This window comes from Podarcis filfolensis, assembly GCF_964270895.1.
Source record: "Podarcis filfolensis genome assembly, chromosome: 16".
NCBI lineage: Eukaryota > Metazoa > Chordata > Lepidosauria > Squamata > Lacertidae > Podarcis > Podarcis filfolensis.
This window is the reverse complement of record NC_139620.1, coordinates 13,935,249-14,074,789: the sequence shown is the minus strand read 5'-3', so window position 1 is coordinate 14,074,789 and position 139,541 is coordinate 13,935,249. Positions and strand designations below refer to the sequence as shown.

The 139,541-nt window shown below is 49.3% G+C and overlaps 7 protein-coding genes and 2 long non-coding RNA genes across 15 annotated transcripts; 3 read left to right on the top strand and 6 right to left on the bottom strand.

The window, feature by feature from the left end:
• Nucleotides 1–57: 57 nt before the first annotated feature.
• CD248 (CD248 molecule) lies at nt 58–3,999 on the bottom strand. The gene has a single exon (XM_083590889.1). The coding sequence runs from the start codon at nt 3,914–3,916 to the stop codon at nt 1,748–1,750; it is 2,169 nt and encodes a 722-aa protein (XP_083447015.1). The 5' UTR covers nt 3,917–3,999; the 3' UTR covers nt 58–1,747.
• A 16,689-nt stretch (nt 4,000–20,688) lies between these two features.
• LOC310752148 lies at nt 20,689–21,964 on the top strand. The gene is made up of 2 exons (XR_014542850.1): nt 20,689–20,796; nt 20,833–21,964. It is a non-coding gene; the product is annotated as an uncharacterized lncRNA (long non-coding RNA).
• Nucleotides 21,657–29,223, bottom strand: CFL1 (cofilin 1). The gene is made up of 4 exons (XM_083591954.1): nt 28,992–29,223; nt 25,905–26,212; nt 24,560–24,636; nt 21,657–22,549 (listed from the first exon to the last, which is right to left on the bottom strand). Exons 1-4 carry the CDS (start codon nt 28,992–28,994, stop codon nt 22,437–22,439), a joined length of 501 nt encoding a protein of 166 aa, XP_083448080.1. The 5' UTR covers nt 28,995–29,223; the 3' UTR covers nt 21,657–22,436.
• Nucleotides 29,224–38,848: 9,625 nt separating this feature from the next.
• Nucleotides 38,849–44,798, bottom strand: LOC310752145. Its single transcript, XR_014542844.1, has 3 exons — nt 44,659–44,798; nt 39,183–42,685; nt 38,849–39,027 (listed from the first exon to the last, which is right to left on the bottom strand). It is a non-coding gene; the product is annotated as an uncharacterized lncRNA (long non-coding RNA).
• Nucleotides 44,799–44,849: 51 nt separating this feature from the next.
• On the top strand, nt 44,850–61,859 carry MUS81 (MUS81 structure-specific endonuclease subunit). Its single transcript, XM_083591810.1, has 16 exons — nt 44,850–45,096; nt 45,788–45,935; nt 46,909–47,003; nt 49,335–49,433; nt 49,695–49,775; nt 50,719–50,807; nt 51,583–51,759; nt 52,624–52,728; nt 53,869–53,996; nt 55,547–55,659; nt 56,136–56,252; nt 57,135–57,230; nt 58,627–58,749; nt 59,494–59,597; nt 60,787–60,870; nt 61,220–61,859. The coding sequence occupies exons 1-16, from the start codon at nt 44,983–44,985 to the stop codon at nt 61,284–61,286; spliced, it is 1,740 nt and encodes a 579-aa protein (XP_083447936.1). The 5' UTR covers nt 44,850–44,982; the 3' UTR covers nt 61,287–61,859.
• Nucleotides 61,860–65,360: 3,501 nt separating this feature from the next.
• EFEMP2 (EGF containing fibulin extracellular matrix protein 2) lies at nt 65,361–88,343 on the bottom strand. Of its 4 annotated transcripts, none has more exons than XM_083591834.1 (12): nt 88,319–88,343; nt 80,380–80,467; nt 78,469–78,517; nt 76,569–76,802; nt 73,676–73,798; nt 72,848–72,964; nt 70,865–70,984; nt 69,543–69,662; nt 69,123–69,249; nt 67,754–67,949; nt 66,597–66,801; nt 65,361–65,766 (listed from the first exon to the last, which is right to left on the bottom strand). In XM_083591834.1, the coding sequence occupies exons 2-11, from the start codon at nt 80,461–80,463 to the stop codon at nt 66,640–66,642; spliced, it is 1,332 nt and encodes a 443-aa protein (XP_083447960.1). In that variant the 5' UTR covers nt 80,464–80,467; nt 88,319–88,343; the 3' UTR covers nt 65,361–65,766; nt 66,597–66,639. The 4 variants fall into 4 exon arrangements, with proteins under 4 accessions (XP_083447960.1, XP_083447957.1, XP_083447958.1 ...); XM_083591831.1 differs by lacking the exon at nt 88,319–88,343 and adding an exon at nt 86,442–87,066 and having other exon boundaries at nt 80,380–80,471; XM_083591832.1 differs by lacking the exon at nt 88,319–88,343 and adding an exon at nt 86,442–86,602.
• Nucleotides 88,344–90,563: 2,220 nt separating this feature from the next.
• FIBP (FGF1 intracellular binding protein) lies at nt 90,564–98,998 on the bottom strand. Its single transcript, XM_083591904.1, has 11 exons — nt 98,833–98,998; nt 97,418–97,585; nt 96,299–96,497; nt 95,223–95,349; nt 94,816–94,916; nt 94,301–94,434; nt 93,224–93,332; nt 92,818–92,881; nt 92,470–92,556; nt 91,965–92,062; nt 90,564–90,903 (listed from the first exon to the last, which is right to left on the bottom strand). Exons 2-11 carry the CDS (start codon nt 97,500–97,502, stop codon nt 90,834–90,836), a joined length of 1,074 nt encoding a protein of 357 aa, XP_083448030.1. The 5' UTR covers nt 97,503–97,585; nt 98,833–98,998; the 3' UTR covers nt 90,564–90,833.
• A 2,185-nt stretch (nt 98,999–101,183) lies between these two features.
• On the top strand, nt 101,184–107,316 carry CCDC85B (coiled-coil domain containing 85B). Its single transcript, XM_083591947.1, has one exon. It carries the CDS (start codon nt 104,621–104,623, stop codon nt 105,299–105,301), a length of 681 nt encoding a protein of 226 aa, XP_083448073.1. The 5' UTR covers nt 101,184–104,620; the 3' UTR covers nt 105,302–107,316.
• Nucleotides 107,317–111,407: 4,091 nt separating this feature from the next.
• FOSL1 (FOS like 1, AP-1 transcription factor subunit) lies at nt 111,408–129,905 on the bottom strand. Of its 4 annotated transcripts, none has more exons than XM_083591916.1 (4): nt 129,631–129,905; nt 119,310–119,558; nt 115,249–115,356; nt 111,408–114,079 (listed from the first exon to the last, which is right to left on the bottom strand). In XM_083591916.1, exons 1-4 carry the CDS (start codon nt 129,709–129,711, stop codon nt 113,591–113,593), a joined length of 927 nt encoding a protein of 308 aa, XP_083448042.1. In that variant the 5' UTR covers nt 129,712–129,905; the 3' UTR covers nt 111,408–113,590. The 4 variants fall into 4 exon arrangements, with proteins under 4 accessions (XP_083448042.1, XP_083448041.1, XP_083448044.1 ...); XM_083591915.1 differs by having other exon boundaries at nt 119,310–119,561; nt 129,631–129,902; XM_083591918.1 differs by lacking the exon at nt 129,631–129,905 and adding an exon at nt 128,548–128,716.
• Nucleotides 129,906–139,541: the final 9,636 nt, after the last annotated feature.

Below are 139,541 nucleotides of genomic sequence, written 5' to 3'. Positions count from 1 at the left end.
CGTTTCCTCCCCGCCCACACCACCACCACCAACTGTTCTCATAAGACTCTCCTCTCATTCCAGCCAGGTGGAGGCGCCAGCCCTTTTATTGGACACACTGAAGAAAGAAAGAAAAGAAGAAGGAACGAAAAAAAAATGAAAAAGAAAAAATAACCAAGGGGGAACAATTCCCCCACAAAGGAAAAGTACATCAGCAGTCACGATCAGTGCAGACCCTTTCCTGGCATGCAGAGATCTGCGTTTCCAACCCCCAGCGCACCTCGGCCCCTCCATCCTTCCTTCCTCCCTTCTCCCCACCCTCCACCCCACACCTCGCCTCTTTGCAACAAGACACACGCGCGCCCTGCTGACACCTGGGCCAAAGGGAAAAATCTGTCCTCACTGGAGTGCGCTTTCTGAATCTGCCTCCCCCCTCCACTGCGTGGGTCTGGAATGCACTTCTTTTGCAAAGGGGGCGGGTGCAAATCATGAATTGGGGTCCCATCCCAGCGCGGGCCTTTTCCTCATCCCACACCCCAACTCAAGAAGGGCATGGAGTTTTTTGCCTGCAATGAGAGGGGTTCTTGTGACCCAGAGGCTTCAGCGCAAGAGTGTCCCTCCTCCCTCCGGCCCCTCTGACCAGATGGACAAGGGGTGGCGTGGGGGGGGAGAGGCATTGGTGTGGGCCCAGCCTCCCCCAGCTAGATACTCCTTTTCCTAGCTTGTGTGCACTCCAGGGGCATGAAAGGGGTCCTTGGCATCCGGAGGCAAAGGAGCCCATTGCTAGGGGCCCGAGGTCCCTTCTCCCCACCCCAAGAAAATATCTGAGTGGGCTGGGCTCCCCTAAAGTTGCTGGGTGTTGCCATTCAAATGGTGCGTGTGTGCCTCGTCTTGTGATCGTGGGGCAAGGCTTACCTGGGCCCCCCAATATGTTATTCAAGTCGGCACCCCTGTCCTGAGGTGACAGGGCGTCCCCAACTAGCAGGGTGTGCTCTGTGTGGCAGATCAGAGAGAACTCTGCACCCCCCCACCCCGCCCCCCACGGTGTTGGGGAAGGGCGAGCCTCCCCGGCAGAGAGCGCCAATGCAACAGGACGGGTTACGTTTCGAAGTCGCACGCCTCTCCGTCTGCCGAAGGCTTCTCCCCCATCCCCCTAAGACCCCCAACGTCAGTCTATAAGATTGCCCAGCTGTGCCCCTGGAGGAGGGGGAGGGGGATCCTGCGTGAAACCCTGGAGAGGCGCTGCCCGTCCAGTGCTGATCTGGAGGGACCCCTGTTCTTAAAGTTCCTGGTTCAGACGTTCCCAGCATTGTATGGCGTTTCTTGTGTCCCAGCCAGGGAGGGACAGCTCTGGTCCAGTGTCAAGAGTCTCTTTGCCACAGCAGCCTTCCAGCTGGCCTGGCCTGGGTCTCTGGGCTCTCTTCCCAGTAGTTCAGGGACAGAACATCTGCCCCACATTTCAGGAAGTTCCAGGCTCAATCCGTAGTGGCATCTCCAGGCAGGCCCGGAATTATCCCCCATCTAAAACCCAGGAGAGCTGCTGCCAGTCCGTGTAGACAATACTGAACCAGATGGACCAATGATCGGGTTCCTACGTTGCTCCAAGCCAAGTAAGAGGCCTCTGTCGTTTCCTGGTTGTGGTCAGATATAACTGACCACATGTGGTGTTGGTTTTCTGAGGATCCAGCTTTCCTGCCAGCTGTGAGCAGCGGAGTGTTCTGTGCCAGCCAGGCGTGGGGGGGCACAGCGCAGCTGGCCGGCCCAGGGCTCAGACGCTGGTTCTGCACGTGGCCGGCTGGCCGGGCCTGGAGGCCGTCGGGGGAGCCCCTTTGCCCGCCGAGCTGATCACCCACCGGTAGCACTGGGTGACGCTGCGGCTCTTGGCCTGGGCACCGCAGCGGGTGCAGTAGACGATGCCCAGTGCCAGCATGATGACCACGAAGACGCAGATGGGCACCAGCAGCGCCACCAGCAGCCACCGGTCATCCCTCCGCTGCCGCTCGGGCGCCCCGTCGGGGGTTGGAGTGGCGGGGGGAGCAGAAGTGGGGGGCGCTGCTCGGACTCCCCCGACCACCGCGGGACCCTCCTCCTCACTAGGCGAATCAGCCGAGACGGGAGGGCGGTGGAGGGGAGGCGGAGCGATCGTCGGAGCGAGCGGGGCCGTCGGGGATGTGGGATCCGCCAGCAGCGAAGGGGGACTCGGGGTGTCTCGGGGGGCGTTCGTTACGGGGAACGGCGAGGGGGATCGGGAGGCAGTGGGGAGGCCCCAAGCAGCGGTGGGGGTGGAGTTGGGGGGCATGCGAGAACGTCGGGAGGAGGTGCTGGCGTCTAAAAGGGGCGCGGTCGACTTCGGGTTTGGGGGTTCCGTGGCCGGCAGCATGCGGGGAACCAGGCGGGGGTCTGCGGGGAAGAACGGAGAGGCGACTCTGGCGTCCTGGAAAACGGAGAGGTGCTCGGAAAGGGCCAGGTTGTGATCGCTGTCATCCTCTTCCTCGACGCCGTCCTCGAGCTCGCCCTCCATCTCCAAACCCAGCCCGTCGTCGAGGTGGTGTAGGAAGCCGGCTCCGTGGTAGCTCTGGGCGGTGGCCATTGGGGGTGGGTGGGGCGCGGGGCTGCAGGTGATGCCGTCGGGCTCCAAGTCGTAGCCCTCGGTGCAGTAGCACTCGAAGCCCCCGACGTAGTTGACGCACATCTGCTGGCACACGCCGGGGATCTGGCACTCGTCGGTGTCGGCGCAGCGGCCGGGCTCCTCCTCCGACGGGCTGAAGCCCAGGTGGCAGCGGCACACGAAAGAGCCGTCGGTGTTCTCGCACTGGTGCTCGCAAGGCGCCTCCGCGCACTCGTCCAGGTCCTCGCACAGGTGCCCGTCGCTGCCCAGCTCGTAGCCCGCGGGGCATTGACACCGGTACCCGTCTGCCGCCTCCCCGTCGGCCACGCAGCCGAACTGGCACGGGCGGCCCCGGCAGGCGTCTCCGTCGGCGCCGCCGTCGTGGTGGGTGTGGGAGGCGCAGGAGTGTCCGTCGGGGAGCAGGAAGTACCCGGCGTGGCACTCGCAGGAGTAGCCCGAGCCCTCGTCCAGGCAGAGCTGCTGGCACCCACCGTTGTCCCCCTCGCACCAGCTGTGCTGATAGATGGCCTCCCGGCACAGCGGCGCCTCCTTGGACCAGGCCACGCTGCCGTCCTCCTTCTGCATGCACAGTACCGACACCGCCGGCCCTGCCCGGCCGCAGGTCACGGCAGCCACCGTGCCGAAGGGGACGTAGCGGAGGGCGCCGCTGGCCGGGCCGAACGGGGTGCTGTAGGCGACCGTCGAGGCTCCTCCACCTCCTCCTCCTCCTTCCTCCTCCTCCTCCATCTCCTCCTCCTCTTCCGCCAGGCCCGCGCACATCCCCTGGAAGGAGAAGCGGCAGAGGTAGCCGTCGACTGGGACGGTGCACGAGCCGTCGAGCCACTGCAGGTCCAGCTCGCCCAGCACCACGCACCGGGGCGCAGCACAGCTGGGTCCCCCGACGCCGCTGCTAGGCGAGCGCGCCCAGTTGGTGTAGGACGTGTCTTGGTCGCCCGTCGTCCAAGTGAAGCCCCGCAGCGGCCGTTGCGGGAAGCACTGGCGCGGCTGGCGCTGCAGCCCGATCCAGAGGAGCCGCTGCGGGCCTTGCGCGTGGCCGCCGCCCCCTCGAACATCGCGGAGCAGCTCGGCCACCTGGGCCGCCTCCTCGGGGTACTTCAGCGTGGCCAGGTTGCCCCCCAGCTCCCGGCACCCGCGCCAGGCGTCCAGGAAGCTGCGGCGCTGGAAGTAGACGGCGTAGCAGCCGTCGGGGCCGCAGGCGGCCTGCGCCTCTTGCGCCCCGGCGCCGGGAAGCCGCCAAGCTACAAGCAGCAGCGCCAGCAGCAGCAGCCGCGGCCTGGGCCATCCTCGTCCTCCTCTTCGCCGGAGCATCGCCCTGCCCTGCCGCGCCGCTGCGGTCCAGCGCTCTGACAGCCCGGGGGCCCCCCATTCCCCTTCCTTTCCCCTTTTTCCCAGCCAGGGTGGGATGGGGAGGAGCCGCAGACGGAGCGGGCGTCCCACTCCCCGCCTTTGCCCTTCTAAGGCGCCGATCTGAGCCCCTGCCAGGAGGGAACCGGAGTCGGGGAAGAATAAGAGGAGGAGGAGGAAGAAGGAAACCTCCAGCGCGGCGAGAGAGCGGGAGGGAGGCAGGCAGGGAGGCCACAGACAGACGGAGAAAGACCCCCACCCGGAATCCTGCCCCGGCTACTTAGCAGAGAGAGACTCGCAAAAGCAGCCCGGACCCTCTCAGTTCTTCTCTATCTTCCTCCTGCCCCTTCCCTTGCTCTCTAACTCAGGTGGGGAGCTTTTTTTCCAGACAAGGGGCCACATTCCTTTCTGGGTGCCCTTCCAAGGGCCGCATGGTGAGTGGGGCCACAAGCAAAAGAGCACAAGGAGAACCCTCAGGTCCCCCACCCCTGCTCTAACCACTAGGTCCAACTTTATTCTGAGCCAGTGTGACCTCAGCTGAAGTACTGCGAGTGCAGGATGAGAAGTCCAGAAGCAGATATAGACAAATTGGTTCAGCGTTGAATCATAGAATTGTAGAGTTGGAAGGGACCACATGGGTCATCTAGTCCAACCCCCTGAAATGCAGGAATCTGTTGCCCAACATGGGACTCGAACCCATGACCCTGTGATTAGGAGTCTCTTGCTCTACTGACTGAGCTATACTGATTCAGCCCCCAAATGTAGGCTTGGGTTTAAAGGGGGTCTGGAAAGGTTGCAAATACCTTTCTCTAGCCTGCTGTTGTTGTTATTTAGTCATTCAGTCATGTCCGACTCTTCGTGACCCCATGGACCAGAGCACGCCAGTGGCGTAGCGTGGGTTGTCAGCACCCGGGGCAAGGCAAGTAATTTACGCCCCCTAACCCGTGGATTTGCGCCCCCTAACCCATTGATTTGCCCTAACCCCAGATGTTGCGCCCGGTGCGGTCCGCCCCCCCTGCACCCCCCACGCTACGCCACTGGAGCACGCCAGGCACTCCTGTCTTCCACTGCCTCCCACAGTTTGGTCAAACTCATGCTGGTAACATGGAGAACACTGTCCAACCATCTTGTCCTCTGTCGTCCCCTTCTCCTTGTGCCCTCCATCTTTCCCAACATCAGGGTCTTTTCCAGGGAGTCTTCCCTTCTCATGAGGTGGCCAAAGTATTGGAGTCTCAACTTTAGGATCTGTCCTTCCAGTGAGCACTCAGGGCTGATTTCCTTCAGAATGGATAGGTTTGATCTTCTTGCAGTCCATGGGACTCTCAAGAGTCTCCTCCAGCACCATAATTCAAAAGCATCAATTCTTCGGCAATCAGCCTTCTTGATGGTCCAGCTCTCACTTCCATACATCACTACTGGGAAGACCATTGCTTTGACTATACGGACCTTTGTTGGCGAGGTGACGTCTCTGCTTTTTAAGATGCTGTCTAGGCTTGTCAGTTTTTGTACAGCCCGTGGTACAAAAATAAAAAAAATGTACACAGATTTCCCAGTGACATGTGGCCCCTGGAAAGTGGCCCCGAAGGGAACGTGGCCCTTGGGCTGAGAGAGCGTTCCAGTTCAACCAGCAGAGGCTCACATTTTAGGGGTGTTCCTCCCTGCACTCACATTCACACGCTGCCATGTGTTCCTCTTCCAGCCTCTCCATTCAGACTGATAGGCGGGGGAGCGGGGGGGGGGGGGAGGACTGGGAAGGTGCAGATGTGGCACAGGGAGGTCGGGGTCCCTCGTCAACAGCAAGGAAATAAGTGGAATTCCTTTTGCGTGGGAAACGGCAGGGGAGATTTTTTTGGGGGGGGAGGGATGGGATGGAGCACTTATATTGCAGGGAGGGGGGCTGCTGGGGAGGGAAGGGAGAGGAACCCTGCAGTTACTGCCAGCCTTGAATCAATTAATGCAAAGGCCTGCTAGAGAAATGAAGCTGATGCTGGCAGAAGCCCCCCACCCACCCACCAGACCCACCCGCCTTCCCTCGACCTCCTATCTCCATTGTGTAGAGACTTGGCTCTCTCCCTTTATTCGCACAACCGCACACAGGCCTCTCCCGGCCATTCCAAGTGTGCAGGGGAGGAGGAAAGGAGGTTCCCCCCACACAAACACACACACAATCCCAAGACGTCCTTCAGATGGGATGTCTCTGGCTTGGCTAAGGCCCATCGTTCCCCAGCTGCACCTATTTACCAGGGAGAGACCCTGTTCTCTGCTTTGCGTGTCCCCATAAATCACGGCCTGCCTGTTATCACTGTTCCTGCCCTCCCAGGAATGCCTTGTTAAAATGGTTTTGGCAGCGCGAAACCGTGTGGAAGCACCGAGCTGGGTGGGAACTCTGAAAGCGTCTCATCGGCAGCAGGGGTCGCCAACGTGGTGCCCATGGGTGCAGTGGCACCTGCAAAGCCTCTGAGCTCCTGCCACAAATCACTGCTCACTTGGTCATGAGGTGGGGTGTGTGTGTGGCAGTATCCTGTTTCTCCCTTGAAAAGCGCATAGAAGGAAGGAGGAAGAGTGGTGATCTCTCCCGCTTTTGTGCTCTTTCAGCTTTATGTGCTTTTCCAAGCGCAAATTAATTCTGTTGGAACGGATCCTGCTTATAATTCTGATCTTTGGAGAAAGTGAAATGCATGCATGTAGCCTTCTGTGTGTGTGTGTGTGTGTGTGTGTGTGTCTCCAGGAGGTGGGAAATCTGGGGGAGTGGGTGTGAATTGACTTGAATTTCTCCCCCTATCCTTCCCAGCCATGGGGAGGGGCCCAGGCATGCAACAAGGAAGAGCCACCACAGGCAGCAGAAGCCCCCCCCCCAAGGCAGCACCCCCATGGGCACCCTTCTCTGCCCCCCCATCCCCACCACTGGCAGAGAAGCAGCACAGGCATCTGTGCTGATCTGGGGTGAGATTGTGCCCATTTCCGTCAAGATCACGCCAAAATCGCATGAGATCTTGCAGCGTATGCGAGGTCTCATAGGAAATCGGAGCAATCTCACCAGAAATCAGTGCGGGCACCGCTTCTCTGCCAGCAGCTGAGGGGGCAAGGTGGGCAGCACAGGCGGCAGGGCAGGCCAGCACCTCCTGTTTTGTCTCAGGCGCTTGCAATGAGGGCAACCTCAGACACACCTCACACACCTCGAGTTGGAAGTTTGGGTGCAACCCAGCCTGCAAAAGAGGGGTTTGCATGGATTTAAGATAAAGTGAGGAACCCCCAGATTCCCATAATGTACCCATCTCTATGCTGATCTCTCCCTTTTCCTGCTTATTGTGGTTTAGGTTGCATCCTGTCTGCAACTTCCTCTTCCTTGTACGACTCTCTCAGACCTGGAGGTGAGAGGTCACACTTGACCCTCTTGAGGAAAGAAAAGCAGCAAGTGCTGTGTGCCTGTGTCTTGTTCTTGTCTCAACTAGCTAGTTCACAACTAGACACCTTTTCTATCCAAGTAGTGCATTTCCTATAATAAGCAACTTTTTAAATTTATTTTCTGCTCTCTAACCAAGATTCCCAAAGGCAGATCCTGCTTACTTTGCATTCCAAATGGCTTCAGTATGCAATTGGCCCAGTTCTCCCATACAAAGCTCTCTTAACATAGCTCTGGGTCATTTTTGCAGCCCTAAGAATCTAGGGTTGCCTTGGCTCAACCTTCTTCCAAACCAGTCTTGTATTTTAATCATGCTGCTGAAGGCTTCGTCTTGAGCTTCTCGCAGGAGGGATTCATCAGTGGAAGAGTATCTGTTCAGCAATTGCATGGTATGTTGGATAAAAAATAACTAAATAACTAAATAACTAAATAACTAAATAACTAAATAACTAAATAACTAAATAACTAAATAACTAAATAACTAAATAACTAAATAACTAAATAACTAAATAACTAAATAACTAAATAACTAAATAACTAAATAACAAGAGACATTTATTCTCATTACTTGCAAGCCCCACACACTGTTTCCTTTGGGTCATTGTCTCTCAAGGGGATGATGAAAGCAGTAATTCATTCCATGCAACACACCCTCCAATGAAAATAGGGATATCCTATTTTATGTTGTTGTTGTTGTTGTTGTTGTTGTTGTTGTTGTTGTTGTTGTTGTTGTTGTTGTTATAACCTGCCCATCTGACTGGGTTGCCCCAGCCACTCTTGGCGGCTCCCAACATATATAAAAACATAATAAAACATTAATAAACATTCCCTGTACAGGGCTGCCTTCAGATGAATTCTAAAGGTTGTATAGTTACTTATCTCCTTGTCTCGGGGGTCTCATGACTCCATTCCCTCCAACATTTCTCTGATGAAAATTGTTGTTGTTTAGTCATTTAGTCGTGTCCTACTCTTCGTGACCCCATGGACCAGAGCATGCCAAGCACGCCTGTCTTCCACTGCCTCCCGCAGTTTGGTCAGACTCATGTTTGTAGCTTCGAGAACACTGCCCAACCATCTCGTCCTCTGTCGTCCCCTTCTCCTTGTGCCCTCCATCTTTCCCAACATCAGGGTCTTTTCCAGGGAGTCTTCCCTTCTCATGAGGTGGCCAAAGTATTGGAGCCTCAGCTTCAGGATCTGTCCTTCCAGTGAGCACTCAGGGCTAATTTCCTTAAGAATGGATGTGTTTGATCTTCTTGCAGTCCATGGGACTCTCAAGCGTCTCCTCCAGCACCATAATTCAAAAGCATCAATTCTTTGGCAGTCAGCCTTCTTTATGGTCCAGCTCTCACTTCCATACATCACTACTGGGAAAATAGGGACAGTCTAAGGAGAAGCATTACATCCCGTGATCAAATAAGAGACTAGGATGGCTTCTGTAAATCCAGGACTGTCCCTGGAAAACAGGGACACTTGGAGGTGTCTGCATGCAACAATCACATGATATGATGTTTTAGGATCAACTGTGTTACTTGAACAACTCTCAAGTGCATTGAAAAACATTGTTCGTTTATTTCACCAACCACCAGGTGGCATCGTTCAGCTTCATCCTGCTGGCAAGCAACAACCTAACTTAAAAGAACGCTGAAGGAACTGGAAGGATGTTCCCAGAAAGATCTATAGAGAGCTTCTTTTAACAAATAGGGTACACAGGAAGCTGTAGACGGCTGGCTTTCTCACCAGTTTGGAGGCTCACCAAAACCATACCCTGAGCATCTTCTGGCCAGTGGAAGGTGGGGCAGGGAGAGGCAGTCTTGCAAGACGTTTTACTTGGGCTGGGTTTGTGGTGGTGGCTGAGGTCAAGCTGCTACAGGGGCGGGTTTCAAAATTTATGATGTGGATTATCTGATTTTCCTTGCCGAATGTTCTTAAACATCTTGTTTAAAACCTTGGGGATGGGGCGGGCTAGAGAGGGGAACGGGGAAAGAAAACATGCTGTCCTTTGCAACGCATCATGTCCTTATGTCAGGAGCTCCCACGTCGCTAATATGCTGGGGGAAAATGTATGCGCTCAGATGAAGGACATTAATGAATAAGCGCAGAGGCATGATGGAGGTCCCTCAGCGGCAGGCCGGGGGGAGGAGGTCCCTGGATCTCTCCCGGAGTTTAAGAATAAATAGTTTTCTTCTCCCTCGTGCTCCTCCTCCTCCCCCCAGCCCCCGTCTCCCGGCTGCTGCACTTTTGCAGAATGCCTTAAACGTTTCTTGCGCACGTTGTCATGTTCTTCGGCGATGAACTTGTGACTTCTCTCTCTGTTGGCACAGCTTTTTAACCACTCTCTGGAGCGCCGCACCGAAAAGCAGGAGAGCATAAGGAGAGGCCTGCCAGCTGGATCAGGCCAAAGGCCCATGTAGTCCAGTGTCCTGGTCTCACAGTGGCCAGCCAGAGGATTCAATGGGAAGGCGGCAGGCAGGACTTGAGCGCAAGCTGCAACTCTCCCCAATTGTAACGGCCAGCAGTTGGTGACATGCTGCCTCCAAAAGTGGAGGGAGAACTCAGCTGTCATGGCTACTGTGATAGGAATTTTGAGGTCTTGGATATATGTTCAATGTTCATAAGTGTACCAACCAAGCATGTACATAGATCAGCACAGGAAGACCGACCTGAAACCATTTTTTATTCCCAAACTGACCTCTGCAAGGTCAAAATGGAAAAGCCTCCGCATTGTCTTTTCCTTCACAAATCCTGTCTTAAGGACACATTTAAGATATGAATAGGGTGTGAGGCTGTGACCTGGCTCAGGAACTAAGTATTTATCATTACAAAAGACTGGCCAGGCTCCCCAGGCAATCCGATCAAGTGACCCTTAAACAGGTAACCTGTCAGACAGGTGGTAAACAAACCAATCAGATTTCTGCTGTGAACCGCCCTTTCTGTGATGTAGGTGTGATGTATGGAGGGGTGGTCTTGGTCTACAGGATGGGAATTTCAAAAGTCTTTATAAGCCCTTGCACAGCATTTTTGTGGATCCTCCTCCTTTCCTGCGAGTGAGGGGAGCACCCTGTTGCAACAGATCAATAAACATCAAGCTTACTAGCTGCTTTGCTTCTCAATATTATCTGGTTGGCCTCTGTTATTTTCTCCTACCAATAGGGAACCTATATAAGGACTCTATATGGACTCTTGGATACCCCATAAGGGAAAAAGGGCAGATTTTGTTTACAACACTACTACCCAGTGCCGCAAAGGAACACTGCAGATACTGTAGGCCCTTCCTATCTGCTATAGGGAGTTTGGGGTCTGGGCGTTGTATTTAGGGGTTTGGGCATGTGATCCTTTTTCAGAACAAATTGAAAATTTAGCAAGGAAGTCCAGCACAGAATTGCAGGGGCCACAGCACCTTTCTTCTTCTTCTTTCTCTTCTGTTATTATTATTATTATTATTATTATTATTATTATTATTATTAAATTTTGTATGCTTTATATTAAGTGGGTTACCAGTACGAAATTAACCCATGTAATTAAAACACTCAATAAATCCGTTCCATCAAAACAGCAAAGCATCTGCAATTAGCGTGCGCAGTAAAACAAGCCAATTAAAACGGCATAACAATCACAAGGGTTAAGGCAGCAATTAGCACGGGCGGTTTAGGTCAGGAGATTGGGGGAACGCTTGTCTCAACTGGTGTGTCTTCAAGGGCTGGTGGAATGCCAGGACTCTCGTATTTCAGCAGAAATTATGCTCATCAGCTCTAAGTTTGCAGCTACGCATATTAATTGCACAAATCTGGATCAACTTTTCAAACTAAAATATCACCTTAGCAGCAAGGAAGGGTTCATCTGCTAATTTTGGTTTCCCCGTTTCTTGTTTTTCCAATATATCTGCAACAATTTGTAATAATAATAATAATAATAATAATAATGGGTTTAAAACAACAGCAGCACATACATAAAGCCAGTCCAAATCCAAAAGATACCAAATGCACTTTACCCTACTGTATCTGTTTTTTTAAGATCACTTGGCTGAAGAACTGCATTGCAAAATTAAGAGAAATGCGAGTTTCAAAGGATGGCTACGTTGTGGTGGCAGTGGCAACAAAGCTGAATAGAATGTTTTTATTGATTTTTCAGTTACTCCGTAGGTCTTTTCAGTCCTGAATTATTATTTGTGATATACCTCTGTGAATGAATGTGCAAATATACTGCTTTTCAGCATGGAGGTGGGGGGGTGGGGGGTCCGTACCTCCCTGTAGGAAAAGGGTAAAGGAGATCCAAGGAGCAAATAAAAAGACACAGTGGGGGAGAATGAGAAATATTATGAGTTGCATCCAGCTAAGCAGACCCATTGAAATCAATGGACTTAAAGATAGCTGTGGCTATTAATTTCCCTGCTCACTGGAAGGACAGATCGTGAAGCTGAGGCTCCAATACTTTGGCCACCTAATGAGAAGAGAAGACTCCCTGGAAAAGACCCTGATGTTGGGAAAGATGGAGGGCACAAGGAGAAGGGGACGACAGAGGACAAGATGGTTGGACAGTGTTCTCGAAGCTAGCAGCATGAGTTTGACCAAACTGCGGGAGGCAGTGGAAGACAGGAGTGCTTGGCGTGCTCTGGTCCATGGGGTCACGAAGAGTCGGACACGACTAAACAACAACAACATTAATTTCCCTGGGCCTCCTCTGATCAGGACTTAGTTGGAGACAACTCAGTAGAAAGAACTGTATACAGTAATAGAAAGACCGTGACGAATTTTCAGAGATGTAAATCCTCTCTTGCTCTTTACATATATTTTTTTCAAGATCTGGGGCAATGAATACGGCACCACCTGGAGGCAGAGTGTGCAAAATACAACTCTTCCTTTGGGGTTTGTTCTTAATCAGTCAATCAATCTAAATAAATAAGAGTTAAATACTCAGCTAAGTGCACAGGGAGCATAGAAATTAATAAATATTAATCTATTATCAATTACTCAATATGCCACTTAATGCCAAGATTGCTAAGTAGTTTACAAATAAAATGCTAAGCAGTTTGCAAGTATGTAAAAGGCATTGAAACATACACCCCCGCCACTTATGAAAAAAAATGCACAATTAAAATTCATCCCATTAAAGCGTTAAATTATAATCATCCACGATTAAGATATGGAATGAAACAACCCCATTAAAAGAGGGCAGCAATTAATAGCAAGAGACGCAGGTAAGCAAGCAGGTGGGTCTTCAGTAGACTCTTGAACGCCGGCTGGTGAATTTGAAGCAGCGAGTCTTTTGGTTTGGTTCTGCTGGGTTCCAGCTGGGGTGAGCATTCGAGGGAATGGCATGGCTGATCAAATGGTCAGAGAGGCTCTGGAGCAGAGGGCTACGACTCTGGAAAGTTAAAAGCTGGTTTAAACGGACTCTGGTCTGTGGGTGGCATTCTGCCTTTGCCCATCACTGGATAATTTTTTTGACTTTTTAAACGGAAAGGTCGTGGTCTGGGAGCAGAGGGCATTTAAGGGAGCATGACAGGTTCACCCGCCAAACTGAGAGAGCACCAAAGGGGTGCCAGAACAATGATGGACAACAGAAGGAATGAGGAGGCACTGGATTTTGGTGTTGCACAGGGAGCTGCTGAAATGTTATAGTACAAATCCTCCACCGCTGGGTGGATAGACTCTGAACACTGTGATGTTTGTGGAGTGGTGGAAATAGTTAACCTTGTTCTCTGGGGCTGTTTGCAGTCCGCAGAAGGGCAGAGGACCTCTCATACACAGGCTTCATGATTTGGGGGTTGCAAATTTGTCTGAAGGAGTCACACTCCCCTATAAGACTCTCTGGGGTTTGGTGTTGGAGGGTTGATGGCAGTTTGTGAAAAATATGAGGCTCCGTGGAAGGCTGCAACTGAAACAGAATTGCAGAGTTGCCAGTAGGTGGCAGTAGCGGGGCCCTTCCGCGGCCTCACTACCCCACTAAACCCCGATGAGGAGGAATGCCAATGCAGATGGGGGTGTTTCATATTTCATATGTTCCACCTTCACTGTTGAAGGCAGGATGCCTTTGAATACTAATCACTGAGAATCACAGGTGGGCAGAGTGCTGTGGTCCTGCTTGAGACATCTGGCTGGCCACGGTGAGAACAGGACATGAGACCGGGTGGACTTTATGGGATGTTAGCATCTCCAAATTGCATATGTAAAGCGCTAATTGCAAGAGCTATAGAACTCTATGATGCCATACACCTCTGTGACGGTTATTTTCAGTTGATACAGTTATCACAGTTTTAACAGAGCAGCAAGTATGTTATGTTGTGCGGCTGTGTACCTCAGTTAGTCTGTAACAGTTTAATCCAGTGTTTCCCAAACTTGGGTCTCCAGCTGTTTTTGGACTACAACTCCCATTATCCCTTGCTATCAGGATCAGTGGTTGGGGATTGTAGTCCAAAAGCAGCTGGAGACCCAAGTTTGGGAAACACTGGCTTAATCTATGTCAGACGTATTAGCAACTTGTAGAAAAAAGACAGTCACGGAACCGAGAAATTACACAAAACAAATGAAATACCGTGAAAATCCCTGAAACGAGAAGTAATCGACTAGAAATATTATCTTAAAGAATTAAACTAAATAACAAAAATCAAAAAGTTTAAGGAAAAAATTAGAAAAACCTAGAGTTGAACAAAGCCTTAACGGGATGCCAGCTACAAACTTCGTTTCACTGAACTATTCAGTTTCCTCAGAAGGAAATAGAGAAATCATAAACCTTAAATGATTTTAAACAAACTCAAAGTTTTTTTTGTAAACTCTGGGGAGCGTATTAGCAACTTAAGCATCACCTGCCTGTTTTGTATATTTTAATCTGCAACTGCAAGTGCATGCACTAGAAGTTATTTGTTCTTTAAACTTTAAAAGAAAGTGTCGTTTTTCTAGGAGGGAAAAGAGAACTAATTAAAGAGCCAAATGACCCAGGGCTGACTTCTGCAAAACTGCTAAATGGGAACTGGAGCTCATTTCCCCAGACTTTTGGCCTGATCCAGCTGTGGGGCTCTTCTTCGTATGTTCTTACGTCTAGCTTGGAGTGCATCCTAAACACCAGTTTGGCTTCAGAGGTGGCTGTCCCCAATATTCGTTCACAGCAATTGGAACTTGGAGATTTGTCCTATATGAGAACAGAACACAGAAATTCCCCATCCGTAGCACACAATGGCATGGTGCTCAAGTCTGTGGTGCAGGAGCTCACCATGATGGCCGCCACAGCCCACGGAGGGTCCATAAGTATTGGCAGCTATGCTGCTCCATTTCCCCACTCCATCCATTAAAAGTAGCAGAACCACAGTGCTCAGCTTATTAAACTCAGCATGACCATGCAGATCTCAGCAGTGCTTGCTGCCAAATGCCTGGGTTTCAACATGTACAACAAACGGAAATCTGCTAAAAGATCTTCAGCCACCTAAAATGTAAACCTTTAGGCTTTTAATTAGAAATGCAATGAATTTGCTTTAATGGACAAGTCACTGGCCACAGTTAACGCTGAGGCATCTTGCAGAAGATGTTCACTTAAGCCTTGATTACAGCACAGAATAGTTAAAAGCACCAGCGGGAACAGCTGAATATTCAGAACCATTTTTATTGGAGGGGTGGGGCAGTGGCAGCATCTTAACCATAGTTAAGGGTTTGCATGTACCACTAAACTATGGTTAACATGAACCGAGGTTTCTAAGCAAACTACAAAGCTTAGTTAATGAGTGACTTTTGATCACCGTCAAATAAAGCCATACTTAAACTGTTGGGCTAGATTCACACAATGCCAAACCGTAGTTTTATGTCATACGCAAACCTTAGGTTCAGGGAAGGTAAACAAAGCCAAGATAACTTTAGGATAAGATGGATAAATTTTATTCAGTTATAGCAGAAGGAGGAAGTTATGCCCAAGAGAGAGAAACTCTGGCCCTCTGGATGTTGCAGTTAAGACTTCAAATCTCACCAGTCCCAGTTAACGTGGCCAATCATTAGGGATGATGGGATTTGTAGTCCAGCAACATCTGGAGGGCAAAAGGTTCCTCATCCCCGCTGTTATAAAACAAACTTGAAAGCCTTATTATCACCTCATTCAATTGCCAGAGCTGGGAGGGGCCACCGGTTACTGTGGCGCTCTGGCAGATGATGTCAACACTTCTGCTCAGAGTGGCGGGGATTCATAGAGCTTTGCTTACCAGTGTTCTCCGCTCTCTACTGCACCGCTGTAAAAGTGTATGCAAGGAGGCAGAAATATTTCAAGACCCCAGTATCTCATTTCTCCAGTTTGAGGAGGTTTCGTCTGTCAGGAATAACTTCCATTTTCTGTCCTGGGAAGAAGGGAATGCAGGAAGCTGCAAGAGTAATCAAACTTTATATACAGACAAGAGATTCCGCTTCTGTTTTGTTTGTAATGGTAAACTGGGACTTTAAAGAAGCAGTTTATTTTCCATAGGGGAGAAGAGAGTGCCTGTAAAGCTTGATTTAAAATATATATATATGTGACACTGGAACCCCTGGGGGAAAAATACAGCCTGGAACAAAGGCATGAACAACTCAGCCAGAGAAACCAGGAGTGGAGAAGAGGGCCTCAGTCTCACTCCCCAAGCCACATCCCACATTGGCCCTGCTCTGCATCTTCCTTGAGTGGTTTTGCCTGGATGGAATATGTCCTGGAATTCTGCTAATGCCTCTTGCTCACCTGGGTGGGGGGCAGACAGGCACTGGTGTGTGGTGGGGGGAACTAGCCTCCTGTACAAGGGTGGCATGTGTATCTCCACCTGATTCTCCCTCTCTCCCCACCCATCACTAGCATGTGACACACCCCCCCCAAAAAAAATTGCCCAGAAGGGAATTCAGTCCCCAGGCTGCAAAATGTTCCCCAGCCCTGATTTGCAGAATCAACACAGGGTGGAACCTTGCTCTGATGGGAAAAAGTGACTCATCACCAGATACAGTTACCCAGAGGCTTTGCCAAGGCAGATAGGTTTAAATGCAGCAGGGAATACTGTTATTCCTTTTGTAAATGAAGAACCTGCAGCTAGACCAGGTTTCTCTGCTGCAGCAGAAATCACCTTATCGCAAAGTTTAAGTGCATTGCAAAAATGTGCTGTAAATTTATCCACTTAATTAAAAAACAAATGAACTGCAGAATTAATCTCTCTTCTTCCTACCACCCACCCTGTGGGGGTTTTTTTTGGGGGGGGGGAATAACTGTGCATAATAATAAAACTTGCAAAAAAAAAAAACCAGAAAGAAAGAGGTCTGGTTTCCAGGCCCAACCTGGATTATCGACAAACTTCCCGATTTTGTCCTCGGCAGACTAGGCAGGTCACATTGGCACTGCTAATGCAGCGATTTGACTTCACCTCCAGAGGTGTGCTCCATTGTCTCTTGAGACAGATGGATGCCAATGACAAAAAATTAAAAAATCAATTCAGCGTTTTGAGAGCTGCTTTGAAAAGTCATGCAATAACCATGCTTGGCCTGCAGAGGACAGCAGAGCCCACTTTTTGACTGTTGCATGAGCTCATTTCCCCTGCCTGTCATTCTCAAGAGCAACGAATTCTTCCAATTTCTAATTAAGTTACCATGACAATTATAATTGGAGGGCAAGGGGAGGAGCTTAATCAGAACATGCACACTCCTATTTCTTTGGGAGAAATGCTTTGCCCTGTGTTTTATCCATATATATGCACCTGACACAAACAAGGGCACTGGTGAGTTATTTTCCAAAATTACAAGGTTCTCCTACTCTCAGACCTTCTTCTTGGTCACAGCCTCTTAGCTGAAAGCCCCGCCAGGGACAGACAATCAACAAAAAACAATTAAAAATTGCTTAAAAATATATATCAAGGGCTGCATTCCCTCTGGGATAATCTGTTAGGGGCCACATGCTAGCCATGGGTGAAGGCAGAGATGAAAGTGTTTTGGATTTAAACCAACAAAACCATTCTCACCAGAGAATCTACCTCAGATTAGAATGGCCAGGCCTACCCAGAAATAGGCTCTCCTGGGTTTGATGGGTTTACTCTCAAATAAGCATGCAATGGATTTTGTTTTAGTGCCAACGGACTGTTACCGGTAGTGATTGGGAATCAAAGAGAAAGCAATTGCTTTCTGATTTTCATCTAAACATCCAATATACACATGCATAAATAAAATATACTGTATATATTTTGTATTACACAGAAGCACTTCTTTTCCCTCAAGTCACACAACCACGAAAAAGGGGTGTTTGGGGGGGGGGGAATCAAATAAAACACTGCCCCTTCCAGTTCTGAAATTACACAGGAAGAGACATATGATTAAAATACAGGAAGAATAATCCAACAGGAAAGAAGTCTGATGGCAGATTGGGGTGGGGCACCTATGCCATACACCCTTGTCCCACCAAGGGACTTACGTATTTGGTGCTGAAGGAACTTTGTGCAAGCTCAGAGACACTTTTAAAAAGAAAACTGGGTCATCCTCCCTGCCCCACCCGCGAAAAGCCTGGGTCTTTGTGTGACTCATTTAGAAGTTAAGCTCCGCCTCTACCACTCAGCAAGAGGAAAAAAGGATATGCGTCATCAAGAATAGAGACCAAGAAGAGTTGAGACTCCTTAACCACAAGTTCGCTTTAGGGCAAAGGGATACGAGAGAGGGGGGGTTGGTCTTTCAAAATGCGCTCAGGAAACTAGTCTCAGTTGAGCAATGTACAGCCATCAATAGCAACATGCTCTTAAAAAGATTCTGAACTTTAAAAGGACAGATTTGAAAATGTGAAGCTAACAGCAGTGCCTCTGAGCATGTGCAAGCTATCTCCTGTCCACTGAGAGCAAACGCTGACAGACACCTAAAACCAGGAATGGGAAACCGGTAGCCCTCCAGATGTTGATGAACTACAACTCCCATCATCCCTATCCATCGGCCATGTCAGCAGGGAGGCTGATGGGAAGGCTGCCTTGGCTTCACCACCCCTGGTCTAAAAAATGAACACTTGATGGCAGATATTTAACACACTCTCACAAATTATGAATAATCCCAGTTACCAGCAGCTATAAAAGCAACAAAATACCACACACACCCCGGTCATTTCTGTCCTTAAACATCGTACAAATTGCAAGCACTTAGAAACCAGTGCTGCCAGATTAGGCCAAAGATCCGGCATCCTCTCACAGTGGCCAACCAGATGCCTCTGGGAAGCGTGCAAGAGGCAGGCAAACTCCCCGGCTTCAGTGTCAGAGAGGTAGAAAACAGCCTCGCCGTGAAATTTGCTTTAAAATGAAAGTAAAAGAAACCATGGTGCCGTCAAGGTGGGACTCTGGGCCTGGCGACCAGGGCCTCCCTCAGAGAAGCTCCACAGGCGGCGACGTTTGAAGGAAGTGAAGCAAGCCACATCCCCAGCTAATAAAAGGGTGGAAAGGCCATTACATCCAGCCTCTAATAATCATTGCGCCACGGAGGTGTGACGCCGAGTGCCGGGCTAAGATGGCTCCGGACAGCCTTGGGCCCAACACACTTTCAGACCAGCCACATTCCTCATGGGCCTGCTGTGGAGATGAAGGACAGGATTCCTGTGGAACGCCAGGAAGCTCTTACAGAACTGGACCACTGGTTCCTCCAGCTCAGTGGTCCAGCAGCCGTTCCGCAGGGGTTCAGGGGGACGACGATGCCAACCCCTACTTGGAAATGCCAGGAATCGAACCTGGAGCTTTGTGTAGCTCAGGGGTCAGCAAACTTTTTCAGCAGAGGGCCAGTCCACTGCCCCTCAGACCTTGTGGGGGGCCGGACTATATTTTTTTTGGGGGGGGGGGTAAAACAAATTCCTATGCCCCACAAATAACCCAGAGATGCATTTTAAATAAAAGGGCACATTCTACGCCGGTTCCCGGACCGTCTGCAGCCCGGATATAGAAGGCGATTGGGCCGGATCCAGCCCCCGGGGCTTGGTTTGCCTACCCATGGTGTAGGCCAAGGGGTGCTCTATCACTGAGTTACAGCCTTTCCCCAGCATTTGAGCAGGAGGCAAAGGAGAATCTAGCACCCGTTCCCCCACGAAGCTTGGGTGTTGCGCTGCCTTTCTGAACCGAGCCCCAAACCTCTTTTGGCTGACGCCCAGCTGGGAAGGAGAGACTGAGCAGTGCCAGTATGACTCAGCTTCAGGGATGCTGGAGGCACAGGAGATGGCGGTGAAAGCTGTGAACCCCACCCAGGACTTTGGTCTGCCTTGGCCGACAGCAGGTAACTGGGCCAGCCACACCCCAGGAGAGAGATCTAAGCAGGCAGGTAGGCAGGGGCTGGAGGCAGCTCTTCCAGGAGTCTCAATTACTACAATGTGCAAAGGGCTTAGGTGGGCACAGAATCCTGCCTCTTAGTGGGATTGGTGCTCTCAAGTGCATACTGCACTAGCCCCACAGGCAGGGGCTGATGGGAGTTGTAGTCCAAAACATCTGGAAGGTATCAGGTTAGGAGAGGCTGCCTTCAAGAGCCAGCAATGGAATTTATATAGAGAGTTGGAAGTGACTACAAGCATCATCTAGTCCAGGGGTCTGCAACCTTTAAGACAAAAAGAGCCACTTGGACCCGTTTCCGAAGAAAAAAGAACTGGGAGCCGCAAAACTCGTCATTGTAAAAATAACTTTTTTGTCACTTTTTTATTATTTATTTGTTTGACCCCTCAGAATTACTCCTCCTCATAGAAATAAACGTTAAATTAACAAGTTACCTTTTTGTGTGTGTGTGTTCTTCACTCCCCTTCAAAACAGTGACCAGCGTACATGTCCCCTTTCAATGCAGTGACCAGCGTACATGCCCCTTACAATGTAGCGGGCGGGCGGGAAGGTGACGTCGGGGCGGTGCGTGACTAACGCACGCACCGCCCCCATGCGACATCACAGCCAGTACAGCACCCGCCACAGTGGGGAGTGTCGGGGCGCACAATGCGCCTCCTCCCCTTGCTAGTATCCGCCCCAGAGCCGCGGCAAAGGTGTAAAAGAGCCACATGCGGCTCCGGAGCCGCGGGTTGCAGACCCCTGATCTAGGCCAACCCCCCGTAATGCAAGAATCTTTTGCCCAACAAAGGACTCGAACCCATGACCCTAAGTCTCATGCTCTACCAATCAAAAAGAACAAAAAATTTCAGCCTGGGGCCAAGTCACAATTTTAGGCAATCCGCTTCTTACAAATCTGATTACCCCCAGGAGTTGAAAGGGATCCAAAAGGTCATGGAGCCCAACTGGTTGACAACGGAGGCGATCTGCTCCTAGTGTCTGTAGCAGGTGAATATGCAGACTCTGCTTAAAAACACTGTAAGCGAACAGCCCATCTCCCGATGCAATTCCCCCTCCCCACAAATAACTACATAATACCCTCTGCAAGTTCTTCCCCAAGTTTAGGCAAAATCCCTTCTCGTAACTTGGGTTTGGGGCCTATATAATTCACTTTCCTCCGTGAAGTGTCAATAGCACCTTCCTGATGTCATCATTTCTGCATCAGACTTAATGAGGCAAAAGAAAAGCACAAAGCTCGTCCAGTGTGCTTTCACCACACCCTATGGACGGACCAAAGTCCAAGCACCAGACTATTTTAAAAGCCTTCTATGATAGGCCTGTGTTATAAATGAGGAAGTGCCTGTTTTCTATTCAGCTTGTGAAATATGTACGTACGTACACACACACACACACACGAATACTTCCAGCAGGCAAGAAGTTCTGTGAAACGTGAAAGAGCATATTTTGAAGGTTACAAAGAGGAGGTTTAACTACTGAAAGTTTCCCCAGCAGTGCTTGGTAAGCTATTAACTTTTTAAGCCAGCAGTGAGCAAGTCACAAGGAGAGGCGAACATTTCCTCCATTAAATTTTCTCCATTTCCTCAGGAGACACTTTGGAGGGAAAGGCGATGTTCCATCCATTCTGCTTTAGGAGTCTTAGATGAGACAGAACCTTTAAGTGTTTGTTCTAGATTCATGATCATCGGGTTTTATTTAAAATGAAACCCAAGTTTCTAGCTCTTGTGGCTAGAGAGATGGGGTGGAAATCATGTTGGCATCACCTGGGTTAATGCTGGAAGCAAACAGGTGGATGAAGGTTTCTAGTACCGATGGAGGAAAAGGAGGGGGGATTCTGTCTGACCTCTGGCAGAGGTAGAATTTTGTCAGAACAACAAGCAGATTTAGTGACCTGGCGCAACTCACAGGTTGAATGGGTTGCTTTTCTTGGCAGAGAATTAGGAAAGTTTTAACACCAAGTACACACAGCCCTGTGCTTTAACCCCCAGGGCTCAGGTTGAGTGAGAAAGAAAAGGGGGAGGGGGAGAGAGACAGACACACCCAAGAGGTAGCATTATTTAATTTTTTTATTGAAGATCATTGGTGCTGCTTCCATATTTTGTTAATTCCACCCCCAACATTGAGATGGGTGCAACTTTCTCCACAATATCTCATTTATACACAGTACTACGGACAAGCACAAAGCCACTATGGCGGTAAAGAGGGAGGGGTTGTGGGTCACTGGGAGGGGGGGCCGGGAACACAGCTGCCATTCCACATTTGTTTTCCAAAAACACACATACAGAGACCAAAAAAAGAAAAAAAATTACACACTGGGAATGATGGACTAATTTTGGAATGAGGGGCCATGGAGACCCCTGCCTTTAGGTGCCCCCTTCCTTTTGCCCTCCCTCCCACACCATATTCAAGCCTTGGCCAGGAGTGGAATCCTGCTTGAGAGTGGTCCCAAAGCTGGAATGGAGGAAACCAATGGTCCCATGGGGTGAAGGAAGCAGCCCAGAAGTGGGGCCTCAAGGAATGCCACCTTAAGAGTCTAGGCTTGTAGAGGGGGAGGAAGAATAGAGGAAGGTTTGGGGGGCTGGGGAACAGGGAGAAGGAGTTGTAGCTGGTTTGGCAAGTTTTAACAGCAGCCGCAAGGTTGGGCTGCAGCTGCTTTCATGAGAAGGGAGCACCAGAGGGGGTAAAAAGGTGAGAAGGCAGAAAACCGGAACCTAACTAAAACGGAGAACCCACCCCACGTCCCACCCACCAAACCCCCAAAAAATGATAGCACAGGGCCAATAATATGGAAGCTCCGAAGACGCTGGCACAACGGGGGAGGGGGTGGCTCACAAGGGCTTGCCCTCCAAGCTGATGACGGCACTGCCGCCCAATTTCTCCGCAAGGGTGCAGCGATCCTTGACTTCCTCGTAGCAGTTTGCTTGCAACTCGTGCTTGATCCCTGCAAGGGAAGAGGTGGGGACATGAGTGGCTCTTGCAGACCTCCATCATGTATTCCTGCCCAGCCAATTCAACAGGCCGATCCCCAGATCAAACAGCACCCCTTCCCCACTAGCAGCTACTAGAGATAGAACAAAGGCTGAAGAACAACAATGCCTCCCCCCCCACACACACATCTGTTATCCACCCCTTTAATCCCAATCTCTGTATTTGGTCCACCACCACAGCTCCCCAGTCTCAACAACCCACCACCTCTGCAATTTGTAGCTGGCACAAATTGCACTGGCAATTTGCACAGCCAAAGTCACTGTCAGGTGGCAGCTGGAAAAAGCTCTCAAGAACAGTCTCCACCAATGGTACCCTCCAGAAGATCGTGGACTACAGTCCCCGGCAAGCTGGGGCTGGTGAGAGCTGCAATCCTGAAACATCTGTGGGACGTCAGGCTAGCGAAGGCTGCCCAAGAAACTTATGAAGAGATGGACTTCTTTGTCTCAACGCTCCATTTGTAGCATCTGAAAAGTCATTCAGCCGGCTTAGCTGCTATTCAGATGCAGGGAGGGGGGTCAGATTGGGGAGAGCGGTCAAGTCAATTTCAGGTGGAGAGAAGTGTGGGCCGGTACAAAGTTGGGAGACAGTTGTGGGAATTAGCATGCTGTTTTCAGACAATGAGAGTGAAGGTGAATGAAAAGGCAACATAGAAGGGACCAAAAGTAGGGTTTCAGCCCAATCAACTGTTTATTCAGGAAGCAAAGGCAGCCCTGGTTGGGGAAGTTTTTAACATTTACTGCTGTATCGTGTTTTTAATATTTGGTTGGGAGTCGCTCAGAGTGGCTGGGGAAACCCAGCCAGATGGGCGGGGTATAAATAATAAATTACTATTAAATTAATATTTCACCACTACACTGTTAACAGCCATTTTAAGGGCATTTCAAAGATGCATAGCGCTGAATCAATGTCTAAATCTGTCCCATTGATTTCAACATTGCCAACTTAATTCTGGATTCAACCCACAATGATATAACTGAAACATTGCTGGGGAGGCTCAAACCTCTAAATGAAGGGTGGTACCTGTTCCTGGACAACTCCCAGCATACCTGCCTATGCTGGCTGGAGCTAATAGCAGTCCAGCAACATAGTGTGAGGGCCATAGCCTGGCCATCCCTGCTCTATGAGCCTCTGAGCACAGCACTACCAAGCCTTAAACTTTGGTCCCTACCATTTGCCACTTCTGATCAAGTGAAGGCCTTCTTTCCATTTTGAGAGAGGGGGGAGCCCTAATGCAGATGGGACCATGGCACAGGAAAGCAGAGGCCAGTGTCAATTTGATTCTCACAAGGTCAGTTTCTGCCCCTCCAAGATGGTTGCAGAGAGGCAATCACAAGAGAAAAGTGTCTTACAAAATTACCGTATATACTCGAGTATAAGCCAACCCGAATATAAGCTGAGGCAGCTAATTCTACCACAAAAAACTGGGAAAACTTATTGACTCGAGTATAAGCCGGTTCACCACACCACAAACCTCCTGGTGGGCCGGAGTGCGTGTGTGTGTGCATGCGTGCATATGGCAGAGGGGGCTTCTCTCTCCCCCCCAGCCCCTCCCGTCCCCCTGCCTACTTAGGGTGCTGCCGAGAGGCAGAGGCCAATGGTGGCAGCGGCGGAGGAAGAACAAGCAGCCCAAAAGGGCTGCTTTCGGGCTGCTTGTTCCTCCGCCGCCAACAGCAGCAAAGGGGACCCTCACTCAAGTGTAAACCGAGGGGGGCTTTTTCAGCATAAAAAATGTTCTGAAAAAGTCAGCTTATACACAAGTATATACGATAATCGCTACACAGACAGTAATTACAGTGGCACTGACTGGCAGCTCTCCAGTATTTCAGACACGGCTCCCCTCCGGCGTGGGGCCATCTGCGTAAGAGGCCTGTGCTCTACTGCTGAGCTACAGCCCTTCCCCCAGCAGACCAGTCCCCAACTCCTATCCCCCTGCTGTGAAAGAGGCAACCGCACCAGCTCTCACCTGTTAATTTTTTCTTGATGGCATCCTTAGAACTGGCATAGATCATCTTGCTCTTCAGGGGGGCACACTCAGGCGCCCTGCGGGGAGACAAAACAGCAACCTCAACATCAGGAGCGTGACCAGCCCCAATTCCCATGGGAATAACAAATATATATCCTCCCTTCTTAGTCTGAACAGGGTGAAAATAGCTCAAGGAGCGGACAAGGATAGAGGAGGGAAGGTGCCTAAGGGTATAGCAGCAGCCACGTCATCCATATGCCTAATGGAGTCACTTCCTCAAACGGAATCCTGGGACAAAGACATTTCCCCCCTCACCTGCTGGAACAGAGGGTGGGGGAACTTGTGGTCCTCCAGATGTTGTTGGACTGCCTTCGGTCTCAGCCAGCATGGCCAATGGTGAGTTGAGCCCAGGAACATCATGAGGGCCCAGGTTTCCCCAGTTCTGTGCTACAGATTCCATGACCTACAGCCTTTTAAATTGAAGACCACAACAGGACAGCCAAAATTTCCTTGCACACCGTGTAGGGCAACAATTGCCTCTCATTCCTGGGTTGTTTATACCCCCCCTTACCTGAGATATACAGGGTGTTTAAAATGGTTGTGCTGTTGCCATGCCACAATTTGATATTGGCACAAACTGAACTGCTTGGCAACGGATTTCTATTCTCCGCATCCCAGGTATATGGGAGGTGTGTGCATACATGTGGAGGGATGCTTCCCTAAAAGGACTTTAACCCCACGTTATCATGGCAACAGTGCCAGGAAGCACTAAAGGTGCCTGAGGCAGCAATCTACCCCTATCCCTAGGACTTCCAAGGCAAGCCACATCAAAGCAGCTCTGCCCCCGTTGTCAACTCTGAAAAGAACTAAGGTGCCCGGAGTGAAATCCTCGAGTTCTGCCATGAAAATCCTAGAGCCCTCAGCCAAGCTCAGTCACTTGCTATCTTCTCCAGCGGGTTGCTGTCAACTCTTTCCAAGGCATCAACAGCCCTTGGTTTGACACCCGGGAAGAAGAGTGGCAAGACAGGTCCTGAATAAGCCTTTTCATGAGATCTGGAAGCAAGGCTAGACTGGGGGAGGGGGACGGCTGGAGCAGATAGAATCCGTGTCCAGCTCAGAAAAAGTAGCCAGGGAAGTAGCCTCCAACAAAGGGTTCCAAACACACCAGACCCCCTGCTCTGATTGCATTTGCTTGGTAGCATTTTTCTGGCCAAAGGAACTACTCTTCAACATGATTCCATGAGTACGGGAAGTGGGGGAGCCTGGGGGCAGGGGATATGGGGTGGCCTGGCAGTAGCCCCAGAGTAGGCTTTAGTTTGTTTTGTTTTTAGGAGGGAGTCCTCACCAGAAGATGAAGACAAGGTCCTCCTTTTTGCTTTCCTTTGTCTCATAGGTGGCATCGTAAAGGGCATAGCGGCAGTCACAGTCCGGCAGCATCTTGACGAAGTAGAGGTAGGGGTCATCAATGGTGTCCCCCACATCCCCCACCAGGATCTCCTTCCCCTCTTCTAGGATGATGTTCTTCTTATCTTCGCTCAAGCAGAAAAGCACAGCTTTCTTGCGCTTCTTCACCTCTTCTGGGGTGGATGCTTTGCGCACCTTCATGTCATTGAAGACCTTGATAACTCCATCGGAGACGGCTACGCCAGATGCCTGCCCGGGGAGGGAGGGAGGGAGGGAGAAGGGAAAGGAGTCAGCCAATAGCCACACCAAAGCCTCCACATGTGGGAGAGAGAATAAGATGCATTCCCTCCCACTTTCACAGTACTGGATCTCTGGGTTATCCAATGAACCAGATGGCAGGAGAATCAGGACGGATAAAGAAAATACTTATTCGTGTGGTGCATAATTCATTTACAGAATTCGCTGCCACTTGATGTGGTGATGTGCACTAGCCCAGATGGCTTTGAAAGGGATTAGACAAGATTACTAGCTTCCCACACATGATGACTATGTGGACCCGCCCATGTTCAGAGGTGCAACTGTGCCTGAATATCAGTCACTGGAGAGAAACACCAGGTTGCCCTCATGGCCTGCTTAACTGTGGAAAAACAGGATGCTGGGCTGACTGGGCCTTTGGTCTGATCCATAGAATCACATATTTGGAAGGGACCCTGAGGACCATATAGTCTAACCCTCTGCAATGCAGGAATATGCTGGTGTCCCATACGGTGTCTGAACCCTGCAACCTTGGCCTTATCAGTTCCACAAGCTAACAAACTAAGCTATTCAGAATGACATCCAGGCTGATCCAGAAGAACTTACATTAAACCCATGCAAATTAGCAAAGGCTCAAAAATGGATCCGCAAACTCACTTGCCATAAGAATCCTTTCAAACTCTGTAAAGCATGCGCCATAACTGCCCCCCCCATTCTGAGTGCTTCGGAAGTAGAGCATGACACAGACCAGCCCCCACCCTCTTCCTGAGCTCAGAACTGGGGAGCAGAGATTTTCTCTGCGCTGCAGAGGTAACTTCAAAGCACATGTGCAATAGAGATAAGCCTCAAACTCCCCATCCCTACAGGAAATGAAGAGGAAAAGGTTTAAGGCAACCACAAATTTTGGCTGGCTACTGAGGCCAGGCAGTTATGGAGAAGATTCCAGAGCCTAAACCTAGATGCCTTTCCCTACCCTGGTCAGAGCAGGTTCTGTGAAGAAACTGACTCGAACACAGAGTCATCTGGAGTTAAGCTACATAAAACTTTTTTTTTTTTTTTACTACGACTACTTCAAATTACTAGACAGTGAATAATTTGGGGCAGACTTCTCTCTCTCTCTCTCTCTCTCTCTCTCTCACACACACACACACACACACACAGAGGGGCCCGTCCAATTGACCTTTTAAACAGAGTCAGAAATTCCCATCGCTAAAATGAAGAGATAGAAGGAAATGGATTCAGGTTAAGGTTAGGATGATGATGGAAGGCAGGATTGGGAGTGGTATGTACGGGCGATTTAACAGCCAGAATTGGAAATAAACCAACCAGGGAGTGTTTTTTTAAAAGAAAAATATCCTAGGTTCCATGCCTGCCCCCAGGAGAGGCCAGGAGCAGAGATGCTGGGAATCTGGCACTAGCTTTCTGGGGTGGGAAAAGCACAGAATGCAAGACCAGAGACAGCAGGTGCCCCAAAGCCGCCAGTCTGGAGGGAGGTGCTTGGCCTCCTGCCTCCAACACCAGAAAAGGAAGTAGACTTGTGTCGCAGGGGGTGGGGGGGAGGAGGGGGGAAGAGGAGAGAAGGTTAAGTGGCAGCATTCAGGAGATGTGTGCTCAGGACTGTGGTTTTTCTTAAGAAAGGGAGAGATCTATTGTCACCAGCAGAAGCTGGGAAACAGCGCGGGATCTCTTAGGAGGGGTGCAAATCCCGGGCAAGGAAAGCAGCCCTTCCAGTTCAGAGTTTGGGTAGTGAAAAAGGGGGTGCGTTTTTACAACCGGCAATAGAGAGCAATGTTGGCAAGGTGGAGAGGAGGAGAAAAAGGTGAGAGTATCAAGAGCCCAGGAATTTCTCGCCAGCACTATTAAGGAGTCTCTTGGAAGGCCATCTCTTCGCTGCAGGAAGGATATAAACCACAAGCCTGAGTGTGTCATTTGATACACATTTTAGGAGAGGTGCCACATTCAGCCAGCATTTAGAACCTGCTCTTTGGAGAGGGAACAAATAGTTTTATCCAGGCCTTTTGAGCGGGGTGGGGGATAAAACTGCTGCAATGCCACAGCCAAGTGAAAGTCTTGACTCCCCCCTCCCCGCGCCGGGACTTACACACAATAGGCTCCTCTATATATCCGTCTTCCCTTTCAACCTGCATCTCCGTAGAGAGAAGCTGCTGTGGAAAAGGGAGGGAGAGAGGAAGAGCGGGAGGGACGGAGGCGGCAGGGAAAGAACAGAGGTCCGGGAAAGGAAGAGGACAGCGAGTTCCCTCTGCGCAAGTTTTTCAAATTAAGTCATTTTAAGAAGCAAGAAAGGGCAATGTAGGTTCGGAAGGCATTTGCACACCCCACACTTATGGGGGTCCTGGGTTCTACCCTCTCTCATCCAGCTCTACAAAATGGGGGGAAAAAGAAGATTCCATCCAGCATCATACCCCGTCAGAAGGGTGATATATAGGTCGGGTGTGGTGGGGGGAGGGTGAGGAGATTGGGAGGATGAGGGGCTTCCCTTCCCCCTCCCACTACAGAAAATAGCTCCTCCCCATGTGACTGGCCATGTGACTGCCAGAATGCGGCGAGGGGGGAGGACGGCGAGGGGCTAAGCGGGGGGGGGGCGCTACATCGAGCCACAGAGGCACCTTCGCCGCCAAAGCCAGGTGGGGCGGGGGGAAAGGGGCCCCCGAGAGCCCCCCTCAAAATGGCGGCCGGGAGACAAGATGGCGGCCCGGTGTGTGGGGCGGGCGGTGGGGGGGCGGTGGAGGCGAGGGGCCGCGCCGGGTCTTACCATGGTGCTGCAGGCGACGAAGGGAAAGGTGAAGGAGAGAGAGAAGGTGTGCGCTGCGTCGGCGGTGCTCTTCGCGCTCGGAGCTGCTGCTGCTGGTGCGGCGTCGGCGTCGACTGCTGCTTCCTTCTCCGAGGCGGCGGCTCCGACTCCGTCTGCGCGTCAAGCGAGGCCCGAAAGGAACTGCAGCCCCGCCCCGGCACGACGCTTCCGCTTTAAGGCGCCTCCCGAGGAGGAGCCGCTTCCGGTCCGGCAGCGCGGTGCGCCATGGGAAACTGAGTCCTCCCCCCATTCTCTCTCCCCCCCCCAAAAGGCCTCGTCTCCTTTCCACTGGCCTTTCCCTTTCCCGACACCTCCCACAAGAATCCTGGGAAACGTAGTTCATTGTAACAGGCCGGAGTGGGGGAACCTGCGCCCGCCGGCGCCCGCTGGGACTCCAGTTCCCATCATCCATGCCAGCCAGCCTGGGCTAATTGCCGGGGATGCTGGCAGCTGGAGTCTAGTCAACCTCTGGAGGGCCACATTCGGCAAGCAGGGGGCGTTTTGAGCAGGAACTCGGGGAAACTGAGTTTCCTTACCTTTTAAAAATGAAATATATATTTTTTTGTCTGGGGGTGCAGGAACAGATACACACCCAATGGCTGTAATCTATAAAGTTGTGGCCATTTACAATCTAGATCATTGTCTGCTTGACTTTATTAATCACATTTTACATTTACCGACTGCCCGTGTTGGGGGGGGGCACTGTGACTAGACCTGCAACAAACAAAACAAACTTCATGGTGAGTTCCCCCACCTTTCTTCCAGAAATAAAGGACTGGGAGTAAGTGTCACAGAGATAGAAGGGAGCAGAAAGATCTTGTGTTTTATCTAGGAATTATTACGTTGTACAGTCATACCTTGGGTTACAGATGCTTCAGGTTGCATTTTTTTCGGGTTACTGGAAGCTGTACGCTGGCTCCCTCAGCCAATAAAGCGAGATGAGCACCGCAACCTCAGGGGTCCCTTTACCTTTACCTGCTGAAACCCGGAAGTACCGGAACGGGTTACTTCTGGGTTTCAGTGGTCGCGCATGCATAGAAGCGTTAAATCACGCTTTTGTGCATGCGCAGAAACACTGAATCGCAACCTGCACGTGTGCAGACACGGCACTGCTGGTTGCAAACGCTGTGGGTTGCGAACACGCCTCCTGCACAGATCCCGTTCGCAACCCGAGCATCCACAAGTAATAGTCCTTTTTTCTAAACTAAGTGTTTAGTGGTACTCTCATTTTGACTCAAGAAAATCACCACTTTATAGTTCAAATTGGGAAAAATAAATACAGTAAATGGACAAAAGTACAAAGATTCACAAAATGTTTAGGGGTATACATACCCCTGCATCCCCCCAGAAAAAAACACTGAGTAATAATAATAAGCAACAGTAAGAGAGTAAAGAAGGAGAGAGTAACATCTGTGGCCTTCCAGATGTTACTAGACTCCCATCAGCCCTAGCCACAGCAAGCCAGTGCCAGGAATGATGGGCGATTTAGTTCAACAAACATATGGAGGCCAACATGCACCCCTTTCTTGGTGTGATAATATTATCTCCAGATGGCCAACCATATTAGTCTCCTGTGGCAAAACCAGCAAAGATCATGTGATGTGTTAAAGACCAAGAAATATACCATGGCACAAACTATAGTGGATTGAAGTCCACTGCACCAGGTTGCGTCGAGTGTAATCCTGAGCTACCTGTGTGTGCTTAGGTGTGCTTGTATTGCAATCAGTGAGGTCAGAGACGCAGATAATTATGTAGTTGAAAGGGTGGTGGCTGACCAACTGCAAACATGCCTAGATGAAGCAGATTATCTAGCCCTGTTTCAATCCAGCTTCAGGCCTTTTTATGGCAATGGAAAACCCTTGGTCACCCTGCCTGATGACCTTTATTGTGAGAGAGATTGGAGAGAGCCAGATCCCTGTTGGCTCTCCTCAATCTCTCCATGCCTTTCAACACCATTGGCTACACTTCCTTTCTGGAACGATTTGGGGTTGCGACTTGGAGGCCCTGCTCTATAGTGGCTCTACTCCTGCCAGAAAGTAGAGCTGGAATAACTGCATCTTGGCCGCATGGTTTGGGGGGCATTGGGATCCCTCAGGGGGTCTGTCTATTTTGCCTCCTATGCTACTGTTGGGAGCAGTCTTCCAGGAACCTGGGAGCTCTATCTCTCCATCTAAATCAGGGGAGGCTGTACAAGTGCTGGACCACTTTCTGAAGGCCAATAAACTGCAACTGAATGCCAGCAATAGCGCTAATGACAGGCAATTCCAAATCTGGGAATGAGGAAGACAATAGCTTGGGAATGATCATGGATCCATTGCTGTCACTGGTGGATTCAGCAGCAAGTGTTTATTTCCAGCTCTGGCTGGTTTGCCTGCTATCCCCATTCCTGGACCAGGACAGCTGCGTTTCAGCAAGCCTTTCATGACTGGACTACTGCAGTTCATTCTACATGGGGCTACCCTTGAAGATGCCACTACTAGTCCCACAAGTGGCTACGCTTTAAGTCTTGCCTGGAGGGCCATATTTGCTAAGCCTAAAGTGGCTCACCCATACTATTGCTTATAGCTTGTCCTTCGCACTGTCAGTATTTTGGCATGCGTTTAAGACACATTTGTTTATCTTGGCCTTTGGAGGACAATTGTTGTCATAAGCCTGCTATTCCTTTTCTGCTGGAGTAGCAGTTTGACTGTTTTAGTTTTAACTTACCGTATTTTTCGCTCTATAAGATGCACCAGACCACAAGACACACCTAGTTTTTGGAGGAGGAAAACAAGAAAAAAATTATTCTGAATCTCAGAAGCCAGAACAGCAAGAGGGATCGCTGTGCAGTGAAAGCAGCAATCCCTCTTGCTGTTCTGGCTTCTGGGATAGCTGCACAGCCTGCATTCGCTCCATAAGACGCACACACATTTCCCCTTACTTTTTAGGAGGGAAAAAGTGAGTCTTATAGAGCAAAAAATACGGTATTTTGTTTTTGGTTGTGTCTGTTTTCTAATGTGTGCTACCTTGAACTCCTTCAGGAGAAAGGGGAGGGAAGAAATAAGAATAAAAAGTAATATACAGTGGTAATTCACAACTGCCATGGGTGCTCTAGTTGCGATTCCTGCATTGCAGCGGGGGTACGGGACACTAGCCAGTGTTGCCCAAACTTGGCTTTCCAGCTGTTTTTGGACTACATTTCCCATTATCCCTAGACAGCAAGACCAGTGGTCAGGGATGATGGGAATTGTGGTCCAAAAGCAGCTGGAGACCCAAGTTTGGGAAACACCGGACTAGTTGATGCTCAGGGCCTCATCCAACTCTACAATTCTATGCTTTTATGTTAACAGAGTCCAACATTGGCAAGCCAATAAAGACATGTGGTGGGGTTTTAAAACTGCTTTGTCTCCTCCCCATTCAACCCACATGATAGCATCGAACCTCTTGCAGTTTAATGGTTGCAGTTTCTCTTCAAACTGTTTGAAGTTTTAAAAATGGAAGTTAAGGGCTTTTTTTCCCCCAGCCACACTAGGGCAGGCTTGTAGGTCTCCCACAGGGGTGGATAGGAGACGGAGTCCAAGTGGTCGAATAAAAAAAATGTGCGTTTGAAAGGATGTTTGGGGGTTTAATAGAATTCAAGGCTTCTTGAACAGTCAAGGATTCTTTTTGAGGCAAATGTCTACAGATTGTGCACACCTAATTCCTGGCCTCATCCGTCAAGCAACATGTGGCTAGAGTAAGATGGAGCAAGGGCATTTATTGATGAAAACGTTTTCATGCTACCATTTGGTCCTAACAGGGGCCCCTGAGGAAATTTAACAAAAGCAAAAAAAAAAAAATCCATTTAAACAGTAAGAAAATTAAAGCAAAATAAAAACAAAACAAAACGAGGGGTACAGGAGCATTAAAATCCAGGTGGTAGAGACCCTCCTATGAAATTTTGGAGAGCTGCTGCCAGTCAGTGTAGACAATGCTGAGCTAGATGGACCCATGGGTCTGACTCAGTTCAAGTCTGCTTCCTGTGTTCCTGTTTGATTTGGAAGAGCTGTGAGTCACCGCAGAGCATCTGCTGTGCAGGTAGAAGGCCCTAGAATTTCCTAGAAGGGTCTCTACCAACCCTAACAGGAGATACAGGGGTTTGAACCCAGGAACTTCAACAGATGCTCTACAACTGAGCTAAGGGACTGGCTGCGAGGTGCCTGGGATCAAGACACCCACGTTCAAGTTACTTGGCAGCACTAGAATGTGCATAACTCAACCAGCCTCCCACCACAGCAGAGATCCTAGCCACACGCTGGGGCAGGGGGTGTGGGGGAATGAAAGGCTGAGGGAAGCTAAAAGGAACACATTTGTTCTGTGCTTTGATTTCCAACCACCCCCCATCCCTCCTCAGCACCTCCAGTTTTAATTTCCCATGGTTTGGTTAAAAAGAGTAAGGAGGGAAAAGAGAGGAGAAAACCGAACTGGAAATTCTGAAGAGATTTTTTGCTCTGGAAATAGAAGGCGAGGGAAATTCTTTGGTCCCCGACGATTGCCGAGCGAGTGAGACAGAGTAGGCACTCATAAATTATATGCCCATTTTAGGAAAACATAAAAAGCCTGGAGAAAAAAGATCCACGTCTGCCAGCAGGAAAATAGCTCGGCTTAAAGAGGAGGCAGTTTGAAGGGCACAACAGCATCAGTGCTAGGAAGGTGGGGTGGGGGGGGAGAGAGATGCCATTCCATTCGCACTGTTAGATAAACCTGCCTGATGCACACTCTCCAAAACAATATGGGGGTAAAGTGTGCATGAACTAGTGAAAACAGTGCACAAAAATGCATTGCATAAAGGGAAAATTCCTTTGTAAAAATTAAGCAAAATTGCACACTAATATGTGCATGTTAGGAGAAATTCAAACTAAAACATTGTTGAATTTCCATGAGGACTTCAGTAGCCAATAAAATGCTCTGCAGGTGTTGCTGGGACTCCAACTCCCCCCACAGCCAGCATGGCCAGTGGTTAGGGATAATGCTTTCCCCCAGCGAGGCTGGAAAAAGCACGGAAGACCTAATGAGGCCTGGGGGGTGGGGCGCAAAGAGGTTCCCCAGTCCTGCCCTACAACGTAAAGGAAATTTTCTTCTTTACAGCCCCATGAACAAAGGACTCACTTGCACAAAGCTTAGAAAAGTTGTCCCTGGAAAAAGAAATTACATTAAAATGGTAGATTTCGAGCAGATCCACCCCATACATTGAAAGCACATCCAATGCACATTGAAAGCACATGACTTCCACCAAAGAATGGTAGGAACTGTAATTTCTTACAGTTGTTGGGACCTGTAGCTCTGAGAGGCAGGCCCCCAGGATTCTCTGGTTGAAGCGATGTGCTTAAATGTGCATTGGATGTGCTTTATACCTTATTTTCCTATAGCATACCTATGGTGTGGGTCTGCCCTATGGTAACTAGACCCTCTCAATGGAATTGCTGACTGAGTAGAGTTGCTGCTCATCTTACTGCTTCCTGTTCCTGTTTTTATAGTCATTTGATCTGCACATATTTTGATTTCTGCTTATAAAACCTAATGGCCCATTTTATTTTCTGATTGATTGGAAATCCTACTACAGTGCACAGATGGTGGCGGTTTTAATGCATCATTCGTTTATTATTTTGCAGTTTAATCTTACTGTTTCTTACTCTGAGAGCCGGTATTTTGGGGCTGGTTGGAAGGGGATGTTTTGAACCTGTGGTGGGGACAGGCTCCAATGATGTAGCTGGACTACACGTCCCATCATCCCTTACCAACTGAGCATGCTGGTTGGGGCTAATGGAAGTTGGGAGTCCAACGACTTAGAAAAAGCAATAGTTTCCCTGATCCTTCTCTTTTTCCAAGAGAGAGGCCCAAAGGAACAGCCTGCTGATTAATTCATAGCACTTAATGGGTCTTAGTCCCAGGAAACTGCATATTAGTAGGGGCAGAGAATCTATTTCACTTTAAGGGCCACTCTCCATTGCATACAACCTTCCCAGGGCCAGAAGCAAAAGTGGTTGCGCAATGGACTCTCATACTGTTGTTGGCATCCGTCTGTCTGCACTTCCAGGGGTGAAGCCAAGCCGATACATGATTAGCAGCACCTAAGTGAACTGTTGTCTTTAGTTAAAGCTATGGTTTTCCCAGTAGTGATGTATGGAAGTGAGAGCTGGACCATCAAGAAGGCTGATCGCAGAAGAATTGATGCTTTTGAATTATGGTGCTGGAGGAGACTCTTGAGAGTCCCATGGACTGCAAGAAGATCAAACCTATCCATTCTGAAGGAAATCAGCCCTGAGTGCTCACTGGAAGGACAGATCCTGAAGCTGAGGCTCCAATACTTTGGCCACCTCATGTGAAGAGAAGACTCCCTGGAAAAGACCCTGAAGTTGGGAAAGATGGAGGGCACAAGGAGAAGGGGACGACGGAGGACGAGATGGTTGGACAGTGTTCTCGAAGCTACCAGCATGAGTTTGACCAAGCTACGGGAGGCAGTGGAAAACGGGAGTGCCTGGCGTTCTCTGGTCCATGGGGTCACGAAGAGTCGGACACGACTAAACGACTAAACAACAACAAGTGAACTGACCTCCCTGGGGCACAAGCCTGAGTCGTGTGTATGGAGGTCCTGTACTGCCCAGACGGCAATACCCTCCTCTTAGCATCACTGATGTGGTCCAAAGGAAAGCAGAGCACTACATTCCGGCCACAGGTTTCACACCTCTCCATCCAGGCCAGCAAGAGGCATTGCCACTCTTCACAAACACATTCCAGGGGTCAAGAAACACTCAAATGTGGGCAAGGGGAAGGACTGATAAGGGGTGAGGCCTGGAGAGAAGGTTGGGGAGAGTCCTGAGGGCCAGGCAAAGATGCTGGGAGGCACCCATTGCTTTTGCTGGGACTGAGCCTTTTGAGGACTCACATACCTTGGAAGCCCCATTGGCTGTCAATTGGCTTTACTTCTGACTAGACACATTTGAACACAGACACACACACCAAGATCATGTTGCAGCATCTTCATCTCTCTTTCCCATTTCCAAAAAGGCCTTTAAAAAAGATTCTCAAAGAGAGAGGCGGTTGATTCATTCTGTGTTGCGCCTTGGACTCAACTTGCCTGGGGTTGAAGCTCACTAAACTCAAATAGGCCTTCCTTACTTCAGAGTAGGCATGCCTCAGTTTGCACTGCCAGAGAGAAGGCCGCAACAACTGTTTCCTTATCCTTTGCAAAAATTAATTAAAAAGAGAGAGGTTCTTCATTGAGGGAGAGATGGCTACAAGGCCTCCCCCACCTGCAGCTATTGACACCCCCTTGTTTGTGCCAAAACTGTGTTTTAAGTGGAACCCCCAGGATGAGGCACAGGCACACACAGGGTAGGTGCACACCATACATATAAAACACATGCAAAAAATACAACACACACAAAGAATCCCGGGGAATTTTTTCTGCCTCAAACAACTACGATTCCCAGTATCCTTTAACTTTCGCAGGAATCTTGGAGGCGGGGGGGGGGGGGAGAGAGGCATGCACTTTAGATGTGCATTGGATGTAGAGCGTGGATCAGATCGCCACTGCAGCAGCCCCTTTTTTGCTGTTTGCGAGGGTGGGGGGAGGCACTTGAAACAGATCAAGGAAGGCTTGGAGAGGGGAGAGAGAAATGAGAAGTACCCCTCCGCATTGCAGCAAATCTCCTTCACCCCCACCCTCCATCTCTAGCAAGGAAAGAAGGAAGGAAGGCTTCAGCATCTTTTGATGCACGCAATTCTAAGCCTTTGCAAAGATGCACCAGAAAGGGACAAAGGGGGACTTGTGTAGCGGCGAGCCGGGCGCGCGTCCTTCCCTCCTCCCCCTCCTTTTCCTCTCTGCAACACACAGGCGCGTGCACGTTGCAGCTGCTGTTGGTGCCGCCTGCCTCTCCGCGCGCCCTGCCCGGACCGCTCGTTGCTCCCCCGCCCTCCTTCTTCTTCGCTTCTCTCGCTTCCAAATAAGGCGTCGCGCGAGCCAAACCCTCAAGCGCCTCCCTGATTCTCACAACCTGATTTGCCCTTATTTGGGCATGTGGAGCGGCGGCGAGGAGGCGCAGCGCCTGGCACGCGGGCGCCCCCCTGCCGCCGCGGGTGGGCACTGCAGGGCTTCCTTTTGCCTTCTCTCCTGGGAAGGAAAAGCCGTGCAAAGAAAAGGAGGGGGGAGGGAAAGGGAAAGTGGGGGAGGGGAAAACCCTGGAGATTTCCACACGTGTGTGCGTGCGTGTGTTACCTTCACAATAGGCAACACCCAACAGGGAGCTGCAGATGGGATCCCAGTCATTACATCCGCCTCTCCTGTGCCCTGTTCTTTCCACTGATGTAAGATAAACAGCGGGATTGCTGGCTGGGCTCTGCTAATTGCTGCCATCTGGCTTTCCTTTATTAATTAAATTTAGAGCCTCATTCCCACTCACCTGGTGGAAGGACAAATTCCCTGATTGGCACATGTGACACACACATCAAGAGGCCTAACTGATTTTCTCAAGCGGCCTAGTAATGTCAAATCATGCAGCCTAGTGGTGTTGTCGCCCCCACCCAAAAAAAATTTCTATCTGGAATCCAGCAATTGCTGAACAAGCAACCCATTCATAAAATCATAGCATTGTAGAGTTGGAAGGGTTTTCTGGCCCAGCCTTCTACAATGCAGGAATTCATTAACATCTTTTGAACTATTGGTGTGGCAGAAGTAGAAGGGTTGCATAAGGGTAATTTCCAAATGTAAATTGGGTACTTTTGGGAGCCTACGTTTTGTGGGAGAATGAGCCATAGGCCCCATTGGCGCTATAAAGCAGTATTAGACCACTTTAAGCAGGCTTCCCCCAAAGAATCCTGGGAACTGTAGTTTTTTAAAAAACAACAACAGGTGCTTGGATTTCCTTGTTGTTGTTTAGTCGTTTAGTCGTGTCCGACTCTTCATGACCCCATGGACCAGAGCATGCCAGGCCCTCCTGTCTTCCACTGCCTCCCGCAGTTTGGTCAGACTCATGTTTGTAGCTTTGAGAACACTGTCCAACCATCTCATCCTCTGTCGTCCCCTTCTCCTTGTGCCCTCAATCTTTCCCAACATCAGGGTCTTTTCCAGGGAGTCTTCTCTTCTCATGAGGTGGCCAAAGTATTGGAGTCTCAACTTTAGGATCTGTCCTTCCAGTGAGCACTCAGGGCTAATTTCCTTAAGAATGGATGCATTTGATCTTCTTGCAGTCCATGGGACTCTCAAGAGTCTCCTCCAGCACCATAATTCAAAAGCATCAATTCTTCGGCGATCAGCCTTCTTTACGGTCCAGCTCTCACTTCCATACATCACTACCGGGAAAACCATGGCTTTAACGATACGGACCTTTGTTGGCAAGGTGATGTCTCTGCTTTTTAAGACGCTGTCTAAGTCTGCCATCGCCTTTCTCCCAAGGAGAAGGCGTCTTTTAATTTCGTGGATTTGGGTTTGCTAGGAGACCCTATTCCCATCACAGAGCTACAGTTCCCAGAATTCCCTGGGAAGAGGGATTGAAACTCTGAGAGGTTTTTTAGAAGCTAGTGTTCAAAGAAATTAGTGCCATCATAGGCCAATGAAGTGGTAGATGATACTATTCTGTGTTTGCTACCTGTGTTCTCAGGGGGCAAGTCTAATTTACCTTCAAGGGAACTCATTACATTTTGTTAGCAGCAGCCAGACAGGTGATCCCTCAGGGTTGGAAAGATGCAAACATTACCAATAGATTATTGCTGCAGTACATATATGTATACAGTATTTAATTACCCTGCCAGAAAGATTAATGCATCAGTTGAAATTATGCAGGGGGTCAGTGGACGCAGAGTTTTAGATTGGTGGGATTTTATTTTGTATGAGAACATTAAAAAGTAGGATCACTACATTCCAGCCCAATACAAAAATGGTAGGTGGTTGTTGTTTTTTGGAGGGCAGAGTTTAAGGACTAAAGTATGACAATTAGTTTTTTATATAAAAATTGAACCTCTCCTCTCTCAATTTGTACACCTGTACAGTGGCGTAGCGTGGGTTGTCAGCACCCGGGGCAAGGCAAGTAATTTGCGCCCCCTAACCCGTGGATTTGCGCCCCCTAACCCTAACCCCCAGATGTTGCGCCCGGTGCGGCCGGCCCCCCCTGCACCCCCCACGCTATGCCACTGCACCTGTAATGACAGAAGACTTGGAATGTTACCATTTAATGTTGTTTTGTTCTTGTTACTTATCTGTGAAAATGCAGGAGTAATAATAGAAACCCCAAGTGTTTCACCACATGGGCGTAGCCAAGGGGGGCAGCTGCCTCCCCTAAACCAATAAAAGTACTTGAGGTTCTGCCCCCCCCAACAAAAGCCTACCCCCCAAAAAAATCCTAGCTATGCCCATGTTTCAGCATAGTGGGGAACAAGTTGAGATTTGGGGGGGGGAAGCAATCTGTGTGCCTGCTCTGATGGGCAACTTCATGCCCCCCCCACACTTCTGATGGTTCTTTCTCTTTAACCAGACTTCGATCAGACAGCCCTACAAACATTAAATTGAGGGACTGTCCTCTAAAATAGGGTACATGGCTACCCTAATTCCAATGGCTCTGAGGGTCTTTCCGTGCAGTGATGTCTAGATGGATTGGGCACTAAGGTTTTTCCTCCCCTGTAAACTCCCCATTTTGGCCCCCTCCACCCTTTTACCATTTTGCCTGGCTAATCTGCAAGGATCTCCATCCATCCATCCGCCTGTCTACACACCGGATAAATTTACAAGCTGACAAATTCCTGGAGTTCATATAGTGGCGGCAAAATTCCTGGCAATAGCAGATTAGACTGCAAAGCAGCTGGTGAGAAGATGGCTTGACCTTACGGTCTTGGAAATCAGCCTTCTGTGCTGGGCTGCGTGGCTTTGCAGCGGGAGGTAAGGAGTAGCTAAAATTTAGCTGCAAAATAAAAGCTTCTGGGTCCAGAGGCAGTAAACCTAAAGTACTGGTTGCTAGGGATCATGAAGGGGGAGAGTGGGTTATTGCCTAATTGCCTCAGAGTCACCTGGTTGGCTATTGTGGGGAAACACTATGATGTGAGGCTGTTAAAGGCAGCCTTGAAGAAGGGCTTGGATTAAAGTTTGCAATCTGACTTTGCAATCAGTTTCAAGGGCTTGGGCTTTTCGTGGACTCTTGTTTCTACAATTCATCCCTACTCCCTGGTGACATATGAACCTAACCAAATGCCATGCTGCGTCAAAAACCTTGCCTCTCTTTTATTTATTTAATTTTTTACATGCCCTTTGCCATAATGTCCCAGGACAGGTTACAATTATAAATAAAAATGAAACCACTGCAATAATCCCCCCGTCAGTCTTTTTTTCCTTTACTAAACACAACTCTAGCTTGGGTCCCCCCCCCACGTTTGATCCCTACTCAGAACTCACCAGTCACTGAAGCAGGCAGTGAAACAGAAGGTCAGCACCCTGCCCCCCACTGGTGGTGCATAATAGAGGTGGACCACGGGGAACCCAGCTCTGGGACTTCTTTCAGAGCTGGAGCAATGGTGTCATCTGCTGGAGCACCAGGGTGACTGGCAGATGCTCTTTGTTTTGGCAAGTGAGGTGATAATGAGGCTTTCAAGTTTCACAAGGAGGAGTTACTTAATTTATGTACCACTTCATATTTCAACATAAACCCCCTTAGCAGTTTACAAATCTGAACAAAAAGGATTTTTCCGGTGTTTTAAAATTTGTCTAAAGTGAGACATAGCATTATCATTGAAAGTGTTAGTGGCACGACTTACAGCAGCTTTATCAGGGTGATATTTTTCAACAAAACTTTGCACTTCAACCCATTTTGCACACATTTCTTTGATCAGTGCAGTAGGAACACTGTCTCTTCTCTCCTCCTCCTCCTCCTCCTCCGACGAAGACAATTCCTCAGTTGCCGCCTGTTGCTGCTCCTTCAGAATGTTCTGAAGTTCTTCTGTGGTGAGTTCCGTCTTGTGGTCCTCCACTAACTCCTCAACATCATCACAACTCACTTCCAAGCCCATGGACTTTCCCAGACACACAATCTCCTCAACAATAGGAGCATCCTCTTCAATATCCTCAAATACACATTCAGGGTCAGCTTCTGGCCACAATGTCTTCCATGCTGACTTCATTGTTCTCTGAGACACATCCCTCCATGCTTTGTCTATAAGATGTAAGCAATGTAGGATATTGAAATTATTCTTCCAGAACTCTCTGAGGGTTAGCTCTGTGTCTGAGGTAACCTCAAAGCACCTTTGGAACAGTGCTCTGGTGTAAAGCTTCTTAAAATTAGGTATGACCTGCTGGTCCATGGGCTGGAGGAGAGAAGTTGTGTTGGGGGGCAAAAACATTACATTGATAAAACTGGACTCTTCCACCAACTCTTCCTCCAACCCTGGAGGGTGAGCTGGAGCATTATCCATAACAAGCAGGCACTTCATTGGAAGATTTTTGTACTGGAGGTATTCTTTTACACTTGGCCCAAACACTTCATGAACCCACTCAATAAAAAATTGCCTGGTTACCCAAGGTTTGCTGTTTGCCCTCCACATCACAGGCAATTTGCTTTTTATGACATTGTTTTTCTTAAATACCCAGGGGTTCTCAGAATGGTAGACTAGCAAAGGCTTCACCTTAAAATCTCCACTTGCATTCCCACATAATAAAAGGGTTAGCCTGTCTTTCATGGGCTTGTGTCCTGGCAATGATTTCTCCTCCTTTGTTATGTAGGTATTCTTTGGCATTTTCTTCCAAAAGAGGCCTGTCTCATCACAGCTGAAAACTTGTTGGGGAAGGAAACCATCTGCCTCTACATAATCTTTAAATGCCAAAACAAATCGGTTGGCCTCTTCTTTGATGGCACTGGCAGCTTCACCAAGTCTCACCACACTGTGGATGCCACTTCTCCTCTTAAAATTATCAAACCACCCTCTGCTTGCCTTGAAAATATCACTCTCAGCACTTGTTCCAGGGGTGCTTTTGATGAGGTCAGCATGCAAATGCAAAGCTTTTTTACAAATCATGCTCTCAGAAATGCGGTCACCCGCCAACTGTTTTTCATTTATCCATATGAAAAGCAATTTTTCCACTTCTTCAATTGTCTGTGTTCTTTGTCTTGTAAGTGTTTTAACACCTCTTGCAACATTGGCTCCTTTAATGGCTTCTTTATTTTTCAAGATGCTAGAAACTGTAGATTTGGCAATACCAAACTGCTTTGCCAGATCACTTACACGGACACCACTTTCATGTTTGGAAATAATTTCCTTCTTCACCTCTATTGTTATTCTGTTAAGGATTCTCTTGGCTTTGCAGCTTTTATCCATTTCTCACAGCACGGGGTGATTGGCAGAGGGCTCCTGAGATGAGATGAGATGAATACAGATTTATGCACTGGGTTCCACAGTCACAAAAACAAACTGGTTGCAAGCGAGCTCCTGAGATGAGATGAGCACAGATTGATTGCATACAGTCACCAAATAAGCCCAAATATCACCTCTGTGGTGCACGGGTGCCAACAGCTAGGCCTCAGGATCTTGCACTCAGCAGAAGCTGCGTGGCATGTTCGACTTCCGAGGTGTGTTCGAAAACCGAAGCATTTACTTCCAGGTTTACAGCGTTCGTAAACCGAAACATTCGTCAATAGAAACATTCGAAAACCGAGGTCCCACTGTGTAAGAAACACAATACAATTTCCGCATTCAAAACCAAATACTGTACCAAATTATAAATCATGATTCCACATTCTAATTTAATTCAATAAATGTGCATGTAAGTGAAAGAACCAAGTACCACACAAAAAAAAATCTTATACAAAACATCCAAATGCAGAAGACCCTTCGGAAGCTGCAAGCAGACATGCAGGGTGTGTTAGAGCTATGACAAATTGCAGGCAGCTGACTTCCCAGCACCTCTCTTGCTCACGCGGCTTGCCTCTTATTGAATTAGGTGTAACCACACCTTTAGCACATACAGTGCCTCTGCCTGCCTTTTGATGAGCAATCTTCAAAGAACACAGGATGACTACACACCTGACAGCAGGAGCGGAAGGATGATTTCAGTCTTACTCCATCTACTCTCCCCAACCCCGTCTCATGAACCATGTGCCACCTTGGAGGTCCACTCCTTCAATAAATTTATTGTGCTAGCCAGAGGCCATGACAATCACCTTGGAGATTATATAGAGAGAATCTATTCTGAAACATAGGAAGCTGCCTTATACAGAATCAGACCCACTGGTCCATCTAACTACATTGACTGGCAGCAGCTCTCCAGGCAGGGCTCTCTGCCAGCCCTACCTGGAGATGCTGGGGATCCTGAATGCAAAAATTGTGGTCAAACCACTGAGAAATGGCCCTTCCTGGTTCACAGATGTCTTTTTAAATTTGCAAAGCGGAGCAGTGCACATTAAGGTTCTTTTAATAAGGCAGCAATCTTAATCTGTGTTATGTAAACATGAAAAGGCACTTAGGAGCAGAGTAATAATTGGCAGCTTCAGCTATAAGAATCAAAGTAGCAGGTGATGGGAAAGAAAGATCCTTCTCTGGTGGAAACCCTGGAGAGCGGCTGCCAGTCAAAGCAGATGCCACTGGCCTAGACGGACAAATAATTTGCAGCTTCTTCCCTTTCATGGGAGGGACTGTAACTCGGTGACAAAGAATCAGCACTGCATGCAGAAGGCATGCAGCACCTCCTGTTAGAAAGGGATTGAGCAGTTTAAATGTATCCCAGGTCCAAAGAGGGGAGAAGCAGCAGCTCATAGTAATCCATGGGAAAGCCTAATACCGTCTTCCTCAAACTCGGCCCTCCGGATGTTTTGAGACTACAATTCCCATCATCCCTGACCACTGGTCCTGCTAGCTAGGGATCATGGGAGTTTTAGGCCAAAAATATCTGGAGGGCCCAGTTTGAGGAAGCCTGGTCTAATATATCTACTAATTGTGACTGGGCGTTTAGAGTTGCTGCCAACTAATCTCTGTTCAGAGTAGATCCATTGTAACAAATTGGCCGAAGTGAGATCACGTTCATTATTATCAGAGCATCTACTCCAAGTAGGGCTAATACTGGATACAACTCTTAATGAGTCCACACACCCCAAAACAGATCGCAGCAAAGAGGGGCGCTTCTGCTCTACCTCTTTCCTTAAAAAAAAGAAGTTTTTCAACATATTCATAAAGTAGCCCAGCTAATACAAACACACATGCACCTCATTATTTCCATGGTGCAGGTTGGAGATCGCAGTTGGGAGTGCCTTGCGACAGCCTTGCGGTGCCGTGTCTTCTGAGTACTGCAGAATGGAGGCTTGCCTGAAGCCGAGAGAGTAGTTTGCAAGGACCCTTCAAAATGCACTCCAGTAGTAATTGGCCCCAATGCAGGTAGGGCTGAGACTGAAACAGTACAGTAGCTTGCAACAACCCTGCCGTGTTGCCCGCTATGACACCCCTACTGCATAGCTGTCAACGTTTCCCTTTTCTAAAGGGAAATTCCCTTATTCCGAATAGGATTCCTCGCAAGAAAAGGGAAAAGTTGACAGCTATGCCCTTTTGCAGGAGGGGCTTCACAGGTCTGCGATGCTTACTGGTGGGAGGCTCAGGTGGGTCTGGTTGGCTTTTGTGAGCAAAGGCGAGTCGTATTTCTTTTTACCTTCCCCAGAGCCAAATCCAGCGCTCAGTTGCCTACGGGAGACTCATCCTGCCCCACCGACTCGCGGGCAAAGCGGCTGTCATTTTTGACCTGCCCAGGCGCCTCTCTCACTTTCGCCTCTGGAGAGAAGGCTGGTGGAGAGCGGGAACGCGGAAGCGGCCGCTCTTCCCTTTTCATGCGTCTACGGTTCCGCCCGTCGGCCTCTAGGGGGCGAAGCGCGCGTGCGCAGTCACTGCCTGGCAGGCCGCTCTGCCTTCCCCGCTTCATCTCCCCGTCGAGTTCCGGGTCAAAGAGAAAAGAGAAACTTTCCGGCGCCTTCGGAAGATGCCGAAGCCCACTCAGGGGGGCCCGAACCCCTTATTTACGCGCTGGCTCCAGGAGTGGCGCGACCAGGCTGCCGAGCGCGGGCGCCTCAGGAGCCAACGCGCCTATGAACGGGTAAGCCACGCCCTCTACTGGCAGGCCACGCCCTCCGGGTGTTTTGCTCCGCCCATATCCCCCTTCGCGCTCGTTGGATTCCCCTCAGTACCCAATTTATAATGTAGTGATATAATGCTAACACATAATATTAAACTTCTTGGACTTTTCTCCTCAGCTGGCCATTAGGATAACTTGCATCTGAAATTGTTTGTTTCCTCCTCTCTCCCAATACATTTTCCTCTAGTGCTATGCCTTAAAATTATAAGCCTTTGGGCAGGGACCTATGAGTAAAGCTGCTATGGGAGCTCTGTTTTTGGCCGAACAAGCAGGATCGATAAACATGCATAAATGATGGGTAAGATCTTGACTTGGAGTCCACCCATGTTAGTTACTAATTTCAATATGTATCTTCTAAGTATCACTTACAAAGCAATCCTGTACATATACTGTATACTGAGAAATAAGCCCCACTGAAATCTTACTCCCAAATAAAGTGAGTATTGGGTTGAAATTGAAGTCTGGATCCAGCCCTAAGTATCAGCAACTATGAACTGACCAAAGAGAATATGTATGGGTTAGTTCAAATTTCACAGAGTGGTTGTGGCCCCAGCCTGAACTGCTCTCCTTGTTAGGCAAAGTGAAGAGACAGGGGAAACCATGTGCACCTCTCCTTACTATCAAAACAATAAATCCTCTTCCTTGTGTTCAGGCGCTGAGCTCTCTCCGCAAATACCCACTCCCTTTGCGCAGCGGGCGCGAGGCTCGGATCCTCCAGTACTTTGGTGAGCACATCTGCCGCCAGCTAGATGAGCGGCTGGAGAGACACTGCCAAGCCCAGGATGGCACAGTGTTGACAGGTGAGTGGTGGGGCAGCCGTGTGAAGGTCCAATGTGTGCTCGAGTCTGTTCCTTAAATAGAAAGTAAGATTCCAGTCCTCATGGTACTGAATAAAGGGCTGGTTTAAATAGAAACATAGGAGGCTTGTTTATACTGAGTCAGACTATCTGTCCATGTAGCACAGTATTGCTTGCCCACAGTGGTTTGCAAAAGCTCTCCAGAGTTTCATACAGTCCTACCTGAAGATGCCAGGGATTGACTCTTGAGATTTTCTGTATGCAAAGAAAGTAGCCTTCCACTGTGTTTTGGCTCTTCCCTCTGAAACAAGTAGAGTCTTCTCTTGCCACTTAAGTCATATTCAAGGAGGAGCCTGGTGAGTATCCCCTGGAAGGAAGTTCCACATTTACATGCTGGCAGAGTGAATGTTGTGCTTTGGGTAGCCAACTCCTGCACATCAGAGGGATGGAATAAAAAGGAGGGTGTCAGGTGATGAGGGGAAATTCCAATGGATGCAGGCAGGCCTCACAGTGCAATCCCGTGCATGTCTATGCAGAAGCCAGCCCCACACTTAACTCCCAGGTAGCTGCATATTGGATTGCAGTCTAAGGCTGTTTAGGGCTGATATGAACAGGGCAGCATGGGAATTGGCATCATCTAGGTTGGGCCTTGGGGGTGTTCATTTATCACTAAAGCTGCACAGGTTTCTAGTCCTTATGGCTATGGTGAAATGTAAACTTGAAAACTGGTAACATTTCATTAAATGAACAAAAGCTAAGCAGGACGTTGGCATTTGGAAAGCTTAGTCTTTTAATGCATTCATGGCTGCTTGCTCTTTTGCCCCCTCTCTCTTTCTCTGTCTCTTCCTCTGTGGGGGGGGGCAGGGGGAAGAGAGAAGTGCACATATGAGCAAATCTCCTTCATTGGTCTCAGCTGTGGAATTTCATTAGTCTCCACTAAACATCTATTAAACAGAGTGTATACTGTGAATTCCAGGTCTGCATGCCACAGCTTCTTCTCAGAAGGATCAAGCGGTCCAGCCTGCCCTCTGTGCCACAGAGCCAGATCAAAACAAAGGACAGTGCTTAAAGGTCCGTGTAAATACCTTGCCCTTACAAGCAATTGAACTATTAGTATGGCCATGTCTCAACTCTCTCTGCCTGGGCGAGTTCCTCCTAAATTTAAGAGGCAGCCCACTTCCCCTCTTTTCCTCTTCCCGTCTCTTGGAGTGGGGCTGAGTGGATTTGGGGTAGGGTGACGATGCTGTGATCTTTCCCCACGAATTGTCCCAGCCACTGCTGCGCTGGCAGATTACCCAAGTCTGCTCATCCATGCCTGTGCCAAGCACTTAAAGGTGAGAATGCAACATGTGCATTATCATCAGAATGGGCTGCCAAACATTCATTGAATGATGGTGCAGGTCATAGACTAGAACAAGGGTTGGGGAACCTTTTCAAGCCTTCTTTCCTTGGCAACCAGCAGTGGTAGGTGCAGCCAGAGGCACAAGTGGGTGGGGCTAGAGTCAAAAGCGGGAGGACAAATGGGCATCACTCCTAACCTTTGTACAGCAGGCTGCATTTCAGCCATGCAAAAGTTAGTGGTTTCTATATACTGTAAATACACCCACACTCTTCTCCATCCTCCACCAGGCAAGTAAGAGACATTATTACAGTTTAAAGACACATTCCAGCCAAACTAAAGCACCCATGGTTCTGGTTTTAATTTACAAGGGGGTCCAGGATACCTTAAGGACCGCCTGATCCCTTCCTCATCATTGATGTCTTCAGTAGAGTCACTGTTAGTGCTCCCCCACCCCCCACATGGCTTGGATGCCCACCTCAAATCCACCAGGAGCTGTACATTCAGCATGGTGACTCAGATTTTGAGGACCTCCCTCCCATTTGAGATCAGGCAGGCCCCCTCTCTGCTGAATGTACAGCATGTACTGAAGACATTTCAGCTGGGATTTTGACTGAATTCTGATTTACTTACTGTATTGGTGAGTTTCTTGCACACCCCTTAGATGCTGTCATAATTCAGCAGTACAGTATATAAATTTTCTAAATAGATAAATAAATAGGGTGTCGCTTAGGGAGAGACTCAGAGGAACACATTTGGCTTCCAAGCCTGAGTTTCTCACTCCCTCTTGGGCTACAGCTTCATGGATGGATTAATACCCATTCTTGCTGTCAACCAGAAGAAGTAAAAATTCATCTATTCATCATTTGCTTGAACACTGGCCTGAAATGGAGTCCTGTGTAACTTGACAGCTTGCGTTGTGCAATTTAAACCACATGGTGCAAGCTTTAAAAGCTACTGCCTTCTAGTTCTTGGCTGTCCTGCCCCCCGCAAAAAAAGTTTGATTGCCACATTGCTATGCCGCACCTCTGAGAGGTGTGGCTGAGGATCATGTAGTGCCCACGCACAGCTGCTTTTCATATTTCCATGGGTCCTGGGGCAGGCAGCTTTCCCAGTGGATGGTGCCGAAAGCACATTTATCCATTTCACTTTTTAGCCCGTCCGCCAAAATGCTCTCCTACAAAGCGCACGCTCTGCTCCTCCCCGAATGGTCAAAGGCCTTGCAACATAAAAGACCTTTGATCAAATTTTGAAAAGAGGCATTGTGGCTGGCAGGGTAGCAGTCAGGGAAGGTAGCCAGCCTGGTTTGCTCATGAAAACATGGAACAGTATTGGGTCAGTTCCCCCACCTCCCACCCCGATTTTCCACTTTTATCCCATAGAAGGGCATTGAGAACTAGCTATGAATCAGGAAGTCCCTGGTTTAACTCTTGCTTCTGTCACATGCTTACCAAGTCACTTTGGACTAGTGATGGGGAACCTTTTTCAATGGAGAGCCGGGTTCCTTTCTGGTCCACCTGGCAGGGGGCACAAGGTGGTGGTGGGTGGGGCCAGAGGCGAAAGTAGACGGAGCAACAAATAATTTTTACTTTTGTACAGAAGGCTAGTTTTTATACCCCCCACACACCTCCCTATCTTTTATCTAGGCAAGCGAGAAACATTATCAGAGTTCAAGGCCACGATCTGGCCAGGGAGAAAAACCTCAAAGCTTTCAGCTGGGCTGGGGAGGGGTGTGGCCTGGGGAGAGCCCTGAGGGCCAGAGAGACAGACCTGGAGTGTCACATTTGGCCTCCAAGCCTAGAGTCGTCGTCGTCGTCCCGTCCCCCCCCCCGCCTTAGGAAAGTCCCTCCCACTCAGCCTCGGCTCTTCCAACTAAGCTGTTGCGCTCAGGTCCTGCTTGCGGCCTTCCTATTGAGGCACCTGAATGACTACTGAGAACAGGATGCTGGGCTAGATGGGCCCCTTCTGGCCTGACCTAGCAGGGCTTTTCCTTGTGTTCATATGTTCTTAAGACTGGTGGAGTCCCTGAAGAAGACACACCTGGTTTTCCTTTTTCCTTTCAGAAGAAGCAACCAGTATCACGCCAGTGTGGCCGGAGGTACTTCCCAGATCCCCGTTCTGGAGCCTTTGCCATTTTGGTGGCTCTGTACCAGGACAGTGTGGTAAGATAACAGCTGGTGCAGAATACAGTAAGCTCAAAAACATAACATTTGGGGAGGGGGAGAACCTAGAGCCCACCTTTCCCAGAAGGCTTGTGGGGAAACCCCAGGTGCATGATGAAGACCTGAACATTGGAGGATTGTGGGAGTGGCTTTTGTTTTGGAATCCTCTTTAAGAAGTCACCAAAGGTGGGGCAGTGTTAAGAGGTGGGAATCCTGGGAGGAAATGTAAAATCTATCCTGCCTTTTTGACCCTTCTTCCAGAATCCTCACTCCCGGGGTTTCCTGACAAAGCCGGAATTACAGAGAGCAGCTCAGCCGCTGTGTGAGAAATCTTTTTTTCTTGTGAGTTCCTGTATGATCTGTATTATTTTATTGGTACTGTTGTCACTTTGGCTAGAACAAGAAACTTATATAGATTGATTGATGAATTAAGAAAATCTTTGGATACCTCCAGACTCTTAACTGTTTTGCAGGAGGGATTCCAGCGTATCCCAGAAGTTTATGTTTGTGCAATTGAAATGGATTAGAACCCTTTGTCACCCTCGTACAACAATCCACTCTTTTAAGATTCAAAAGCTGACCTTTTGTGGTTAGAAAAGTGATGAGGAAATGCATGGAAAAATGGGGGAGGGATGAACGGTTAATGGGAAGACGTATAAAACCCTGCAAGCAAATGACCGTATTTTTCGCTCTATAAGACGCACCCGACCATAAGACGCACCTAGTGCACACCGATCCCTCTCACTCTCCTGGCTTCAGGGATAGCTGCGCAGCCTGCATTCGCTCCATAAGATGCACACACATTTCCCCTTACTTTTTAGGAGGGGAAAAGTGCGTCTTATACAGCGAAAAATATGGTGGGACGAATGACCATTGCCATTTAACCTCTCCGCAAAGAGGTAGGAATGAGTTCTCAGTTATGACCGAACCTAGTTTAACCCCATGTCAGTTTTACACAAGGAAATCGGAATGAATGCGCAATAAACAGGCCGTTTGGAGGAGCCCTATTGGAGTGATAATCTGGTTATGGAATATCTGAGTCTGCCTTATGACCCTGCACTCGCAATAATGCGGATACCAGTTTGCAAGAAATGTTAGAATACATAAATATATATATATATATCAGCAAAACACTTCAAAGGCATCAGGGTCCCTCCCACCTTGTGGGTTGGTGGGAAGAAGGGGAAAGTTCTGCTGCAGCAGGCCCTGAGGTGGCCTTCCCCGGCCTTCCTTTCTCTCCTGAGATTATGTATATTGTTGTTGCTGCTTCTGCTTCCCCCAACAGGCTGATCCTGGGAGTAAGAACACTGCCTGGTCTGCAATCAGCACTCTGCTTCGCAAGGAGTTGGTCCTCAAGACCAATATCCCAGCCAGGTAAGGATGTTGCACCAGCTACCTGGGAGGTAAGGGAGAATCCATAGATAGCACATAGCTTGTATTGGAGTGAGGTGTGCAAGCTTTTAGCATGAGCCACACATTTGCTTACAGCAGGCATAGGCAAACTCAGCCCTCCAGATGTTTTAAGACTACAATTCCCATCATCCCTGACCACTGCTCCTGTTAGCTAGGGATGATGGGAGTTGTAGTCCCAAAACATCTGAAGGGCCGAGTTTGCCTATGCCTGGCTTACAGGCATGTATGAAGTGCTCAAAAGAGAAAGACGAAAGCGGAGGATCTTTGGGTCCCAGAAGGGATGGCATCTTTCACACAAAAACACACACAGAGAGAGAAATGGGCAGGGACCCTGCTGCCTACATGCCCCATCAGTGGAAAGCCCTGCTTTGTTCTGTGGTGTCAGCCGTTGTCTCTGACCAAAAGGATAACAGAGACATCACCTGTCTGATATGCATTGGGAAGGGGTTCCAGGCAGGAGGTGCTGCCACACTCAAGGCCCGATTCCTGCATTGTGGGGAACAAACCTCCTCATCAGAGGGGACCTGCAGGAGGCCTTCTCCTGCGCAGCCCAATGATCTGTCAAGTATAGAGCGGGTGGGACCATCTTTAGCATGAACCTGCCTAGGATTGGGAACCTGCCTAGTGAAAGCTGAAGCGCAGCAGCCTTTTAACTCTGGAAACATCAACCAGATGGGAGAGAGGCTGGGGAGGCCGGGTGGAGGCCATTTTGACTCACCCTCCTCTGCTCCGGCAGATATTCTCTGACAGACGCAGGGCTCACCTTAGCCCGGGAACTGGCAGCTTTGAATGAGCCAAAGGAGAAGGACTCCAACTCGCTGGCAGCTGAGGCAGCTGATGCTGGAGACCCCTTGCTGCTTTTGGAGGGAGATGATAAAAGCGAGCAATCTTCGGACAGGGATGCCTCGCCCAGGTAAGTAGCCTCCTTCCTGAGCAGCTACTTTTCTGCTCTCGGGGAGGGGAGTAGCAGAGGCAGTGAAGCTGCCCCAGGTGAGGCTTAGTGTGCAGGCTGTGCTCTGTCCTGGCCAAGCATGTTTGCTTTTGTTTCAAATTCTGCCCATGAGCTGCCTCTTGATTCCCAATCAGCACCACCGCCCCATACCCCAAAAATGTCGGGTGGTATGCCAGCCCTGTCCTCCGGCACACTTTGCCGGCAGCACATCCAAGGAACAAGGAAGGAAGGAAGGGAAAGGCAGAGACCTGTCTCTGTTATCAGGACCATGGAATCCACTCCCTGCTGGAGCAGCGCACAGCTCACTCCGCCAGATAGGATCTTGCTGGGTTATATAATTTGTATTTTATGGTATCATCATCTGCTAGAAGGAACAAAATGTAAGCTGCTAAATATCGCGCTTTTAATGCTTTGTTGTTTTAATTTTGTGAACCCACGTTAGGATGACTTGTTGATTTTGCTGTCAAAGGGTTTTTTTGCTGTTGTTTTGCTGGATTTGTTATATGGGTTTTTGTTACATTTTTAATTGTAACGTATTGGCGTATTTTGTTGTTGTTATACTTGTTATCTTTTAAAAAGCTCTTTTTGAACCTTTGGGAGCTGCCTTGGGGGCCTTTTCAGCTGAAGGGCAGCAAATAAACTACAAATAAATTTCTGTAAGTTGCTAAGAGAATTTTTATGTAGGAAGCAATTAATACGTTGAAAGATAGATGATAGATAGATAGAAAGATAGATAGATAGATAGATAGATAGATAGATAGATAGATAATAGATAGATAACATACGTTAAAATGTAATAACGAAATAAATTTGCTGGTTTTCCAGGTCAAGCTGCAGAGAGCCAAGGGCAGGGCTCTTAAAACCCCAGTTTTCTTTTCACCCTGGGAACTTTGATGTTATCCTCTGTGTGGATTTCATTGAGACCACGGGGTGAGTGGCAGCTGCAGGAGTGAAGCACACACACACACACACACACGGATGTGGGGACTCTGTTTCTGACATGTAGGGGATGGGGCACTCTCAAGAACACATATGTCTGGATTCATTTACCCAGAATAAATGCCCCTTTCCCAATTTGGTTCCAGTTTGGACACGTAAAAAACAGAGCAGCAGAGGAACCAGCCAAGAGTTTGCGTGACAGGAGTATGCTTTGACTGCCTAGCAGCAGGGGTGGGCATCCCCCAGCCCACTGGCAAAAATGGTCCAATCTGGCCTGTGAGGCTAATTTCCCCAAACCACGCCAATCTGTCAATCAGCCGTCACTCTGGTGGGCAGGTGGTGACAGCTAATGGGTGGGGTTTGATTCTGCATGGGCTTACATGCTTTGGTTCCCTTTCTGGTAACTGCCACCTGCAGCCAAAGCAGCAAGATCTCCTCCCCGTCAGCTGATGGTCAGCGGGTTAAATCCTGCTCAGTCCCCTGCAGGAACCAGGGCTGAACTCTTTGCTCATCAGCTGATGAGTGAGAGATCAGTCCTGCTTGGTGCTGCTTCTTTGGCTACTCTTACCCCCACTCTACCTCCCCAGGTCAACTTAGACAGGTGGGCAGGACCACCCACCTATCCATCATCTAGTGTCACCTGAAGATTGGCAGGTGTGTGGTCCTGCCCACCTGTCAAAGTTGGCCCATGGGGGTGTTGGGAAATACAGATCTGGCTCGCTGGGCCTGTCAGGAAACTTCTAGAAACCATGCAAGGTATAGGTGCCGATCAGAGGGTTTCTGGTGCTGCAAAAGTGGATCTTAATAACCAGCAAATAACCAGCGTTTGACAGAGCAGATGAAGACGGTAGAAGCTGTCTCCTTGCCTATGTAGATCATAAAATCATATTTTGGATAACAAATTACATTTATCATTAGGACGAGATAAGCTTGTGTTACGTCCGTCACTTTTGTAGTGCCTTTGTGATAAAAACAATAAAATGTAGCTGTAATTTTTTTTGAAGGGAAGAGTTCACTTGAAACCAGGATTATCATCTCAGGATAGCCACTTCTCTGATTTGTTGCTGTTGTTGTTGGCAGTGTAAATGTGCTCTAAAGAGCTGCTCTCCCTCCCCCCTATTTCCCCTTTAGTGGCCCCACGTCCCGGAAGCAAGATTTGGTGAGTGAGCTCCAGCGCCACAATGTTCCCTTCAGCATCCGGAAGCTTCACATCGGGGACTTCCTCTGGGTGGCCAGGGAGAGAGTCTTACCTGCAGCAGGTGAGTGTGGCGGGTGGTTTGGGCCATGCGATAGGAGGGTCCATTGGAAAAGCGTGTCAGGATTTTGCCTTCCCTCTGAACCTGCCACTTCACTGATAGCCCGCGTCAGTTTATCTATTTTTTTGCATTTATGTGCCCCCTTTTTCCTCCAAGAAGCTCAAGCTGACGTACATGGTTCTCTCCCCTCCGCATATAACCCTGTGAGGTAGGTTAGCCTGAGAGGCAGTGACTCTCCCAGGGTCACCCAGGGAGGTTCGTGCCCTGGTGCCCTTGCTTCCCTGTGATGACTTCTTTAGGAAAACAGGGTCTGGTACCTTGAACACCTTTTCAATTACCTAAAACTGCACCAAGGATGCGGGAAGGGGAGGAATTGCTCTGGTCCCCTTCCAACTCCATCCATGCGACCATGTAGGCCTCTCAGCGCTCCCTCTGCAGTTCCACACCTCCTCTCAGGAGCTAAGGGGCAGGTGGTGAAAGGACAGAGGCAGGGAAGGGGGTGACAGTCCTCTGATCATTACAATTCCATCTACCTACCCTTTCCTTCGGGTGGCGCTGTGGGTAAAACCTCAGCGCCTAGGACTTGCCGATCGTATGGTCGGCGGTTCGAATCCCCGCGGCGGGGTGCGCTCCCGTTGCTCGGTCCCAACGCCTGCCAACCTAGCAGTTCGAAAGCACCCCCGGGTGCAAGTAGATAAATAGGGACCGCTTACCAGCGGGAAGGTAAACGGCATTCCGTGTGCTGCGCTGGCTCGCCAGATGCAGCTTGTCACGCTGGCCACGTGACCCGGAAGTGTCTGCGGACAGCGCTGGCTCCCGGCCTATAGAGTGAGATGAGCGCACAACCCTAGAGTCTGGCAAGACTGGCCTGTACGGGCAGGGGTACCTTTACCTTTACTTACCCTTTCCTTCTACTGCCAGAGGCTAAGATGGGCATTAGCATAGGCGCCAATTCCTTGGCCAAACACGGTGCAGCATCAGTGACAGGCTCCTCCTGAGCATGAGAGTGGAGGAGCTGCAGCCATTGGTGCCGAGTGGCACTGGGCCAGGCCCTCGGCCCCCTCTCGACGATGTGCGCACGATGCATGTCATGCATGTGACGTCACAAGACACGTCATGTGACACTGGGGCCCCCTCAGTCTTGGGCCCAAGCTGGAGCCTCTGGGCATTACCCATTTTGAAAAAGCTTTAAAGTCTAGAAAGTTGCCTTTCGTTGAATCGCAGAACCTGAGGGTCATCTCATCATCCAACCCCCCCCCCCCGCCAGCAAGATGAGCTTGAGTAACTCAGCCAATGCTTCGGGAAAAGGTTGTGGCTCGGGGGCAGAGGATCTTCCTTGCTTGCAGGGGGTCCCACATTCACTTTGCACCATTCTTCAAGTAGGGAGCCTGAAGTCCTGGAGAGCCCTGTATTCCTCTGGTGGCTGGCGTTGCTGGCTGATTGGCGCTGTGGGAGGGGGGCTCTGGTTGTATCTCTCCCTTGGTTCACCAGGTTGAGGCTAAATCGACGTTCTTTTAAACAGTCGCTCTTCTCCCCCTTCTTTCGTTTTCCAGGACAGCCACAGCCACCTGCTGCTCGGGAGCTGGTGCTGGACTACGTAGTAGAACGGAAACGGATGCCGGACCTGTGCAGCAGCATCATTGACGGCCGCTTTCGTGAGCAGAAGGTGCTGCGCTGTGTCTGGGTGGGGAGAGTAGTCGCCTGGAGCCCCGTGAAGGGAAGGGACTGGGATCAGCCAGTCTGATGCAATGGTCGTGGCTCAGTGACCGCGATGAGAGCCACAGGCAGTAGCTGTCCCATCACAGCTGAAGGAATAGTCCTGCTTGCCGTCTCTGCTCCACAGCCTGATGGAACGGCCATTGCTCAGTGGCACTTAGGGAGGAGGAGAGCCCAAGGGAGCTGGTTGCTCAGCAGAGCAAGAGGGAGATGCCCTGCTTCCCTTCCCTCCCTCTCTGCCACTCTGCAACATTTCAGAGAGTGATTGCACTAGATGAGAGTTCCTCTGAGCATGTGTCGAGAGCCCTGGAAAGCAGTCGTTTCCTGTGTGTGAGAGAGAACATGCACTGGGAGAGCTCTGAAGGCTTCTCCACTCCCACACCTGCAGCACCCCCAGCTCATAACTAACTGCTCACTTCTTCCTAGTTCCGTCTGCGGCAATGTGGCATTTCTCACCCCATCTACCTGGTGGAAGAATCGGGCTCCGCACAACACCTCAGCTTGCCCGAAAAGACTCTCCAGCAAGCGATGACCAACACCCAGGTAGGGGCTCCCCAGGAGAGTCGGTACTTCAGTCTACCTGGCTGTGTTACCTCAAGCCCAGGTAGGGCTGCCGCTGTGCATGCTTCCCCCAGGCTCTGCCAGCACTCAGCCACCCTGGATCCTGCCTCCATCCCTAACTTGTCCCCTGCCATGGCAACCGCTTCAGGGTTGCATATTTGGGGGGTTAGGGAAGGCTTTAGCTGCCTGCACCTGGGAAGGGGACTGGCAGCTTCCAGCAGCCGTGATAACCATCGTCTTTCCAATATGGTTTAACAGAAAGCAGAGAGGATGGACCAAATGTCTCAAATAACCCTTTTCTAATGTTACTGGCCAGGACGTGGGTGGCGCTGTGATCTAAACCACTGAGCCTAGGGCTTGCCGATCAGAAGGTCAGCAGTTCAAATCCCCATGACGGGGTGAGCTCCCGTTGCTCGGTCCCTGCTCCTGCCAACCCAGCAGTGCGAAAGTGCAAGTCAAAGTGCAAGTAGATAAATAGGTACCGCTCCGGCGGGAAGGTAAACGGCATTTCCATGAGCTGCTCTGATTCGCTTAGTCATGCTGGCCACATGACCCGGAAGCTGTAGGCCGGCTCCCTCGGCCAGTAAAGCGAGATGAGCGCTGCAACCCCAGAGTCTTCTGTGGCTGGACTTAACTGTCAGGGGTCCTTTACCTTTACCTTTAATGTAACTGGCAGACGGAAAACCAGAAGTTTTCTAACTTTTCTTTGTTCTTTCCCCGCCCCCTCTTCTTTCCTTTTTTGCTTTCTTTCTTGTCTTTTAAATTCTCTCTGTTATAGATACTATTTTACTGGATTGTGAAAACAAATAAAAATTGATTTTTATTTTTATTTTATTTTTAAAAGATAACCGTTGTCTTCCCCAGGTGGTGGATGGCTTCTTCGTTAAACGCACTCGGGACCTACGGGAATCCGCAGCGTATTTGACCCTGATGACGCGTCAGCTGACCAGACTGTACAAGGCGAGTTTGGAGCGGGGTGAAATGGGGGGGGGGCTGCTCACCCAGGAGAGTGGCACATTTAGTTTGTTTCTCTGCTGTAACTGCCTGCCTCTTCTGTGTATTTTTATCCTTTGGTTTTAAAAGATTTGACTTAAGCTCTTGCCCTGCTTCTTTACTCCCAAGATGTGCCAAGACTGGTTGGGAGTTACTTAGTGCTGTGTTCGCAGCACTCTGCATCTGCTCAGGAACACTTACTATTACTGATTTATTGTTGTGATTGGATCTTATTTATCCAGGCCTAGGCCTAGCCTCCAGCATACAGATAATCAGGGCGCAATGTTAAATCGGCTAAGGTTATATTAATTACTTTTAAATACCTTTCTGAGTGGCAGTTAAAAACAACAACCTCCACTCAGTTAATGGTCAGATTTTTTAAAATGCAGGCGTTTGGAATCACACAGGTAGGTTGTACCTCTTTTGGGAGGGAGCATCGGCCTCCACATGTGCTTGTGCATCACCAGGAAGCAAAGATGAGGCTGGATTGTCCACCACCACCCCTTTTAGAATGATTGATCTGTTCTACAGAGATTCAGTTAACTGGTGAAACCTCGTCATATTAAGGTTTCTTTCAAGGAAGGGTCATAGCTCAGTGGTCGAGCATCAGCTTTGCACACAGATGTCCCCAGGTTCAGTCTCCAGCATCTCTGGGTAGGGCTGGGAAAGGAAGACCCTGTCTGAAACCCTCATAGTTTATTGACAGAGGACATTATTTGCATGGAGAAGGTCCCAGGTTCAATCCCTACAGCAGGACTACGAGAGAGCACCCTGCCTTCAACCCTGAAAATCCACTGCTGCTGGTGTAAACTTTGGGCCCCCCAGATATTTTTTGGACTACAACTCCCATCATCCCTGATCACTGGGCCTGCTAGCCAGGGATGATGGGAGTTGTAAGTCCAAGGTTGGTGTAGGCAGGCTTTTCCAAACTTGGGTTGCCTGCTGTTTTTGGACTACAACTCCCATCATCCCTAGCTAGCAGGACCAGTGGTCAAGGATGATGGGAGCTGTAGTCCAAAAACAGCTGGAGGCCCAAGTTTGTAGACAACCATTGATGCGACTCAGTAAAACAGAGATTTCTTTTTTCCTTTTAATCCAGCGACAACTTCAGCAGGCAAGCCCATTTAGCTGTCGCGTGAATGAAATAGAAGTTCTTTGGTCGCTTGAGCTTACTTGGGTTTTCCAGGACTGAAACAAATGTTCGGCGAGTTTATAATGAAAAAGCTGGCCATCCATACGAGGGCGCTGGAGGCAGGGAGAAGGAGGAAAAGGTGGTGCTGTGAGTCTGAAAGGGGAGAGTGGAGGAGAACGAGGTTGTGAGCCCTGTAGCTGCTAAGGACTGTTCCTCCTTTGTCTTCCCTAGGACAAAACCCTTCTGAGCTGTACCAAGGAGGAACTGGAGCAGGAGCGCCCTCTGCAGCCCAGCGCTGGCTCCTGCCGGCTTCTGACCTTTGCTGAGTTTAACGAAGGGGCCGTGAAGAACAAGGTAGTTTCTAATGTACTCCACATACTTCAATGATAGCTCAGTCGGCAGAGCACGAGACTCTTAATCTCAGGGCTGTGGGTTCGAGCCCCATATTAGGGCAAAAGATTCCTGCACTGCAGGGGGTTGGACTAGATGATCCCCATGCCCCCTTCCAACTCTGCAATCCTATGACTCCTCATGTGGTTAAAGGCCACTGCCGTGTCTCCCCCTCATCTTCTCTCCTCGCGGGTTTGATTTGCAAAGTTCTCTCTTGTTTGCACCGCCAACAATCCTGAAAGGGTGCTTGCTATTCTTCCCCTTTCTCTCTTGCTTTCTTTCTTCTTTTAACCAGTGTGTGTGTGTGTGTGTGTGTGTGTGTGTGTGTGTAGAGCAAATTGAAGGTAGGGGCGCCTTTCTTGATCAGCCCAGACACTGAGGTCCAGCTCCAAGGACCTTCTGGCGGTTCCCTCTCAGAAGTGAGATTACAGGGAACCAGGCAGAGGGCCTTCTCGGTAGTGGCTTCCCATCAGATGTCAAGGAAATAAACTATCACCTGACTTTTAGAAGACATCTGAAGGCAGCCCTGTTTAGGGAAGTTTTTAATGTTTGATGTTTTATCATGTTTTTAATATTCTGTTGGGAGCCGCCCAGAGTGGCTGGGGAAACCCAGCCAGATGGGCGGGGTATAAATAATAAAATTATTGTTACTACTACTACTACTACTATTACTATTATTATCAACTCTCTTACCCCTCCCTCTCCCAGGCCCAAACAGTGAGTGAGGTCTTTGCGCGGCAACTCATGCAGATCAGCGGCATCAGTGGAGACAAGGCAGCTGCCATCCTGGAGAGATACAAAACACCAGCTAGGTGCGGAGACAGGTTATGAAAGACACAATGTCATTGGCTGGTTGGGGTGATGGAGGAGGCTGTCCTCTACTGCATTGCCTAGCTCAGCATTTCCCAAACTTGGGTCCCCAGCTGGACTACAACTCCCATCATCCTCAGCTAGCAGGACCAGCGGTCAGGGATGGTGGGAATTGTAGTCTAAAAGCAGCCGGAGACCCAAGTTTGGGAAACCCTGGCCTAGCTTAATATAGAAACCTAGGAGCCCATCTGGGTCAGCCCAAAGGCCCATCAAGCATCCTATTCTCACCAGATGCCCCAATGGGGAGCCCTAAAGAAGGAGCTGAGCTCAACAGCACTCTTCTCACTTGTGTTTCCCAGGCTGCCTCAGATCCTGGAGGGTACAATATAGCCGCTACAACTCATAACTATTGATAGCCTTCTCCTCCTTGAAGCAGCCTACCACCTAATGCCATCCAAGGGGGTGGCCATCACTACTTCTTGTGGGAGCCGGTTCCACAGTTGAACTATGCACTGCGTAAAGAAAGCCTTTCTTTTGCCATTCCTGAATCTCCCACAATGCAGCGGGGCTGATCCCTAGTACAGTGGTACTTTGGGTTACAGACACTTCAGGTTACATACGCTTCAGGTGACAGACTCTGCTAACCCAGAAATACTACCTCAGGTTAAGAACTTTGCTTCAGGATGAGAGCAGAAATTGTGCTCCAGCGGCACGGCGGCAGCAGGAGGCCCCATTAGCTAAAGTGGTCTTCCGGTTAAGAACAGACCTCCAGAACGAATTAAGTTCTTAACCAGAGGTACCACTGTATTACAAGAGAGGCATTCCCCCTATCCATGCATACTTCTGTGTACCTCTTTCGTGTCCCCCCTCCCCCAGATTCAGGTGGCAGGGGTTGGGGAGTACCTCTTACCTCCTGAGACCCTGGAAAGCTTCTGCCAATCAGAGTAGGACAAAATAGGCCTGGCCTAGCACAAGGCAGGTTTCCTTGCTCTGAGCCAGGGCATACAAAGGCTGTTAGACTCCACCTCCCATCAGCCCCAGCCAACATGACCAGTCGTGAGGGGTGGTGGGAGTTGTAGTCCAGCACCGTCCAGAGGCCCTCAAGTTCCCCATCCCTGCTGTAAGCCATCTGAATGGGTTTCGGTTTGCCATCCATGACCCCCTTCTCCCGCTTTCTCTCTTTCCCTTCAGCCTCCTGGCTGCTTACGCCTCTTGCCCAACGCCACAGTGCCAAGAGCAGCTGCTGAGCAATGTCAAATGCGGCAAACTGCAGAGGTGAGCAACAGAGCTGCATGTTTCCCCTCCCCTCCCCAGGCCTGGAGCTTCGGCGTGCAAAAGGCATCTTGTGCAAGAACCACACAGGATGTGGGTTTGGGAGCTCAGGCAACGGACAGAGATCTAGCAGAGAAGAGAGGCAGCAGCCTAGAACGGGTTTTTCACTGTGGGATTTTGGGAAACGAGGCCAGAAAAAGTACCGAGGGAGGGGCCGGTCGGTCTTAACCACACCCTGAGGGTCCAACCCTGTAGCCTGAACCTCGGAGAGCCCCGTTGCCTTGACAATTGTCCTGTTGTTGGCTCTCCTAACCTCTGTCCTTTTGCTCTCTTCCTTCCTCTTTTGCTTCAGGAACTTGGGCCCTGCCTTGAGCAAGACTTTGGCTCAGTTGTACTGCACATCAGGACCTCTGCCTTGAATCAGTGGGAGGCTGTGGTTGCGCCTGTGTGCCAACGATTCACCAGCCAACGTGGAATACGCCTCCCCACTGCCACCAGAGTTAGAGGAAGGCCTGTTGTGTGGTCACAGTTACCGTATTTCAGCAGCCAGCAGCTGTGGGAAGCTGGCCCCAGAGACAGCCAGCACTGTTGCTCCTTGTAAAACACAGGTGCCAAGGAAAGGATGGGTTTGTCCTATTGCCTCATCACAGGGGCAGGGAACCCGAGGCTTTCCAGGCCAGTGAGCTTTTTCATTCAGCAACATCTGGTGAGCTACAGGTTCACCACCCCTGCTCTAGCATGATGTGCCAGATGTTTACTAGCCCAAAATGCACTTCCTTGCCACAAACTTATGAGGGGTCCAGGTTGACTCTGTCGTTTACACCACCCACAAGACTGTTTGAGGAAGAGCACCCCGACTGGATATTTTGGGCCCCTTTTAGCTGCTAAATTAGGGCCTGCCAAGTCTCATCCTTCTTGGTTTTTTTCTTCCTTTTTTATTTAAAAAAAATCTGTCGATATTCTAATAAAATTGTAACATTTTGTTTTGCAAAGGCTCTTCTTATTATGTCTTCAACCCCTGAGGTGCCCAGAAAAGTACTTTTTCACACCGCACACCTTCTTACGGAATTAGAGAGGGACAGCTTTAAAAGGGAATTACAGACAAATCCACAGCGACGGAGGGCAAGGCTGCAACCAGTTAGTAATTGCCGAGAAGCAGAGACCTGCTTAGGGACATTAGGAGAAGTTTCGTAATGGCAGGAACTCTTTGGAGAGTGGAACCAGACTGCTGTGCGCAGTGCTGGGCTCTCTCCGGCTGGAGGTATGTAAGCAGAGCCTGGCAGGACTGAGTTGCACCCTGTATTGCGGGTCATGTGCTGAGCACTGGGTTGGGGCTGTATGGTCTCTGCGGTGCCTTCCAACTCCAAAATCCCATGATGACCTATCATACCTAAGGCTGCGTATGCACCAACATGGCTTCCCCCCAAAGAATCATGGGAACTGTTGTCTAAAGGTGCTGGGAATTTCAGCTTTGTAAACTCGCAGGATCCTTTGGGGAAGGCCGTGTGCTTTAAATATATGGTGTGTATGCAGGCTAAACAGAACCTCAGATGCTAGAAGCATTAAACCTTTTGTCGTTGGAAGTGGGATTTGGTCTTAAGGACTCTTCTTAATTTGTTTCAAGACATGGGCGGGCTCTTGTTTTTTGCCGTAGGTGAGTAAATTGGAAGCAACTGAAAAGGTTTTAAAAGATATGCTGGGCAAATATTTAAAATGCTCATCCACCCCCCTCCCCCAAAATGCCCTGAAAGTGTTCTGTGTGGAAATTAATGGGAGAAAACGGGAAAAGAAGCAGTCTCCAGTATTTCCCCTCAGCACAATCATTGGAAGAATTTGTAATATTTAAATACAAATATTATGATTTCCCCCCCTTCCAAAGTTCAGAGTCAGAAACAGTCCATTTTTAGACTGCCTGTTCTAATTAAACACAGGGGAGAGCAAATATATGCGTGTTTTTTGCAGTCTTTGGGTGAATTACCAAGTTGTGCCCAGTGGCTGGTTTTGACTGCCTGATAGGAGGAGCAACGTGTCCTGTGCTTCTTTTTTGGGGGGAGACAGCCATTTGGTTTTAAGAAATTCAGCCTCTGAGGCTGCAGTTTGAAGCAGAAGACCAGCATGGGGCAGGGGGGAGGTGCTTCGTCTTTTCTTCTTGTGCCATTTCCCCACTGAAAACTGCCCCACCTTCCAGCTTCTTTGTGCCCCCCTATGCCTGCTGGGAAGAGCAGGGAGCCTCCGATGAAGCTGAATATGCTGGAGGATTCAGGAAAGACAAACGAAAGCCCTTCTTTCTGCAGGGCATAGTTTCGACCATGGAATTTGCTCCCACGGTATCGGGTAGCTTTAAAAGAGGATTAGAGAAACTCATTGATAAGCCTAGCAATGGCTACAAGCCATTGCAGGTGGGAAAACGGCTGTCACACTTAGATCCTGTTTGTGAGCTTCCCATCGGGGCATCTGGTTGGCCAATGTCAGGACAGGATGCTGCGCTAGACGGGGCTTTGGCCTGATTCACCAGTGTTCTTGTCTTCTCTTACAAGGAAAATATTAACAAGACTTGCGTACTTCCCTAAGGAAAATAAAATGTGTGTTTTGGAGGTTGGGGGCAGGTTCAGCAGGGTGCAAAAGCCTTGGAAAAGTCCTTATCCCACTGTAATCTTCCCCTTCCAATTACACTCCCGGCAGCTATTCTTTCATTTCCAGTGTTGACAGAATACTCTCCACTCACAGAATTCCTTGGGACAGTTTACAAGTACAAATTTCAACTATAAAATGCAAAAATAACAGGAGCGTCACTTCGCCCGAGCCTCAGTGCCCATAAAGCACAAGCAAGGCATGTTTGTGTGAAAGCTGCTACATTGTCGGCCTCTTCACCAAACGCCTCATGTGAGGCTCCCACCTGGTGAGTCTGTGGCCAAAGGGAGATTTGAGCCAAATACATGCCACGTCAAGCTCTTGGCTATTTCACCTTTGTGCTGCCTTACTTTTGGGGCTTCTCAGCCTGAGTCACCTGGCCTGCCCCCTTCAGAGGTGCAAAGCTGTGCTGATGGGCCCTTGCTTCAGATCAGGAGAGGGGAACCCCAACGTTCTTAGTGGTGGCGATTCTCCAGGGTCTCAGACTGGGGACGCTCCCTGCCCTGCCTGGAGATGCTGGTGATGGAACCAGAGGGCCTACAAAACAGATGCTCCATCCTTCAGCTGCGGTCCTTCCCAACAGCTGTGGCCCATCCAGATGTTCTTGGGTTGCCACCATCCACAGCCAGCATAGCCAGTGGTCCAGCAGGTCAGAAACTGGAAGTCCAACAACATCAGGAGGGCTACAGGTCCCCTGTTCCTGGTTCAAATCCACCCCTGCCCTTTTTGGTGGGAATGCGGCTACATAAGAGCCTGACTGCGGGACAAAGCAATAGTCCAGCATCCTGTTCTCACAATGGCCAACTAAACGTCTCTGGGGAAAGCCCACAATTGGGACCTGAGCACAACAGGTGCGCACATTCGCATTTCGCCTGGTTTCTCGGCACTTAACTGTATGGAATGTGTGGTCCCTGCTGAAAATTCACGGCGCCTTGAGAGTCATGGAACGTTAAGGGTGAGAGGTTCCCCAAGGGTGATCTATAGTTCAACCCCCTGCAATGCAGGAATCGCAGCTAAGTTGGTACGATTGAGGTTCCAGTTATAGATCTTCGGCTGTGAGGACTTGTTCAGTAGCGCTCTCTCCTGCTTGTGAGAAATGCTGCCTTCTGATCTTGGATCAACAATACAGTCTTGTCCTCCGCGAATTTCTCTGACCCCCCCCCCTTTTTTAAAAAAGTCAGTGGCCATCACTACTACTTGTGTAGGCAAATTCCATCGTTTAACTACAGTGGTACCTCGGGTTACAGACGCTTCAGGTTACAGACTCCGCTGACCCAGAAATAGTACCTCGGGTTAAGAACTTTACCTCAGGATGAGAACAGAAATCGCGTGGCGGCAGCGGGAGGCCCCATTAGCTAAAGTGGTACCTCAGGTTAAGAACAGTTTCAGGTTAAGAACGGCCCTCCAGAACGAATTAAGTTCTTAACCCGAGATACTACTGTATGGCCATTGCGAAGGACGGCCTTTTGTCTGTCCTAATTCTTGCAACATTCAGCTTCCCTGGATGACCCACCCCCATTGGGTTCTAGTATCAGAGAGGAGAAAAAACATCTCCCTATTCACTTGCCGAACACCAGGCGTTAAGTATCGTGTCTCCAATTACTCACCTTTCTTCTAAGCTAAGAAGCCCAGAATGTTCTAGCCTTTCTTCGTATGGGAGCTGCTCCAACTTTTCCTAGCAGTACAATATCCTTTTGGAGGTGGGGTTAGACCAGCTCTAGCATCTAGGATGGGTGTTTGGCTGGGAAAGCCTTCCTACCTGCTGGGGAGCCTTGAAGAGACTGAAAAGGACAAGGCTTATTCCCCAAAGATTCTGGAGCGCTTGGTCCATTTGGGAAGCATCCAGACACACATTTGAATCATTTCCTTTCCACACACATAAAAAATCATTTTACTAATTTTTGTTTTGTCTTTCTCTCCCTCACTCTGTTAAGCAGAAAACAAACGCGGAGCCTTGCTGCGAGGTTCTGGGGGCCCCTCTGTGCTCTGAGATGCAGGGGGCAGTGGGAGAAGGGGGCACGAGTTCCACTGCCGGGCAGGGTGGTAGCTCAAAGGGCGGTTCTGGAGGGGGTGGCGCTCGTCTTTGAAGCCACAGCTCTGGGCCCCCAGTCGCAGCTCTGGTCCCTCTTCATCCAGTTGTGATGATGGGTGCTTCTTGGGGGTCGGGGAAGATGCAAAAGGCCATGACAGATCCCTTCCCTGGCCGCTGGGGTCGTGGCTTCTTGCCTCTCAGTTCCTCTCTTACACAGCCCAACCCAGCAGATGTTTCTGCAATGGAGATAGGAAGAAGAGAGTGTAACCATGCACTGCAATATAGAAGATCTCAGGGGTGGGGGAGCGGTTTGCACCAACCTAGGATGCCCCGCCCCCATAAGAACTGGTAGCTGCTGTGAGCTGAACTTGAAAGCACAGAATTTCCTTGTTATTACTGGCTCACATCTGGAATCTCTGAAATATTATGAGGAGTGCTTTTAAGCAGTAGTTCTACAGGGTTTCAGGCAGGGTGTTAGTGCAGGAAAGGGTTAAAACCAGAGAGCTGGGTTCCTAGACTCACTTAAGCCACACACCCTCACCTCCAATGAGGGAAGAAGTGAAGCTTCTCTTCCTTTCCTCACTCTCTTCGTGCCATGTAACCAACCAGGAAAGATGTACTCCAAGCTCAGACCGCATGCTTGAAACTATCTTCTGCATTTTGTACCCAACAGTATTCTACATGTGTGTTCCTTGCTATTGCATGGAACAACACATGAATCAGACCTTTGGATTTTGTAAGTAAAGCATTTTAAACTTACTTAGCAGTGTGCGGTCTGTTCATTGCCAGAGGGGTAAAGAGAAGGGTTGTTGGCAAACTGAACAGGATATATGAAAGGGTCTAACAGCCCATTATTCCCATGCTATACTCCAACTTAATTTTGAGACTCTTCTAAACTCTGCTGGTGGCTCTCTCCCGCTAGAGTGTGTGTAAAGCTCTGCATTTTTTAATGTAGGGGTCCAGCCAATTATTTCATTACCTACCCACCCATGGGTCAGCTCTCTTTCTCCCCCCCTCCCCATTCCTAGGATGAAGGTTTATTTGCCCATCCAAAAGCCAGACTTACCCCTCCCCTCCTCAGCCAGGCAAGGGGAAGTGCTGCTGCTTGGCTAGAATGAATAGGCTCCCACAAAGACGGTGAGCCGCAACACCGAGCTGGAACGGTAGCTCATCAGGGTGTTCATGGTGACCATCTCCAAATCCAGGACAAACTCATGGGGCCCTGTCACTGGCCGGGCCAAGACCAGCATGGCGCTTATGTTGTTGATTTGCTGTGGGGGAGAAAAGGAGGTTGAGCCTTGGGGGAGAGGGAGGGAGAATGCCAGGCCAGGGCCTAGTCTGTTCGAGATGGGCCTGGTAGCTGTTCAAGCTGGAGTTTTTTTAAACAGACATTGCCTTCCCACATATAGGGTCCAGGGAAGAGGTGGGGGACCTCAGGCCCAGGGGCAAAATGGCACTTGTCGTCAGTTTGCATTTCTAGGTACAGAAAGCATTGATCTGATGTGCAGAGATCTTTCCTATTGGACTTAATTCAAAAGGGTTCTGGAAGCTTTTCTGTGTGAGAGAAATAAGCATGATGTTTGGGTTATTCCTTCAGAGAAGCTGAGTACAGCTGGCTTAAACTGGTTCTCTTATCTCTTCTGTCAAGGCCATGCTGACTATAAAAATAGGTGTCCTTCTGGTGTTGTGTTCTGTGCATGGTATGCTTAGTGTTAAGGTTTTAGACTTATTGTAAGTTTAAGCTAAGTCTGCTGCAACTGGATTTCTTATGAACAGTGCCAATCCTGAACGTATTGGATTTGTGACCATTATGCTCATTTGCCTTCAGTAGCAGTAAAGCTCTGCTGAATGAAATACAATTGCTGCTGGTCTATTTTGGGGGAATGCTGCAACAAGCTTAAGTTTTTACTCTGCTAACTATACATTGGAATCTACTCTGGATCAATATTGAGTGGAATTTCAATGGCACTTCTATCTGTCCCTTCGGACTCTTTCGTTGACCACATCCCCTACAAACTGTGATCCAAACCCTCCTTGGGTGGAATATGCCCATGAATTCTGATCTAACCTCTTGTTTCCCTGGACAGAGAGAGGTGTGTGGAGGTGCTGGCTTACTGCACAAGGGATATGTTGGAATATATATGTAATAACAGATCAGCGGTTAAGATGGCAGCTGCGGGCAGGGGCCGCTCCGATTGGCTGCTGCTAGGAAGCGGGACTCACCCGGATATAGAACTCTCCTTGTTCGTTGCCCGAGCGGATCTGGAACGTGTTATAGGCGCCAGGGTAGACGCTTGTGGCCTGGATCTGGAATATGTCAGAGGGCACAGTTCGGTCAGCCGTGATACTCATGTATCGGTGGACGATGGAGGACGGATTATCGCGGCAGAGCGGGTTCGTGGCTGGGCAGAGGCAGCGGCTACAGCGGAAACAAATTGGGTTATGGGAGGGTGGGTGGAGGACAGTGAGGTGGCCAAGCTTGCCAAAGGAACTGAATTGTTCAGGGTTGTCAAAACAGAGAGAGATTGTGAAGAGCTCCAAAAGCACCTCTCCAAACTAAGCGAATGGGCGGTGAAACGACAAGCACAATTCAGTGTAAGCCAAGTGTAAGGTGACACACGGCAGGGCAAAAAATATTAATTTCACATACACCTTCATGGGGTTTGAACTGGCAGTGCCACAGAATTGTAGACATCCAGTCCAACTCCCTGCAATGTAGGAATCTTTCGCCCAACATTGGGACTTGAACCCACAGCCCTGAGATTAAGAGTCTCATGCTCTTACTGACTGAGCTACTGTTGGGAATGGTTCATAAAAGTGAAAACAGAATGGTGAAGGGGAAAGAGCGACTCTGCCAAGAGCAAAAGGTTGCAGCATTTCTGACTTTAGAGAAACGGCAAGTAAGAGTTCACATGGTGGAAGTTTTATGCATGGCATGGAGAAAGCAGATAGAGAAACATTTTCCTCCTCTCAGAACACTTGTGGACCTCCAGGAGAGCTGAATGTCGAAAGATTCAGGAGAGACCAAAGGAAGTCCTTCACACAGCACATCGCCAAACTGTGGAACTTGCTCCACGGGCAGTGATGGCCACCAACTTGGAAGGCTTTAAAAGAGCATCAGCCCAATTCACAGAGGGTTTCAATGGCTATTGGCTGTGATGGAGGCTATGCCACACAGGGGGGGCACTCCATGCCGCTGCAACTTTTTGTCGCAGGCTCCATTTGTGCAAATAAGGAATCCTGTTTTGTTCCTAAGAAAGCAGAGTACAGAAGAATCCCCTCAGTTGCGTCCAGGTGGTGACGCTAACCCTGATCTCCTATTTATGGTATGAGGCCACTAGCCTAGCCTTGTAATTTCACCCATACATCTGGTAGACATGGAGGCTTCATTTCGCTTTCAAAACCAATAGTGTTTTGTTTTTTTTTTAAAGTATCATACATAATACTTCTTCCCTTTGAAGTATACAAGCAAGGGCCGTTTCCCAGGACTTGCTACAGAAATACACGTTGATTTTGCTATCGTTCAGGTCCAGGATGGTCTTTCTCTCTCACTCCCCTCCCCAGCCCCCCATCCTGACCTGCCCAGACTCACTTTTCAGAGACTTGCACATATGGCTCCTGGCAGCTGTTCTTCTCCACGCAGCGGTACCCACCGTGAAAGTTGATGCAATTCTGGGACTCTGTGCATTCGAAGGCTCCCGTCTCACACTCGTTAATGTCTAGGGTTGTAGAGGGGAAGGAGGAGAGGGAGTAAATAAATAAATAAGATGGCGCCAGGCATGTTTCTCTAAGGAAATCATTCCACTAGTGGGGAGCCACCGTGGAAAACATGATCTGTTTATCAGTTAACATGTTTTCAATCGAGTGGCACCCCTAGCTAAAGGCACACAAGGGGCCTGACCTGTGTCTAACATCCTCGCACAAACAACTTAGGATTCTATATACAACTGCTCAGGCGCCAGAGGGTGTCCCCACCCCCACCCCAAGGCAGCTATGCCTGCCCCACACTTACCTTGGCAAAGGCGTGTGCTCAGCTGCTGGTAGCCCTGGGGGCAGGCGCAAGAGAAGTGTCCCGGCTCGTTGACACACTGGAATTGGCACAGGTAGGTGGAATAGCTACACTCGTCAATGTCTGGGAAGGAGGGAGAAGATTTAGGACAGGTTCTGGAGTCACTGGGCTTGTTTTTGCTTTCAGGATTTCTGCTGCTAATACACACACGCTGCCGGAGCATGATTTCTGTTCTCATCCTGAAGCAAAGTTCTTAACCCGATGTACTATCTCTGGGTTAGCGGAGTCTGTAACCTGAAGCGTATGTAACCCGAGGTACCCCTGTATACAGTCATACCTTGGGTTACAGACGCTTCAGGTTGTGTTTTTTTGGGTTATGGACCGCCGAAACCCGGAAGTACAGGAACAGGTTACTTCCAGGTTTCAGCAGTCGTGCATGCACAGAAGCGCCGAATCACAACCCGCATGTGCACAGACGCACCGCTGCGGGTTGCGAACGCTGTGGGTTGTGAACGTGCATCCCGCACGGATCACGTTCGCAATGCAAGCATCCGCTGTATATGTATATGTATATACACACACAATTTTTATTAAATTTTCTGTTTTACAATTTAAAGTATTCGTTTTTACATCTTTAAGATCTCAATGACTTCCCTTCTTCTCTTTCAATGGTTCATTTTACATATCATAAATCCCTGCATATTTTACAAAAACTATACCAATCAGTATTCCATTGTTGCCTCCGTCAAAACTTCTTTACACTGTTGAATTTATCTTAATGCTGCCAGCCTTTTCAGCTCTACACAGTTACTTCCCATATATTCAATAAACATTTTCCAATCTTCTCTAAACATATGTTCTTCTTGTTCTCTTATTCTATATGTTAAGTCTGCAAGCTGCGTAAAATCTGTCAACTTAAGTTGCTGTTCTTCTTCAGTTGGGACCTCGCTCGTTTTCCATTATGGGGCTAACAAAACACGGGCCGCAGTCGTGGCGTACATAAATAACATTTTCTGACCCCTGGGAGTTTCAGTCTGAATTATCCCCAAAAGAAAGGATTTCTGCTGCTTCCTTGTTGCCCTCTTCCTTATCTGCTCTTCCATAACTGGGCAGTGTGTCAAGTCTCAGGATTTGGGAATCCTCCCTGTGCCAACTTTGGGTTTCATGCCATTAGAAGCCTAAGCTCTAAGACGGCTGTGGATGATGGGAGTTGTAGTCCAACAACATCTATGGAACCCAAGGTTGGAGAACTCCAGAGCAGGAGGGGCAGAGGCGGAGCTAGGAAGAAGGGGGCAGAGAAATGGGGCGGAGACAGAGTCACCTACCGTTGCAGGTGAAGCCATCCTGGTCCAGCTCATAGCCCTGGTTGCAGCGGCAGATGAACGTACCGTACGTGTTGAAGCAACGCTGCTTGCAGGGGGGCCCCATCTCGCACTCGTTCACATCTGGAGGAGAGGTTGCAAAAGCTTAAGCGGGGTTGAGATGCCATTGCCAGGTGGAAACGGCTGGCGGCAGTTTATGCATTTATGGGGCATACAGAGAACACACACCTTACCCCCGGGATAAGCGTTTTCCTCTTACGGCTTGTCGACAAGCAAGCCCCAAGCTATCAGGAGGCCTCCTGTTCCCTCCAGGGGTTTCCAGGCCATCTCCTTCGCTCCCCTTTTTATCCCTCGGTCCTGCAACTTGCTCCCAGCACACTGCCTCCTTCAAATCCTTCCTAAACATCCAGCTTTTCTGAGAAGCCTTTGGCTGACTGCAGGTGCTTGCAAAGTGATGCAATCCATGGCGACTGCCTGCAAAGACCCTTCATGGGGAACAGGGGTAGCTAGGGGGTAGATCAACTGCTTTGCATGCAGAAGGTCCAGTATTTTGGGGGGGTGGACTAGATGACATTTGAGGGCCCCTTCCAACTTTGTGTGTCTATTCTGTGACCTCAGAAGGTGGTGGGATCTCCTTCCTTGTTTTTAAGCAGAGTTTGGGTGGCCACCTGCCAGGGCTTCTTGAGCTACAATTTCTGCATGGCAAGGGGTCAGACTAGATGACCCTTGGAAGTCCCTTCCAACTCTACAATTCTGTGATTCTATGGTTCTGTGTTTCAATCCCCTGCAGCATCTCCAAGTAGAGCGGGATGGGGGAGCAAGAAAGCCTTGCTTGAAATTCTGGAGAGCTGCTGCCAGTCAGTGCAGACAATACTGAGCTAAATGGAAAGCTGGATTCCATGTAAAGCAATTTGTTTTCTTCCAGCCCTGCTTCATCTTTACCTGAGCAGGTAAGCAGAGCTTGGTGAAAATGATCCGGCAGGTGAAATGGGGAGTTCTAGTGGGCCTAATAAGATCCTCCAGCCTTGCTTAACTCCTTAGCCTGACTGTAACTAAAATTAAATAGTTGGGACGCGGGTAGCGCTGTGGGTTAAACCACAGAGCCTAGGACTTGCCGATCAGAAGGTCGGTGGTTCGCCAGAAGCGGCTTAGTCATGCTGGCCACATGACCCGGAAGCTGTACGCCAGCTCCCTCGGCCACTAAAGCGAGATAAGCGCCGCAACCCCAGAGTCGGCCACGACTGGACCTAATGGTCAGGGGTCCCTTTACCTTTACCTATAGCCACATTCATTCACATTCATTCCCTCCTTTGCCTCTGCCATTTCCTCTTAGGAACTCAGGGAAGATGCCTTCTGCCAGGACAGGCAATGTGTCCATCCAACCCTTATACTGTCTACTCTGACTGGCAGCAGCTCTCAAGGTCCCAGGGAGAGGTCATTCCCATCAGCTGGGACCTGATCCTTTCTAACTGAAGAAACTGGAGATTAAACTCATCCTTCTGCCAGTGAGCAAAGGCCTTAATCCTTGGAACATAGAGAGCTGCCTTATACAGAATCAGGCTCTTTGTGTTTCTAGATCAGTGTTTTCTACATCGACTGGCAGCAGCACGCCAGAGTTTCAAGCAAGAGTGTCTCCCAGTCCTACCTGAAGATGCCCCAGGTATTGAACCTTCTGAATGCAAAGCAGATCTTTGACTGCCGAACCACAGCTCAGATCAAGCTAACAGTCCACCTAGCCCAATACCACCTGCTCTGACTGGCAGCGGCTCCCCAGGGTCTTAAGCAAGGAAGGGTCTTGCCCATCATGTGCTTCCTGGTCCTTTGAACAGGGGACCTTCTGAACATGAAGCTTGTGTTCTTTCCCTCCACAACATTTGGCAGGATTTGCAAGGAACGGCAGCTCTCCAATAGGGTAAGTGGCCATCTCTACCAGGGCATCGAAGACCTGCCAGGGACCAGGGCAGGACAAGAACATTCCCTGCTTACCAACACATGAGCGGTTGTTGCTGGCCAGCTGGAACCCAGGTTCGCACTGGCAGGAGAACGAGCCTGGGGAGTTGACGCAGCGGTGCTGGCAATAGCGATAGCGGCATTCGTCAATGTCTGCAAGTGGGAGAAAGGAGAGGGAATCCTCAGCGGCTCTGACCCCCTCCCGCCACCTCCCTGCTGTGCCTCTGAGCATGAACAGAGTCCCTACCCAGAAGAACTGCAAGAAATCATTTTCGGCCGGGAGAAACTCAAGGGATGAGGAGTGAGCAGGCTGTTATGTACTGAGTTGAATAGGATCCAAAATGCAGCAGTCTGATTGGTCCTAGAACAATAGGATTCAGAATGCAGCAGTCTGACTGGTCCACAGGAGCCACCCAATCCAGCTCCAGGTAGAAGTGAATCTGCAACCTGATTGGCCTACAGGAGAATCCCGGAATTAGCCAATCACGTGGGGCTCATTGTGTAAATAATGTATATAAAGCAGACATTCTGGGGGAACTTCCATTCCTCCTCACCACTATGAGCTGAATAAAGAGCATGAAATCCACTCTCGACTCCGAGTATATTTCACAGGCTGAATGGCTTTGGAATGGCCCATGAGTACTGGTGCCAAGGGGGAATGAAAAACAAGACAGGGGCAGAGGGAATGAAATGGAATATACAGGAAGAGGCTGGCCGGCCCTCTGCGCTGCAATATTTTGTTGCGAACCCACATGTTCCATTCCTTTCAGAGCCCCATTGCATTGCTTGCAGCCCAAGATGAAGGCACACTCCCTGGCAGAAACCGAGGACCACCCCACGGGCGCAGTCCTCAGGCACACTGACCCACACACTCTGTGCCGATCTTCCGATAGCCGTCCGGACACTGGCAATGGAAGCCCCCAGGCGTGTTGATGCATTGCTGGCTCGGCTGGCAGTCGTGCGAATCATATTCACATTCATCCACGTCTGAATGGGACAAAAAGAAAAACACAGCTGGGGCTCCAGCATGGCAGCAAGGGGAGGGGAGAGTGAGAGGAGGCGCAGGCTCCCAATAAGAGACAGACAAACACAGAGGAAGGAGGTTGAGAGGCAGGGGGTGCCCAGCCACTCTGCTTGCACTTCCTGGAATCAAAGCGCACCCCCATCATCCAGCCCGGACACTGAGGTCCAGCGCCGAGGGCCTTCTGGCGGTTCCCTCGCTGTGAGAAGTAAGGTTACAGGGAACTAGGCCGAGGGCCTTCTTGGTCGTGGCACCTGCCCCGTGGAACACCCTGCCAGCAGATGTCAAGGCAATAAACAACTATTTTACTTTTAAAAGACAACTGAAGGCGGCCCTGTTTAGGGAAGTTTTTAATGTCTGATGCTGTATAGTTTTTAATATTCGGTTGGAAGCCGCCCAGAGTGGCTGGGGAAACCCAGCCAGATGGGCGGGGTATAAATAATAAATTATTATTATTATTATTATTATTATTATTATTATTATTATTATTGTCAGGGAATCAGGAGCAGGAGCACTAGGGAGAGAGGATTGGGAGAGCGAAGGGGAAGAATCCGAGGGCAGCGTAGGGGAGTATGACAGTGGCCCGAGAGATTCCATGAGCTTCTCCAGCGAATCAGAAGATTCCCAGAAGGGGGCGCCGATGGTCAGGGCAAGGGGGGTCCCAGGGGGGACGCACCAGAAACAAGGAGCCAGAGGGGAACCCCAAAGCAGCAGTGGAGGATCAGGACCAGTTTCCCCACCAGAGCGTAGTGGGGGGGAGGAGTCACATGTGTCAGGAGCAGTGTCTCCTCCAGAGAGGGAGTCAGGGCTGACCACACCTCCAACGGAGGGGAGGTCAGTTGCAGCTAGCCCCCCCCCCATGGGGGAAGCAGTGACAGCAGCAGTGGAACGGTCAGGAGGAAAGCTGCTGGCTGGGCGCGCGCGCCAAGTTCAAATGTGCAGGCGCGCGGAACAGCAGGAGACCCGGATGGGGAACCAGCTCCTAAAGCCCGCCGGAGGGAGGGAGAAGGCTCAGGGGAATCAGCGGGAGAAGAGGCTAGAAAGGGCGGAACCCCGGCGGGCAGGCGGACCCAGAGGAGGAAGGAGCAGCGGAGAAGGTGGAGCAAGGCTAGAATCTTAAATTGGTGTCAAGGGGGAGGAGACTCAGACGGAGCATCAGTGGTCTGACACTTTAGACGTGGGGCTGCGCGCTGCGGCTCTGGAAGTGAAACTGAACTTCAATAAGACTTTTATACTTAACAACGAAGCAGCGTTGGTCCTTTGTGAGCTGGGACCTAGGGTAGCTCTGACAATTATTATTATTATTATTATTATTATCCCATTCACCAAAGACGCTACAGCACCCAAGAAACACCCAGCCCCTCCTGGCTCATTTTTTAAAAATGCATGTCAGATATAGGCCGAATCACTGCAATAACTTCAAATTAAGTTGCACATCATCTTTTTCCTGCCCAAAGAGCCCCAGTCTGCATAGATTGTAAAGTCAGAAGGAATTCTCCCAAGGGTTATCTAGCCCAACCCCGTGCAATGAAGGAATCGCAACTAAAGCACCCTTGACAGGTGGCCCTCTCCAACCTCTGATTAAAAACCTCCAAGGAAGGAGAGCCCACCACCATTTAAAAATGGAAAGCGTAATGCTGGTGGTCAACGAAAGGCGTTTAAAGACTGTCTCAAGGCAAATCGTAAAAAATGTTGTACACACACCAACAATTGGGAAGCTCTGGCCTGCGAGCGCTCCAGTTGGAGAACAGCCTTTACCAAAGGTGTCATGGGCTTTGAAGACACTCGAACTCAGGACGCAAGGGAGAAACGTTCCAAGAGGAAGGCACGCTTGGCAAATCCACACTGTGATCAACTCCCGCCCAGAAACCAATGTCCCCACTGTGGAAGGACGTGTGGATCCAGAATTGGCCTCCACAGTCACTTACAGACTCACTGTTAAAACCGTGTTTATGGAAGACAATCTTAGTCGGCTATGAGTGATCGCCAAAGAAAGAAGAAGAATCCAGGTATAGGTAAAGGGTAAAGGGACCCCTGACCATTAGGTCCAGTCATGGCCGACTCTGGGGTTGCGGCGCTCATCTCGCTTTCTTGGCCGAGGGAGCCGGCGTAGAGCTTCCGGGTCATGTGGCCAGCATGACTAAGCCGCTTCTGGCGAACCAGAGCAGTGCACGGAAACGCCATTTACCTTCCCGCCGGAGCGGTACCTATTTATCTACTTGCACTTTGACGTGCTTTCAAACTGTTAGGCTGGCAGGAGCAGGGACCGAGCAACGGGAGCTCACCCCGTCGCGGGGATTAAACCGCCGACCTTCTGATCGGCAAGTCCTAGGCTCTGTGGTTTAACTCACAGCGCCACCCGCGTCCCTTAAGAAGAATCCAACCACTGATTAAAAACCTCCACCACCTTCTGAGAGTGTCCGTTCCACTGTCAAACAGCATTTACCGCTGGAAAGTCCCTCCTAATGTTTAGTCGGAATCTCCGTTCTTTTATTTTGAATCTGTTAGTTTGGGTCTTACTCACTGGAGGAGCGGAAAACAAGCTTGCTCCATCTTCCATGGGACAACAGCCCTTCAGATATCTATCTATCTATCTATCTATCTATCTATCTATCTATCTAATGGCTATCATGTCCCCCCCTCTCAAGTCTCCTCTCCTCCAGGCTAAACATCCCCCATGCCCTGAGATCTCCCCTCCTCCCTCGCCCTCCGGGTTGCTGCTGCCGCCCTACTCACCCATGCAGGATCCTTGTCTGTCCGGCTCATAGCCCTGGGGGCAGTTGTTCTGTACGAAGTACTGGGCCTGCTGGGGGGGCCTGGGCCTGGGGGGACTGGGGGGAGGGGCCCTTTCGGAGTTCACGTCGTTGATCACAGAGGCCGAGCGGGGGAGGCACAGGTACCCCCCGTAATGGTTGATGCACTTCATCTCCCCTTTGCAGGCATGGGGGATGGTCTCACACTCATTCACATCTGGCAGGCGGGTGGCGTGGGAGGAAGAGGAAGGAAGCAGAGTCAGGTGCGGGCAGGATAAGGGGGAGACGGGGGGAGGTGGGCACCCAGGCTCCCTCCGTCCTCTTGTCAGTTCCAGCTCACTGTAGGAGACATCCTAGCCAACGCTGTTTCCACGTTCAGTGGAGGCCTTAGGCCAAGACAACCCCAGCGATGCCTGAACTCCTTGCCACTGTCACCACTTAGGAACCAGTGTTTGAAATTAGCCAGGCGCCTTTTGCACCTAGCTTCCAACCACTTGCGACCAAGTGAGGATGCCTTGGTGCCAGGATGGCGCATGACATCTCCATCATCTAAGATCTTGGTTCTGGAGTGTTTTCACACACTAATCCCGCATGCTGTAGAATTCTAACACTTACCGTATATTTTATCTGCACAATTGGAATGAACTTCAGGAACCCAAATGCTTTTTCTGTGCAGCCAGAGCAGCGACTGTGCAGTCGCTGTTAATAAAAAGAAGTCGGAAGAGGCCAATATATATGTTGACTGTCTTTGGATCAAGGGACTTTTCTTCTTTAAGTTCTCAAAGTTCTTAACCGAGGCTTAAGGCTGTCATCTGAACCAGGCAGATGTTAATCAATCACACTCAATCCATCTTTTGAAAAATAAGACTTTATAAGACTTCAGACATTCTGTTTTGGTGATTGAAACCTTGGTTTAAGGAGCCATTTGGTGCCTGGCTGATGTATCTGAGCTTTTAACACTGCTGCTTACCCAGCCTGTGCCACAGCCTGAGGGCCACATTCCCTTCTGGGCAATCTCCTGAGGGCCGCAGGACAGCAGTGGTTGGACAGAGGTAAAAGTGGGCAGGGCTACAGATGTAAATTTTGCCTGTAGGCTGGTTTCTACAGACTCTCTCTAGCTTCCACCCAGGCCAGAAAGGGGCTTCGTCAGCATGCAAGGACACATTATGGCCAGAGAAAAACACTCAAGAAAGGTGGGGAGCCTGGGCAGTTAGGGGGTGTGGCTGGGGAGAGACCCAAGGGCCAGCCAAGAGAGTGCTGCAGGGCCACATTTGGTCCCTGGGCCCAAGGTTCCCCATCCTTGGTCTCTAGGCACTAGGGTGCCAACAAAGACACCCAAGAGGATGGGAGGCTCACCCCAGGTTGACCTACAGCCTTCCTCCCACAATGCGTATTATTCCCCCAACCAGGTACGAGGAAGAGATTTGATCTGCTCACATGTTAATGCGGACACCACTGTACTTGCACTTCCTAAGCCAATATGCAAACCGAAACCAAACTGTCCCTCAAAATTCGCAGTCCCCACCCCCCTTGTTTAAAAATGTGGTTCTCCAACCAAGGAACGCACACAAAAACATGGGGAAATGTTTGGTGGGGAAATTGTGCACCAAAGTGAGAAAAGCATGCAAAAAAATTACGATAACTGGGAAAACAACATGTATGAAGGCAAACTATAAAAATTTTCATGTGCGTTTATACTAATACACGCATTTCGGTCCACAGTTTGACCTCACGCATGTGCACAAATTTTCAAGAGGAGTTTTCTTTTTTAAAAAACACAAAACCTTAAAATGGAAAGAATAAGGAACCAAAAGAAACCCAAACTGTCCAATTTCCCCGTTCCTGTCCTCAACAAGATGGCTATCTGGAATGCATGGCTGTACCTTTGCAATGTTGACTCTCCGCATCCCACTGGTAGCCGTCAGTGCATTCCTAGGGCAGAGGGAGGACATATAGGAATGAGTTAAAGATATCAATCAGGCCCCCGACTTGGGGACTACCATCCCCTCTGCCACACCGCAAGACAACCGGTGAAGGATGCTCAGTCCTGCTTAAAACACCATCTTCTGTCTTGCAAGTCCTCTTCCTTTTTGGTCTACCCATGAATATTTAGTGGCCATTAAGAGCCAACGTATTACAGAACATATCAAAAATGTATTCTGGGGCTAAGGCCTGGCATGTGTGCAACTCTAACCCAGAAACACTGACCTAGAAACCACCATCACCACTGCTAAGGCAAAATAGGGTGGAGCTCCTGCCCCTTTAATAGTAGTGTAGAACAGGGCATTTCAAGGAGTGCACTATTAAAGGGGCAGGAACCCCTTTCTATTTTCCGGCCTACGCTTGCTCAGAGGCGTTACTGTATATCCAGAGTTTTGTGCACCCTAGTCCTGTGCCCCCAAAATAGTTTGGTGGAGGGGGGTACAGGGCCCCCCCTTCTATGAGACTGTTGGGCCATCTTCATTTGTGCCAAATTGTTATATCATCCTATACACTAATAAGGGCTCCTAGTGTGTAGTCATTATGAAGCCAAATCATCCCCACCCCCACCCAAGAGGGAGGGACCAGCAGGCTGGAGGAGGGGGGCAGACTCCAAGGTTTGCAGAACTACAAAAACATACAGTGGTACCTCGGGTTAAGAACTTAATTCGTTCCGGGGGTCTGTTCTTAACCTGAGGTAAAAGGTAAAGGTAAAGGGACCCCTGACCATTAGGTCCAGTCATGGCCAACTCTGGGGTTGCGGCGCTCATCTCGCTTTATTGGCCGAGGGAGCTGGTGTACAGCTTCCGGGTCATGTGGCCAGCATGACTAAGCCACTTCTGGCGAACCAGAGCAGCGCACGGAAATGCTATTTACCTTCCTGCCGGAATGGTACCTATTTATCTACTTGCACTTTGACGTGCTTTCAAACTGCTATGTTGGCAGGAGCAGGGACCGAGCAACTGGAGCTCACCCCGTCACGGGGATTCAAACTGCTGACCTTCTGATCGACAAGTCCTAGGCTCTGTGGTTTAACCCACAGCGCCACCCACGTCCCTAACCTGAGGTACCACTTTAGCTAATGGGGCCTCCCACTGCTGCCGCTCCACCGGAGCACGATTTCTGTTTTCATCCTGAAGCAAAGTTCTTAACCTGACGTACTATTTCTGGGTTAGTGGAGTCTGTAACCTGAAGTGTCTGTAACCCGAGGTACCACTGTATTTAGAAAACAAAAACCGGAAAGGGTTGGAATGAGGGGGCTCCAAAGCAGTCCAGATACCCAGATAGCATGGAATGCTTACTGACTATTGAGGGTTTATGGGAACTCTGTTGGGGGTGGGAGGGCGATGGAATGGAGTATCCTGCAAGGAGGCATGGCTGGCTTGGCAGCTGGCACCCTATAAACAGAAGCACTCCACACTGTGACATGTGACATTTGTAGCCCGCCTTTCCTCCAAGATGCTCAAGGTAGCATCCTCCCTCCATATTACCCAAATAACAGCCCTATGAGTTACGCCACGGTGAGAGATAAAGTCTGTGACAGATGATGCAGTGAGCTTCATGGCCAAGTGGGGATTTGAACTCAGGTTCCCCCTGTTCTCCTAGTCCATCTCTTTCACTGCCACGCTGGCTCTCTAGCCCCTGTCATGTTCCACCCCAGATGAGGATGCATCTCTTGCATCGAAGCTGAGCAGCATTAACAACCACCTCCTGGGCACACCTCTGTGTGTGTGTCTGCATGCCTGTTTTGCAGCTGGAACCCCTCCTGCCCTACAGCATCCACTCCGGCATGGTGGGAGGCCCAGGCCATTTACCGTGTAAGTGTCGGGTTCCTCCAGTTCCTGTGAAACTGCAGCTCTCAGAAGCGTTGCCAAGAGGAGACATGAAACAGACCTCATTGTTCTGCCTGGGGGAAAGGAGGCCGGTTAGAGGTTAAGGGCAGTGACAGCACGCAGCAGTTATTTGCCCGAATGGTAGGCAAGACGCAAAGTGGGGTGCCAAGTGACTGCCTTTCTATGTCCCAAAAGGGAGGCTGCTTTTTGGCTGCTCTCCATAGTACTGAGACACTAAGAGCCTCTGTGCATGTGCAGAGCGCATCTCTCCCCAAGAGAAAACCTTTACAGGGCTGAGTGGGACTGAAAAGCAGAAGAATGGGTGGATATTACGCCCAGGTGGCAACTCAAGGTGCTTGTACCCAAGTTGCGGATAGGCAGGCTTCTGAGTTCTCAGGAGCTGTTCATAAGGTAGAGTAAAAAAGGGGGGAAATTGAAATACGAGATTTTAAAGGAAACGATCCGCAGAGTTCAGTGGCCAAGCACCTGGTTTGCATGCAGTGCCAGAGAGGGCTGCAAAAGACCAGTTTCTGCACACAGACCTCTCTCTCTCTCTCTCTCCTTCCTTCAATGCAAGCAAAAGGCAGGGGCAGAATTTACCATACTTTTCCGTGTATAAGACTAGGTTTTTTTTACTTTAAAAGAATGTTAAAAATGGGGGGTCTTCTTATACACGGATAGTAATATTTCCATAATTTGGAGTCCCCCAAAGTAGGGGGTGTCTTATACATGGAGGCGTGTTATACACAGAAAATTACGGTATATTCCAGCTAGAGGAAAGGGGGGGGGTTCGGAACTAAAGGAGGGTGCAAAGCAGTGGCAGTGAGGGGTGTGGCCTGCAGAGAGGGGGTGTGGCTAGGGAGAACGTCCTCTCTCCAGACAAGCCATGAGCTAGTCTCTTAGCCACTATACCGCATCAGCCAGTGTATGATGCAAAGTCCACTGTAATCCCCCCTGCAGCTTCCAGTGAAGTACCCCAGAAAAGTAAGTACAGGGAGCTCATCCCAGCTCCCAGGGATTAGAAGAACAAGCTTCCTGATCCAGACTTAGCTTCAGAATCTGCAGATCAACATTTTATATGCGTGGGCAACAATTTAGAAATGATCACTGCGATTTAAAACAGAAATCCAATATATCTTACTGTAGAAGCAAGGATGGCTGCGACTAGGGTTGCTTCCAGAGGGGTGTTTATTGCAGGAGTGGTGCTCTCCTCATTCATGCAAGCTGTTCGCAGTGCCCACATGACTGCGTTGGCATCAACATAAAAGGTAAAGGTAAAGGGACCCCTGACCATTAGGTCCAGTCGTGGCCGACTCTGGGGTTATGGCGCTCATCTCGCTTTAATGGCCGAGGGAGCCGGCGTACAGCTTCCGGGTCATGTGGCCAGCATGACTGAGCCGCTTCTGGCGAACCAGAGCAGCACACGGAAACGCCGTTTACCTTCCCACCGGAGTGGTACCTATTTATCTACTTGCACTTGACGTGCTTTTGAACTGCTAGGTTGGCAGGAGCAGAGACCGAGCAATGGGAGCTCACCCCGTGGCGGGGATTCGAACCACCGACCTTCTGATTGGCAAGTCCTAGGCTCTGTGGTTTAACCCACAAGCGCCACTCTAATTCCCTCCCCCATTTAATTCAAATTTACTATTTTTGTGGAAAATCCAGAACCTTTTTTTATAAAAAAAAATCACTTGTTTCCAACGGTCTGTTTGCGATAACTGACAGACCCATTTGAAATATTAATCCCCTGCCTAGGAGCACCCTAGGATGAAATATGGGCTCCCAAATTTGCAGTTCAGGTGCTGCTAACAGTAGAAGGACAATGGCAAGGCCCTCTCATGCTCACCCTTCTTTATTATTGCACTGGAATTGGAGCAGACAACTCCTCTATTTTGTTTTGTTTCTTTATTGAGCTAACCACAACGACAGCAAGAAAAAGACACATCAGGCTGGTACCAGAGAATAAAAGGCTGGGTATACTTTTAAAGGTAAAATAAAATAAAACCCACTGCTGTCATGGGTGGGATTAATCTTAAAAGAGGAAAAATATATTTTTTTATTCAACCCAATCCATTGATAATAAGCAGAGGGAGGTAACAGACCATGATATATTTAATAAAATCAAACCAAACCCCTGAAAATCTATCCTTTTCGCATTTTCCCTCTGGAAATGCATAGTTTGTTGGTCAACTTTTCCAAATGAAGTTCCCAAACTTCAGAATACCAAAAAGAAGTATTGGCTCCATTTGGATCTCTCCAGAAACGAGCCATTGTGCCATCCCAAACAGAACAGCTAGCTTTTTATTATATACTCTAAGATCAGCTTCCTCAAAAATAGATAGCACTGCAAGGTGGGCAGGAGGAATAACATAGCAGTTCAAAATTGTATTGATTGCTTTAAAAACCGTAGACCAAAAGGTTTGTCCCTTTTCATGTTGCAGATATCGGGCATGTCACCTCCCTGACTCGGATCAGGCCCCTGACTCCCTGCCAGGCCCGGACTCCAATCCAGCTCTGCCTCCTCCTCCTCCAGCCTTTCATTAAAAACAGAACAAAACCTGGCAAGGCAGAGATAACATTCCATCAGAGAGGTGATGGGGAACCTAGCGTAAAGAAGAGGAGCCGTGCTGGATGAGACCCATCATTGATTGATTGACTGATATACCACCCTTCATCAAAAGATCTCAAAAATAAAAATACAAGGAAAAAGCAACAAATAAACAGTTAAAACAACATAGCAATACCCCCCTCCCACAAACACATTTAAAAGGCTGTCAAATATTAATCAGCCAAAGGCCTGGTCAATTAGGAGGAACGTTTTTTGCCTGGCACCTAAAAACATAGAACTAAGACGCCAGTATCTCGCCCAGCACAGGGGCCAATCACATGCCCACCCCCTGCAAACAGGATCCGAGGGCAAGAACAGCTCTCCTCCCCACTTGCAATTGCACCGTCCCCTGAGCACTAGAATTGAGTCAGTATCAAAGGAGTAGTTAGGAATAAATGGAGGTCTGGGTCTTGGCTTGTTATTGCAGGAATGCACCTCTTTCAGGTGATGAAAGGGCCCCGTGTGTTGAATGTTGCTTCAAGGCAGAAATGGTCTCCAGGCAGTGCTAAATATAACCCTTGTTTGGGCTAATGTATATATACCTAAAATACAGCCAACTCGCTGAGTTTTGCCTCGGGCACGGCTAAACCCCATCATCAAGCATCCTCTGGGTCTCGCAGGAAGAGTGGATGAGGCGACAGCCAGCCTCTCGGAGGAAAGCAGGGGTGCCGATGGTTGAATAGGGCACCTCCATGGGTGCCAAGAAAGAGACGAGGCCCTGGGAGTTCCAGGTCACTAGAAGCAGTCTCCTTGGGGGCAAATGAGGACAGAGGGCGAGCGAGTTCCCACCACCGTCAAGTCGAAGGCTGCACATTTGTCTGGGACAAATGCGCCTAGCTGGGGTCACCGAGATGGCACCCATGGGTGCAGGACTTTTCCTGGTGCCCAGGAAGCGTCTTCCTCACCCAGTGCCAACTCCACCCTGGTGAGAACAGTGACTCACTCACCCCTCAAAATGTACATAAGAGCTGAAGTCCGAAGAGCTTTGCGTTTTTGCAAAGCTCAGGTCACCAGGTGGGAGACAAAGAGCAAAGAGAGTCATATGGGACATTGCGGGCAGGGGGAAGACGGCGAGGGTGCCCTAGAAGTCAGGAGCGAGAGAAAAAGGTGGACATTATGCACAAGCAAAAAGACATTGTAATTGCTCTGGTGCACATAAACAGATTATTACTTCACATTTTCAGGACGGAGCCATGCTGGATCAAATGAAACAATCATTTTCGTTGGTTGGAATACTTTGTTCTTTTAATTTAGAAAAGGAAATCTTTTGGATAATGAAAAAATAAAACTGATTTCTGCAGTGAGGAAAACCGCATGCGACTAGAAACAAGTGTTCCTCACATTTCAAAAGCTTTCGTGTGTTTAGCGTTCTGGCAATGGATGTGTAGGAGTAATTCAATACATCAATTCCCTCTACTCAGTTTAGGATTTGGCAGAAAAACATTAATCCATTTCCCTTTTATGAAAAATCTCTGAGAATCGGGGTGGGGGGAATGGTTTATTGTTTGGTTAGAGGGTGGATGGGATTTACCTAATTTACAGCTATATTATTTGGCTAGCCAGCTGAGACATAGCCTCTCTTTGATTAATGAGGGTGGTACTAAGTCGTGGACACCCCAAAAATCGGAGCAGGTAAATGGCATTCCCTTTAGTGCCTTCTTGTTTTTATCATCCAATCTTAAGAATAAAACTCACTTTCATAATAGGCTCTTACAAGTGACGTATCAGTGTTGGTACTGGTGGTTTGGAATCCTTGTCCAGAATCTTCCTCTAACTCCTTTGACTTCCAGAACCACACATTTGATCTGGGTGAGTGGAGGGTTAGGAGACTTTACTGTCTCTGTGATTTTTATAAAAAAATAGCAAACCCACAATGAAGATGGAAATGGAGAAGAAACTGGGGCCTACCTCTATCCCACGGTTGTCATGGCATCAAATGTTTGCATTTTTAAACAACGGCTCAATGAAAATGCACTGCGACCCATAAGTCAACCAATTTTGAGAGCTTAAATTATATCCACTTCTAATGACTCGAAGGGTTTGGTTTCTGGGTTATGTAAACTTTCACTGAAACAGGAACCGAATAAGCAGCTTGGTTTAAGATTAGCATGGAGCCAAGACATGGGTTGGGACACAGAGGACAACACCTGGCAGAGAATGTGGGCTAAGCCCCCTCTCCACTCCGTTTCAGCAAAATGTAAGGAATTGTTCCTACATGCAATTCATAAATGGTATATAACTCCCCAATGTCTGTTGTACATCAACCTTTCTCTTTTCCCAAGATGCTGGCCCAGTTACTGAATCATATATTCTTTTTGGGGGGCTGGGGGGAGGAATAAAAGAAATCAGTTTGAAAAGAAATGCAGTTTTAAAAGCAATCAATACAATTTTGATTTGCTATATTATCTCTTCTGCCCCACTTGCAGTGTTATCTATTTTTGAGGAAGCTGATCTTAATATACATGTGGAACACATTTCTATATAAAGTCCTCCTATTGTGATGAAAACAGCAGGGTTAAAAATTGCAGCCCTACCAAGTCGAATGTTACCAAGCACCACTGACAGCAAACTTTCTTATTTAATTCTAATTCTAAATATGACGGCCTAATCTGGACCTAACACTGTTTTGCACCGGCATAGTTACGGTGAGGTACACCACAGCTGGGAATTGAAGCTCCGTGACGGCTACAGGAGCCTCTTAACAACTCTCTTAGAAAACTACAGTTCCCAGGTTTATTTGAGGAAAGCCCTGGCTGTTAAGGAGGCACCGCTTTAAATATATATATAGTATGGGTAAGACATTGGTTAGTACAGGCTATAGATCAGAGGCCAACCTTCCCCACCAGCTGAGCAGAGAGCACGCCAGAGACATTTTGGACTTTTTCACATGTGCAACTGCCACAGAGCCCTTCAGCTTTTCTCTCCGTGCCCCCCAAGAAACTCTGTGGTTTCCGAAGCTGGGCTGGACAGCCCTGGAAGGCTGGCTGGCCCTGGGCAGAGGAAAACTTCAGAAGCAATTCAGGAGGGCAAAACAAGCCTAGACGGAGCCGCCACCTTCACCCAGCGAGTGAGGGGCACAGGGTGCCGGGGGTGGGGGCAAGCAAAGTGATCCCTGGAAATCTGGAGAAGCCGAGATCCTACATTGTATCCGATGTAAGAAGGCACCTGGAAACTTTTCACTTAGTTCAAAGGAAGCATCAGGTCTCTCTCCCCCTCCTCAAACATCCTTGGCTTGGCACAGTGAGAGGGGGCCTGCCTGGCACCTCCCACGGGAATGAATCTGGGCTCTCCCCAGGATGGAATCACCAACTTTGGGAGAGTGCGCAGGGATGTTTTCCTCTGGCGCTCTCTCTCTCTCTTTCAGGCCCGGGCCTTCTCCTTCTTCCTCCAGCCCCTTCTCCCTCCCCACCCCCAAACCCCACATCCCGTCACTCACCACGCTGGCAACCGCCTGGCACCCCCCGGCACCCTCTCTTGCCTTCTCCAAACGCGCCCCGATCCCGGCTGCGTGCAGAGCGCGAAGTGTTAGGCGCGGGCTCCCTGGGAGACTGTGCGCTGGCTCCCCTCTCCAGCCCCCCACGCTGAATTCCTGGCCCCCCGCCAGGCAGCCGGAGTTGCCAAAAGGATTCCACCCAACATCTGGTTCCACTTAGCTCCCAGCGAACACCCTTTCCTGGCCAGCTGTTCGCAGCCCTCATCGCCCAGCCTCCCCTGCAAAGGGCAGCAGGGTTGAATCCCAAAGGCGCCGCGCACGCCCGGGCAGAAAGCGCGCGTTAAGGTCGGCGCCCCGGTGCTATGGGACCATCTGGCTTGGGCCAAGGTATCTCGCCTTCCTCTTGCCAGTTGCCCCACGAGCGCAGGAATCGGCCCAGGGCAGCGTTGGAAGCCTGAGCGCAGTCTTCGCAAAAGCACGTTTCTAGTCCTCAAGGCGCAAAAGCGGGCTTCGATGGGTGGAGCGGAAGAACTGTAACGAAATCTGTGAGCAACGACAGAAAGAGGACATCTTCGCTCTAGGAATGGCTTCCACTGCATTTCAAGGGAACTGCACGAAGGGAAATGTTAGACGCCATTGTACTTGATTTTTAAAAACCTGCTTTGGGGAAAATTTTCACAAATGAAATGAAATAAATATTAAGTGGTGTTTTTTTGTTTGCTTGTTTTTAAATCCCAATATAAATAAATTTATATTGGATTGGAAATTGCTTTTATTGTCATCAATTTTATCACATTTTATTGCTCACAGCACCAGTGACGGAGGTGGGTAATCCCTGCTCACCCTACCCACGTCCCTTGGGATGGGGCGTAGATTGGAAGGGGTTCAAGCATCACCGCATCACAAAATCCTTCGCCGATAATATCTACCCCCACCGCCGTTTCTCCCTTGCCCTTCCATGGTGGCAATCCCAGACCCCAGACTTTCTCTTTCCATCTCTCTTCTTTCTGGTGTGGTGTTCTGTATATAGGATTAAGGTTTAGTCTTATAAGTTATTGTAAATTTAAGTTAAGTCTGCTGCAACTGGATTTCTTATGGACAGGGCCAATCCTGAATGTATTGGATTTGTGACCATTATGCTCGTTTGCCTTCAGTAGCAGTCAAGCTCTGCTGGATGAAATATAATTGCCGCTGGTCTATTTTTTGGGAATCCTGCAACATGTTTAAGTTTTACCCTGCTAACTATACACTGGAGTTCTGCTCTGGATCAATATTGAGTAGAATTTCAGGACATACACATGAAACAAACCTGTTTTTTATGGGTGGCGATGCTGACTTAAATAGGAATATGGGAACAGGCCTCATTATCAGTTCAGACCATTGGCTGATCTAGCTCAGTGAATGTCAACATCGACTGTCAGCAGCTCTCCAGGGTGTCAGGCCGGGAATCTCTCCAAGCCTCACCTGGAGATGCAGAGGACTGAACTCAGGGCCTTATCGCTGAAAAACAGATGCTCTAGCACCGAACCACGGCCTTTAGTCTGTCCCTACTGCCTCCCCAACTTGGGCCTGTGAAACTAGAATCCCTTTTACTCCTGAGTAACCGCACTTCTCCATACCCACAAAGTGGAATTGGGGTTGGTGGGTAAAAGGCAGGGCACCCTACCCCTCCACTCTGCACCACCAGCTCTGCCTCACTGCTAGGCCCTGCTCCCATCTGATCACTAGGCCTAGAACCTGGCTTCCTGCTTCTCCTCTGCTACAGAGAACTCCTTGCAGGCCCATGCCAGGTGCAATGATGGAGAGAAAACTGTTCCCGCCCGCAGGGTTGCTAGAAAGGAATGAGGAAGGGAGGCAGCTGGCTGGGGGGCACGATTAACCTGCCTGTAACATCCCGATTTCTGTCTCCTCCAGGAGGGCAGGTGCGCAGGAGGGGGTGAGATGTACAGGGTTGTAGAGGATGTAAAAGGAAAAGTAGTCAGTGGCAGATGAAGATGATGGACTTTTGGGAGCTAGCCGATCTGACCGGAAGAGTCTGTGACCAGAAGGAGGAGGAGTACCAGGAGGAATGGAAGAAATTTAAAGACTATTTAGCTAAATATGTTAAGATAACTTAAATGGAATTACTTGCAAGTATTGGATTGGCTTAGGATTTAAATATGTGATGTTATAGAATAATATGTTTAAAGTTAAAATGATAAGAAAGAAAAGAGGTTAATTGATTAAGTAAATTTTAGGGGAAATTAGTTTTGGAAGACTGCTACAATGATATATATGGAAATTCAGCCAGGGGGATTCAAGGAAGTCACCCAACAATGTTAACAAAAGTGGAATTATTACAGTTAGGATTTATGTTTGCTTGTTTGTTTTTTGATGTTTTATTTCCTTATTTGTTGATAGGTTTGTTATAAATTTGGAAAATTAATTTGAAAAATTGGGGGGGGGGAGAGTAGTCAGAACCCACCAGGGACAAAGGGCGGAAAACAGTCAAATTTACCTATGTACAGTAGGTCAGTTTCACACACAGCACTCTGTTCCCCCATGCAAGCATGCACAAGTCATTAATATTTTATTTATTGCATTTATATATCACCTTTATCTTCCAAGGACCTCAAGGTGGTGCATATTGTTCTCCTCCTCCCTATTTCATCTTCACAACCACCTTGTGAGGTAGATTAGTCTGAGAGGCAGTGACTGGCCCAAGGTCACCCAGCAAGCTTCATGGCTGAGAAAGGATTTGAACCCGGCTCTCCCAGGTCCTAGCCCAACACTCTATAACCATTATGCCACACTGGACACAAGGTGGCTTGGGGAGAGTCCCAAAGGCCAGGAGGAAAGGTGCAGAACATGGGTGTCAAACACAAGGTCCGCGGGCCGAATCCGGCCCGCCAGACCTCGTCATGTGGCCCGTGTAGCCGCCGGCGGCCGCCAGCCTTCACCTTTTATTCTCGCTTTTTTTTTTTTTTGACACAAGAAAGCCGCCTCTTCAGCGCATGCGCGGCAGCCTACAAGCCAGAGAACGTCTGCCCTCTAGCGGCGCCAGCCATTCTACACAGGAAACCTCCACTTGTTTTTATATTGAGCGCATGCCATCCTGTGATGTGACAGATCCAACGGCTGCCTGAACCCTTCTCTCCTGTACTGTAAGTACATATGATGTATGTACTGCTTGTTATTCTGCTTAAAAGTCTGAGCGGTAAAAAAAAAATTACTGTCTGTTACCAAAAATCATTTTTCAATAAATTGTACAATAATTGTACATTTGAATATCTACTTGCCATTATTCTGACTATGTTTCTGCTTTCAGAGCTAGTTATTACTTACATTATTACAAAAAACAGTAATAATTGAATGCAGTGACAATAATTTATGATAATAAAGAGTGGACACATAGTCCTACAGATACAACCGGCCCTTTGAGGGTGACCAAACTGCTGATGCGGCCCCCGATGAATTTGAGTTTGACACCCCTGGTCTAGAAGGATGCATCTGCCCCCTACCCCATGGGTTCACAGCACTGAGCTGCATGCACCAAGCGTCTGGCTCTGGGCAGCTTCCTATGTACTAAAGATGCACACCGGTTTGATGTGCTGAAGAAAAAATTCAAGCTACCTCAGATCAAATGCTCTTAAGTAGGAAATGTGGGAGTTGGGGTGAGGGACTATGATTTAGTTTACATTTAAAAGGTGAACCTATCCAATCCTCCACTTTCCAAAACTATATGAGAAGCGAAACACAGGCAGCCTTTGAAATCTGCACCTCTCCAAATTTTGCAATGTCCAGGCAAGTTATGTGTATAAAAAATGCACTGACTGAGGGAAAGCGTGCATGGGTTCATGAAAATAAAAACCAAAACCCTGCAACTGTATTATATTAGCAAAAAAATCGCTTTGCAAAAATGTGGGGGTTTGGCAGAATTGCATACAAACATTGGAGATGAGGAACAAGTTACATCATAATGCTAGCGAACAGTTTGCAACTAAATATTGCAAATGGTTGTGGAAACATGGAGAACATAACTCAACATGGGGAAAACAAGAAAACAAGAGAAGGAAAAATAGATAGATTTGCTGTGGGGCCTATTCACAGTCAGGCCATCCAGAATCAGACAAATCAAGCAACATCTGTGAGGACTCCTCCTTTATTTCTCAACGCCAGCAACAGTTTTAACCCTTAATTGCTGAAGATGTAGAGAGAAAAGAGTGACACTTGGTGGTCGCGCCTTGTGTGGACACACAACTGTGTGTGTCTGTGCAGGACAGCCGCAGCCAGCAAGCGAACAGCAAATGTCTCCCCTGCAGAAGGGCTCCAGGTTCTCTTTTGCCTGGAACTTGTGGCACCTAAAGGTGATTTCCTCCCCCCCCCCCAAAAAAAATAAAGAACTAAGTGCAGAGCTCAGTCGTGGTACATCTTCAGAAGGCAAGCTTTCAGCGTCCCCATGTATCTTTCCCAGAGAGCTTGATGCCTGCAGGAGAAGGGGAGGGGGAAAGAGGTTAACCAGATGGCAGGACAACATGACCTGATGGCCGCCATCTTGGATGGCTTTAAGAGGGGATTTGGCAAATTCATGGAACGGAAGGCTGCTAATCTGTGGCTACCAGCCACAATGGCTATGTTCTCCCCTCCACTGTTGGAGGCTGTTAAGTTTCTACCGGTTGCTGGGGAGAGTCGCCGTGGCACACAGGTCCTGCTTTCAAGCGTCCCATTGGCATCTAATGTCCAGAATGAGAACAAGGATGCTGGATTAGACGGGCAATGGGCCTGATCCATCAGGGCTTGTCTTATGAGAGGAGGACAACAGCCCTCTCCCACTCTTGCCTCCCAATAACTGGTATTCAGTGATACTGGCACAGTGATCCTGCAGTTAGCGCATCACCTTGCCCTCCAGCAACTTGTCTGAGCTTTTATTGTTTATTTATTTCATAAAATGTATACACTGTTTGGTTGTAAAAAAAAATACTACAAAAAATTAAACACCGTCAAAGCGGTTTACAAAAGTTGAAGCAGTAAAATGCAAGGGGAAAAAATCACAACACTACTTTTAAAACATACAATAGTTAAAATACTAATATGGATTAAAATTACCTCAACCTCCTAAGCATCTTTCTGAACAGCTCTTTAAAGCTGTCCAAGCTGGTGGTTATCTTGTGTTAGCAGATCCCACAGTTTTACTCAAAAGGTCTGGGTCTTTTGCCAAAGTTAGCCCTACTTATAGAGTAGACCGGTTGAAATTAATGGACATGGCTAGCTTAATTCGTGTCAGTGGACCTGCTTTAAATACAACTCGTTTGGAAGCGATCCTGTGTGAGAAAGGGACTGAGAGTGGGATCTTCCCCCCTTAAAAAAATAATAATATGGAGGGGGGCTGTTTTGCAGGAAGAAGGGCAAGTATAAAGGCAAAGAAAAGGACAATTATATAAGGCTTTACTAGTGCAAGTAAACAGTTCATTGGCAAAGGTGGGGAGGGAGGGAACAGAGGAGAATCCAGGTGTTGGGAGCTGGTTGGGGGCTGGCGTTCCTACAAACCTGAAGGCATCCAGCGTGTGAGCACAAGCCGTGTACTGTGTCAGAAAGAGACGCACGTCGTTTGGGCTCCATTTGTCCGACCGAAAAGGCTCAACAAACTGCAATGGGAGATGACAAGCGTCAAGGCAAGAGTGCGGCAGCACATCTCACAGGACCTCAGGCCTGAGGAACAAATGAGGGCCTCCAAGTCTCTCTGCATGACCCTCAGGACCCTCCCTGCACCCCCCCCCCAGCCATGCCCCCAGTCCCTGGTCCACACACCTCTGCTTTTTTATCCCTATATGATTTTTTTCTAATTGTTAGCTCCTTGGGACAGGGACCTGCTTTCTTATACTCTGAAAAGTGGCAGGCATGCTTAGGCTCTAAACACATTTAATCATCATTTAATTCATTGGTGATTTTTTATTTTTTATTTTGACATCCCAGCCTCCATCCCCAGTGATTCAGGCACGATCCACTGGCGGGAGGGGGTGCTCAGATGGGGAGGGGAGGGGAGACTGCTTACCTTCTCCACCAGATCCACAAAAAAGTCACGGACATCTTTGCTGTGGGTGAGCTTTGAGGCAATGTTGATCAGGGCTCGGGAGAGGTTCTGCAAGGGTTAACGGAAGGGTCACAAGAGAGCCTTCTTATGCTGCTGCCAACCCACCCCACCCCAGTTTGTGTCTGCGGGATTGAGATTTTCCAAAGGACAACAGCCCCCTCTGATGGCCAGGAGTGAAGTAGCAGGCCAAGTGCACCAACAAATATCAAGCGCAAAGTTCGTATCAGCCACTTGGAGGGAGGGAGGAGCTGCTGGAAAGAGGGTCCCGACTAAAGAATGTATCCCAGTGATGGTCCCTCCATGCCATACCTTGAAATTAGCTTCCACCTCGTTGTACACAGAAATCTTTCCCCGCAAGGCTGTGCACACCAAACTGGATGGGGAGGGAATAAGGAGGAGAGGTCAGAGAAGGCCTTAAGTGTCTTATTTTACGGTGGCTTATGATTAGGGCTCTAGAAGCAAGGTGGGGGTTCCTGGGGCTCTCCAGAAGCTACTGCACTCCCATTGTCCCTGGCCATTGGCCATGCTGGTTGTGGCTGATGGGAGTTGTAGTCTAACATCTAGGAGGAGACGTAGGCTCCCTACAACCCAGGCTCTAGCCCTGAAACCTCAAAGGGCAAATGGCAAAGTGCCAAATTCCCCTTTGCTCCAAACATGTCCTGGTTGTTTTGCAAACAGCCCCCACCCCACTCGGCTAAGGCTGCATCCGAGGTACCTCTTGTGCAGATCTAACAAGTCTTTGTCAGCAATCAGAATCTTTAGCTCCTTCAGGCCCTGCAAGAATTCCTTGTCCAGGTCGACATCCATATCATCCACGTTTGTATCTGCCAAGGCAAGACAGAGGGCATTTGGAGAGAGAGGCTGGACACAAATGGACAAATGCCCAGGTCTCCCAGGGAGGAGACATTTTGCTCTTTCTACAGCCCTTCTGCTGCTGAGCTAAGTCACGGTTTGGCTTAGCATGGCGGTGGAGAATCAATGACCCAAAGGGAGGAGGAGGAGTTTGGATTTGATATCCCACCTTTCACTCCCTTTAAGGAGTCTCAAAGCGGCTAACATTCTCCTTTCCCTTCCTCCCCCACAAGAAACACTCTGTGAGGTGAGTGGGGCTGAGAGACTTCAGAGAAGTGTGACTGGCTCAAGGTCACCCAGCAGCTGCATGTGGAGGAGCGGAGACACGAACCCGGTTCCTCAGATTACGAGACTACCGCTCTTAACCACTACACCACACTGGCACACAAAGGCCGAACTTAGTCCGCTGGGCCTCTCCAGCTGGACTGTGAGACTGTTTCCCTCTAGCCATGCCCAGCGGCCAGATGTCATAGGTGATGTCACAGAATTGTAGCATTGGAAGTGACCCCAAGGATCATCTCGTCCAACCCCCTAAAATGCTGGAATCTTTTTGCCCAGTGTGGGACTCAGACCCACGACCCCAGACAGCGGTGCAGCTGGATGAAGCAGGATTGAGCTGCCTGCATGTCAGATGACGAAGGAGGAGTTAGGAGCAATCTCCCTCCTGACCCCCACGAGTCAACTTAGACAGGTGGGTGGTCCCACTGACCTTGCAAAGTACACCTGCCGAGCATGTGTGTGTGGTGGGGCTGGGAGCAGGGAGATGAAGATCAAAAAGGATTCCCCATCCTACTTGGCGTGCCTGGACCCACAATTTAGCTCCCTCCAGACAAACCACAAATCTTTTCCAAGACGGATATAAGGAAAGGTGGCGTAACTTCCCAGTTTCCGCTTCACAAACGCGAGGACAAGAATCTTGCTACGTGGGTCCAAAACTCACCCACCGCCCCCAAAGTCCAGTTCTGAATCATCTGCTCAGCACAGTACGCAAAGTCTTCAAACGTCAGGTACTGCAGCTTCTTTTTGCCTGTCTCAAATCGGCTGTTGGCGAAGAAAACGATGGCTGCATAGTCCCTGTGGGGCAGACGGACAGATGGAGGGGAGGTTTAATGCTACTAAGAAAGCCACTCCACTAAATCTCAGCCATTGCCTCCCTGTCACCCCATAAACCTTTTTTGTGGAACATCCTAGACAAGTCAAGGGCCTCACACAACCATGTTGTGGGGCTCCTTTGAGTGGCTAGCATTAGCCTCTGCTGCTGTAAGGAGCTGGGCTGGCCCCATAGAAGGTTGTTATGTCTGAAGTTTTGTACAGCTGATTTTAGACACATTTCTTAGGTTGCCTGAACATAAACTGATTTGCTACCTGCCCTGAGATCGGAAGATAATATATTTAAATATACTGAAACGAACAAACAAAAATCCCAGGGCACAGTGCCCTCCCGCTGCCCCTTACCCGGCTAACCGGTCCGAGAGCAGGAAATGCTGCTGAATGTTTTCCACCAGAGACCCACGGAGCTCTTCCACAGCCTTAAAGACCCGCTTGAAATTGTCAAACTGAAACAGAGCAGAAACAGACAGGCCTCATCGACACCACAGGCTTTAATAGGTTCAACAGCCTCACCAAGGGAAAGGCAGGACTAGCAACCTCTGATAAATCTTTTGAGAAAGCGGGTGGTTGGAGTTGTAGTCCAGAACAACCGGAGGGTGCCAGGTTGGGGGAAAGGTGCCCTGTGCGACATTCCTACACTTCTGACACCCAGGCAGTGCCCTTGTATTTCCACCCTGCCCAGGCATCCTGGGAAAAGAGTCAGAGGTGTTCCATGGAGTTCCCCTGCCACCCACAAAGGGACGAGAGATTACCTGCCGCCGACAACTCTTGAGGGTCACCCCGGTTTTGACGCTGATGTCGTCCAGGTCTTTCTTGGTGCCTTTGGAGAGCTTTTTGCCCAGCACCTCCCGTACAAAGGCCTCGTCGAAGGCGTAATACCTGCCGCCAGAAGGGGCAGGCAAGGAACAGGACAAGACAACAGAAGGTATGCTTAGTACCTGTGGCCCTCCCGATACAGCCAGACTACAACTCCCATCATTCCCTGCTGCCCTATATTGTTTTATAGATGCCGTATGGATCTGTTAATACACCTTCTGCTGCAATTGAGATGCTTAGCTCATTTTTAGTTACTGTTTTGTCAATAGCGTTGATATGGCTTTATAGATAAACACCATATTGATCTGTTAATCCTATGACTTTTGCTGTACTTGTGACTCAGCTTATTATTAGTAACTGCTGTGTCAATAGCGTTTCATAGATGGTAATTGTTTTATTGGTGGTTTGTTAATTATTTTATATGGTTTGTGCTGCACAGGTGATGTTGTATCATGTTACTGTTATTTATTGTTTGTAAGCCACTGCGGGATTCATTTGAAGTGGCACAGAAATTCACACACACACACACACACACACACACACAGTCAAACCTCGGCTCCCAAACGCCTCCGTTTTGGAACGTTTCGGCTCCTGAATGCCACAAACCCGGAAGTAAGTGTTCTGGTTTTTGAATGTATTTTGAAAGCCAAACATCTGACACGGCTTCTGCTTGAGTGCAGGAAGCTCCTGCAACCCATCAGAAGCTGCGCCTCGGTTGTCAAACATTTTGGAAGCCGGACGGGCTTCCAGAACGGATTACGTTCAGCAACCGAGGTTTGACTGTATTCTTAATTGAAAAATAGAAAAGAAGAAAAAAGTGGCATAGAAATTCAATCGATCAATCAACCCATGCTGATGTATGAATACGCCTGCCTCACCCTCCAACCTTTGCCTTTCCCCAAGGGATCTTCCACCAAGAATCCTGCCCCAATCCCCCCTCTGGCTCCCCCTTAACATCCCTGCCCCCTCGCCCACGCCACCCTTGGCTTCTTCGCCAGCTGCCCTGCCCCACCTCTCGATCAGCATGGTCTGGCGACAAGGGGGGATCTGGAAGAGCAGCTGGTTCAGCAGCTTGGGAGGTGAGTGCAGGAGGCGCTCCAGCATGTAGAAAGTGCGGTAGTGGTCCATGGTGTCGCTCTGGAGCACGTCAACCGTGGCCCCCGTCTGCTCCAGGATCCCGCTGCGGATGCGGCGCGTCACCGCGTCGTTCACTGCGGGGGCAGGAGGCAAGTGTCCATATCCGGAAACATGTGATGGGTGAAATCCACAGAAGGGGGTGGGGAAGCCTGTCAGGCCCCTCTGGGTGCAGTGGGGTTGCAACTTACAGCAGCAGGACCAGGGGTCAGGGAGCTGTAGCCCCAAATCACTTGGAGAGCCGCCATTCCCGAAATACAGCTTATAACCCCATTCATGACTCTCTGCTCCCACTTTCCTTCAGGACAATTTCCTTATGTCAGGGCACAGCAATGAGTCTATCTAGCTCCATATTGTCTGCACTGGCTCTCCAGGGTTTATGTTTTGTTTTGTTTTGTTCCGTTGAACGGGCCTTTTCTGCAGTGGCTCCCCGTTTGTGGAATGCTCTCCCCAGAGAGGTTCAGCTGCTGCCTTCATTATATTATGGAAGACAATTTTACTCGGCTACGAGTGATCGCCAAAGAAGAAGACATCATTAGGCGCCAGGTAAAAAATGTCAGCCAGCTGAACCCAATAACCCCCCTCCCAACACATTTTTAAAAGGCGCTGGGTGTTAATCAGCCAAAGGCCTGGGTAAAGAGGATCATTTTTTGCCTGGTACCTAAAGGCGCATAATGAAGGCACCAGGAGAACCTCCCTGGGGAGAGCATTTCACAAGCGAGGAGCCGTCACAGAAAAGGCCCGTTCTCGTGTTGCCACCCTCCAGACCTCTCATGGAGAAGGCACATGAAGAAAGGCCTCAGAGGATGATCTTAGGGTCCAGGTAAGTTCATATGGAGAGAGGCGGCCCCGGAGGTATTGTGACCACCACTGGCATGCGGCCCCCAGAAGGGAATGTGGCCCTCAGGCTGGAAAAGGTTATCCACCTCTGTGACTTAAACCATTACACCCTACCTGTGAATGAATGAGAGAACAAAAAACAGGGATCCAGCCTTACCTGTGTAGCCATCCAGCCAGAGTTGGTAGACCTCCTCATCAATCAGGGTGGTGTTGCCCACAAAGATGTCCAGGTTGCTCGTCATGACCCAGGTAATCAAGTTCTCTTGGAGAACTTTGGGATCTGGCACTAGTTCCCAAACCGGGTCTCAGGAGATCAGACAGGCAGCTGTCGGGACAATAATGAACATCAGGAAAGCTTGGCTACTGGGTCAGGCCAAAGGGCCACATAGTCCCAACCCCCTGTTTTCATAGTGGCCAAACAGACGCCTCTGGGAAGCCCAGGACACAAGAACACCAATAAATAGCCTTTTCCACAATCCCCACAACTGGTGCTCATGCTCAGGGGCATAGATCACGTCCACATCTTAGAGTCATGGCTTCCCTCAAAGAATCCTGGGAACTGTGGTTTGTTAAGGATGCTGAGAGTTGCTAGGAGACCCCCTTGGAGAGCTGCAGTTCCCAGCACCTCTAATAAACTACAGTTCCCAGGATTCTTTTGGGGGAAGCCATGACTGTTAAAGAATGGATGCGACCATACTGCCTCTGGCAGCAGTGCTCTCAGTTCATGAGTAATACTCATCTAAGGGTCATGGCTTACACCCAACATATTTGACAGCACTCCATCTTCACCCAAGGGTGCCTCCCAGACCCAGAATCCTACTGTCATGGCCATCACTTCCTTGGTTACTGCTGGTTTATTGTTTCCCCCCACCCTGACAATTTAATGAATTGTAATTTGCCCTGTGCATTTTAAATCAAAGAGTGGTACAGAAAGAGTGGTAACAACACACAACAGGAAGAGAGGTAAATACACTCAGAGAGAGAGAGAGAGAAAGAGTATTCAATGTTTATTGTACTTTATATTCTGTAGGATTAAAAAATAATAATAATAATAATAAAGGAAGAAAGGACAGCACTTTGCAGCAGGGGTAGAGTGAGGAACACGGACTCAGCCTTCATGCCCGCCCACCCCGTCTGAAAAGAAAGACAACCTGCCCGTCCCCAGAAGCACACTGCCCTTGGGAAAAGATCCAAATGGCTTTGCCCAAGAAAGGTGGCACTCTGTACATGCTCGCAGGCACCCAGTCAGGAGCACCAGACATTTTGGGGGAGGAATGGCAAAGTCCAGCACCTTCGCATTCCCCCCTTCCCCTGGCACTTTGCCCGTGCTCAGAGGCATCCAGCCTGTGGCACCAGAATTTATGTGGGGGAAACGAGAAAACGCTCAGAACCTTCACATTTCCCGCTTCTCTTGGCACTCTGCACGTGTTCAGAGTCACCCAGCCTGCAGCACTAAATCCTATGGGGTGGCGGAGAGAGCAAACCCCATAGCCCCCACCCACCCCATTTCCCCTCCCCTCCCTTTTGCATAGTAAACCCAGCAGCTCCGACTCCTCCGGCCACTCGGCAAACCTGGGTCGGCTCTCGCCCTCCAAGAGAGCCCGGGCGCCGAGCCCCTCTCCTCGCGCCGGCCATTCGCCCCCTTCCAGCAACTGGTACCGGCCCCCTTTCAGCTGCCCCTGAGTTGGATAGAGCCTTTGCACATGACCCCGCCGGAGCGATCCTCTTCCGGGTCACGTATATGCCGGAGTCCCTCTCTGCGCACGCGCCCTCGCTGCCAAACGGGACGGGCGCTCCATCTTTGTGACTGGCGCGGTATTGGGAACTGGCATCAAAGCGTTAAAGCGCGCTGGGATGCAGCGATGGGCTGAGGACCAGGAGCCTCGTTGCGCCTGCATTGGTGCTTTGCTTTTATACCTTCTCCGGGGCTGGAAGCATCATTTATTCGCTTGTAACACTTTTCTTTCCAGTGCCCAGCACTGTCTTATTTGCGTGCTTTATTTGCGAACGCGGAGGGAAGAACGCAAGCATTGCGGAGGTGGGGTTAGACTGGATGGCCCTTGGGGTCCCTTTATTCCAACTCTCCAATTCCGTGATTCTAAGACCCTGGCTGCTGGGGCCCGTCTAGTCCAGCATCGCTTTCTCACAGATGCCTCTTTTAGGATGCCCACGAGCGGGACCTGAGTGCTACAGCAACGCTCCCTACTTGCGATTCCCTGCGACTGGATTCAGAGGCGCTTCACTGCCTCCGACACTGGAAGGAGAACATGGCCATCATGCTCAGTAACCGCTGATAGCCTTATCCTCTACAAATGTCTCTAATTCTCTGGCACCCAGCGGCATACCTAGGGGCTGTCTAAGTTGCCCTCCACCAAGGGTGCAGGCCCGGGGGGAGGGGCGCGCAAAAAACATGCCTCTCCAATCCGGCTTGGAGCGGTTAGTACAGTGGTACCTCGGGTTACATACGCTTCAGGTAACAGACTCCACTAACCCAGAAATAGTACCTTGGGTTAAGAACTTTGCTTCAGGATGAGAATAGAAATCGTGCTCCGGCGGCGCGGCGGCAGCAGGAAGCCCCATCAGCTAAAGTGGTGCTTCAGGTTAAGAATAGTTTCAGGTTAAGAACGGACCTCCGGAACGAATTAAGTACTTAACCCGAGATACCACTGTACAGGGGTAGGCAACCTAAGGCCTGGGGGCCGTATGCAGCCCATTCGTCTTTTCAATCCGGCCCGCGTACGGTCCTGGAATCAGCGTGTTTTTACATGAGTAGAATGTGTCCTTTTATTTAAAATGCATCTCTGGGTTATTTGTGGGGCATAGGAATTCGTTCATTTTTTCCCCAAAATATAATCTGGCCCACCACATGGTCTGAGGGAGGGTGAATTGGCCCATGGCTGAAAAGGGTTGCTGACCCCTGGTTAGTATAACCTCCAACATTTCCCTGATGAAATATTATTATTATTATTATTATTATTATTATTATTATTATATCCCACCCATCTGACTGAGCTGCCCCAGCCATTCTGGGTGGCTTCCAACATATATGAAAACAAAATAAAACATTGCACATTTAAAAACTTTCCCACACAGGGCTGCCTTCAGATGTGTTCTTGTATAGTTACTTATCTCCTGGGCTTGGGGGTTGCATAACTCCATACCCTCCAACATTTCTCCAATGAAAATAGGGACGTCCTAAGGAAAAGCGGGACATTCCAGGATCAAATCAGAAACTGGGTCAGCTTCTGTAAATCCGAGACTGTTCCTGGAAAATAGGAGGGTCTGGGCTAGGAGCCCACCTGGCCATCTGTGCACTCCCCAGGCCGCTGCTCTGGGTGGGCCAGGCAAGACACACGGACTCCTCTGGGTGCCTCAGCAAAGGAATCCGGTAGCTGGTATATGGCGCTATTAGAAGTGTGAACAGAGCACCCAGCGGAGCTCAGAGGGAAGAAAGATGGAGAGAGTGGTCGTGAGTGGCAGGAAGAAAAAGAAAGCAATGGAGGAAGGAGGCAGAAGACAAAGCAGTGAGCAGAGGGCAAGCAGGCAGATGGACCATCGAGGAGGAGAGGCAGAGCACAGCAGACCCCAGTGGCTGCAAAGGAAGTCACTGGCACAGTGCGAAAGATGCTGAAAAGCACACTTTTGGAGTTTCTGGCCCATGGTCTCTCCCAGCTTCAGTGGCACAGATATATCTCCTTATGGAGGATGCAAGGCATAGGGGCCACCAATGCAGCTCCTTGGCAAGGCCACAAGGGAGCCCAGGTATGCCTCTGCTGGGGCCTTTGCAAATGATGCAACAAATCAGTTAGCCTCCGAAGCATTAGGACTGGAGAGAGAACCCAAATGCAGCCAAGGCCCTCCTCCTGTTCCCGCCCCCCAAGCACCTAAAATAATTAGGTGCCATGAACCATTAAGCTTGAGATGTCAGATTCTCTCTAATGTCTTCTGACACTGTGTAATACCTGCTGCTAAGCATGCCATTAGGCTTTGAAAACTTCTGAATCTTCTGTAAGCTTCAATATTGAATAATAAGTCGAGATACAGAAAAATGAAAGGTGCACTCCGATAGCAGGACTGCCAGAAATGGCTAACTAAATACTTCACTCTGGTGCTGGACTCGCCTTCCTTGGAGGTTTTTAAGCAGAGGTTGGACATCCATCTGTCATATATGATCTAGTTGAGATTCCTCCATTGAAGGGGGATGGACCAGATGACCGTTGGGGGTTCATATCGGAGTTCATTCACATGCTTCTCTTTCGATGTGATCTAGTCTACATGCCACCATCAGCCAGCAAAGCTCATCTGAATTCTGCATAGGGCAACAGGCCACTCCCTAGAAATGCACAGGAACCTGATCCTGTCATTAGGTAGAGTGAGGAGGCTGCTTCAGGAAGTTGCTTTTGGGTGTTGTGAAATGGCAGAGTTTAGAGCTGCTTTGCCATCTGTTGAATTTTATTATTACGGTCACAGACCAGTTCCCAGCTCACTTACAATATCAGAAAAATCATAAAACACAACAGGAATACATTGGATTGCAATTGGGTATAACAGAATCAATTCAGATACAGCGGCAGTTAAATATATATATTAAATTTTGATCATTAAAATATAACCTAAAATTGTCATTTAAAACCTTAATCATTTGGGCATCAATAGGCTGATGCCAGGGGTGGGGTGCAGAGGGTGAACAGAGCCCTCCAATGCCACTGGATTCTGAGAGCGTGCAAGAGGGTGCAACGAGGCGCCTCCATGACAGATGTCCTGCAGAGGCAAGCCGTGCAGGGGCCGGGCCTTTGGGGCTTGGATGGTGCCTCCTTCTCCTAAAGAGGCAGTGACATAGCATGGTTGCCAGTGCCTGTGGCCATGTGGGTAGGAGGGAGGGAAACAGACGGAGTACGCATGCGCATTCAACTGCCTAACGGTGCCCGCATAACCCAGGAGGTCGCAGCCACAGAAGTAAAAAAAGGAGAGTCGTTCCATTGTTTGGAGAGGTCACTTTCTGGTTCACTTGAAGAAGCTGTTTTCAACGGAGCCCAGCGATGGAAGCATGCAGCTGTATTGAGGCAGCACTGGGTGTTGAAATTGTGCTCCCTGAACAAATTTGTGCCCAGGGCAACTGCCCCTGTGCACCCGCCCCACGCTATGCCACTGTCCGACCCTACCTGGAGATTCCTGGTACCTTCTGCATGCAAAGGTGCTGCTACTACCACCACTGAGCTTTGCCCCATCACCCCAGCTATTCTAGAATTCTGCAAGTTCCTTGGAGAGCTTTTCAATGAAGCCAGCAAGTGCCATAAACAATATATCCTGCACTGACTGCCCCTGGCAGCACCCTAGAAGCAGTGCCTGACTTTGCTCTCCATGGAGTTTGTGGGTTTCTCCTTTCTCTTCCAAAAGGGGGGCGGTGTGCAGCATGTGACCCATTGCAGATGCGCCCCACATCTGATGGCACCAGTCCCAGTGCCAAAAAACCCAGCTGAAGACAAAGGCTTTTCCCACCCCCACGTCACACAGGCATTCCAGAATCTTGGATCTGTTCCCTCCCGCCTACAATTTCTGGCAGGACTCCTGTCCCATTCATAGCAGTGTGTCAGTGTAACAGTTCAACAGGTGAAGCTTCTCCAGGAAGCCCCTTGTGGATCAGGAACCTGTTAATTGGAGGAAGCAGCAAGCAGGAATAGGTGGACAGTTTTCTAAATGGAGAGGACTAGAAAGTGGAATTCCCCCAAAGATTTTGCTTTGGGAACTTGTGCACAAACGATCAAGCTGGGTGAGCCATGAGGTGGCCAACTTTGCTAGTGATACTAAAACGTACAGGGTTATTGAAACAAAGAGACTGTGAAGATCTCCAGAAAGACCTCTCTCCTAGCTGAGTGAAGGGGTGGCAAAATGGCAAATGCAGTTCAATGTACACAAGTGCAAACTGGTGCATGTTGGCACACACACAAAAACCTGGGGTCTGAATTGGCAGTGACTGACCAGGAAGGAGACCTTGGGGGTCCTAATGGATAGCTTGATGAGGATGTTGACCCACTGGGCAGCAGCTGTGAGAAAAGCAAACTCCACTCTAGGGATCATTAGGAAAGGAATTACAAATGAAACTGCAGGCATCATAATGGTGCGACTGCCTTCGGAATATTGTAGTGCCCAGGTCTGTTCGCCTCACCTGAAAAAGGATAACGTTGGGAAAGTTTTGGAAAAGGGCAACCAAAATTCTCGGGGGGGGGGTATAGCGACTACGTAATGAAGAAAGGTTGCAGCGTTTGGAACTTTTTCGTTTAGAGAAAAGACGAGCAAGAGGTAGCTTATTAAATTATGCAAAATGGCATGGAGAAAGTGGACAGAGAACCTTTTTTTCTTCCTCTTTGGAACTCATGGACAGTCAACGAAGATAATGAATATCTTAGACCAATTATTTCAATCAGAGCCCCTGTAACCCTAATACTGTCCACTCAGAAGTAAATCCTAGCTAGCTGCATAGGGTCAATTCAGCGGGACCTGCCTAGGCGCAAGTGCAGTTGAAGTCAACGGGGCTTACATCCCAGTAGACCCGAACAGGGGAGAATGCGATGCTGCTGGAGTCCTGCCAGTTAATCCACCATAATTAAAGCGGGTGCAGTTTTTTCTCTTCCCCCCCCCCCCGTCTCCTTTGCATTTTGGAAAGGTTTTTGCTTGTGCTGCGCTTTGCCGAGCCTCGCGGCCTTATGATCACTGGCTTCATGATTTTGTACAAGAGAAGCCAGGGCCTCTGAGTGATGGCGGCGGCGGTCTTCATTAATCCGGATTAAAGCCATTTGCGCGGCCTCTTAATCCTTCTGCCGGCGGGAGGGAGGCGCCCTGCCGGGCGCTTGGACGGGATTCCGAAGCTGCTGCAAATGCATTCCTGCTGCTGCTTCCTTCTCTCTGCCAGCCTTTGCATCCCGCCAGCGCCCCTCTCGCCCCTTCCAGAAGGGGAGTCCGCGCATTCACACACCCGCTATGTCCGCCCGCCCCCCTTTCTTTTCTCTCTCCTCTACCGCCACCCCACTCCGCCCCCATTCGGCGCAGGCGCCCCTCTCGCAACCATGCACCTGCTCCCCTACCGTTTAACCCGTGCATTTGCAACGCCGAGGCAGCGCGTCGGCTTTTGGCGTCGCTCATTTGGCGGGCCTCCCGTCCGTGCGTCCCGTTATCCCGGGGAAGCAGCAGCAGGAGGAGGAAGGAGAGAGGGGAATCTCCGCCGCCGGGCAGGATGTTCTGCTGCTGCTGCTGCTGCTGCTGAGCGGGGCGAGGAGGGGAATCGTGCAAGATGTCGCTGCTGCTGCGCCTTGGCTGGAGGTGAGCGCGCCGCGGAGGAGCGAGTCCTCTGTGCGCCCCGGCGATGTTCCCCGCCGCCCGCGAGGCCGCGCCTCCGGCCGGACCCCCCCAGAGCCCGGAGACGCCGCCGACGCCTCCGACGACGCCGGGGGTCTGCTGCCCTGCCTTGGCCGAGCTGAGCGACGCCGAGCTGGGCGTGTGCAGCAAGGAGGAGCTGGTGCGCCGCTTGCGCCACGAGGAGGCCGAGAAGCTGGCGGCGCTGGTGCAGCGCGGCCGGCTCATCCAGGGCGTCAACCGGCAGCTGCAGGAGCACCTCCGCGAGATCCGCGAGCTGAAGGCCGTCAACGGGCGCCTGCAGACCGAGAACCGCGAGCTGCGCGACCTGTGCTGCTTCCTCGACGAGGACCGCCTGAAGGCCAAGCGCCTGGCGCGCCACTGGCAGCTCTTCGGGCACCACGCGGCGCAGGTGCTGCGCGACGAGGTGGCCGCCTGCCTGCGCAAGCTGGCCGGCCTCGAGGGCCTCCAGGAGCGCCTGGCCAAGGACAACCTGGAGCTCAAGGAGCTCTGCCTGGCCCTGGAGGAGGAGTGCGCCTCCGCCCGGCCCGACGCCAGCCCCAGCCCCGGCGGAGGCTCCTCCGAGCTCAACCTGCCTTGCGGGCCCCGCGACTTGGGCGACGGCAGCTCCAGCACCGGCAGCGTCGGCAGCCCCGACCAGCTGCACCCCGCCTGCACCCCCGACGACTGAACCCCTCGCGCCGCCCGGCCCGTCGACTCGGGTCAGCCAGGACAGGGCGCCCGGCCTTCCTCGCCTTCTCTTCCCATCCCCAGCCCCTGTCGCTGAAGATTTCACGCCTCGGGGAGACGAGTACCCGCCCGTCCCCCAACATCCCAAAGCAGGGCAACGGTGGATGCATTTAATTTATTGCCACCGGTTTTTTTTCCGTTTTCTTAAAAAGTGGTTCCTGTGTGGTCCATGCTGCATCGGTGAACGCAGCAAGCTTCGACATCACACAGAGCTCTTGTTTTTTCAAAAAATATATAAAGCCATAACTCTGGCCGAGTGTACAGAGCTTTTGGATTGATTACAAGGAGGTGTTTCGTTTTTTTTAAATAAAGCCATAAAATATCGTTGGAGGGCCCCTCCCACCCCCATCTTGCCACCCCCGTGGCTGACATCCTAACACTCCCCTGGAGAAACGGGGGCTTCTAAATCGTCCCAATGGAAATGGGGCCATTGTTCCAATCTAGCAAGGTCGGGTACAGCAAGGGTCTCTCTGCTGCCACATTCCCGCTTTACCAGAGTGAGACCTTTATATGTCATGAACCATTTTGGTAGCGAGGGGGGGGGGAGAGGTAGCACGCTTTTGGAGGGGCGTCTTCAATTCCATGGCTGCACTTGGCAGTATTTAGAAATGGTGCGCTGATTCTGGCAGTGGGCTTCCCCTCTTGAAAGGAGAGGTGTGGGTGAGGAGCCTCTTTCTCCCTGCCCTGGAAAAATCCTCCATTGTGTGCTTCTCCTTGTGCAGCAATAAAACTGCTAGGACCTTTGCAAAGCTAAGCAGGTTTCAAATTGGATTTCCTGCATTGCAGGGGGTTGGACTAGATGACCCTGGGGGGTCCCTTGCAACTCTCACGATTCTGTGTGTACACAGGGTTGGAGGGGAATAGGGGAAAGTAGCAGTGATGATAATTTGATCCTGGCTGCTTCGAAGGGAGGGGGGTGTTTGGAGGTGGTGCTTTTGTGGCGTCTGAATTTGGCTGGAGTGCCTAAGAAGGCAGGTTTCTTGTGCAAGAGGGGATGAGAGAGTCAGGCCACACTGCAGGATTTTTCAGGACCCCCCCCCTGCCCACTTTGCATGCTTCTGTCCCCGCTCCTCTCATTTATTGAAATTGGAAAGGAACCCAGAGCTCAGTTGACTGGAACTGCCTGGAGGGAACACCACCATCCCTTGAAAACAACACCCCCCTCAAAAACTATTTGGGAACCTCGTATTGGAGCAGGATCCAAGAGGCTGCAACTCTCTCTCCGTGGAGGGTAGGACCTCAAAAGGAACCATTATCCTGTTTTTGAAAATGCGCCCTTCTCCTGCTCCTTAGGGAATAAACAGGGATCGTGGGGGGAGGGGGGAGTTGGCTGCTGGGTCTCTGAGCCAACGACTCCCCGCAACTTGAAAGTGAACTTCTGAATAGCAATAGCTTCCATGATTCAGTTTTGACTGAGAACATGGTTAAACGTGGTGGTCCTTGGAACTCTCCTCCACTTGAAACACTAGGCCTTTTGTGTTAGGATATATGCTGGAACGGTGGAGGATATATTAACCTTTCCGTGAGGGGCTGCTGCGATGGTCCCCCGTGGAGAGAGGATGAGAAATTGTTGGGATGCTGCTCTTTGTTGGAGAAATGGTGGTGAAAGCAGCAAGCTTCCACCATGCACAGAACTCTGTGTAACGCGAGAGACCTGGAAGAAACGTCTGCCTCTGTTAATAGTGTTTCTTTTTGTCAACATCCTGGGACTACAGGACACAGAGGCTTGGGAAAAGGCATCCATGCCCCAACCAGGTCTCCTTGCTCCATCTCCTTTCCAGGGTGTAGCAAATGGCGCGGAGGATATCCATTTTATGATGTTAATGTTTGTAACCCTCAGAATGGAAAGGATACACACACACACACACCCTCCCGCCCTGAAAAGAAACCCAGGACTTGAGCAATCTCCTCTTTCTTTCAGGGTGTTAATAAATGTATTAAATTGTCACTTTTGGAGAGGGCCTCATTCTGCTTCGTGTATGTCCTGATTTCTGGTACTCTTTTTAAGCTCTTTTATCAGCCAGCTACTCGGTGTGGAGCAAATTGGGTGTGTGTGGGTGAGAGAGAGAGAGAGAGTTAATTTGTGCAAGTGTGTATTGCTGTCTGGAGGTCTAAACCCCTCGAGTGCTTACTAGTTCCATAGAGGGAAACTTAATTAATTAATTTATATACAGTACTGCTTATATTTAAACAAAACTCTTAAGCAGTTTACAACATCTTAAATAAACAGCAAGTGCAAATATATATATATATATATATATATATATATATATATATATATGAATATGAATATAATTCCAGGGGTTTTCCACATTCTGTAAAACATAATTAACAACTAAACAGAGCATATTTAGGTTGCGCTCCTGCACACATTTTTGTAGGAATTCTAGCTGCATTGAACTCTGTGTGACTTCTGAGTAGGCGTGGATAGCTTTGTGTTGGAAGCTTGTGTGAAAACTATCCCTAAACTATTAAGAGTACTTTGCACATGTCAAGGGTCAATTTATTCCTATTTTGCCTAGCCTTCCTTGACCTGGTGCACTGCAGATGTTTTGAACTACAACTCCCATCTATCAGCTTTGCAGCTGGGGTGGTGTAGGGAGAATAATGCCTTGTGTTTTGTATGGATTTGCAGATCAAGGAATGCCTTGTTACCAAAATGCCACACCCCCCACACCCCGTAAAAGTCAATTCTAGTCAGCCAGTTTATTGAACATTCATCCTGATTTTTGTGGAGAGGTCAGACAGCACTTCATCAACTCAAGAGTTATCCCGCATTTCCACATTTCCCTGTTACAGTGGTACCTCGGGTTAAGTACTTAATTCGTTCCGGAGGTCCGTTCTTAACCTGAAACTGTTCTTAACCAGAAGCACCACTTTAGCTAATGGGGCCTCCTGCTGCCGCCGTGCCACCAGAGCATGATTTCTGTTCTCATCCTGAAGCAAAGTTCTTAACCCAAGGTACTATTTCTGGGTTAGCGGAATCTGTAACCTGAAGCGTATGTAACCCGAGGTACCACTGTACTTCCCTTCTTACGAAAACACCCGGGGGGGGGGATTTTTGGCTTTCATTCTGTACTGGCTTTCATTCTGAAACCTGAATTTGCCAGATCATGACTGCATCTCACACGGAAATGGCAACCGTCTGGAAGCTCCCATATTTTGTGCATCAAGTTAGTGGCAGAGTCCGTCCTCCTGCCCACATTTCAGCTGCTTGTTCAGTGAGGGTGGGGGGTGTGGAAGAGAGAAATGGGCGCTGTGCTTCTTCCTTCCTCCAGTACTAAACTTAATCCTGGTGCACCGGGGTCAGGAGAAGGCCAGCCGTGGTGGGCTGGGGGGGGCGGGTTGGATGGAAAACCGGATAAGAGAGAAATGTTCCTCAGAGGCCGGTGGAGACGGGGTGGAATGCATTCCTGGCAGGTTGCTGGCTGGGGAGTTTTGAGGCAGCTCCCAAAGGCTTAAAAAGATCCCTTCCCCCATGGCAGTGTGGTATAGTGGCTAGAGCTTAGAAGGACTGGATTTACAGCGTCCATTCAGCCACAGTATGCAGTAGGTTCCCTAAAGCAGTGTAGTGGTTAGATAACCGGGGAGACCAGGGTTCAAGTCCCCACTTGGTCGCAAAACTCATCTTGCGCCAGTCCCTATCTTTTCACCACCTAACTCGCAGGGTTGTTATGGGGGATTTAATGAGGTAGGGTTGCCATATGTCTGGAATTTCCTATACATAGCCAGGATTCAGTCACTGGAAACAGTGCCCCTGGATGGAAACCCATGTCAGAAGTGTAGATTTTGGTGAATTTCCTTTTTTTAAAAAAATAAAATGGTGGGGTTTTTTAGATTTTGCAAAAAGAACAGCTTTTGTCAAAATGAGGAGGCAAAGAACCATGCAGGCCAACTTGAGCTCTTTAAACACAGAGACCATTGGAGAAGAGGGTGTGTTAAGCTGACGTCTGCGACTCTCTACACGTGGCACACTTAGTATCTTTGGGGTTGGTGGTCTTGGTGCTCCCCTCCCTGAACAATAGCACCCGCAATATAACTGGCTGTGTTTAACTATATAAATTCTTTGTACATCATATAAACATACCTCTTTTCGCATTATCAAATTAAGTAGAAGCAATTAAAGACCAACATTTTGAACAGGAAATACAAATGCAGTGGTACCTCAGGTTACATACGCTTCAGGTTGCATACACTTCAGGTTACAGACTCCGCTAACCCAGAAATAGTGCTTCAGGTTAAGAACTTTGCTTCAGGATGAGAACAGGAATCGTGCTCCGGTGGCGCAGCAGCAGCGGGAGGCCCCATTAGCTAAAGTGGTGCTTCAGGTTAAGAACAGTTTCAGGTTAAGTATGGACCTCCGGAACGAATTAAGTACTTAACCTGAGGTGTTTGTAACCCGAGGTACCAATGTAAAACCGTCCTGTGTTGGTGACGATCACCCTTGCACTGTTGTGTTTGGGGACCCCTGTGCCCATTCCGCTGAAAGGGCCCCCCGAATCTGTCCCCAGATCCCTACTCTGATGGTACTACTGCTTCTGTGTTTCCTACTGTTGCCGTTGTGGGAACAAGGCATCCTGCGGACGTGGCTGTGGCACAAGCGCTGGTCAGCATGTTCCCCCCCCCCAATTTCATTTTGCCATTGTCAAGAACCAACCCGCAAGGCTGAAAAGAGAGGGCAAGCAAGGAAGAGCCCCTGTCCACCCCCACCCCCACCCCTCTGCTTCCTGCCCAGCCAAAGTGGAGACAAAGGGTCTCCAGCCAGGAAGCAGATGGCCGGATCCTGGCTCTCCGATAACGAGGAGTCAACCTCAACAATCACCGGACATGCTTGTTGCTCTGCAGCTGGATCTCCCCAGGCTCAAAAAGGGCTGGCTTGTGAGTGTGTGAGTTCTAACCTCAGATGTTCCCGCCCTGCTGGAGAGGAGGAATCTGCTGTGGCCCCACGCCGTGGAACGCGCAGAAGGTTTCGGTTTTAATTTAAAAGGTGTATATCGCTTCCCAAGGGACATGGGTGGCGCTGTGGGTTAAACCACAGAGCCTAGGGCCTGCTGATCAGAAGGTCGGTGGTTCAAATCCCCGCAACGGCATGAGGTCAGTCCATGCTCCTGCCAACCTAGCAGTTTGAAAGCACGTCAAAGTGCAAGTAGATAAATAGGTACCGCTCCAGCGGGAAGGTAAACGGCGTTTCCGTGCGCCGCTCTGGTTAGCCAGAAGCGGCTTAGTCATGCTGGCCACATGACCCGGAAGCTGTACGCCAGCTCCCTCGGCCAATAAAGCGAGATGAGCGCCACAACCCCAGAGTCGGTCACGACTGGACCTAATGGTCGGGGTCCATTTACCTTTACCTATATCGCTTCCCACCAAAAAAGCCCCGAGTTGTTTCCACAAGCTGATGTGGAGGAAATCCACCATGGTATGAAGCACTCTCTGTGCAACTGCAGGTGGGAGCTGCCCAAAGGAACCTTTCTTGGCTGGCCGGGCAAAGAGATGATTTGCCAAAGCACAAAAGTCTCTTGCAGAGGAGATTTTCAGAGTAGTGGGGTTTGTGGTAGGGCCATAGAGTCCCCATGGCCAGAGAGAGAGAGGGAGGGAGTCCTGGAGGGTCACAGTTGGCCCCTAGACCTGAAGTTGATCACCTCTGATTTAGGGCCAGGCCCGTTCTTCAGTGGTGGTGGTGGTTTGCTCAGAAAAAGGTCCCGAAACCGACTTGGCAGAAGTCAGCTTCTGAAAAGCAAGGAAAGTCAGATTCCCCTTTTCTAGGTGGGGTATAGAGGCTGAGAGAAGCAACTTTCAAGGCAAATGTGGCAGGAAGAACAGTTTATTGAGGGCTGTATGAAACCTTCAGCTGCAGAGGCAGTGTATCTGAATATCAGCTACTGGGGCTCTTGCTTTCAGTTTCCTCTGGCGGCCTCCTAGAGGCATCTAGTTGTGGCAAAGAGCTGGACTGGATGGGCTTTTGGTCTCATCCTGATGTTCACTCTTCAGCCCCCAAAGAAAGGAGATCCTCACCCCACTCCTCACTTGCAAATAAAGCACATGCCGTGTGTTTTATATATATATATATTTGCGTTAATTTTTATTGGTCACTTTTTACGCCGAAGCAACTCAAAGCAACTTGCATAATAAAAACAGGAAGAAGCCATGAAAACCAAATATAAAAAATAGCAATAAGCCTAAAGTGCTCATCCAAGACAATCACACACATATATATATATGAACAAATCCCACCACATTGAAAACAATGAGCACAAAAAGAGGCCACAGACATAACTAGTTACTCTTCTGGTTAAGAACCAAACACCTGCCTGAGTAAACAGAAATAGTTTTACTGGGCTCCTGAGGACAGGCAACCAGGGCGCCAGGCATGCTTCCTCCGAGAGAGAGCATTCCAGATGCAGGGAGCCACCACCGAAAAGGCCCGTTCCCATGTTGCCATCCTCCACAATGTGGAGTGTGCAAGTTGGTTCATGTGGGTAGTGGTCCTTGAGGATTTGTGATACATGCTCAGACCATCTTGCCCCCGGGGTCAGCAATCCAGCTGCTGAATTCTGCACTAGCTGCAGTTCCCGAACAACCTTCAAGGGCAGCTCCATGTATACCGCATTGCAGTAATCTAACACAGGAGGTTATCAGAGCATAGGCAACAGAAGCTGAGGGAAGACACTCCTCTACTGATGCTACTTTTTAGCCTTTGCCAAAACATTGGTCCTGCCATGTTTCCCCATCCCGTGTAGGCAAATAAATCGGGGGCACAAATTTCACTGAATTTCTCCAGGTAGAGGGGAGATCCTGTTTCTTGGTATCTGAGGTTCACCTGTCACACGATAGTACCAGAACTTCTATCTTGTCTGGCAACTGTGGGCACCCAGGTTACCATTTTACATCCCCCATAATGCCCCAGAACTAGCGTTGCCCCAGGGTATTGTGGGAGAAAAACTGGGGGTGGGGGATGGCAGACAATATTTTGGGAGAAATCTTCAAAGTGACCTTTTCCAGGGAGGCAAGAAAAAGAAACCCCCAAGCGTTATTTTTAAAACATCTGAGGAATTTCGACTCCGCTCTCTATTTTTAACCAGCGGCTCATGAGGACTAGGAACTTGGGTGTTTGTCTTCTAGAAAGCCCAAGCTTTTCAATTATACAAAGCAAACTTTCCTGTACCCAGGATAGACAGATCCAGATTCCCTGACATCCACAGAGCCCATAAGGCTCCCCGTATTTTTCCTCAGAAAAATCCCTTCCACAAACCCAGACATGTGGTTTGTGCTAAAGGAGACTTTGATCAGCTGCCTGATCAATTCGCAGGGGATTCCTCTCTCCTGCCCTCCCAACAGCCCAACAAACACTCCTCCTGTTCATCTTTAGCAGGATAATTGTTCCGAACCAATGAAGTTGCCGCCTTCATTTTGCCACAGGCTTTGTTGACAAAGGATGCACCCTCTTAGAAGAGCAAGACAACACCCAAATTAACTAAATGAGACATTAAGACAAGGCGAAGCAGTGGGACGTGTGAGTTTATAATAAAAAATATCTGTCTTCAACTGGCTCCACCCCTGGGCGACATAAGGGTATCCCACCTCATCCAGGAGATGGGAAATAATTTTGGGCACAAAGATCAGTCTTTGGTGGTTCACGGAAGAATAACATCAGTGTTTCTATGTCTGGCTTTGAAGAAAGCAGATTCTACAATAGTTTGAGAAAAGGAAGTGGAAAGGTGCACAGTAAAAGGCTTGTTTATTCTAAAACCACTAGGATATCAAGGGTAAGGGTTGTGTGTTTCTTTTAAGTGTTGTGAAAAGTCATAAAACAATTGGAGGGGGACATTTGAGGCCATTGAGTTCCACCCCCTTGGCCGAAGCAGGAAATCCCAAACTAGAGCCCACCCCACAAAGAAATGGCTGTCCTGCTTCGGCCACCAGCAAGGAGAAACAAGGAATGATTTGAGTTCTGGTAGGGTGGGAGGGAAGATGGTCTGGTCGCTCTTGAAGACCGGCAACTTGACTCCAAGCACTTGGGCGCAGATGGCAGAACGAGAGGCCTGTGAGGTCTCCGGCCAGCAGAGGAGGCAAGGACCCCGAATGAGGTATGTATACAGATGACCAGGAGAACCATTGGCAGCAAAAAAAAAAAACCCCAACCCTGGGCAGAAGCTGCCTAGAAACCGCAACGGTCTGGAGACGCCACTCTCCGGACTGTCCCGCCACGGAGCCAGGGGGTCCCTCCTGGTCCTCAGAGCGCCAGCAAGGTGGGGGAGTTGAGCGAATCGGAGGAGTGGTCGCCGCTGCTGCTGCGCCGGTGGGCAGAGGAGCAGGCCTCGTGCGGGAAGCCAGAGCCCGAGGGGCCATCGGGGTCCCCCGGTGTGGGGTAGGTGAAGACCAGACTTGGGGTGAAGGGGGTGAGGGACGGCGTGGGCATCAGGGTTGGGGTGTGCAGAGCCTCTGGCTCCAGCAGGCCGCTGGGGGGCAGAGTGATGCTGGGGGGCACTGGAGCCGCTCTGCGAGGGGCGCTGGGGCCCGGCGGGGACTCCCGCTTGACCGGAAGCTGGGCGAGGGTCTCCGGCCGGCTTTGGCCCTCTTCCTCTTCTCCCGAGGACTCCTCGGGGACTTTGCAGGCCGGTCGATGAGCCTCCAGGACCAGCTCCAGCCGCTCCTTCTGCTTCTGCAGTTCCGCAATCTCCTTCTTCAGCCCAGATTGCTCAGCCTCCAGCTGGTCCGTCTCCTGGGGAGGGGGAAAAATGGAGATTTGTTAACTTTTTCAAAGAGGGCGGCAGAGAAACAGGCAAAAGGGAACTGTTGAGTACAATAACACACCCTAGGGCAGAGTGTAGAAGACCCTCTTCACATTCCTTTCTAGGCAATCTCCAGGGGCCACAAGCCAGTGGTGGGTGGGGCAGAAGCAAAACAGCCACCACAGCTGGTGAACCAAGAGGCGTGGTCAGAGTTCAAGGATGATACTTCAGGCAAGGAGAGTGCCAAGCAAGACCGGGGAGGGTTGGGGCCTGTGGAGAGGATCAAGGGCCAGGTATGAAGGCCCAGGGGGCCACATATTGCTTCTACCACTTCACTAAGAGGGCTCTCTGTCTGTTTTTGTAGATTGTATTTCTCGGGGACTGGAAACTTCCCACTGAGTATTTAAAGAACTACTATAGGTAGCTGAAAACGCGAGCAGGACTGGAAATAGGAGCAATCTTATTATTAAGACAAATAGGTCCAATGGAATGCATTGAATGGTATAGGCGAAATAAGCAGCATTTAAGGGTAAATATGTGGCGCTGTGGATTAAACCACAGAGCCTAGGACTTGCCAATGGTCAGTGGTTCAAATCCCCATGACAGGGTGAGCTCCCATTGCTCGGTTCCTGCTCCTGCCAACCTAGCAGTTCGAAAGCACGTCAAAGTGCAAGTAGATAAGTGCAAGGTAAACGGTGTTTCCGTGCGCTGCTCTGGTTCACCAGAAGCGGCTTAGTCATGCTGGCCACATGACCCGGAAGCTGTACGCCGGCTCCCTCGGCCAGTAAAGCGAGATGAGCACCACAACCCCAGAGTCGGTCACGACTGGACCTAATGGTCAGGAGTCCCTTTACCTTTACCTTATGGAAACCATGGAAGTGGAGGATGGGAAGTCAATGGATAAAGTAACTCACGGCTTATGTTAAAATTTGTAAAGATTCTTGTTTCCTTTGTGAAAAATCAGTAAATAGGATTATGTAAAAAAAAAGAAGATTGTATGCGTGTTGGTAGTGATTGTCTTGGTTCTGATTCTGTGCAATCTGCTCTGGGAGCCTTTTTTTTTTTTTTGGCTGAAGATTGGGGCGCAAACACTCTAAATAACTAAATAAAAGAGTCCACCTTCCAGAAGCACCAGGGACAGCATGGGAGAGTCACTTACGGCTTGCAAGGTGTCTGTTAATTCCTTCCGGCGATTCCGGCACTTGGCTGCTGCCAGCTTGTTCCTCTCCCTCCGCAGCCGCCGCCGCTCCTCCTCCTCGGGTGTCAGCTGCAGAAGACGGGCGCGTCAGAGGCTGCTTCACACCAAATCACAAACCCCATTCATCCACCTAGCTCAGTTTTGTCTCCAGAGTTTCAGACAGGAGTCTCTCCAAGCCCTACCTGGGAAATGGTAGGGATTGAACCCAGATCCTTTTCCATGGAAAGCAGGTGCTCTACCACTGAGCTATGGCCTTTCCCCCTAGTTGCTAGTCCACATGGTCCTGAACTGAGTTGATTTAAACAGGAAGTTGACTCATCATAGCTCAGTTGGTGCTGATAATGCCAAGGTTGCAAGGTTGATCCCCGGATGGGACAGCTGCATATTGGGTTGGGCTAGATTAGGGTCTCTCAAACTTGGGTCTCCAGCTGTTTTTGGACTACAACTCCCATCATCCCTAGCTAGCGGAACCAGTGGTCAGGGATGATGGGAATTGTAGCTCAGAAACAGCTGGAGACCCAAGTTTGAGAGACCCTGGAGTAGATGATCCTCAGGATCCCTTCCAACTCTATAATTCCACGAGTCTGTGACTGGAGGCAGCTCTCCAAACTGGAGTACCGTCTATGCGTTTCATGGACAGCAGAGGGCGCAAGTGCCTACGGAAACACAGCTGAGATGGTCCACCAACAGCATCTTGGCCTTAATCTCTAGCCAATCTCTAGTGAAAATATGTGTCCTTTTCTTCCAGTACTGCTTCTGTGCCCTTCCGCAGCTACGTGATGGGCAGAAAAGCTAACCAGGCCCCCCTCCTGCTGCCGCCTCTCCAGGCCATCAAAAAGAGATAGCTGTCAAACCTATGCCTGTTGCACGGCTATGAAAGATCCCACCAGGCAGATCAAAAAGCAGGCCATGTTTAATTTACACTAGTGGCTCAGCTGTTTTTGGAGACTGGACTCCGCTGGAAGCGCCCTCTTGCACTTTCCTTGCATGTGCCAAGGTTTAGCAGGCCTGCACTCTGTGCAAGCCCAGAGGCCCTCTTGAGGCATCTACAGACTGCGTGATAATGTTCATTCAGTGCTGGACGCAGGTGCATTTCAAGGGTACTGTGCACATGACATAATCCCCACCCCACACTATGGGCTGATCATTCCCCCCCCCAAAATATAGTCCAGCCCCCCACAAGGTCCGAGGGACAGTGGACCAGTCCCCTGTTGAAAATGTTTGCTGACCCCTGGCCTAAGCACATGCTTATTTTGCATAATGGTTAATCCAACCCTGACAAGAGAGCCTTTGGCCATGTCCAGAGTGCAGGCCTGCTGAGTTTATCAACATGCTGAGGATATACAAAGCTATGTACACATGAAGACTTTGAAATGTGCAGGGCTGGTTTTCTTCCCAGAGTGCTTTGTGCATCGTGCTTTGCAACAGTACATCCCTTTGTGTTATCATATTGCTTAACATGGGAATTTCTATCCCAGCTGTCTGCCCATGCAGTTGGGTGTTTCAAAGGATGTCGGCTTGTATCATGTTCTGCACTCCCCTCCCCTTAATTAGTCCACCCATAGGACACCACACCTTGCAACCAGGCTGTGCCAACCTCACCTTTATATATGTATAAAGGCGAATCCTAGAGTTGGAAAGGATCCCACGGATCATCTAGTCCAACTCCCTGCAATGGAATAATGCACCCATATTATCAGCAACACACTCTAACCAAAGTTTTAGTTTTGCCCAAAGCTGACCTTTTTTTTTTTTTTTTGCAAAATCTGAAAAAATAAAATGAAGTTTTGGAGCTATTTTTAAGGAAATCAAGGAAAATCTAGACTTCCGGCATTAGTTGCCATACGTCTGAATTTTCCTAAACATTTCAGCGATTTCCGCCAGGACTCTGTTTCCGACGGCCAGATCCCGGCTATGTCCGGGAAATTCCGGACATATGGCAACCCTCGTGTGGGTGACACAGCCCTGCAGCATCCCTGGACCCAACCTAATAGGAGTAGACCTAAGAAAATGGTTTCTGTGGCCATGAAGGGGCAACAAGTGCTTGAGAAGCACATTCTTGTTCCAAAATGGAGTAAAATGTTTCCCAAAGAGCATGCTTTAGATCAGGGGTCAGCAAACTTTTTCATCAGGGGGCCAGACTATAATTTTTTTGGGGGGGGGGGAATGGACGAATTCCTATGCCCCACAAATAACCCAGAGATGCATTTTAAATGAAAGGACACATTCTACTAATGTAAAAACACACTGATTCCCGGACCGTTCGCGGGCTGGATTTAGAAGGCGACTGGGCCGGATCTGGCCCCCGGGCCTTAGTTTGCCGACCCATGTGGTTCTCAACCTGTGGGTCCCCAGATGTTGTTGGACTACAACTCCCATCACCCCTGAGCTCTGGCCTTGCTAGCTAGGGGTGATGGGATGTGTAGTTCAACAACATCTGGGGACCCACGGGTTGAGAAAGGCTGGCTTAGGGCATCAAGGGAAGCAGGGAAATTTTCATTGCCGGATTTTTAACATTAATGGTAATAAATTACTCAGCTGACTGTTTCTTTTCTCAGTTGAAGTTTATTAAAAAATCCCAGCGGAAGAACTATGCAACAAGGCAGGCTGGATGCCTTATCTCTCTACCAAGCATAGGAGCAGATGTACTACGTAATATTCATTCTGAGGACCAGGGCTGTCTTTAGCCTATGTGCCGCTGGGCTGCAAAGATCCACCCAGCGCCCCCAAATTTAGTTTAGCCCCCAAATTAGCGCCACTACACACAAACTTATAAGTATTGTTTAGGCACCGACTTAGGAGAAACATCAAGTCGTGTCAAAGGTCCCACTGACTCTGCTGCCGCATAGCAGCTCAATACAATACGTAACATAATATTTTGATGTAAGAGTTAATTTCGCATGCACGGCATCGTTGTGAATGACAAGTGCTACTGCTGGTGCGGTGCGTCTTTGGTAGATGAGCGCACAAAATCAAAAGTCCTTTAGTGAAACAGTAGGTATACATTTCGGTAATACCTAGGTATATGTGTGTTTTGTTTTTTCTAGCTTGATCAAAATTATTTATTATTTAATAACAGGTAGATAGTTAAGAGCTTAGGCGGCTTCAGCGGCAGGCACCTGGTGCCCCCCTGAATTCGGCACCCGGGTGCCCCGCACCCCTTGCACCCCCAGGTAAAGACGGCCCTACTGAGGACCTGATCAAAGTCAATGCCATAAGAAAAAGCAGGAGAACATTTTTTCAAATATAAAGTAGAAGTACAGTGGTACTGTTCTTAACTAGAGGCGTGCTTTCGCTAATGGGGCTTCTTGCTGCCAGCACACGATTTCCGTTCTCATCCAGGGGCAAAGTTCTCAACTCGTGGTAACCCTTCCAGGTTAGCAGAGTTTGTAACCTGAAGCATTTGTAACCTGAGGCATTTGTAACTCAAAGTACCACTGTATACAAAGATTCTTATCCATCTTATTGTAGGTTTTTTTTGGTTTTTTAATAGAATTTCATTTTACGGTTTATTATTTGCTTATACAGTGCTACCTCGGGTTAAGAACTTAATTCGTTCCGGAGGTCCGTTCTTAACCTGAAACTGTTCTTAACCTGAAGCACCACTTCAGCTAATGGGGCCTCCCGCTGTCGCCACGGTGCAATTTCTGTTCTCATCCTGAAGCAAAGTTCTTAACCTGAGGTAATATTTCTGGGTTAGCGGAGTCTGTAATATGAAGCGTCTGTAACCTGAGGTACCACTGTATTTTGACATATATGGGGGCACCAAAATCTTTTAAGTGCTTGGGCCTCTTAATCCTGCCTCTTGTGCATTCTTTGCATGTTCCAAGCCTTTGCATGCCCTCAGAGTCTCTTCCCTCCTTTTTAACCTCCTCTGTCTAGGAGGCAACAGCAGATCTTTGCCACACTGAAATGTCGCTGCACAAATGCACTAAGCTTCACATATTTTTCAGGAACCTTCTGTTGTCATCTACCCACTGGGCCTTCCACATTCCCTCCCTGCCCACCCCCCCAATACTCACATGCTCCGAATGACGCCTCCGCGGTGTCAGGATTGGGCCAGCAGTGCGGATCACACCCGGCCGAATGCCTGGAGGATAGTGCGGGCAACGGTAGGGTCGCGGGTAAGGGGGGATTCCTGGAGAAGCGCCCATGATGGTGGGCTGAACCATCCACTGTAGGTCGTGGCTGGTGGTGATGGTGTTGAGGTTGGGGACAAAGCCGCCGCCGGCACTGCTGCTGCTGCCGGCCCCGGGATCAGACGGGTACTTCTGCTGGAGGGGAAGAAGACAAAGAGGGTCACAAACAGAGCTTGGGCGTCTCTGCGGAGAGATCTGCCGGAGCTCAGAAGCCACCAACGAGCGCACAAACTTTCCTAGGAGGAAAAGGCACTCCGTACAGCCTCCTTTCGCAGCCTGGGTGGAATCTAGACATGTATAAAAAACCGCTGTGAAAATGCCTTTTAAGAAAAATTGAATTTGCCATTAGCTCACCGTCGCCATCTAGTGTCACATTTGTATAATGCACTTAAAACATTATATTTGCAGCTGTACAGCTGAGTCCTTGGTGCCTTCCAGATGAGTTGGACTGCAACAGATTGGCCATTTTAGAGACTGCACTCTGGGCATGCCTAAAGGCACTCTTTCAAGCGCTTTGTATGTTCTGAGGTTTTGCATGCCTGCCTCAAAAGGAAGTCCCCCCCTTGCCCCCCTTTTAAACCTGCTGGAGCAGGGGGGTGCAGCAAATCACGAGCTTAGCAAAATTAAAATGGCACCAGGTCAGGGGAAGGTTGCTGGACATGTTACCCTAGACTTCACCAATAAGGTTCCCTCCAGATGTTTTGGACTACATCTCCCATCAGCCGCAGCTGGCAGTCATATTGCATGCCTGATGGGAGTTGTAGTCCAAAACACTACATTGGTGAAGGTTGCTCTACTCAAATTCTCATCCAGATTACTAATTTACTCCTCCCTTCTGGTGTTCTGACCAATGACAGCGAAGCTGCTGGTAGAGGAGAGAAGTATTTTGCCACCTCTTCCCCATTTTACTACACAAAATAATTTAAAAAAACATATTTCTTCCTTTTTTAAAAGGCAGGCTGCTCTTGCCCCCTTTTGCACTGACTTCACCTCCACAGCTTTTCATAGAATCATAGAATCATAGAGTTGGAAGAGACCACAAGGGCCATCAAGTCCAACCCCCTGCCAAGCAGGAAACACCATCAGAGCACTCCTGACATATGGCTGTCAAGCCTCTGCTTAAAGACCTCCAAAGAAGGAGACTCCACCACACTCCTTGGCAGCAAATTCCACTGTCGAACAGCTCTTACTGTCAGGAAGTTCTTCCTAATGTTTAGGTGGAATCTTCTTTCTTGTAGTTTGGAACCATTGCTCCGTGTCTGCTTCTCTGGAGCTGCAGAAAACAACCTTTCTCCCTCCTCTATGTGACATCCTTTTATATATTTGAACATGGCTATCATATCACCCCTTAACCTCCTCTTCTCCAGGCTAAACATGCCCAGCTCCCTTAGCCGTTCCTCATAAGGCATTGTTTCCAGGCCTTTGACCATTTTGGTTGCCCTCCTCTGGACACGTTCCAGTTTGTCAGTGTCCTTCTTGAACTGTGGTGCCCAGAACTGGACACAGTACTCCAGGTGAGGTCTGACCAGAGCAGAATACAGTGGCTGAGTTTCAAAACCAAGCACAGAGGCATGCAGGTGCAACTGGGCCCATAGCTCAGTCAGTAGAACACAAGACTCTTAATCTATGGGTCATGGGTTCGAGTCCCACATTGGGCAAAAGATTTCTGCATAGATGATCCTCTACAATTCTCCCATCCAAGTACTAACCAGGCCTGCCCCTGATTAGCCTCCGAGATCAGACGAGATTGGGCATGTTCAGGGTAGCATGGATAAACAGTGGCGTGTGGTGAAATTTTTCGTAGGGGAACAGTTAGCGCCAGAGGGAACCAGCTTGTGAGGGCAATCGGAGGGGTGACGTCACAACAGTGACATCCAGTGCCAGATTTATATATAAGCTAAACAAGCTATAGCTTAGGGCCCCACTCTCTTGGGCCGCCCCCCAAAAAAATAATAATGAAAAAAACCCTGGATGTACATTTCCAAAATATAAGATAAAAAACAAATAAAATTAAAACTACATACAGCAACAGTGTTTTGTGTTGTGTAGGCTCCTATGATGTAAGTAAGGAGCCCCGCCTGCTAGCTTGCTCCCTAAAATAGGGTGCCTACATTCTGCATGGACTGGTTGCATGGCAATATGTGCAAATGGCTTTAGATACCTATTAGGTCCATAAATTACCATATAGCATATATTCAACACAAAAAACAGCGGCAATTTCTTGGACCTATAAAGGGCCCCACTACCTTCAGTAGCTTAGGGCCTCATCAAACCTAAATCCGGCCCTGGTGACGTCACAATGTCACAACATCACAACAACGTCCCATGTGTGCGTATTGTACCTCCCTCCCTAAACCAGATAGAAGCTTCCTGGGCTTTGGGAAGGAAGCACCAAGGGAACATTTAGGGAACTAGCCTTGTCCCCCTAGTCCACTGACCCGCACGCCACTGATGGACATAGACCCAACTATAGAATTCTATTCTTCGTTAAGAAGGGCTTCTTCTGAAAAGAGAACAAGCCTCTCTTCATCATAGCAATGAAAATGTGAATGTCTTCCTTCCTTCAATTTCCACCCCACCAAAGGTGCCCAGTGGTGCAAACAACAACAATGAAAACATTGTTTTATTTAAAACATTAAATAAAAAATCAAATAGCATAAGAACATAAGATAAACCTGGCAACTAGATCAGCCCCCATTATAATTCCAAGCAATTTGCTTGCTACCTTCCAACAGCAGAGCCACAGCAGAGCCACTGGGAGCCACCAATAGCCCTATACAGATACCCTCATAGAAAATAAATTCAAGGTTGCCAGAACCTCCCAGGCATCAAATGGCCTCTTAAATCTGGAAGCCCTTCTCCCATCTCATCACAGGCTGTAGATAGATAGACAGACAGACAGATAACTTATTACGGTCGGAGACCAGATTATAAAACGCACTTGGGGATACAATCCCAGAAGGAAAACAAACATTTAAAACAATGTACAACAATAAATTTAAAATTTATAAATGCAATAAGAGTATAGACACTTAAAACTTTAAGATAAGCTCCCGCAGAGAGATGACCCACAGTCACCCATGGAACCGAGTTTGGGGATTTTCTTAATGAACTAGTTTGGATTGGGGGATGGTCTGCGCCTACAGATCTGTACACAGAATCTGGCGACCATCCGGGTCGTCTTATGGTCTTTGCCTAACAGGAAAAGGTCAAATTTTTGCTTTTTTGGGAGGTCAGTGAGCCTCACCAGCAGGGGATCAATGGTCTCACTACGTGCCTCTTCATAAAAGGGGCATCTAAAGTGCTCTGAGCTTCCTATATCCCCCAATGAACAGAAGCAAAGTCTCTGAGCATATGGAACTTTTTTAAACACAGGCTGTAGATTTCGGGACAGCACTGAGAGCGGCAGACTTGACCCGCAGGGCCCAATCCACTGGTAACCTTCTCCTGCACAAACCATGTGCATAGGATAGCTCGATGGGTAGAGCATGAGACTCTTAACCTCAGGGTCGTGGGCAGAAGATTCCTGCATGGCAAGGGGTTGGACTACTGGACCCTCGTGGGTCCCTTCCATAGACGATTCTATGATTCTAGGACCAGGAAGAGTTGCACAATAATGGGAGATTCGTTTCCATGAACCTCGTGCAATATAATTTCCTGGAAGACAGAGCCCTTGCCTGCCCAAGATACTTAAGGAAGAGAGAATATGAAAAGAGATCTGCTGGATCCGGCCAACTGCCCAGCGAGTCCAGCATCCTGTCTTCTCAGTGGTCAAATAGATGCCTGGGTAAAAGGTAAAGGTAAGGGACCCCTGACCATTAGGTCCAGTCGTGACCGACTCTGGGGCTGCGGCACTCATCTTGCTTTATTGGCCGAGGGAGCCAGCGTACAGCTTCCGGGTCATGTGGCCAGCATGACTGAGCCGCTTCTGGTGAACCAGAGCAGCACACGGAAACGCCATTTACCTTCCCGCTGGAGTGGTACCTATTTATCTACTTGCACTTTGACGTGCTTTCAAACTGCTAGGTTGGCAGGAGCAGGGACCAAGCAAAGGGAGCTCACCCCGTCACGGGGATTCGAACCACCGACCTTCTGATCGGCAAGCCCTAGGCTCTGTGGTTTAACCCACAGCGCCACCCGCATCCCATCTAGATGCCTGGGAGAGGTCACCAAACAGGAACCAGAGCGCAATGCAACTTTCCCGGCTTGCAGTGCCCAACAAGGGTTACTCAGAGGCAGAGAGAGCACAGCCATAGCAGCTAGCCGCCATTATTAACCTTTATTCCCCATGATATTTGTCTAGCTCTCTTTGACAAGTCATCCAAGCCGGTGACCATCTCTCAATCTTGCAGGAACAAGCTGGTTTTTTTATTTCCCACCTCTGGAGCCGAACTGCCTTGGGATAACAATCTGCCTTTCCCATCATATCCCAGCTGTGTGAGGCTGCATGCTGGCCCTCTGCACATGCTCAGGAACACTTGTCACCTCACATAGTCAAAGGAAGGACTGCAGCAGAGCTCAGTTCCCAGTCTATTCCCCCACCGCACAGTAGAGCCATTAAGCCCCAGGGCAGAGAGGAGACAGCTGCCTCTCTACCCCCCGGAATTACGCACCCAGTGCCCTTTTCACACACCCCTTGACCTACTTCGCCAGTAGCCTCTGCCTTTCCCTGAGGCATGTTGGTACACCTCCGGGGAGGCCCGCCCTGGCCTTCTACGTGGGGCAGCTGGCGTCATCTCAGCCGACTCGCTGGGAGCGGCCTCAAAACCTACACAGACTCATTGCCTGCTGTTTCTCTGACACATCCTACCTCCAGCCCAGGTGAGGGTGGGGGAAACCCAGAGCCACCTGTCTCAAGACAAGACTGTTGCACAGGCCCAGGTAGCCTGGGTTCTTGGCCAGAATCGGGGGTGGGGGAAGGGTTAGAGCAACCTGAAAGAGCCTACTTCCCAATTTTTTGGAGGGGAGAGTCACGATCAGAAAACTTTGTTTTATTACACTTTTAATTTGCTTTATTTATTTCGTAAAATATGTACACCACTTAACGGGGGGGGGGGGGCATTACTGGCAAAATTGCACCCTTCCACCAAGAACCAATTATACCAAGATCCTTGGTATACCAACAGCTCAGTTGACTAGAGTGTGGTGCCAAGGTTGCAGGTTCGATCCCCATATGGGACAGTTGCATTGCAGGGGTTGGACTAGATGATCCTCAGGGTCCCTTCCAACTCTACAGATCTAATTGTAAGAGGATGAGAACAGCAGATTTTATTCTTTCCATTTTCTGTTTAGTCAGCCAGTGAGCTTCAAGACTGAGTGGGTACTGCTGCCATCTGCATCTTCCATGTCCTAGTCTAACACGCTAACCACTAACTACACTGTCTGCAATTTCACTGCAAAGCCGCCACTCTCCCTTGCAGGATAAGTTGGGTCTCTTGGGTAATACACCCTGCTCCTCAAGGGGAGTGATGCGCAGTGGTTAGAACAACACAGGGCATGAGTTCAACATATAAAAAACACATTTTTATCCCACCTTACTTGTAAGGAGTTCAAGGTGGAGCACATTATTCTCCTCCTTTCCACCTTATCCTTAAAAGCAACCCTGTAGCCGTGTCAGGATTCGAACCCTGGTCTCCCAGGTCCTAGCCCAACACTCTGACCATGGCACATTACACTGGGAGAGGCCCAGGCGGAAAAAGCTGGATGCTGCAGGGCCAGGAATGGGGGAGGGGAGTGGCTATCAGCCTCTGGATGCTGTTGGACTCCAACTTCCATCAGCCTCAGCCAGCATGGCCAGCAGTGAGGGATGATGGGAGTTGGAGTCCTGCAACACCCAGAGGTTCCCCAGTCACTGCTGCAGAGAGACACCGCTCCCTCTCTCATCATACTGAACGTGCAGTGGGCTGCATCCAACTGAGTCCTACTCAGAGTAGGCCCCCTTGGCATTAATGCACCCAAGTTTTTCATGTTCATAAATTCCAACTCTGTGTCAGATTCGCTTTGGATACAACACACTGCCATCAGACATGCTGATGCTGTTCTGCTGATTGACAGAAGGTAGGGTCTATCACATGGGTAGGTAGGCAAACTAAGGCCCCGGGGGCCAAATCCACCCAATTGCCTTCTAAATCCGGCCCACGGACTGTCTGGGAATCAGCGTGCTTTTACATGAGTAGAATGTGTGCTTTTATTTAAAATGCATCTCTGGGTTATTTGTGGGGCATAGGAATTTGTTCATTTCCCCCCAAAAAAATATAGTCTGGCCCCCCACAAGGTCTGAGGGACAGTGGACCGGCTCCCTGCTGAAAAAGTTTGCTGACCTCTGGGTCAATCACGATCTCTGAGGCAAACCTCCATGTCCACAAGAAGTCTACCTCAGCCTGGGTGCCAGATGTGGAGGGCAAGTCATGCCTTGCCTAGAGGGCTTCCGGCTGGCAACATATTGGACTGGATAGACCCACTTCTCAGAAGGGTTCAGCTGCCAGACATATGAAACAGCAGTGACTCTCCTCTGGAAAGCACCATCCCCACAACACACATCTGACACAAAAGGAAAAGAGTTTACATTCCCCTCTCGGACACCCCCTTTTGTTGGTGTTTTTAAGAGAACATCACCCTGGCAGATTTTAAAGACAGACGGCGTCATGGAAAGACAGAAGACGGAGACAGAAGGACCCCCCCCCCCACACAAGGAGGTGCTGCAACAAATACTACCAGGACTAGGTACTGTACTTAATTTAACTCTCCCTGCTGGGTTTGGAGAGCACATCGCATAGGGGGTCAGGGGTGGGGAATTGGGTGCCCTCGACCCCCCCCCAAGTCCCATCCTCCCTGACCACTGTCCAGACTGGCTAGGGATGCCAAGAGATAGAGTGCAACAGTTCTTCCATGTGCATCATCCGCCAGACTTGCAAGGTAGGACGAGAGCTGGCAGATTTTTCTAAATTTATTTTTTATTACGTTGAGCCGGTTCCCAGGGGCATTTCGCAAGAGGAGAGGAAAGCGGATTGGGGAAGAACAAAACTCCCAGCTGCCTTTGAAACGGGATCCGAGGAAGGAACGGGAGAGGGGAAAGGCGCCCCACCCTCGCTGTCTGTCGAGCGGGTGACTCGCGCTGACGACTGTTCTGATGACTCACCTTGTTATGACACAGCACAAGATGACACAGCAGAAAAAAAGGAGAGCGCGGCCCCTCCCGTCCTGTCCCAGGGAAACGACCCAGGTGTGGATTTTTTTGCGGGGGGGGCAGAGAGAAGTCGCCACCGAGCAAGGACAGTCTGCCCCCCATTTAAATACACGAACCTGAATTTCCCCCCTCTCTGCTAGAATATGGATGTAGGAACAGAGGAAGCTGCCTTATAGCCGGTCAGATCCAATGGTCCATCTAGCTCAGTATTGTCTGCACGGACTGGCAGCAGCTCTTCAGGGGTTTCCGGGGAGGGGCATTCTCAGCCCCACCTGGAGATGCCAGAGATTGAACGTGGGATCTTCTGCTTGCAAGGCAGAAGCTCTCCCACTGAGCTGTGGGCCTTCCCCAAATAAGATTCTTGTTGTGAAGGGATGACTCAGTCGGTAGAGCATGAGAATCAGGGTCGTGGTTTCGAGTCCCACTTCGGGCAAAAGATTCCTGCAGGGCCGGGGGTTGGACTAGATGACCCTTGGGTCCCTTCCCTATGAAAGGGGAACAGTGACTTTGACTGTATTAGGTGGGAGGTTTCGTTCCCAGCCTTTCCTGCAGGTCCCGCCAGGGATTGAACCGGGGACCCCCAAGCTATGACTCTTCCCCCTTATTTCTCAATGCTAAAATCTCTATTTATTTTTTTCTCCAGTAGAGCATTTCTGATCCAAACTGTATTTTAAAAATGATAATATACCAACATTCTTTGTCCTAGGGTCCCTGTACAAGGCAGAAAATTCTCTCCCAATCCCCAAGGTGGCAGTTTTATGTTCCTGGTTGAAGCCATGATCTCCCTTCCTGCTTACTCATGATGAGTTGCAGGAACTCAGGTTATTCCTGGGCAATTTCTGAAAGCACGATCGGCTTAAGGAACTCCTTGCCACAAGGCAGGATGGAAGCCACCAACAGATTGGGGGGGGGGGGTAATGCAAATTCATTGAGGAAAAGTCTATGTAAGGGATGGAGGGAATCTGTGGTCCTCAAGATGTTGCTGGACTCTGGGTCCCATCAGCCCCAGCTAGCATGCCCAATGGTCAGGGAAGATAGCAACTGAACAACTTCTCGAGGGCTGCAGGTTGCCCATCCTTGAGATCCAAGGCTCTCTTCCACCAATCCCTCACACTTTGCCTTCCACCAGACCTTCCTCTGCCTGCTGGAGAGCCCCATGGGGTTTAGATGCTGGCATATTTACTTTCTCGCCAACAGTAGCTAGTTTGAGTCATCAATTTATCTTGTTTTCTGGGTGAAAGGCCCCCAGAATTATCAATGCCAACACATAATGATGACTCTGTTTTATTCAATCTAGCCACATCTCTGTGGATTTAGTCACCAAACACCACACACATACAGCAATCCACTAAAATCCACCCCGTCTGTCTCTTCTTATAGGCTCAGCTCTTTCCCTTAACCCCAAATCCCCATTTGCAACCAGAATAAAGGACAGATGAGACATTAGGCTTGTTCACACATTACACTGACCTAGGCTCAAGCAATCTCTATATAGTGTTTTGCGTGAGAAAGGGTATACTTTGTTGATTGGTAACAGCTCACCTACTCTGTGCACAAGGTACACAGACCGTACTCTCAATGTGAGTAACCAAATGAGTGTACAGTACAGCTGTTTGTGCACACAGATTGTACGCTTGTTGACTGCAACATGCGAACATCCCATAATGATTCCCAGATTCTCCTTCGTGTCCCCTGTAGAGTTATCTCCCCATTCCACTGTATGCAGGAATCTTGGGTTCTATTTTATTTTTTGTATCGAACAAGATTTATATATCACTTAATCTTAAAGAAACTCTAAAATTATGGATAAAAACCAGATGTTGTTATTCTGGTTCCCCTCGCCCCCCCTCCCAAAAATAAAATATTTATTTTTATCTAATAGGATTTCTATACTGCTTAATCATAAGAAATGATGAAAACGCACCCAAAACTTACATTTTTAAACCTCTGCTGTGTGCCAGGTGCTGTACACACACATACGCTCGCTGTGGATGGGGTTCAAAACTAAACTCCTGCTATCTCTTTCCCTGCAGCTTCCCTCTTGCAAAACCACCTCTCTGTAATCTCTTTTCAGAGCTGACACTGAATAGCCAAACCTTCATTTGAGAGAAAAATCAGATGCAAGGCGCTTTTACCCACTATGGAAGCCGGGCGTGAGCTACCCCCTAGCGGCCAAAACCGGCACTGCTCCAATAGCCAAAGCGAGCAAAGCGGCTTCTTAAACCCGGATTTGCTCCCGCTCCTTGTTTAGTTTGACCTCTCTTGCCCGTGCCTCTGAGCACATTGAGAGTATTCTTTTTCCCATAACTGGAAATCATATTGCAATCTAATAAAACGTGTTTATAATTTTAGTAGATAACTATATTAAATAACCTAGAAAACACACACACACAATAAATTATCGAATGGAAATAAACCCGGCATAGAGGCACCTATAAAAAAAGGGCCACAAAATTCCCAGAACGCCATCGCTTCATTTTAAGCGTTTGGACAGGCAATACAACACAACAAATACTTCTCTCTCTTACACCACCCATTTGACAGAAGCAACCCCTCTCCACCCCCGATTTAGGGGGAAAGGCGCTTGAGATCAGAGGCAGACTGGGGCTCCCCAGGAACAGGGAAACCCGAGCACTTATTCAGAAATTTCAAACCGGGGGCGCGGGAACTATATCATACCCTGGAACTATAAACCCCTCTCCTCCCCATGGGACTCCTGACATAGGAGCCGCGGTCCCTTCGTCGCCTAATAAAATATTGGAGGGGGTCAGCGCCCCCCCCCCGCTGATTGGCATTGCCATTCAAATAGTGTGCGTGACCCACGTCTTGTGATCGATTATACCTGCCCCCCCATATTTTATTTAAGTTGGCATCCCTGGCTCCTGAGGCTTCTGTCTTTGGGGCAATCATCAGTTTCAAGCCTCTGCCCTGGAAGACGCGTGGGGAGGGATCATTTGCCCGGCAATGGCACACTAAAGAGTGTCCAGAGTTAGGAGAGAGTAGGGAGAAAAGCCTTACCTGCTGCGTCCCTGGGCGCAGAGTGGAGGGCCGATGACTCCCGGGAGCAGGTGCCCTTCCCGCTCCGTAACCTTTGTACATCTCTACCCAGCCTCAGCCCAGCGAACTGTCTCACACGCTGAAAAGAGCGCTTTCCATTTGCCTGATTTTTATGAATGGGAGCTCCCAGCCCACGCTATTCTCTAAGGAGGGGGGGGATGAGACATCGCTAAGCTGCCACTCGGCGTATTCGGGTAGGAAACCCCTCCCCTGAGACCTCATTTCGACAGGGAACCCGATGAACTGTAGAGATGACACCCCCTGCGGGCAAGAAAGACCTCTTAAAATACAATCTAAAGGTTCAATGGACTGCAGCCTCCCCTAGCTAAAGCCGCACTTGGTTCATTCCAAGGAGTGAGTCAGAGAGCGGTGACGTAGATGCCCTTAAATGGCCTGATTTCTTCCTGTTTGGCGTTCCTCGAAAAGGATTCCCTTTGCCCAAGCTTTCACGTGTGTGGTAGAAACCCTGTTTCGACCGAGAGCGCTTTTGGATTAGGAAGGACACAATTTGGGAGACTGAGATGAGGTTCAGAGATTCAAACCTCGCTGGAAAATCCCTCCTTTCGGCCTCATAGTCCAGCTCTTCTTAATCTGAATAGTTCACTTACAGTGGGGAATGGGGCACTCTGCACATGCTCGGAAGCACTTTTAGGATTGTTATTTTTCTTAATAAAAAGAAAAATCTGGTCTAGGGCTGAATTTTGTTCTTAGGAAAAGAGGGTTTCGGAGCTGGACACCTTGCTCACAGCGCGGAGAGGGGTGGGGAGAGAAGTGGGGGGCGATAGACTTCAGGAGTGGGTGAAAATAAAATTTATTTGCTCCCTATTCGCCACCCCCCCATCTTTTTTTCCATCAGGCACGTGCTCACCGTACCGGTCAAATCCAGATGGCGTTTCATATTCTTCACGGGGGTGACTCATACCCCCGTGGGCAATTAGCAGGGAAATCCCCATCATTTCCCCGCTGGGAATAGAGCCAGGCCGTAAACCTAGATAGAGAAAGTATCTTGTTCCATTCAGCTAGTGGAAGAAGACACACACACACACACACACACACACACACACACACACCATCAGGGTTCAAAAAGTGGGATCTTTCAAATCAGGGTTGGGGGAACCTGTGACCTCCGAAGGTTGCTGAACTACAAATCCCATCATCCCAGATCACTGGCCGTGCTGGCTGCGGTGATGGAAGTTGAAATCCAATAATCTCTGCCATAAATTCCCTGTTCCTGTGTTAAACAGTAGTACAGGGATATGTGGACTCCTGGCTCCTTTCCCCATCTCACAAAGAGCTGTGGAGTCCATTGGTGGGACAGAAGCTGGAATCCCTGACTTGTTCGTGAGGGTGGGAGAAGTTTTATGATGCAGATGCAGTGTGGCCTAGTGGTCAGCGTGTTGGATTGTTTAGACCTGGGACAGCTGGTGTCTCCATCACTGAAAGCGGAAGGGGAGGTGCACTAGGATGCCTGGGTTCTTTTCTTGACAGAGTGAGAACTGGCAGAAAACCAGAGCTTCAGGCAGCCTCTTCTGAAGAAATGCTTTGGTATTGTTCTGTCTAAAGCCATGCTTATCTCTACTAAGGCATAAGCCCCTTGTATTTCAAAGGCACTTTCTCCTCCCAGGAAAGTGTACAAAGACTGTGTGTAAAGCACTTTACACAATGACAAACGTGAGAGAAGCAAAATACAACTGTCATAATCACCATCAATGTCCCTATCAGTAACAATAATGATTATTCATTCATTCATTACACATTTTTGTATCCTACCTTTCTTGTCCGGAGATCAAGGCAGCGTACAACAGTCCTGCTAGGGAGACCACGTTTGTTGTCCTCCCACCCTGTGCAAAAATTAAAAATTAAAAAAATAGGAGGCGGTGAATTAAGGTCACCTGTTGAGGTCGCGCCAGAGGAAAGATTGGAGCAGAGATGGCGTGATGTGGCTACTGGTCCCTTAGCCGCCCCACACTAACACAACACTTCTAGCTGAGCTTCAAACCTTCTCAGCATGTGAATGGGGGAGAGTATATGAGTAATGAGCAGAAGAACCAGGCAGCAGGATTTTTCCATTTTTCTGTTCCTGGCTTTTGGCCTCAAGAGGCAGGAATAGAAAGTAATTAAAAAGGCAACTTCTGAATAGAGAAAGTGAAGGTAGTGAAAGCAGGACTCCCCCTCAGCATCCTGTGTACACACACACACACACACACACACACACACGTAGGTGATCCTTTGAAGCAAGGCTGACTGCACAATGGAGGGGGGGGATGCTGTTGATATTTCAAAGTTTTTTTCCCAGATTTTACCCTGGGGCCCGAAAGTGAAGAATTCCCCTAGGCATGTGTAATCAAGTACAGCAAACCATTAAAGGCTGATAGAAGTGGGGGAGAGGGGCAGTTTCTGGGTTAGAGGGTCTTCTGGGGAAACCACATTGAGAAATGCAAACAGAGTGCATGTACATCTATTATCATTGGTCCCCACCTACGCAACACTTTGAATGTGCTTGTGAAGGAGGCCACTTTTAAGAACGCCATAGGAAGCTGGGTCAGACCACTGTTCCATCTAGCCCAGTATTGTCCACACTGACCGGCAGGGGCTCTCCAGGGTTTTTAGACAGAGTTTTCTCCCTGCCCTGCCTGGAGATGATGGGGATTGAATTGGGGACCTTCCGCATGCAAGGTAGATGTTTCCCCAGTTCTCATTGCACAGCGATCCCCTTTGCACAGCTCTGCTCCCATTGTACAGAATGAGGAAACTGAGGCTTGAGCAAAGAGAGGAAAACAGACAGGGAGAGCAACCTTGGGAGAGCACACACACCTGCTAATTCTAACCATATGAGATACAGCCTTATCCGGACCAGAGATGGAAGTGTTTGTCTCGCTACTCCAGGAATAAAACATTGTCTTCCACTGTCAGGGCTCAGGGTCCAAAGTCTCTGAAAACTCCCAGGGCAGAGGGAACTCCCTAATTTTTTACAAATAAAAAAACCCTTCAAGGGATGACATGAATCTCTTCCTTCGAGATCTGGCAGGATGTGAGACACTGCAATAGGACTTTGGTGACTCACCTTGGAGGAAGAGGAGCGGAGTCAGCCGGCAGATCTGTGGCTTATCCCTAAAAACAGACACTTCTCAGCCCCGTGGAGCAAGCAAATCCAGAGAGGTTCAGAGATTACACTGAGGGGGCCTGGGCAGTTGTAGCTGCTGCCCCCTAAGACTGATGGAGTGGAAGGCAAGACAGAGGAGCCAGAGGCAATGAGCAATGATAGAGCCACCAATGGATTCTGATTCTCCCTCTCCCCATCCTCCTTAGCAGTCTGCTCAGTTCTAATAAGGAGACTAAGGAGGGGGAAGAAGCTGGCAGCAATGGCCACCCCCTGGGCTGCGTGCAAGTAAGAAGGCTGGCTGGCAATGCCCCATTTGCATTAATCATAGAATCTAGCGTTGCAATGCAGGAATCTTAGCTAAAGCACCAGAGACAGATGGCCATCCAACTTCTGCTTAGAAACCCCCAGGGAATTATTGTCGTTGTCCTGTTGGGCTGTGTATGTGATAAAGGGGAGCCATACCGACAATAATCCACCAACAGCATACAAATCAATATGGCTAACCTGATCCAAAACACCCACCCACCTCACTCACACACGAAAACAAAGACCACCACAGCCAATCACAAACAAACAATCACACCCTAGGCCAACCCCAACCTCTCTCACCACCAAAGGAACACAAGTGAACAACACAAGCACGCTGACACCAAACTCTACATACATTAAGCATAATAGAAACACCGCTACCCGACCCCACCCCCATCCATCTCCCCTCCCTCCACCCCCTTTCTTTTTTTCTTTCTTTTTTCTTCTCTCCCTAATGCCTCATCAAATGAAACAGATTTGTAAAAATGTTACATGGAAGAAAAAAAATACGAGGCATTACACTTACACTGTAAAACAAGAAAACCCTTAATAAAATATTTATTTAAAAAAAAAAAAGAAGGAGAGTCTACCACCTCCTGAGGGAGACCATGAATCAGCCTTGGCAAAGCATTTTACCATTGCACTGTTGAGAGTGCATTAACTTATGGTCTGTGTGTGTGGTGTGGGAGCTGCACGGTCAGGGAATAAACAATACTGTCCAGGGTTGTAAAGACTGCAGAGAGAATAATTGGGTGCACTCTTCCCACCTTGGATCAAATCTATGCTTCTAGGTGTCATAAGGAAGCTGCAGAGATAGTGCAGGATAGTGTGGACCCCGGAAATGATCTCTTTCAGCTTCTGCCTTCTGGAAGAAGGTACAGGGTTATAAAGACTAGGACTAGCTGCCTGAGAAACAGTTTCTATCCAAATGCGCTTTTGGTTTTAAACGCAGTGTACAGAGTCTCTATGGGAGTATATTGTATTTTTAAAATGGGGTATCAGAGTTTTTAGGGGGCTAACCAGGTTGGGATAGCTGGGATAGCAGACTTGTTGGTTTTGAATGTCTTATGTAGATTTTTTTGTTTTTCAATTTCGTTGTTCTGTATGGGACAATGACAATAAAGATTATCATATTATATTGTATTGTATCGTATCATATCATAACAGGGGATGAAGTAGAAAAGAGAACAGGCATGGATGGAAGTGGGTGGGCATATAAGAACAGTTGGGCTACCCAGCTGCTGGCACAGAATGAACAGAGCACCTGCTTTGCATACATCCCTGCTGGTAGAGCATGAGCCTTTGAATCTCAGGGTTGTGGGTTTGAGCCCCGCGCCGGGCCAAAACATTCCTGCATTGCAGCGGGTTGGACTCGATGACCCTCACGGTCCCTTCCAGCTCTACAATTCTATGATTCAGAAGGTTGCAGGTTCAATCCCCAGCATCTCCACGGAAGGCTGGGAATATCAGGCCTGCAAGTTTGGTGAGCTGCTGCCGGTTAGTGCAGGCAATGACCCGGTGAGTCTGGCGCAATACGAGGCCCCATTGGCACAATACATTCAAAGCAGTATCCTGCTACTCTAAGCAGCTGTGGTTTCCCAGGAAGAGGGGTTGGTTGTTCAACCACTCTGGGAATTGCAGCTCTGGGAAGGAAATAGGGAAGTATCCTCACAACTCTTAGCAAACTGCCACTCCCAGAATCCTTTGGGGGAAGGAGTAACTGTTTAACCCGGCACGATCCTCCTTGGACTGCGTAGTGCAGGTGGCACCTAAGGCCGTTTCTTATGTCCCTCTGCAATCATAGCTTGCATGGGACTCCCAGCCCAGACTGGGACAAACAGAGTATCCTGAAAGAGGACTCGTTTGGCTGTCTAGAACCAGGGGTAGACTTTGGTAATATGGCACCCTAAACTGTGGGTAGGCAAACTAAGGCCTGGGGGCCGGATCCGGCCCAACTGCCTTCTGAATCCGGCCCACGGACGGTCCGGGAATCAGCATGTTTTTACATGAGTAGAATATGTCCTTTTATTTAAAATGCATCTCTGGGTTATTTGTGGGGCCTGCCTGGTGTTTTTACATGAGTAGAATGTATGCTTTTATTTAAAATGCATCTCTGGGTTATTTGTGGGGCATAGGAATTCGTTCATTCCCCCCCCCCCAAAATACAGTCCAGCCCACCATAAGGTCAGAGGGACAGTGGACCAGCTCCCTGCTGAAGAAGTCTGCTGACCCCTGCCCTAATCACACACCCTTCTTATTTTCACAATTCCCAGGGCTCTTTTTTCAGCGGCAACTCACAGGAACTCAGTTCTGGCACCTCTCAGGTAGGCGCCATTGCCATTCTAAGAGAACGCGGGGAGTGTTCATAGTGAGTTCTGGCACCTCTTTTAATAGAAAAATAGCAATGTCAATTCCATTATATTATTATTATTATTATTATTATTATTATTATTATTATTATTATTATTATTTTGCGCCCTACTGGCCTGGCACACCGTGCAGGGGAACCGCCCGCCCCACCCTAAATGTGGCGCTGCTGGAGCCCTGAACAGCAGCCCTCCAAACTTGAAGTTTTTGTTCCGTCACCCACGTGATTTGCTTATTTCCTACGATGCTGGGTTTCCTTTCTGTTTTGTACCTGCCTTGAAACATCGAGAAGAGGAGGGCTGGAAGAAAATAATCACGCATAGTACACATTCAGGCCAAGTATGGCACAACTCTCACACCCGTACACAGTGCTCAGCCATGAAGCTCACTATGGGGGCCTAACCTACCTCACAGGGTTGTTGTGAGGGTTAAATGGGCGGGGGGAGGTAGAACCACGCAGGCCAGCTTGAGCTCCCTGGAGGAAAAGTGCAATATAAATAAGTAAACAAAATAAGCCAGATGGAGAGAACTGAAAGGAACAGAAAAATGTGTCCCTTCCTTCTGGGCTGCTAGTGGTTCTGGGGCCTTGTTCCCAGGGAGAGCCAGGCGGCGGGACTCGCACGTGGAACAACAGCAAAGCCTCTTCTGAGGGGACGGAGCCAAGTCTGGGAAGCGCTGGCATGCTGTGTGAGCCTTTGCTATACTTTTCAGGTTAGTCACACATTTCCTCTTCCTCTCACTCACGTTTCAAGGATGTCGCTTGGCTCCCAGCCTGCTCCCTCAAAGGCGGGCCTCCTTTTCACATTACCACCAAGAAGCAAGACTTTCAGGAGGAGGAGGAGAGGAGGTCAGGGTGCGGACAAGAGAGAGAGAGAGAGAGACAGAGGCGGCTTCAGAGGCAAAGATCCTCCTAGCTGTGCAGTGTGTGTGTGTTTTAAAAAACTGCTAGCACGGTTGCAAAGCTAAGCAGGGTCAGGTATGGTTTCAAACTGGATGGGAGACTTCATGCTGAGATGCCTGCATTGCAGGGGGTTGGACTAGATGACCCTCGGGGTCCCTCCAATTATTCTATGAGTCTATGTAGTGGTTTTTCTTGCCCCAGAGGGCAGGGGAGCAAGAGGGTAGATTATGGTGAGGACAAACGCATCAGCATGAACAGCAGTTCTTCCACAGTGGAGTCAACGATCTGGTGGGGGCCGTATTCTTTCTGGATGGCCATCCAGTGCTGGGCAGGGGCAGATGGAAAAGTGGGCAGAGCAACAAATGTAAAATTGACCTTTGTACAGAAGGCTAGTTTCTACCCACACTTAAGCTGACACAACCCCTGTCTGTCTCCCATCCAGGGAAACAAATAGGTGTTTTCAAAGTTCAAGGGACACTTTCCAGCCAGGTCAAAGGACTCAAAGAGGGTGAGAAGCAGGGGTGGAGAGTGAGGGGTATCGCTGAGGCCTGGGGAGTGTTCAGAGGGACAGATAGAAAGGCTTGGAGCAGCGGCCTTCAGCTGAGATATGACTTTTTTAAAAAGATAATCTTTGATTTTATGATTACATACTATACATATACACATTACTTTACATTTACATTTACTCCTAAGAGTTGACTTCCCTCCTTCCTTCTTCTGGCTTTTTAATGTCATCTCTAAGTTTTTCGCGTTGTCTTTATCGATTTTGTATATTGTTGTTCTTCTTTGAACTTTATCCGTATGTTTATATACAAATAAATCTTTCTGTATATAGACGTCTTGTTGTTTGTCTTTATTCATTTACAATTAGTTACCTTGATTGTTCTTTACATTTTAATTCATTTTGTCATTAACATCCAATAAAGTTTATTTTAATTTCCCATTATGAGGTTTATTTCCATTCTACTGATTTCACTATTTCACCTTATCCTATGTATAACATAAAGTTTTCCCATGCAAACTGAGATATGACTTTAGGCACAAGAGAAGCATAGAACTGTAGTGTTGGAAGGGTCCCTGAAGGCCATCTAGTCCAACCCCCTGCAATGCCAGTCATAGAATCATAGAATTGCAAGGTTGTGACGGTTATTCTGTGAGTCTTGGTTTTCCTTCCATCCTGCAAAGAGCCACTACCTGGCAGCAATGTCTTCCTGGGTCAGACCAAAAGTCTATCTGGCCCAGCAATTTTGTGTCTGATAACAGACGGATGGTCCTGGGAAGCTCAGAAGTGGTGTGTAATAGCATCAGCACCCCCAGTGTTGGTTGGTTGTCCCCAACAATTGGTATTCAGAGGTAAACTACTCTGAAGATGGAAGTTTGGATCTGCTGTCATGGCCTGACACAATACCTGCTTCTCCTCCTACTCTGTGAAGTCCGTCTGATGGTTTTCTTTTAAGCCAACAAAGTTGTCTGTATGTCTTCTGGCAGAGAGTCCCACAAGTTAAGTAGGCATGGTATGCCCTTCCTTGAGACCCTGGGTTGCAGAATAGTATTTGGAAGTATTGGCTTCTTTTAAAAAAACAACAATTGTGCTGCCATGGATGAGAAAGTCAACTCTGCACGTGCTCAGAGGCAATGCAACATTATCTTTAACATACCACACCCAAGCCATTGTGCTGCATAAAATGTTTGGGTGCTAATCTATGTCCACCTTTCTCCTCAGATTAAGAAAAGAATCACACTCAAGAGCAACTCAGGGCCTTGGTATTGTATCCCTGCTCCCCACAGACCAAGAATGTAGACTTGGCAAAAGGGTCCGTTTAATGAGAAATTCAGATCTGAGAGATCATGGCATTTTAACTTTGCGACAATCCCCGCCCCCCCCGCCCCCGTATATAAAATATTGTTATTTATTGGTACATCCCTCTTGCTTCCTTTGAAATTAACGCTCGCAAATGTACAACCAAGTTAGGGATGAATACATGCTGGTCTGGATAACAAATGGATTAAAATCCTGTTGCAGCAGCAAAGTTCAGTGGGTGATCTGGGGCACTTCTATATCTCTCAGACCCTCTTGTTTTCTGGCAAAATGCCGTCAGAAGAGGGGGGGGGTCAACAGATGCAGGTTTCTTCAGCCCAGTATCACAGCTATTGAGAAAGCAGCACCTGTTGGATTTCTCCCAGACAGGCTGCCACTAAGGGAGCAGGAGTGCCAGGACCAAACCCATAATGTCAATTCCCCCCCTTCCTACCTCCTTGGCCATCAGGCGGCTGTTAATGAGTCACTGCCCCAGTTGTGGTTTCTCATCTACTTGGCACCTGAAATCCATCATTCCTCACACCCTGAGTCACCCAAGTTTTGGTGCCAGGACCGGCACCCGCCAATTCCTTCTCTCCTTCCTCTCCCCAAGCCAAGCTCACCCACTGGCACTGAGGAAAATGGGGCAAAGAGAAGCGAGTCATAGTGCCCCATTATCCCAAAGCCACTCCCTGGTCTCTATTAAGCCCACCACCCTCTCCTCCAAATGCCCCTTTATTTACTTATTTTTAATGAAGTTTTCATTGTCATCCAAAATAAACGGCAGGATACTTCCTGATGATTACAACTCAGGGGTGTCAGCAAAAGGGGGAAACACTCCTTGACAGATCAGCACAAAGAGCACCTATTAAGAAGACAGAGACCTCAGCTGTTTAGGGGCACACAAGTTCATACAAAAACCCATTCCTGGACATCCATGGGCTTAATTGCCCTTTTAGAAAACATATGGAAAAAGACAAATTCTATGTCTGGGACAGCTGGTGCTATTTAATTTTCAGCTAAATATCTTTCTAAGAGATCTGTAACAGATCTTTGAAGATGAGTGTGTTATAATTTTCAGTGTGAATTTGTTTTGTCTGAACCTAGGACACTGGTCACCAGGTTATACAGCAGGGGTTCCGTTTCAGTTAAAAGCATCTTCTGACTTTTAGCAACAATAATTAAAATGGTGAGAGTGCCTCTGGGTTTCTGCAGAGTTCCTTTTGTCCTCACCAACGCCCTTCCTCACAGGGAGCATGTTCATGATCCACAAAACCTACCAGTCCCGTTTCCTAACCACTGCTGAGCAAAGTCAAAATACTACCTTGGTGTGCAGAGTTATTGGACACAGGAAGCGGCGCTGACCTCAAAAGAAGCATGGCTTCTCTCAAAGA

Bases quoted from the DNA above. Each gene is read 5' to 3' on its own strand.
- MUS81 (XM_083591810.1), top strand. From the start codon at position 44,983: ATGCCGAAGCCCACTCAGGGGGGCCCGAACCCCTTATTTACGCGCTGG. The intron at 45,097-45,787 runs GTAAGCCACGCC...CCTTGTGTTCAG, and splicing joins GCCAACGCGCCTATGAACGG to GCGCTGAGCTCTCTCCGCAA. The intron at 60,871-61,219 runs GTGAGCAACAGA...CTTTTGCTTCAG, and splicing joins AAATGCGGCAAACTGCAGAG to GAACTTGGGCCCTGCCTTGA.
- EFEMP2 (XM_083591831.1), bottom strand. From the start codon at position 86,703: ATGAGGGCTGCGAACAGCTGGCCAGGAAAGGGTGTTCGCTGGGAGCTA. The intron at 78,518-80,379 runs GTAAATGGCCTG...CCTCTGCCCTAG, and splicing joins AGGAACCCGACACTTACACG to GAATGCACTGACGGCTACCA. The intron at 66,802-67,753 runs GTGAGTCCCGCT...TCTCCCCCACAG, and splicing joins AAGGAGAGTTCTATATCCGG to CAAATCAACAACATAAGCGC.
- CD248 (XM_083590889.1), bottom strand. From the start codon at position 3,916: ATGCTCCGGCGAAGAGGAGGACGAGGATGGCCCAGGCCGCGGCTGCTG.
- FIBP (XM_083591904.1), bottom strand. From the start codon at position 97,502: ATGACGAGCAACCTGGACATCTTTGTGGGCAACACCACCCTGATTGAT. The intron at 94,917-95,222 runs GTAATCTCTCGT...GCTCTGTTTCAG, and splicing joins TCAAGAGTTGTCGGCGGCAG to TTTGACAATTTCAAGCGGGT. The intron at 93,333-94,300 runs GTGAGTTTTGGA...TTGCCTTGGCAG, and splicing joins CTGGACTTTGGGGGCGGTGG to ATACAAACGTGGATGATATG.
- FOSL1 (XM_083591915.1), bottom strand. From the start codon at position 129,711: ATGTACAAAGGTTACGGAGCGGGAAGGGCACCTGCTCCCGGGAGTCAT. The intron at 115,357-119,309 runs GTGAGTATTGGG...CGTCTTCTGCAG, and splicing joins GGAGGCGTCATTCGGAGCAT to CTGACACCCGAGGAGGAGGA. The intron at 114,080-115,248 runs GTAAGTGACTCT...CCCCCTCCCCAG, and splicing joins TAACAGACACCTTGCAAGCC to GAGACGGACCAGCTGGAGGC.
- CFL1 (XM_083591954.1), bottom strand. The intron at 24,637-25,904 runs GTGAGGACTCCC...GTCTCCCCGCAG, and splicing joins GACCTTGTCTTCATCTTCTG to GGCGCCTGAGTGTGCCCCCC. The intron at 22,550-24,559 runs GTGAGAGCTGGT...CTTCCCTTGCAG, and splicing joins CATCAAGAAAAAATTAACAG to GGATCAAGCACGAGTTGCAA.
- CCDC85B (XM_083591947.1), top strand. From the start codon at position 104,621: ATGTTCCCCGCCGCCCGCGAGGCCGCGCCTCCGGCCGGACCCCCCCAG.